Source organism: Megalops cyprinoides, chromosome 6 (genome assembly GCF_013368585.1).
Source record: "Megalops cyprinoides isolate fMegCyp1 chromosome 6, fMegCyp1.pri, whole genome shotgun sequence".
Taxonomy (NCBI): Eukaryota; Metazoa; Chordata; class Actinopteri; order Elopiformes; family Megalopidae; genus Megalops; species Megalops cyprinoides.
Window position 1 is genome coordinate 18,406,157 of NC_050588.1, and position 144,179 is coordinate 18,550,335.

Sequence of the window (144,179 nt, forward strand, 5' to 3'; positions counted from 1 at the left end):
TAGTACTGAGACCCTGTACAGCCTGAACCTTCTGTTTATGATGTCTTTTTTATCTAAAATCTATTTTTGGAAAATCTTCACAAAGTTATGTTTCCTCAAAATGTTAATACACTACATTTATTTCAAACAATGAATGATTATGATTAATGTTGTTCCAGGCTGGAGGCTCTTTTATTTAAGAAAAAGGTCAGCTGACTCAAATGAGTTGTAACGTTTTGAGTTCTGTGTGAAGAAGTAGCATTTATGTTATAATGTAAAAGAAAGCTCTGAAAGGGTTAACAGACACAACAGCTCATGCCTCATTGACAGTCCACTCACCGTTTACTCAGGGAAGGTAGTCAATGCTTGACCTAATCATTTCTCTGACTTAGTTTATTATTGGGGATATTGAGGTAAAGTCACTAAATCAGAGCTACAACATTCATGTTCCATGTTTCAACCTATGACCTTCAGGCCCAGATCACACCTTGTCCAACATACAGACACACACACACACACACACACACACACACACACACTACCCTGCACACATACTCACACACACTCACTGGAGTTCAGAGAACATTCTTATCCTTTTAAATCCCCCACTGGGAGAGAACAGACAGCATCTGACAGCTACTGTGATGGAGGTCAAACAGGTCCAACCCCTTCAAACCCTGACACTGAGATCAAACTCTCTCTCTCTCTCTCTCTCTCTCTCTCTCTTTCTCTCTCTCTTCTTTCTCTCCTTTTTAGTTATAAAGATGTTCTCTCCATTCTGTATTTCTGCTTTTTCAATTATAGGTAGTACAAGTGTAGCACTTACATATAGTAAAAGAATGTATGGCATGCACAAGGCATAATTCTTATTCCAATTTAAGAATTCACTTCATATCATTTACATGCATTGTAATTGCACAATAATGCATCATCACAACGATCTAAAGGCCGTGATGAATAAAAATATATAAAAATATATATGGAATAATGTTTTAATTCATCCCCAGCACCTACTCTGTTCTGAAGGCTCTCGTTGCCTCTCTCACCCTGATCTACATCTCAGACCACACCATATACTGTATTAACATCATTATTACCTGATCCATAGCCCAGAACCAGACCTTATCCTGTACTGATATGGTAATCAGGACTCAGGAGTTTTAGCTGATTTTGTTATGGTAAGGATGAGAAATTTAGAATCGGCTGTGGCAGTTATGTGTCACCTCACACAAGGACTCTGTCCCGCTGGACAGCCATGTTTTCCCTCTCAACAGGCAGGCCATCAGACCAACAGATGTCTCTTTGAAACCAGAGACAGGCCGTCACTGGACTGTGCAGTGGTGCCATCCCTGAGATGAACGTGATTATGGAGAACCCTGCGTCACAGCACCTTGCTGATCCTGGAGTTTAATGATGCCAACAGTGTAGCCACCCCCTCCCCAATAACAGAAGTCCATCTTTGTTTATGGTGCAAAGAAAATTCAAACATATGACAACTCTACCCTGTGTCTTCCGCAGTAACCCCACAACCGCACCGCCTAACACCCCACACCATCCAGATACCTCCCTCTTTCTTCCCCTGTGCTAAACCTGTGCATGCCCCCACTACCATCTCCAATTAGCAGAAGTAGACCTTTTTGTTAGGAGGGGGGCATAGTTTTATTGCATCAGTATCAGTGTGTGCAGCTACAAGAAGTCATTTACTGCCTTGTGTATTCTGCTGTATACTGTAAACCAAAACTCGTATGTCAGCTGCACTATTTCTGCAATATTAATTTCAATGCAATGTTTATATTATAATTTTTTTCAGAGACAACACTGGAGATTGATGCAAGATTTAACTTAAGAAGGAGACAAGGATGAAATACCCTTGGTCACTGTGCCACTGGGTTCAACGTCCCGGGTGAGTTTGGGTGAAATATATAACAACGTCGGCTGTTGTTACCTGAAGTGGGGCTGTAGGTTATAACACTACAACATGCAGCGACTGCTGCCGCTTCCTAATGGAATGAATGATACTCTTACCCCCCCCCAACACCATCACCACCACTAGCAGCACCAACCTCCCTCTGCCCCAGAAGCGACAGCACTGCTCCAGGGAAAAGGAAGGGCTTGTGGAGACATCACTATAAATGCTCATCAAGCGCACTGCGTTGTTTTTTGTTTTTTTTTCCGAGGTGCACAGCCGGAGAGAATGTTCTCTCTGATGTAGATGAAAACATGTGGTCTGGCAGAAATCAAAGGCTGGGTGTACTCTGCTGTAACATGGGACATTACCCAGTTCCCAACAGAGTACAAAAAGTATGAACAAAAAAGGTAGGAATGAGTTTTAGAATGAAAATCATTCTGGGGGCGTGACATATTTTTCTGTTGACATCTGACATTCGTTAAACCTTTAAGAAGTGGTTGACGATGTGGTCTGTTCATGTGATGACAAAAGCATTAAAGCAGTACTGCATTGTGTATGTCATCTTTGCAGTTTAGCTAAAGTCTTTCAATGTCTAAGTTAACTGTTTTGAGAACAAAGAAAATTAGATGCCATGAAGAATGACACCATCCAAAAGTCCCCTGGAGAACGGCACTGACTCCAACACCTCTTGCAAAGGGAAACTTATTGGTTCTGTTGTTTAAAAGCAACCAAATTCCTTGGTTTAAATGAACTTTGGTGTTTCCTTTGCTTTGTTTTTGGGGACTCTTTTGCCATTTGGGACTTCACTCCTTTTGGAGTCTTTTTTCTATTTATGACCATCAGTATTCAGGAGCACCTTTTAGAGTTTTCACTCATCCTTTTCTGTGCACCCACTGCACTTTTTGGTTTGATTTGGTCAAAGGATATTGTATCCTCCTTCAAGGGAAATGTTTCAAGAAAAATTGTAAAGAAGGGTTATGATCTGCAACATTGTAGTACAAAATCCTTCACTTACAAAAAGTCAATTAAGGAATTCATAAGTAATAAATGTCAAGCATGTAAATCTCAAATTTACATTCTGATATTTAAGATATGTACTATAAACCACATATGGATTTTTTTTCAATAGAGTGCTTATGTACATAGCCTAAAAATAGTAGATGTGACAGGCAGTCCCTGTGTATACACATGCCATGTTTCATGACAAAAATTTCTGATTAACAATTAGAGTTTGGGGAGTGAGAACCAGAGAGGATGGAAGATGAGACAGCTAGAACAAAACAAAGTAAAAAGAATGTCTGAAAAGGCAATTACCCATTGGGGTTTTTTGTTTTGAGTTTGATGTGTCTCTGTTTTTAGTTCCTTTTCATTCCCTCCATTCAGAGAAGCCACGAGGGATAGCTGAAGAAGATTTATCTATTTTAAACTTTTAGTGTGTGCACTGTCGCCCTTGCGCCGTAAACAAACGCCTGTCAAACGAGCCTGATTTGCATCTTGCTGTGGTGAACATCAAAATATTTAAGATACTGTAATTCACAGGTAAGTATATGTATATGCACACGCATTTATACAGTATTATACAGTAAATATCTTGCAAATATTTTGCTTAATCCCAATTTATCTAGCCTTTTTGTGAAAATGTTTATTTTAAAATTAGCGTTAACGTTGACAGCCCTAATTCACATATTGTATTGTAGCTACATTTTTTGCATCCACATACGAATATATTTTTCATTTGAATTTCTATAAATATATGACTTGGATTTTGACACAGTACCCACCTTTTCCATGGCAACGCATGTATGGCTTTGAAACCAAGAGCCAACATGCAATCAGTGATTCTACATGATCTCTCCAGGAGGCAGAAAACGACTTTAATTGCATGTGCTTGATATGCAGAGCTTTACATTCTGCCGACACATGGCAGCAGTGTGAAGCAGGGGAAGGACCTACACTCATAGATTTGATTCCCAGGTGGGAACACAAGCTAGTCAGCTCAAGCCACTTCAGTATATATTCAGTTGTTTTAATGGATACTGGATAAAAATTGTGTTGAGTTCAGGTTGATGGACAAATGCACAAACAGTAGCCCGATAAAGTGGCTTAATGGCACAATATTATTGATAGTCTAGAAACAAAGATAGGCTTCTTTTTAGTTGTTGCTCGTTCTTTTTGATTGTGTTGTAAAATTTAAAAAGGTGAGAAGTGAGAAGGAAACCACAGAGGAACCTTCAGCAGTGTGACGCGGTTATTACTGGCAATGATCTGTAGGAAACTTGGGTGCTTGGCCTTTATGATGGAAAAACTATTGTGCTTTAAAGCTTGTCTGTGTGTGTGGCAGAGAAACTGCTTGTTTGTATAACTGTATGCGAGTGTGTGTGTATGCATGTGTGTATGAGTGTTTGCAAGATTGTGGTTGCTTGTATATGTATATGTGTGCATGTGAGTGTGTGTGTTTGTGTGTGTGTGTATGTGTGTGTGTGTGTGTGTGTGTGTGTGTGTGCGTGTGTGTGTGTGTGTGTGTGTGTGTGTCAGTGTGTGCAAGTCTGCACGTGTGTGTATGTGTGTGTGTGGTGTGTGAGCGGTTGTTTGTGTCTGTGTGCACATGTGCTTGTGTTTGTGTGTGTAGCTCCTACCAGGAAATGAACCTGATCAGACCTTGGGGAAGGTTATTGCATAAATTTGCATAATAAATAGTTTAATAAAAACTTCAGCAAGCTTGAATTCCCCAGATGAATGTAAATGAATCCAAATTTGAAAGCAGAAGCTGTTAAGTTTCAGAGTGTTCCCCCTGAAGCCCCCAGTCTCATCTGTAGCTATCAGATTTAAAGCAAAGCCCTCGTTTGACATTTTCAAAAATCTATCATGAAAGAAAATCACACTTCCAGGGGAGAATGGCAGACCTTAGACAACACCGAAAATATACTCACCGGAAAAAAAATAATCTGCATTTTGACAACTCAATTGTCTCCTCATTATACTTGGTTGCACAAGTTCATTTGTTGTATTTCAATCACAAATTAAGATGAAGCCCTGACAGAATCTCAGAATCAGAATTAGTGTTCATTCACTGGTGGTCAATCAGAAATTTGCAGTCACTGGTTTAGCATAAAACAAGCTTTCCTCAACTCCCTCACTTCAGATCGACAGCCTTGCTTTGTGTACACCTGATGAGAAGAAATCAACAAGGGTGGCACTGAAAGTTTGGAGGGGTTGTAGCTATCTTCATGGAAAATACTACCTGACAAATCAATGACAGCTCCCCTTGCCGTGTTACAGGTGCTGTATTTATATGCTCACATTTGTTACAATACATTGTGGTTGGATGGAATGTATGCAGCAGAGGCACTATAGTGGTGTAGAAAATGTGTTTCTTGGATGAGAGCAGGGCTAGAGCCATTCCCATCAGATTGGTGGTGATGAGTCTCCGTGCACTCCATCTGGTAAGGAAAAAGCAATGGTGTCCCTGCAATTATCAGCTAGTCAAAGGAAGCACTGACATCTTTGTGGGTTCCTAAGTAGGCAAGTTTCAATGGGGTGCAATTACTGGCTTTTTCTTGTGTCACTTAGACTTGCACTCACATAAAGTGAATTACCTGCCTTGAAAGCACTGCGGCAAACTGCTTTACCCGCATCACCACCTACATTCACTCTTAAAGCATTTTATATTCAGATGTTTGCATTTCGAGGGAACAAAGAGCTGATTGGAAAAAAATACCTTCCTACCCTCATTTAACATCTGATGAACCTTGAATGAACTGGTCTGTTGAAATATCTGTTGTGAAATAAATAATAGGGCACAAAATGTTTATTGAAAAAAGCAACAGACTTGAATACTACTAAAGACACATGGAAAAGTAGTAAAGATGTATGACTTAAGTTTGAGACTTAAGTTCGGTGTGATGTATCACACCATTTAGTTTTTTTTTTCCTAAGAGCCAGGCTGGAACCCATAAAGAAAAGTTTGTGTTTTACACTTGCTGAAGATATCCTATAGATGGTTCTGCCCTTCCTGGCTAACTGGTCAATTGATGTTTATCCATGTGTATATTTATAGTATATAAAGGCTACAAATGATTCCCAGTGTAGCATGAGGAATCAAAACAATATGAAACATCCTGAAATGAGCTGTTGAGCCACAGAATAGGGAAGACTTTATGGTTTCCTTGCTAGCTACCTTTAATTTGTGCGGTCAATCAAAGGACCAGCTGCCCTGGCAGAGAACAGCACATTTTGTCCCTTGCAGATTAAATACAAATCAATATTCCTGCGGGGCTATAATTGGCAATTACAAAGCTGACTGTCTCTGCGCTCAAACTCTGGCTTTTAGCGTTTTTCTCTTTGGAGGATGTGGAGCACCGATAAGTACATTCAATAGGAATGCCCGTTGGGGAATACATTCACTGCCTACAATGTGAACTGCAAATGGAGGTCTTTTCAATGCCTTCTTCATGGGAGACTGTGGCCTGGTGTGACAGCAACTCACATACTTGTGGCAGAAGCAGACAGTTAAATCTGGAGAGTGTTTATCTGTGAATCCAGAAGGGAAATGAGGAGGGCTTGATATAATTAAGGTAAACTCTCCACGGCTCGTGGTTCAATTTAAGCTTGCCTGCCCAGATTGCTCCACCGTCGTTTCTCAAATGTTTCTGAGATGTAGGTCATGGCAGGGAATTCTGCTTTGTAAAGCTGATACTGCACTTTTAAATGAAATACAATAAAGATATTTGCAGGTGTGATATTATGCAGAGCTGGGTAGATTTTCATCTAGAAATAATTATGCTCTTGCCTGTCCTTCTTCGGCACAGAAAATACTGTGTAAATTAGAGCTGATGAGTGGCAGTGTCTGAGCAGACTCCTGTGTGAAAGCCTTTGAAAGGAGACTTGCCTGAAGAGGTCTAAGCCTTTTCTCAGTCCTTTATACCTGGTTTCCCTCGTTTTATTCCTCCTTCCATACTGTAGTGATTACACTTGGCAGGCTAGGTGAAGAAGCTAGTAAAAGACAGTGGAGCGTTTCAGCTTCGCTAATGGACCTGGATTTCTTCCATTTGGAGATGTCACTGTGGTGCGGAGGGGGAGAGCAGGGCTCGGTTCCATTCTCCCCAAAGTAAGCTCTTACCCTGCTTACATGCCATCGTATGTTCAAACTTGGATAACACTTCAGAAGAATTGCATATTCATAATTCCAATTTGATGCATGATCACCTAACATTTTACATTGTCCAAATCAGTTGTAGTTCAGCCATCCTTATTTAGGCCCTGGCATATCCTGTATAGTGACCAGGTTTCGTAGAAGGGGGCAGAACAGTAAGACAGTGCAGTCATTAAAAGGATAGATGACTGTATCTGTTCTCACCTGTATGGTTCTCAGCTTTTGGGGCCTGTGTTGAGAAGGCATTGGAGAAGCATTACACATGTGCTGTCACAGTGCATGTTACATTAATTACATTATATTACATTATATCCATTTAGCACACACCATTATCCAGAGTGACTTCCAGCAGAGGAGAACAGAAGTGTATCCATCCAAGTGAAATGAGCAACATTATCAGACCAGGCTAACACCACCAGCAAGTGTGTGCACAGCACCATTAAGGCATAACCACAGTTTAACTTGCTCTAATCTGAAACTAGACAGCCTAAAAAACGATGGGAAATAATAAAGTATTTATGTGCGAGTGAAATCATTTGTATTCTGTTATTATTTGAGATTATTACATTTCTGTCACTGCATTATTACATTGCTTATTTGCTTGGCTGGCACAGTTTTTATGTATTCTGTCTTATTTTGGATATTTACTGAAGCCATTCAGAGTCAGTTTTTTGCTTGAGGGTGCAGAGCACTGCCAAACCTATAGTCTACCCCAGCATCCCTTAAAACCTTACAGTGGCATTACACAGCTACATTTTTGTCTTTATTTGTACAGAGGAGCATGTGGGTTTGTCTCTGTTTGTTCCAGATAGGAAATATGTATTTCTGCTCTTCTTTTACATGAAATGGAGCCCAGTAATGAGGTATTACTGTTTTCAACATAACTGAACTTCTGCTGGTTGTGAACATGTCACTGGTTGACATCACTGTTTCCTGTGGCTTTAAACTGGTTGTGGATTGTCAGATCAAATTTCACCAAATGCAGGTTCACCATCCTTAATTACCAGTCTCCCTTTTTAGGCCAAAGACGTGCAGCAAGACTTTGAAAGCCATTTTCGACGTACGCTTTCAATTGAGTCATTCATTTAGGCTCCTGACATTCCTCTTGTTACATTGACAGTACTGTTTTGTTGTTTTCCCTTTAGGGCTATAAAGTGATTATCTGTATCCTTGCCTTGGTGAATTATTAAGCCTGATCCTTAGATGATGGGGTTTTTATCCTCTGGCTTAGAGTGTTATAATGAAAGGTTATGTCAACGCTACCATTTCATGGAGCCATTTTACAATCACACACAGCTTAGAGGCTAAATTAGACAATGTCAGGTACTTTTGGGGATTAGTAAAAAAAAATACCTTGAATCTGCTTAATGTGCATTTAAATTCTGTAGTTCAGTACTTCCCATTTTTCATATAATCATTGCACATATAGTTTTTACTTATGCTTATGCAGTACTTATGCTTTTAGAGGTCTGATATATAATTGAAAATGTGCAGCACAGTCAGGCAACTGGCAACAGTTATTTTATAACTGATTACTCAAAACTGCAGTCAAGGAACTGTAATCTGAACTGTGTGATATGTGGAGATTTAGCTTGAGAAGTCTGCTTTGATATTGTAAGTTCTGAAAATACAGCTAGGCAATCTAAGAGCATTACACTTTTATAAACCATTGTTAGCCTATATGTTCTCTTTCAGTATGATGCATTTTTCTCTTAAATTTGAACAATTTTAGGCACTGTGTATTTCTGCTTTTTTACCATTGATTTTCCTCTTGATGCCATTCACTGTGATTCTAGCTGTTCTTGTACCCCATGGTTCTTGTTTGCTGTGATATGTATTTAATGCATCATTCCATATTTGCCTTGAAAACAGCTATGGATAAGACCATCCTATAAATTATTAAATAATAATTTTAACAATTCTGTATTTTTGGGTTAGAGCCACTCTTTTCCCCTTTAGAGCTGTACACCTTGCTGTGTGAATACACAGACCCCCCCCCCCCCCATTCTCCTCCATTTTGGATCCTGTTCCATTCCTCCCTCTTGGTTCCCCCCGCATTGTAATTCTCTGGCCTTTCTCCTCCTCCCCCAAAGCAATCATGGCAGCACAATGGCTAAGCCTCGGATAAAGGGAATGGATATCTGTGTAGGTGTAATGACAAAATGTTCCCACACTTTTTTCCCTTTTTGCAATCTCCCTGGTTTTTATCTGATTGACATTATTGACAAAAAAGTGCTTTACCAATTTTAAACTGAAATTTTCTTAGCTTTTTCTCGGTCTTTCTTGGCATTCAAGTGAGAGACAGCCCCTGTTTGTGGTGACTGATATGAAAGAGGGGAACCATTAGGGTTGCAATGAGTATGTCTACTTGTCAGTAATCTAATCCATTTTGACCCCCTACAGATTGGTCTTATTTTAGCGCCATTTAGCTAGGATACTCTGAGTTTAAATGAGCCCTGTCCATGCCACACCCACACCCCACCCCTCAGGACAGAACCCCTGTCCATTTCGGAGCCGTTACCCACAGTCCTGTTATGGCACTCTGTAAGGCCGAGGGGTAAGAAAAGATGCTTCTTACTGAAGCTGATTACTCAACACCAGTCCATGACATTTAGATGGAGTGTGAGAGTTTTATTCATTCACTTGCATCACATGGATGTGCTGTAAAGAGGCAAAGACATGCACAGATGCATGTAAGCACATACACAGGGGTATACACACAAACACCCACACACAGATGCACACATACACAGGGGCGCACACACACATGCACACACACACACACACACGCGCACACAAACACATACATATACATCTGCACACACTCACACATTTCAGCTAATGCCATTCAGTCTAATTGGTTTAAAACAATAGTTTCTGTTTCTTTCCTCAGTATTGGGAGAGCGAGAACAGATGGCGAAGAGGAAAACAAAAGATCGCAGAGGTCCCATGGGACAGGAGGAGACTGCACTGCGTCCGTGGGTGACAGAGTCAAGGGTTTGAATTGTGGGCAGAGCACAGCTGTTGCAGAAAAATCCAGGTAAACGGTTTGACTCAATGTGTGAAACATACCCTTAAACTGTAAAAAGAGGCTGGGCTCTGTGTATATGACGCTCCTATGTATGTACATACAGTATATTCCTGTTTCTTCAGCCTCCCACACTCAAACCATCTCCCTGTGATTGCATCTGAGAGGGCTCTACCCTTTTCCACACAGAGGTGCTAAAAGCTAAAGAGCTAAAGAGCTCAGTCAACTAATGCACAGAGTAACAAGCAGGCCTCCCCTTTTCTCAATCAGCATTAATGGCCCAGCAGTGAGCAGTGTTACTGGTTATGCGGGTGATACAGTTCTTATTACTGTACCTGAACAAGGTGAAACACTGTGACTAGGGTCCCAAAATAATAATTTAGGAAATTATGTTGTTTAATTAAAAAACACATCATGTCTTCTCAATGTTTTTTTCTTCTTCTATCACCAGACTCATTAACTGATTTGGGAGCGGGATACTCTCGCCATTCCAACCCCTAACTGCTGGGTAAAGCTGGTCTGCATTTTCAGTATGTTACCTGTGTATTTGCTCTAATAATTCCATACAGCACAGACTAGAGCTCTACCCTCAGTATACCATCTGTAGCACTGGCAGGCACTATAAAACTACTCCATTATCAGTGTAGGATCATTTGGTCAAGGCTTCTTCAGACAGCTGACTGGCCCTCACATTTCTGTCTGTCCCTCAGGCACAACGATACCAAATTACACTAATTATTTACCACCGCTGAGCACGACCTTGCTCTCATTTTAACCATCATTAAGGGCTATTTAGAGATTATTCGACAGTGAATGTTTTTTAAGACAGCTTGCTTTAATATTCCAAAATTGCTGCATAAAAAGCCTTTGTCGGTTGTTTGAAGTTGTCTATCATCTTGCAATACATCAGAGAGAGGTTTAGTAGGAGAGTGATTGTTTGTCATTTAAAAGGTATTTATTTTACAGCTCTCAGAGTTTATCTAAACTGAAAATAATAAAATTCTGAAAATAAAAGAAACCCAAAAAAACAAACAAAATAATATCACATTAAACTAAAGAAGGCCCTTACACACTCCATCTCTCCTCCATTAGTTAGCCTAAGAAGCCCACCTTCAAAATCATCACACTTCACCAGCATGTTTAACATATTGACATATTATTGAGGCCTGTTCACGTTTTGGTACGGAGAGAGGGGCAGAGAGTTACCTCTCTTGGGCCAGTATCAGAATGCTGGAGATATTAAAGGCAAATCAACTGGAAAGAGACATGGATGTGTAGCAGCTCAATCCTCCACACGAAACACCGCCATAGGCAGGAAGTTGGGCGTAAAATGTTTGTTCTTGTGAATACAGTCCCTTTGAAAAATGTTTTAAAATATAGAAGCTGGTCTGTGCCTCAGAGGAGATTGGGGGAGGGGGGGGTGGGCCTTGGCTGCAGCTTTTTATTTTTGTCAGATTTGTCAGAACCATTTGCATTCCGCCTCCATTGGCTTTTCCAGGAGAGATCATGTGCGCACCCCTCATATTTCTTGCTGCTGCAAAGGCCCAGTCCATTTTCAGAACAGTGTGTTTTTTCATGAAGAGCAGCAGCAGGTCTTGTCTCTGTCCTCGGTAATGGGTTCAGAAGCATCTGTGGTTAATATAGTCAAACAAGAGATGGCTTGTCTCCCCCCAAAAAAAGTCCATTACACATTATCAGTCATTTATGCTCTTCACCTCTCCAGAGAACACAAACATGAATTAATAAGTAAATACATATTTTAATACAAGCCTGCCTAAATCTCAGGTCTGCTCATCTGGAGACTGCTGAGCACAGAATGCTGTTCTCTGCCCCTCTGAGAGCTCCAGGGTCTCTTGTGCTCTTCATTCTGTTTGCTTCTGGTGTGGGTGCGATGAAGATCCGTGCGTCAAGAGTGTTTTGACTTTATTTACCTCTGGTGATTTATAAGCCACATTCTGCACATCTCTGACTTTGTGTGTCTCCTTTGCCTTATTGCTAGAGTCGCACTTTCAGTCACGGTTGATAATGTGTAAGGAAAAAGGCATGACTCCAATCTTGTTGAAAGGCTCTCTCTCTCTGAGGGCTGCCTCTCTCTGGACAAGTGTATGCTTTGGCAACACAGACATATGTTCGTCACACCAATAAAGCGAGCTGAATGTTAAATGAACAGGAATGGACAGCAGCTGGTCTCTCCCCCAGCCACAGGGCCTGGTCTCTTCCCCTGCCACATGCCCAGCCAGTCTCAGAGGAATCCCTTCAAAACACTTCATCACCGGAGGTGGAATGAAGGCAACCTCACATCTCGCTCGATCTTTCTGTTCCACTCTCCATCTCCCTCTACTTCTCTTCCACTCCTTCTTCTCTCGCTACCCCTCCCTCTCTTTCTCTCCCATTCTCCTTCTCTCTCCCTCTTTCCCTCGCTTGCTCCATCGCTCTCTTTTTCTCTGAGGCCATTGCCATATTTTTACTCTTCCTCTTGGCTCCCTTTTTTTGATGACTGTCTGCTCCCATACAGCTGGTTTTTCAAAAGAGCCATCATTAACATCAGGCTTTCAAGGCCTTCCCTGAACGAGAGGAGCTCATTTGTGGCCATCCAAATATCCAGTCTATTAAAGTTGAGAGCATCATATTTTGAATGGATGACGGCGCAACTGTATAAATCCTCTTGCTTTGGTAAATTGGCGATTTAATGATTTGGTGCTGTTTTGCTCTAAAAAGGGGCTCTTTTCTTCTCTCAGGGAGTTGATGACTCCTCCCCGCACCAGTCTTCAGTGAAACAATGAAAGCCTGAGTCACGCAGCACAGATGTCACTCCTTATCTTCCACTTGCAGCTGAAGTGACTCACTTCATCAAAGCCTTCCTCTCCCCCATCTCCGTCATGTAGGGGGGGGCCTGACTGGACACTAGCCCCCCCCCCCCAGTATATGCTCTGTTTAGATCTGTTAAGTCCTTGCACCAGCTTCTCTTTTTGTTTACAACAAAAGCAGCATGAGAACCAATAACCTACTGGCAGTTGAAAAATTATTTGATCCAGAATCATTGGTGCATCAAACCAGGCTGTTCAGTGTTTCAAAGCTCAATCAACTGTGCTGCGACCATCTGTGACCACCAGGGGGCAAATATTACCACACCAAGGGTGTAATTGAAAGGGTCTCAAGAGTTCTTCTAAGAAAACACACTTTTCCAGCAGGAATATTTTTAAGATAAACATCCTTGGGGCCGTGGATGACTCATATTTCAGCTAAGGCTAAAAAAATAAACAAAGGTGGAGCCAGCAGCATGGGGCGCCAAGTGTTTAAGTGGCTTCTGAAGCTTTCCCAGGAAAATGCCAACTAGCACCTGCTTCAATCTTTGTTTCCTCCTTGAGCATGGTATCCTTGAATCCTTCACACAGATGGATTCAGCTACTTCACATATTAAGAAGCTCTCAATGAAGAGGGGGGGGGGGGAATCTAGTTCCAGTTATCAAAGTCAAGGGAGTGATTTCGCTTTCATGTTGTTCAAGAAAGGGAGGACAGCAAAAATTTCTCAGGTTCTAAGTTCAACTGGGGTTGTCTCTACCAAGAAATGAAGCCTGCCCTGTCTCACAGCACCACTCCTTCATGAAGGATGACCTTGCTTGTCTTTGTGGGAGTGGTTGGCATTCAGGTGGATTTTGCTATAGTTATCAGACCCAATATCAGTCAAACTCTGGCAGCCTACGCAGGCTTCACTTCACTTCGTCAAATGCCTTTTAAGCGGTTCTTGTTTTGTACTGTTCATTTTCCTCCGAGTGCTATGCTGAGTCTCTCTCACAGGCGGGCAGACCTCTTTGTGCTCAGTCACTGCAGCAGGGTCCATGAGATGTGCGGGCAGTTCATTCTGTCACAGGGGAGCTAGAGAGAGATTTAGAGATGGAAGAGGGAGGATAAGGATGAGATGGTCAGGCAGAGGGTAGGCAGAGACTGAGAAGCATGTGGAAAGGAACAATGCCAGGGTGCTGTGCAGCAGTGTTCAGCTGACTTAGAAGACTGCAGATGCAAACTACTTCAAGGTCAAGGCACTAAATTTATATTATATTGCTTCAGGAAAATGTCAACAAAGCCAAAAGATGAATAGATCAGATTTAAAAATGTAGTGTGTGTGTTTTGCTTAATGGACATATACTATTAGAATTTTCCCACGTGAAAAGTCCCATGCTCTTCGGTATCCTCGTAGACATACTTGAATGTTTTTCCAGCCCAAAATAACCCGACCATGCCAGTCTCCAGCTATTTCTTTTGCACATGGCTGATTCAGCTGCCTTTTAGTTTGTCTGCCAGTACAGACCCTGAGAGAATAAATTTTCAGTCAGGTCACAACACTGACTCCTCCACAGTGCCCAGTACCTCTCTGCTGGGTGCTGTCATATGTCATAGAGACGGACTGGGAGGACCTTACTGACTGGTTTCTTATCCACAGCATAAACTTTTGTGCCAAGTTGTTTTGCATGCCATAGCAACCAGGATAATCTCCATCATTGAAGGCGGTCTCTCGCTTGTGCAATGCAATGCAATCTCGGGGACCTCTGCCAAGAACTGAATTTTCTCATAGACACGATGTAAGGAGCATGGGGTTATATTCCAGATTACGATCACGAAAGAGATTTTTCTCACAAAAGAAGCCAGATAACTACGGGATTCATTCAAATATTCATCAGATAGTCACATTGAGTAAATATTTGTACATTTAAACTGTGGAGGAAAAAAAATCGCACGCTATTCTGTTTAGGAGGTCAATACAACAAAGTGATTTATTACAAGTGCGCTTGGAGACTAACGCACTAAAGCACATGCGAAAGGTACAGTACGCAGACGTCTGCCATTGAGGAGAACCCCCGCTCAGATATAGTCTAAAGGCACATGTAACGATGTCTGTGAGCCACTCAAAACAGAAGCCTTAAACATCATCCAATAGCAATATGTGTGATCATTGATACAGTTACAAGTCCAGTCATCAGAGAGACTTGTCTACAGTACAGAATTTCAAAAGAAGGATAAAAAACCCAGGCACTCTGCCAGCTCATCACCACCTGCTATATGGGCAGTGCTGAACAGTAATAGCAAGTTTCTAAAGAAAATATGGTCTCACGGGATAATTTAAGGTCATCAGTGTTCCACTTTGTAATGGAGTGCATGTCCATTCCGTGGACCTTTTTAAAATGAACAAGAATATCCTGGACAAACATACACAGACACCCAGGTTGGAGGAAAAGACATTGTATTAAGACTTCTTTTGCCAACTCCTCTGTTTGTCTTCTCCCAAACGCACCTTCACCAATGGCACCAGCAGGACAGACTCCATCATCCAAAGGACCCGAGGGCAGGGGGCTGATGGGATTTGTAGTGTTGGGAGGCCACCGGCAAATGGGGCTGAACAACATGGGCTGTGACTGTGGGGGAGGTTCTTGTGTTTGCTTTTTAATCTTTCATAATTGATTTGTATTGTGTTTGGAAGAGGCAAAATACATAAACATTTTAACAAAAATCTAGAAAAATACACAAGGTTTAGATGTAACTATGCTCTTAGTTGCCCTTAAAGACTTTTTTGCATATTTTGTTACTATTACTCGCTCTTTCTCTCACTCTCGCTCTTACCCACAGCCTCTCTCATTGTAAATTAAAATTTTGGACATTAAAACAATGAATGCCAGTATTTTATAAATGAAATTTCATGAATATAAATTGAAGACAGTCTGTTGTCTTTTATTTATATGCTCTGGCTCATTATAGCCCTTTTTCACTGTAGAGCTGGAACCAGGCTGGCTTGAGCTGGCAGACTTGCATGTCATAACAAATATTACATTTATTGTCAGGTCTGAATATCTCATCAGTGTGGAGTGACAGCGAAACTGTCTTCATACCAGACAGTTTCTTTCTTGAGCATGGGAAATAATGATTTTAATCAATGATCATTCCAAAAATATTTCACCACCTAGGAGGGATGGTGACTCCACTTCCAGGTATTGTGCTGTCATGGCACTGATTTTGCCTGAAAGGTAGGTCTCATGTTGAGGATCCTCTACACATTCTGACTGGCTGAAACAAAACTTCCATCTCCAGACTGTAGGCAAAACCTGTGCCTTTCTGTTCTTTTTTGACTTGGTTTAACAGGTACTCATTTAAATCTATAATTTTACAGTAAAAACAGCAATCAATCTTCCATAGGGATATTTTATTTTTGTACAAAACACCTCATTCATTTAGGATGAGCATTTGGATTTGGGGCTGATTTTCATCTCTAAAACACCTTTATCTGTGATAATAAGCACTACTAATTAATCACTACTAATTCTTTACAGTATAATAGTAACGGAAAGACATAAGCATCTATTTAGCTATTTACTCAAATCTTTCAGGCTTGTGAGTTGTTGACTAGCTAGATAGCTCCATACAACGCTCAAAGGATATGTCTAATGCATTATTATTATTATTATTATTATTATTATTATTATTGTTGTTGTTGTTGTTGTTATGTGTCTGGCAGGGATGTAGTGGTCTGTCACTGTGCCTCATAGTACTGTATGTGAGGCCCTGGTCCTGATGGCTCTTGGCGTGTGCTGTTCCTCATTCACTGCCTTTAATCGATGTTTGATTGAGCTGCTTATTGGATTTTGCATCTATTAACATGCATGTTTTGTAAATTTTTGTGAAATATTGATATGTGGACTGAGTAAATGACTTGTTTGATATGCTACCCTTTGGATTTGGAGCTGATGTCAGTATGAGGCATTATGTATTGGTCAATTGTTTTCTGTCTTGCAATAAACTGAAAAGTTGACCGTTCTTTACTATAACTGATCACCTAAGGAGTTACAATTTAAGGTGAAATGCGTCATTCTTTAACGCAACCATTTCTTTCAAAAAGAGTTTAGAAGTCTAGAAGTCAAGTTGAAAAGTGAATATGTCAAATACAGATGAGTGTTCAATTATCAGCTCTGTCAATGAGAGCCACCTGACAGTCTGGTTCTCCAGGACCATGGCTGAGAGACACTGTCTGATACCACAGACATGGAGAATATTGCTGAACCTGTGAGCTGTGCATCCACTGCACAGAAAATATAAGAATCTCACTTCACACCACGTGTCTGTTTATAAAACATTAATACATGTGTACTTCTTACATGATATACCACTTTTTATAAACTGTTAGTAATCTGGTAACAAATACTTCATATTAGTGTCAGCCAGTTTTTTTTTCAGTGGTACGTTAATGATGACAGTCAGTGAGAGAAGAACAGAAAAAAGGTGATGGAACACTTTCTGTCAATGGATGGGAAGATATGCTGTTAATGGCAATCTCTTAAGGAGTGGACATCTGTTAACTGGGAGAGGGGAGGCAAACCCTCTGATGTCCTGTAGTGCCCTGGAGGACACCCTGGTGTGAACAGAGAGAACAAGAAAAAGAAAGAAGTTGACACATGTGCTTGCTCTTCTGTTTAATTTTGTTTTATATGCAAAAAAAGTACCACACCCCCCTACAGCAAAAATATCTGCTTGGGTATATCAGAAACTAGGTACTTGTGCACTACTCCCTTCCTATCCAAAGACCTTCATTTTAACCTAGGTCCTGCAATCACCCAGAAAGGAAGGCAATCAAATCAAGGACAAAGTCAGGGTGAACTGACTTTGGTGAGTCAACACAACTGAGAAGAATACATAGAACTGAAAATCAAATCAAGACCTTTGTGGGAGTACTGGTCATTCATTCAGACATTTTGCTAGGGCCTGCTGCAGTAATCTGATAGAAAATGTATGTGACACACATTTGTCCCCAGAAACATCACGCAGTCATCTAAATCAAGTGACATTATTAATCACATATCAAAATCCCAGCAAACAAACAACAAAAAAACATCCACTTTTCTACCAAACTGTAGGGTTGAAACTGGAACCTAAAGGCATGTGCAGGGACCATCTGAACACTGGATTTCTTGAATTGAAGTGTGAACAGCAGGAAACCTACACAACCGGCTCCAATTTGGACTCATTTGCCCATCAGAGACCTGTCTTAGTGAAAGGCCTCATACTAGGTCTTTTTCTATGATGGGGTATTCAGTGCACAGGCAAGATGGAGCACAGCATAGAGGAGAGGGGATATCTGTATGTCTGTAAAGGATGACATTGATGGGAAATTTGAATTCAAAGGTTGAAAATGCATCAGGACACGCTGAGATTAATACAACAGAATCCCTTCAAATGCATTTTCAAACAATGCATTTCATGCTGGTTGTGACTCTTAAGCAATGTGAACACAGAAAGAGCTTTATTCCCACTGGGGCTTTATTCCAAACAGGACTGATAAATAAAAGGAAATCTGAAGCAAATAGATATTTTAAATTAACTCAGCTTGCCAAGGGAGCCAAAGCAATGGCAAAATCTGTTAAAACTCAAATTGATTTGTACACAAATAATGCATGCAAATTACAAAAAGGCTGACTTTAAGGTTATCCTATCATACTTTAAAACTGTTTGTGACAAAATGCAATAAAGGCAATTACATTATGTGTTGAGTGAGTGTCATCAGTTTGTTTATATAAATATATACTGATACTGAGAAAATCTGTTTTTTTTAATACCTTGAGAAAACAAACTGGAACAAACTGCCTTGTGAGGATCTACAAACAGTCATCTGATGAAGACAACTAGGAAATATTCCCTCAAAGATCTTCAATAAATTGGATAAAAAGCTGACTTTGTCCCGGTTAAACATCTCAACCCGAAAAGTGAAAACTGTGTCGAAGTCAAGTCTTGCCCACAATCAAACAGTTTGAAGGCACTTAGAGATAAAGTACGTTGCCAACTATGACAAGTAAAGTTCATCTTTTGATAATAAACCAGGCAATAATTTAATGTAACAGAATATTCTAGAAATAGCATTCAAGGTAATGAGAAACCTAACAGGGGTTAGTAGCACTGTTACCACTGCAACTTTGTTGTTGAATCTGTGCAAGAGCTGTCTAATAGCTCCAACCAAATCAAATATTACAGCAAGTAACAATTAACTACCCAGATGGCAAAAATAGACAAACGTAAAAAAAAAAACCCTAAACGTGATTTATGGAGACCCAGTCTGTGTTGTTCCGCCCCCTCACAGGGTTCCATATTAGACCTCTATTCAAGTTCAAGTCCTCTATTCCTTTTGTTTATTATGCCGCAGTAGCCATTTACAGGCACAGAACAGCACTCATCCTTAGGAATGCCTCAAAGCCGAAGTCTGGAATCACAGATGCAATTATATGTCAAAGAGGCTGTGATAGATTCAGTAAGCTATATTAAGCTAAACATTGCACAGCGGGGAGCATTTGGTTAAGGTGACTTCTGTCAGATGCACAACAGCACAAATGATGCCATTTCATTGACTTTCCAAATTAGCGGGTTCTTTTTAATGTCCCATTAGTATTCAAGTAGGCGATTCATGTTCAAAATGAGGTTCATACGTTAAAGACCTAATATAAATGAATTCACTGATTGTTGCTGAATTATTGTGTTACACATTTCAAACCTGTACTGTGGAGTGTGCTATCAATTGTGGAGCTCATTGCCTAACTGAAATATTGATTGTAGAGCACATCAGTGTAGTGGAATTGCCAAGGGTTTGTAAAATATATAAAATATATATAGTAAAATATGTAAAATATATATGCATATATATCATCAAAATATATATGGATATATATCATGTTGTCTTTCCGGTGATACTTCTGATATTACTGAATCTATGAATTGCTTGAAAATGATAGTCAAAATTTCATAATGACGGAATAATCTCAACTCTGTCCCATTGTGGCAAATGAAAATATATCCAAATGGAAACTGACTCCTCTGGAAAAAGTGGATCATCTCAAATTACATGCATTTGAACAGGCATGAAATATATCTTAGGGAAATTCCATTAACCAATCAACTTTGATATTGATTTCTTTTGTGGACAGCAAATAACTGATCAGAACATCTGACAGTAGCCTATATCTATAGTCATGGATGAATGAATGAATGAATTGATAAATCAATCAACTTTTGATTAATCTCAACTCTTAATATTCAACTTAAAAAGTATCATCTGACTGCATCAACCTCTTGGTGCTGGAGGACTGAGAAAACAAGTTAAGAAAGTCAAGAAAAACCAACAGCTCTACATATACTATGATCAATGTATCCATTAGACATGGTATTCTCTGTAGCCCTTTGATTGTGATTTTTTTTATCCTTATGTTCAACAACACTGTTATTAGCAATTATAGACCAATCCTTTTTTTCACAAGTAATATCCGAAGCTGCTAGAAAAGTAACTGTTGAGTAATTGGCTCAGTGTCCAATTACAAGTAATGCAGTTTGGACACAGAAAAAAAAACACTGGACAGAAAAACAAATGGTTATTTCTTAGTAAACATCAAAATGTCAAATAATTGGACAAATGTGGAGAGGCAGCTAAGGCTGTTTTCCCACATGTAGTTAAAGATGGACACCAGTGAAAGTATAAATTTTAATCTGGTATGCTATTTTGTTAGTTCTTGTGTATATGATAAAAGACTCCACAGGGGTATATTTCCTTTGTTTTGAGGAAATGTGTTAAGGCAGCATAAAAGGCATAGATGACAGGGAGCAGATAAAACTGCAAATTTGATATCACAGAAACAGCACAGCGCTGATATGCTTTTGAAGGTGAGAAATGACCATCCCTTGCGGTAAGGGTAGAGCATCCATTTGAGTTGTATACAGATAAGGCAGTTTGATCAGCCCTGATGCCACAGGGATTTGGGGGAATTCTTGGGAATGTCCTAATGCCTTGGGTGTGTCATTATGTGTTTGATAAAATGTATGTTGGATCTGGTAAAATATTGTGTGTGTATTACTGTATTCTGCTTAGGGAAAGGACATGCATACCAACTTCTGGCTAATTTCAGAGCAATACATTAAATATTCTAATATTAATTTTTAAGAATGTACTCTGTCCCTGATAAATAAAGTACATTTTGAAAGCTTTGCAGGCATGGATATTACCTTTGTTAGAAAGTGTCTAAGATTCAGTTTTAATTTAACTGTAAATATCAATGTTAAACCCTCTATACTTTTTTCTCCCGTTGCCAGCCAGGCCATTACTGACATCAAGTGGTTGGATGTTGTACTACACTCATCCATCACATAACAGTGGTCATTGGTCGACTCCTCACCTTTCTTGTGTCAGGTTAATGGGAGGGAAAATGTTTCCCTGTCAACATTTTCATGGTGAAGGAGGATAATGATGTTGGGTAAACTGTAGAGAGGGGTATCTGTTTATGTCAGTTATTTGAGAATGCTGGATGTCACTCAGTGAGCACCGTCTTGCTTTCTGAAATTGACCCGGACCACATCTGAACTGATTTTCTCAACAGATGTCAATAGAATAGCGCTTTTAGTACAGTGGGGCAGGTCCTTACAGGGGTGAAGCTGTGTCACAAGATACAGTTGGCCAATAAACGTTTGCATTTACGTCAGCTGCATCAATGCCTTAATAGTTTGAATTGTATAAAAATAGTTGATAAAAAGTAATAGCTTCTAACTATAAAAAATCATAGACAATGAATTGTAATAAATGCAAGAACACAGGGCCACATATTTGATTGGTGTCTTTAGGAGAGTTTTATTCCGTTATGGTTACCAGCAAAGATATGAGTATATTATTCCATTGCTTACTTGCCAAGCAGATGCCCTTATTTAAAGTGACTTACATAGCTTACGTTTTGTCCATTTTTCTAGATGGATTTTTACAAAGGAAGTTCAAGTTGAGCTATCAAGGTCAAGGGCACAAGCCGCACAACATTTGTACAATCTGTTGATGGCATGTACAACTCATCTCTACCCAGTTAGCACATATTAAATAATCTGAATGAAAAGTGATTTAAAGTCTAAATCTAATCAATGTGCCCAGATGACAACAGAAACAATCTATGTGGATTCTTCTCTGGCAATATCTACTCTTCTCAGAATGCGCCAAGTCACAGGGGGGGGAGAGAGTCCTAGCATTTTCTTCTTCAATTGACATTGAATCAAGGCATTTAAGTATTATTCCAGTATTTATTACCTTGTGTGTCATTGACAAAGTACCATAATTAATCTGTTCAATTCACATAACCCCACCCACCCCTTCCACCTAACATTAAGCCCTGCCTCTTCCCTACAAGTATGCCAGTTGTGTTACAACCAATTTTCTGTTTGAGCTGTACATTGTGCTCCAGCCTGAATGAGTCATTGAAGATAATTTGCCCTCTGACCACATTTACAGAAAAAAAGGAAATTGTGTGCCCTGAATGATATGAGATTATTATTATTAGCTGAAAAATCGGCGTCAGTTCTCATAAAACTATTCCTTTTAATGCATACATTCTAACAATTATAGATAGATAGATAGATAGATAGATAGATAGATAGATAGATAGATTGATACTTAGATAGATAGATAGATAGATAGATAGATAGATAGATAGATAGATAGATAGATAGATAGATAGATAGTTTTATTGATTGATTGATTGATTGATTGGTTGATCCACATTGAAGAAGTGGAACCGATGTCGTAAGCCAGTAGTGCAGCCATCAGGAAGTGATTCGGTGCTGTCTCGCTATTACTTTTATCAGCGTTTGGCGCCTCCTGCTGGACACTCAATGCGTAACATTCTACTCCAACCAGAAGCGGGAACATGGGGCAAAACTACAGGGCTTTGTGGTCACTTAACACAATGACAATGATTAAAGAAAAACACTTCCGAGAAAAACTACCAATAATTTAATAATGATGTATAATAATGTATGTTTTCACAATGAAAATGCTGGACGAGGCTTCTCAGCAACATAGCATTTTGACATCGGTTACAGTAAAGCTCAATTTTAAATATCCTTCTGGAACTTCAGACATGACGACGCTGTTTTTTACCCTGCCCAATATCATACAGGTAACTAGCTTCATTCTGTGTACAATTCACGTGTGTAATACATGATCCAACACAATAATGAATACATCGAGAAATTCATCCATTCATCCATAAAATTACTCATATTAATTTTAATTCTGTTATTATGATATGCTGGTTTAAAAAGAGTCACAACTCTTTAGTGGGTTCTTACTTGTCTTTTCAGTGATAGTAGCGGTTAGATAAAGTACCGGTAATTACTTATTTCTAGTAGTGTTAGTGATGATGTTATTGCATTATATTATCAGTGGAAATAGTGCTTAATTACTCCGCCCTTGGCTTTGGGTGCAAATGCGGTCCGGTTGAAATTACGATTGTAATTCTTGAAGAAGTTCTCCGCGAGCCGGAGTGGAACATCTGCCCAAGCGCATGCGCATCACACCTTCTGTCTGCCTGTAAGGGTGTCGATTCTGAAGCAGGAACATTTGGGTGAAAAAAAAGATATTCAAAATCCCAAAAAACTGTAAAAGGAACGGATGTGCTTCAGAAAACGAAACGGCTATCGCCCTCCAGATCATTTTAATGCAAAAATTGTAAGTATCATAGGAACGTTAACTATCGTATTTATTCAATCAAGAAGGTTAGCGAGGTTTGCTAGCTTGCAAGCTAGCGTTAGGTACAGTTAGCTTAGCTATCGCTCTGGCTAGCTTGTGGATGGTGGGCTTTTCCCGTTTTGAAAGATGTTTAGTGATTCCAGTGGGTAAAGCTGGGTTTTTTCCAGATCCCCAGTTCTCTAAGATCTTATGGCTACCGACAAACTCCGCGTTTAGTTAAGTTTCTGGACATTAATATATTATGCATATCTTGAGCGAGGTTTTCCTGGAATTGTCATCGTAACGCATTGACTTCGCGGTGTTCGTTTGCAAGGGGAGGATGTAGCTAGTTAGCTAAACTAGTCTTTAACTGTAGCGGTAAGAAATATGCTTGCGAATTATTTGTGTTTTATGTCCTTTATGACTGTGTCTGCGTATCGTTAGAAACTACCCATCAATGTAGCTATACACTCTTTAAAAATGCTGGGACCGTGTCAACACCGTGGCTAAGATTTTGATGTTTGAATGTACCAAGTTAACAATACTATTCAGTTAAAGTGTCAGTAATACAGACTGTTAGTTAGCTAACAGGTTATTTACACTTTGAAATTGATATAATTATTTTCTGAATATACAGTCAGCGAGTATTTGGGGAGAGACGAGCACATGTAGACTATATGTGGCGAGTAGCTGGCTAGCAGTAACGGCTGTGTGAATGGACAGTTTTGCCTAAAAGAGTTGGTTGTTTCGGCTTTTTTCACGCTTTCCACATACCCAGTCGGGATGTCATTGTGGAGGCGCTGCAGTTATCGCTGGCTTGCATGTCGAGTGATTGCTGTTAGGTAGACAGGTAGAACACAGTACGATGCGTACAGGTACATCGGGTTTTACATCAAATTAGATATTTGCTTAGACTGTACGATTTTGGAGGGGAACTGAATATCAGGCATGTTTGAACCACACTGCTTCAGCCGTGCGAGTGAATTCCTTCGCACCAGTACCAATCGCTCCCTCAGGTAATTGATGTTGCCTACGGTGTAAAACATGTAGGCTAACAACCTTAATGGAAATCGTCTGTGGCAATGTCAGGTTTCTGTCGACATGCATCCATAAAGAAACGGAATAAGTGCATTTTTAAAATAGTGCAGTAGTTTGTTTGCCAGCTACAGCTAATATTTTTCGTCTTCGGCAGAATCGCTTGTCTTCCTTCCGAAAAGACGTGTGCTTCGGCAAACCGTCCTTTGCGCTGATGATTTGTAGTAAGCGCGTTCACGACGCTTGCCCGAAACCTCGGTGTGAATGAATTTTCGGTGCGCGCGGTGGTTACGCGCGCACTCCCCCACCAGGCTGGGGGGGCTCCCACTGTCGCGTGGCGGAGCTGCGCTGTGGGCGAGCTCCCCCGCGCCTGTCTGCGGAACCGCGCTCCTTAAAAGGAAAGAGGAAGGGCATCGCTCGGGAGATAATGGAAAGTTGAAATGACGAATGTTCGATTTGCCACGAAGTAAGGGAGCCAATTAGTTCACACTGCATTTGCTCAGCCGATGCTGTTATCCAGAGCGACTTCCATAATTGTGTAGTTATCAACCATATAGCTACAGTTTGGTATTTACCAAAGCAGTTTGGCTCAAGGATCTTGCTCAAGGCTACAGCAGCAATGTTCAGCTTGAGCGTTGAGTATGTTTTCAGAGAGGAAGCTGCTTTATGAATTTGTTGACAATAGGGGCGTGATATAGTAAGTTTATAGAATGAATTTTACTTTGTGTGTTGTTGACAGAGGTACGTGCATGAAGGGTGTATTTCCCATATTTCTTCTTTCCTGGTTTGGAAATCTGGTCACCCCACCCATGGAGAGCTTTTGGTGTGCAGAATAAACGTAGCTTAGTGTAATCACAAAAATCCATTGGTTTTGTAACCCCAGTGTCCTGACAGTAATCCAGTTGTCATTCTTTGTGCACTGGTGGTTATCTCCCTAGTCTATCTAGTCTCAGCTGATCTGCATTGTTAGCGTTCTAGCTCATAATGACTGCTGGGCATTACACAGGCATATGATCAGTCTCTCCTCGAGAACAGATTCCGGTTTCCATGTAAAGTGCTTTCATTTGGGAGCTCCTGGAAACATCAAAAGCACTATCATGATTTAGCCTGCTGTGTCAGTACACAAAATGTGCAGTATCTGGCAAGCTTGTGCAAGTTGGTTTGATTTGACGGCACATATAAAATTTTTAATCAAACCAGACATATCTGCCTGCACCCAGCACCTACCCATGTAGAGCCAAAGAGTGGCCAAGTGACCCTTAGGGTTTGATTGTGAAGAGACCCGTCTCCCAGGAGATACACTGACTTGTCTGTCCTCATTTCTTTCTGTTAGCAGCTTCCCCTGCACAAATAATGATTCAGACAATATGTTGTTTTGTGTTAACACAGGAAGCATTTCTTTATTGAATCAGAAGCTCTTGGCTCTGGCTTTCGCCTTGCCATCTTTGTTTCACAGACTGGCACAACATGTCTGCTCCTCCGTTGTGTGTATAAGCAGTATACAGCCCCCCGGCTGCATATAACAACAAACTATGTTCTGCTTGTTAGTGTCAGTGCTTCGCAATTAAGCTGTTAAGTTTAAGAACGTAGTATTCTGATCAATGAATGGGCTTACACCTGCACACCACTGTTGTGTGAAAACTGTGCACTGGACTAAAATAATGTATGCACAGATACTGGGCAGTAATAAGCAGCAAGCTGGAACCAACCATGCTCATTAAACCCCTTTTGTACTGTCGAGCTGGAACCAGCCTGGCTCGTCATGCCCCTTTTCCACTGTAGAGCTGGAACAGTCTACCCATTTACCATATGCTCTATAAATGCAATTCCAGTTTGTACAAGAAATTTACCATATAACTCCCTAGTACAGCCAATGGAAATGGTTTTGGGTGTTGTTTTTTGTGGGTCTGCTGCTATGATAAAAAGTTTTGCATGCCAGCGCACCCTGCATCTTCAGGTTATCTCTGAAGATGCTTCCTTTTAGGATGAGAGTAACGTGTTTCTTACAAATGTTGTTGATCCTGCAATTAAGGAAACTGGATGGCTTCCCAAAGTGAGGTCATGTAGTGTGCATCTTTTTTTTCACCCAAAGACACCCCACCTACAGTTCCTTCCCCAGGAAATCTGATTTTAACACAAAAAGTAGCACTTTCATAAAGATATGATAGTAAATTATTGAATCTGTGGTATGGCTGAGTGGGTGGAGCAGCCAAGTTATTGCTGTGCATGGTGCAGGCATAATTGTAGATATTATCGGTAATGTGTGTCTTTCCGGTATAACACGCATACTTAGCCCATATCATTGTGCATTTACGGTCTTTGAACCAGTTTCCAGTGAAGAATTTATGAACTAATTTTTCATCTCTCGGCCAGATGTTAGTGGAATAAACCTGACCACATAAAGACCCCTCTTCCCAGATAGGATTTGTGGTTGCGATAGAAATGAATTCTTCATTTACAGATTTCTCAGCCTTCCCCCCTCTCCTCCCCTTTATGGATGTTTCTCTCTCTTTCTGCCTCTCCCTTCATCCTGTATGCGAGGTCCAGACTGTGTATGTGTACAGATCTGTGCTGCAGATGTATGTACGTATGTGATGTTAGCATTACACGTGTGCATATAACGACATTACCTACCATGTATTTAGAAGTGGTGCATAGTCCATATGCTGTACGCCCAGTCTCTCCCGAGAAGCTGTGAGTGAGTGCTGCTCTTCCTTCAGCGTGGGCTGAGTGTTTTAACACCTCCTGGTGTGAGGGCACACCCTTTTGCGGGGAAGACAGGCCTCTCTCCGCACCAAACGCAGAGGGCCTCATTCGCACATCCCCTGGCACCTCGGTGTTTTCCCGGCCACACAGGGATATCGCCCATGGCAACATTCTGCTCAAGTGCCGCGTCAGTGTGGAAGGAAGCCCGGTGGGGTCACGGCAAAAAGGAGACGCAAAAACGACCTGCTTGGGTCACGCAAATGACAAATGAAAAGTAGCGTTTAAAGGCAATCCTTAGGGTTATAACAAAAATGTTTTCCTTTTTGCACAGGTCTTTTAAGGCTTCCTATCTCAAAAGCCATGATTGAGGAACTGGCCAAAAGCACTGTGTGAATAGATTAAGGCTGTAGGTCTTCATATTGGGTGAGTGAATCTCTCTCCTGCTCATGGAAGGGTAAAGGCAAACTTGTCGAAATTGACCTCATGTGTCCATTGTGGGATCCTAAGGATAATGCTCAGTCCCCGGCTGTGTGCGCTCACGTCTCTGTTGGCGGCTCAAGGATTTGTCGAGGAGAATGTCCAGAGCTTAAACAAGATTTGAACTTCGCAGGTTAAACACTCCCCCCACCTGTCCAGTTAATCAGCCCACCATTACAACAGAGCTGATTAGTGTTTGATACCTGTTTTGTATTGGCTTGGCCTGACAACGCTTTGAGCGCAGGGAAGAGTCCGCTTAAAATCATTTCCCTTAATAGGATTGCGCAGGTGGACGGTAACGAGATTAAAGATGGCTGGCTCTGTGATTGCCTCCAGTTTTACACACTTGCAGGTGACAGTCAGGATTGACCTTAGACTTAAACAACCGCACAGGGTGGCATATTGATAAAGGGCCTTACTTGTTTGTTTCAAACAGCCCATTTCCTCATTTTCATATAGGCCTATCAGTGAACTCCAGTTCCTGTTAAGCACTGTGGAAGATACTCATCTAAGGCAGGGTGATAACAGACCTTTGTTTTAAATGTCAAATGTACAGTTTTGAATTGTTTAGGTATTTACATATTTCAGAGATGTTGCGCGCTGTGCCACAACGGTTCTGCATTTTGGGTCTCCACGCACTTGTTTCACGAGCTTGTTTTGACACTTTTGCCGCACGCTTAATTACACTGGGTCTGAAAGCCTGGCTGCACTCCTGTTCCCACTCTTGCCATGCTAATGACAATGCGGGACCCACAGCCACATTGGTGGAAGGTACATCCCCTCAGAGCGAGGCCGTACATGAGCTAGGTGGTACATTCAGCTCACTGTACGGTACATTTCCAATGGAGTTTATCAGACAAAATTATTTCCCCAAGAAATAATGCTGATAAGAAAAACGAAATAGTGATTCAGCAGTGATTCTTTTCTTTTCTTTCCTTTTCTCAGATATAAAACCCTGATAATGCAAGTTAAAATTTCATGTATTTCAAATTCCAAAAATATTTCAAAATATTTTTGGGGAAAAAAAAACTGAATTGCATTTTAGCCAGGTTTAATCAAGTGGTAATTTTATTTCAAGGTATATTCTCAGAGCCACAAAAAATGTAGCCATTTTCTGATTTTGTGAAATTCGAAATATTTAATCTGGTGCTGATTCAGAGCGCAGACCACGCTGCTGATAGCTTCGTTCTCACTGGATCCCGCTACAGGGAGCAGCAGTCAGGGCTGGAAAGCTGGGGGGGGGCTGGGTTAATACCTTTTCCCAGGCATACTGCTGCTGGACGCATGCTTAGTTACAGATGGAAAAACATATGAAATGTGCAGCATGCCAGGCTCCTTCAAACCCTGTGCTATGAATTGACTAAAGCCTGCAGAGTTGGGATGCTAAAGAGTTTGTGCACATGGCAGAAATTTTGCTGTCAGTCTTGTAGTACCTGTTGCATTGATTATCTGAAGTGGGATGACTGCTGTATACTCACTGCATGAGCTTTGGGCCATACGTAATGTTGACCACCAGTCAGCTGTAGGTGGCTGAGTAGATGGCCAAATGCAGAGATCCAGGGTTAACACTGCTACTCTTGTTAAGTGTCATGGGATCTTTTGTGACCACAGTGAATCAGGGCCTTAGTTAAAATCTTATCTGAAGCACAACACCCTTGGGTTTTACATGGCCCAGAGAGAAGAGAGCACCCTGCTGGCCCATTATCACCTCCAGCATCAGTCTGGTGTGAAGGTCCTCAGGTGCAGCCCAACTTAGCCTCAGCTGTTCAGCATGAGAGGCTGGCAGGATGGTGTGGGCGCTGGCTGTAGATATTAGTGCATATGTCCCCCAGCTAGATCAGTGTTAAAGACTGTTTTGGCTGTATCTCGGAAAAAAGCCATACTGTACAGTGTTTCCCACACATGGACTTTACTTGGGCGGGCCGCCCAGGTATATTTGGCGACTTGTTGTAGCATTTTTATTTATCCGTCCGAGAGAGCGGCACCATCCGCGATCGATTAACCAGTGGACAATCTCTCCCCGCTCTACCCCTCCTCTACCTGTTCATCCTGCTGTCGCGAGAAGGGTCTGCTGACAATCACACATGCTCTGCAGAGAAACACAGAGAGAGAGACGTTCTCTGGTATTACGTTAGAAGACGCAGACACGGTGGATATTTTACAAGCACGGACCAGATAAAGCAACCCCTTTTCTCCTTATTGTGTAATTGTTCTCTGACTTTGGTAGTAGCTTCGAATTCTACGAAAGAAAGCGGCAACTATGCTGTGCTGGTAGCTCTACAAGACTCAAGAGTGTATTCAGCACATGTAACTTGACCATTGTGCAACACGCAGCAAAGTTGTCCTGGCTAAATATAAGATTATCATTTGTTTTCTCTTCGGGCTACGGCAGTTAGAAAGACACAGACTAACTTCAGCTAAGGCTAGACTACTAATTTTTCATGCATTTACTCAGCAGATATGAGTATTCAAAAATATTTTAAGAGAATATGGAGTGAGGAAGAGAGACGCACAGCACCACAGGTAACTTAGCCAACGTTAGCATTTAGCGTGAAATGGCAATAAATAAATGCATAAGCCTCAATAATTGCATGTGAAATTAATAGAAATATTCAATAAATCAAAATGTGTTAAAGGTCAAATGTATTTGTTGTTTGTCACATGTAGTAGACCATTTTTGTGCTGGCAGGTAATGTCGGCCCTTTTCGCCTAGCTAACGCCACAAGTATATTTCAGACCTGAGGGAAACACTGCTGTATTTTTGGGACAAACTGTATGAAATATAGGGTTAACTGTTACAACACAACAAAAAAAGAAAAGATGTTGGTGTTTAGAAGTATGAAGGGCCAAGAAATTTGAAACAGCTTTACTGTGGCAAGTATGAAAAACAAACTGCATGCTGTTTCGCTTTTCTGTGTCCTTGAGCGGTGTTTGTTTTCACAGAAACTGTTAACATCAGGCGAGTGCAAATGGGATCGCCAGGGCAGTCCAGAGCCATCTGAGTTTATCTGTACACAGCCGTCTCCGCGAATTCCAACAGCTAATGTTTGGAGCGACCCCAAGTTGCAGAGAAAAATGTCTGAAGGTAAAAAGGGACATTGTCAAAGCAGAGATCCTAAACAAAGCTGTATCACTGCACAAAGGTGGCTCCTTTTGGAGCCGCTCTCTTCACGCTTATTCAGAGAGGGAAAATAAACAGGATCTACTCTGAAACCTGTTGAGATTAAAAAGGCACCACGTTTTAAGTCTCATATCTGATGGATGGAGGATGAGAGGAGAGAAAAGCAGCTCTAAGTCTAGAGGAGTTGTGCTTTCATCGAGGGAAGCATACTGATGGAGGGAGAGACATGCTGTTGGGGTCTGTGATCCTGTTGTAGGGGGACAGCTGTTACCATTGGTGGGAAAGAGACATGCTGTTGGTGGGAAAGAGCTGTTACTGTTGGAGGGAGAGGGGAAGATGTGCAGCTTCACTAACTTCACATTTATGAAGTTGCATTTTAACCAGGGTTAATACAGAATATATCAACTGGCATTTTTTAATATTAGCTAGCGGGCTAATACATCATTTACAAAATAGAAACATATGCACTTTTGTTCTCCGTGCAGTTATCATGTGGCAGACCTGGATTCTGCAGCGGGAAACCAGGCAGGCCGGGTCAGCCGGTACGAGCGAGGCTCTGTGTGTGTAAAGAGGTACTGGAGGCTGCGATCAGTGCTGCGTGATAGGCGGTGCCGCGGTTTAGAGGAGGCAGATGTAATGCTCTGAGCCGGGTTTCCTGTGTGACGTGTAGCAATAGGAAATGGTGAGAGGGCATGTGTCTTATCGCTGTTGTTCATCTCCGACGCTCCATTTGCAGGCATGCTCTCACGTGGGCACACCCACACACCCACACGCACACGCTCTCTCTCACACACACACTCTCTCTCACACACGCACACGCTCTCTCTCACACACGCACACGCTCTCTCTCACACACGCACACGCTCTCTCACACACACACACCCACACGCTCTCTCACACACACGCTCTCTCTCACACACACACCCACACACACGCACATGCTCTCTCTCACACACACACTCTCTCTCACACACACACACACACACACTCTCTCACACACACACTCTCTCTCACACACACACCCACACACACGCTCTCTCTCACATACACGCTCTCTCTCACACACACACTCTCTCTCACACACACACCCACACACACACACGCACACGCTCTCTCTCACACACACACACGCACACGCTCTCTCTCACACATACTCTGTCTCACACACACACACTCTCTCTCACACCCACACACACACGCACACGCTCTCTCTCACACACACACACGCTCTCTCTCACACCCACACACGCTCTCTCACACACTCTCTCTCACACACATGCTCTCTCTCACACACACGCTCTCTCTCACACCCACTCTCTCTCACACCCACACACACGCTCTCTCTCACACACGCTCTCTCTCACACACACGCTCTCTCACACACACACACGCTCTCTCACACACGCGCTCTCTCTCACACACACACACGCTCTCTCTCACACACGCTCTCTCTCACACCCACACACGCTCTCTCACACACATGCTCTCTCTCACACACATGCTCTCTCTCACACACACGCTCTCTCTCACACCCACTCTCTCTCACACCCACACACACGCTCTCTCTCACACACGCTCTCTCTCACACACACGCTCTCTCACACACACACGCGCTCTCTCTCACACACACACGCGCTCTCTCTCACACACACACGCGCTCTCTCTCACACACACACACGCTCTCTCTCACACACGCTCTCTCTCACACACACGCACACGCTCTCTCTCTCGCACACGCTCTCTCTCGCACACGCTCTCTCTCACACACGCTCTCTCTCACACACACGCACACGCTCTCTCTCACACACACGCACACGCTCTCTCTCACACACACGCACACGCTCTCTCTCACACACACGCACACGCTCTCTCTCACACACACGCACACGCTCTCTCTCACACACACGCACACGCTCTCTCTCTCACACACACACGCTCTCTCTCTCACACACACACACGCTCTCTCACACATGCACACGCTCTCTCTCACACACACGCTCTCTCTCTCACACACACACACGCTCTCTCACACACATGCACACGCTCTCTCTCACACACACGCACACGCTCTCTCTCTCACACACACGCTCTCTCTCACACACACGCTCTCTCACGCACACGCTCTCTCTCACACACACACACATGCTCTCTCACACACACACACATGCTCTCTCACACACACGCACACGCTCTGTCTCACACACACGCTCTCTCTCACACACACGCTCTCTCTCACACACACGCTCTCTCTCACGCACATGCTCTCTCTCACACACACACGCGCTCTCTCACGCACACGCTCTCTCTCACACACACGAGAACACCCCTGCCTGAGCAAAGGCGTGTCGATACACAGTTGTAGCCTTTACACTGTTATACACTTGACCCCGTTAACACGCAGGTGTGTTGATTCGACACACTGCACGCTGCATGACACACGATGTGTCAGAAGCAGCAGCTGAGTGAGGCCTTGAGGAAGTGTGTTTGGGTGTTTTTTTTCTCACAGTCACGTCCAGAGGGCAGGGCTCTCAGTCAGGGTCACCTCAGGCCCAGGGAAGCCTGTTCTCCCAATGCAGGACATTGACCTAGTCAGTGCAGTGTCCTACAGCTAAAAATTAACACTGTGCCAGAGTCTGAAATGAACACCTGCCAGCCTGCCAATGCAGGTGGATTTTCTCCCTGGCGGGTTAAATTTGCAGTGTCAGTAGCCATTCTGGCAGGTGCTTCCTTGCATAAATAAATATGATAAATGATAAAAGTGTGTTTGTATATAATAGGAATAAACAGGCTTGTGTATGTATGTAACATTGCAGAGTGAGTGTGTGTGTGTGTGTGTGTGTGTGTGTGTGTGTGTGTGTGTGTGTGTGTGTGTGTGTGTGTGTGTAAAACAGTATTATGCAGCCTTGTGTATGTATGTGACAGTAAAAAGCACGTGTGTTTGTATATAATAGGAATAAACAGGCTTGTGTGTGTATGTAACATTGCAGAGTGTGTGTGTGTGTGTGTGTGTGTGTGTGTAAAACAGTATTACACAGCCTTGTGTATGTCTGTGACAGTAAAAAGCACATGTGTCTTTGTATATAATAGGAATAAACAGGCTTGTGTATGTATGTAACACTATAGAGAATATGCACGCGTGTGTGTGTGTGTGTGTGTGTGTGTGTAAAACAGTATTACGCGGCCTTGTGTGTGTCTGTGACAGTAAAAAGCACATGTGTGTCTGTGTGTCTCTCAGTACACAGGCCCTGTCCCAGCAGAGCAGGACGCTGTGATGGTGCAGAATGAAGGCCCGTCCACACAGCGGCCCAATGCCTGCTGCCTGTGCTGGTGCTGCTGCTGTAGCTGCTCATGGTACGTCCTGCACTCTCTTACCCTGCCAATGCGCCGCTCGTGTGGCAGCAGGTAAATACACTCACACGGGCACGGCTCGCTCACTCACTGTGTGTGTGTGTGTGTGTGTGTGTGTGTGTGTGTGTGTGTGTGTCTGTGTGTGTGTGTCTGTGTGTGTGTGTTTCTGTATTTCTGTTGGTCTTATCTGTAAGAATACTCTTTCTCTGAGTGGCGATTTTTGTGGTGGCTAAGCAAAGCAAAACCACATTTGTTTGGCCTGTACATAGGAGCTGTGAGTGCATGTGGATTTTCATGTACTCTGTGTGCATGTGTGTAGGAGATGTTTGTAAGTGCCAGGCCACTTTGTAATAGTGATAATCTGCAAACTTTTCACGAAGAAGCATTTCCCTCAACATCCTGCCAAAGGTCGCCATGACAAAGTAATAAACATGTTCTTTCTGATCATCACAAAAACAGGAAACGGGTGAAATTTTGGCAAGCTGCGGGGTTTAGCTAATTATTTCACCCATCAGTCTTTGTTAATGGTTCACTGAATGAGACCTGACTGGCACTTTGAAATAAAGATTGAGTTTGTTGTGACTTCTCTTGTGACTGCTCATGACACCTGTATACCTGTCTTTGATAACAGTACATTGCCTTTACATTCTGACATTACATTACCTTTACCTGACCTTAACAGGCTTACCTTACATCACCTTTACTTGACCTGTATGTTCTTACCTAACATTTTCTTTACATCCTTCCCTTATGTACACTATATGGACAAAAGTATTTGGCCACACCTATTTTTCAGGGTTTGGGCTAGGCCCCTTATCTCCAGTGAAGGGCAATCTTAATGCTTCAGCATACCAAGACAATTTGGACAATGCTATGCTTCCAACTTTGTGGCAACAGTTTGGGGAAGGCCCTTTTCTATTCCAACATGACTGTGCCCCAGTGCACAAAGCAAGGACTATAAAGACATGGTTTGATGAGTTTGGTGTGGAAGAACTTGACTGGCCCGCACAGAGCCCTGACCTCAACCCCATCGAGCACCTTTGGGATGAACTGGAATGGAGATTGCAAGCCAGGCCTTCTCATCCAACATCAGTACCTGACCTCATAAATGCTCTACAGAATGAATGGGGACAAATTCCCACAGAAACACTCCAAAATCTTGTGGAAAGCCTTCCAAGAAGAGTGGAAGCTGTTATAGCTGCAAAAGGGGGCTCCATATTAAAGTATATGTATTTGAATATAATGTCATTAAAGTCCCTGTTGGTGTAAAGGTCAGGCGTCCGAATACTTTTGTCCATATAGTGTATGTGAGATGGCTAGTTTGTATATATTCTTATTTGTGAGGTGGCATATTAGTTTGAGTCATGACTTGTATGAGATAGTTAGTTAGTCCTCCTTTATGCATTAGATTTGAAATGTTTTAAATGTGTGTGAAATGACGGTACAGTTTTTAACACCAGATTCAAACCACATAGAAAGATTATGGAAAGTATTGATAAATATCTTATCTTACTCAGCCGGTTTATCTTGAATGCAGTTTGTGTGTGTCCGTCTGAGTGAGTGTGTGCATTTGTGTATGTGTGTGGGTGTGTGTCCATGTGAGTGGGTATGCATGTGTCCACGTAAGTGTTTGTGTGTGTATGTGTGTGTGAAAGTATGTTTGTGTTTGTACATATGAGTGTATGAATTTGTGCATGTTTGTGAATGTGTTTATATGTGAGTGTGTGTTTATATGTGTCTCTATGACAGTATGTGTGTATGTCTGTGTGTATTGTGGTGCTGTTTTACCACTCTGCAGTGTCTCTGTAGGAGTGAAGAGGAGCGACGAGCCAGGAGGAAGAGTCAGGAGACCAAGCTGGAGACCATTAGTAACTGTGAAGCGTGGTGAGAACACACACACGCTGTGAACACACATTTACACACTTGCATACTCACTCACACACTGTACTGTGAACATGCACACATGCGCGCACACTCACATACTTGCATATATCCCCACATACACACAAAACTGTAAACCCTAAACACAAATGACTGAGTGTACATCTGTGTGTATTGGTGTGTGTGTGTGTGGTCTGTGGTATAGGTGTGTGTGTGTGTATGGTCAGTGTCATGTTTGTATGTATAGGTGTGTATGTGCTCTCAGTGGTATAGGTGTGCATATGTGGTCAGTGTCGTGTTTGTATGTATAGGTGTGTATGCGCTCTCAGTGGTATAGGTGTATGCGTATGTTTTCAGTGTGATGTTTGTATGTATAGGTGTGTATGCGCTCTCAGTGGTATAGGTGTGCATATGTGGTCAGTGTCGTGTTTGTATGTATAGGTGTGTATGTGCTCTCAGTGGTATAGGTGTGTGTGTGTATGGTCAGTGTCGTGTTTGTATGTATAGGTGTGTATGTGCTCTCAGTGGTATAGGTGTATGCGTATGTTTTCAGTGTGATGTTTGTATGTATAGGTGTGTATGTGCTCTCAGTGGTATAGGTGTATGCGTATGTTTTCAGTGTGATGTTTGTATGTATAGGTGTGTATGCGCTCTCAGTGGTATAGGTGAGCGTATGTGGTCAGTGTCGTGTTTGTATGTATAGGTGTGTATGCGCTCTCAGTGGTATAGGTGTATGCGTATGTTTTCAGTGTGATGTTTGTATGTATAGGTGTGTATGCGCTCTCAGTGGTATAGGTGTGCTCAGTGCTGTGTGTACCTCCGTAGCACGAAGCCGTCTGCAGAGGAAGTACGCCAGTGGGCGCAGTCCTTCGAGCGTCTGATGAGGAGCGCTGCAGGGAGAAACCTCTTCCGGCAGTTCCTGCGCACAGAGTACAGCGAGGACAACCTGCTGTTCTGGCTCGCCTGCGAGGACCTGAAGCAGGAGTACAACAAGACGTCCATCCAGGAGAAGGCCCGCCTCATCTACGAGGACTACGTCTCCATACTGTCTCCCAAGGAGGTAGCCTGCTCTCCCCCAAACAGCGCGCTTCCAGTTTGGTTGTAACACGTCTTACATGTTCACTGGAGCTGCTGCCACGTTACCTTAAAGGCACAGCGATAGACCCCACCCCTCATCCAAGCCTGTGTTCTCTCTATTATCTATGTGCTTCTTAGAGAGGAGGAGGCTGTTACTGCTCAAGGTGTTTAGCAAAAAGCACAAGGGAAGTACCCCCACCCCCCACAGATATGCCCCTCACGTGTACGTAGTTCAGTCATATTTTATCTCACGCTCGTGCACTCACATGTATACACACAAGAACACACACGTTTTCTCCTGTATGTGCATGCAGTGGGGTAGCAGTGTGGAGCAGTGGTAAGGAACAGGACTCCTAGCTTAGTGGCTGTCAGTTTTATTCCCAGGTGGGCCAGTGCTGTTGGCCAAGGTACTTAACCTGAGTTGCAGGAATTTCCAGGTCCAATGTCCAAGTATCTGAATATCCAGCAGCATAAATAAGTAAGCTATATAAGGTTCTCGGGATAAGAGCCTGTGTTGAGCTAATGTAGTGTAATGCATGCACGCGCACACACACACACACACGCATTGTAGATGGGGTGAGGGAGAAATCACCTTGGAGTTTTGTGTGTCCCAGCAGCTTTAGTGAGTTGCGGGAGAGGAATTCCTCACACAACATTGACTCTGCATTCCTGGAACATGACAGCAATGTCTCCGTCGTAAGCATCAGCAGAGGATAACGGCATTTTCTGGGAGAATAATTGTGACGGCTTAAGAGAGGCAGCACAAAACATTTCATTTTTCATGTGGCGTACAAACATTGAGGTTCCGCTGGGCATTGTGCTTCCCTGACCTACCAACAGGGGGCACCAAACCAAGCCCGCTGTAGTTCAACTGCACAGTCGGGCTTGTACAGCCATACTTCAGTCCTTGTGTATTTAGCCTTCATCTCCCAGGAGACTCAGCTGCCCCACTGGAGGTAGTTTGGGTGCAGGGCTTCTAAAAGGGGAGGGTTTCCCATGTTCATGCAGCGACCCCTCTCTGTAATGCTTTGTCTGCATGCTGTTTCATCTTTACATGGGGCCCAACATTGGGGGATTGTACAGAGCATGAAAATCAAGATTTTCATTTAGAGTGAAAAGAGTGTAATGCGTATCTCTGTCTCCTTGTCTTTCTCTCGTCTTCCCTCTGCGTCCCTCTCTTTGTTCCTCTCTTCCCCTCCCCAGGTGAGCCTGGACTCTCGGGTGCGGGAGATGATAAACAGGAAGATGCAGGATCCCACGACCCACACCTTTGAGGACGCCCAGCTTCAGATCTACACACTCATGCACAGAGACTCCTACCCCAGGTTCCTCAACTCCTCCATATACAAATCCCTCCTGCTGAATGGCTCCTGCTCCTCCTCTGAGTCATAGGACACGCAAACCCCAGCAACCCCTCAACCACAAGCCACGCCTACCCGCAGCCCCTCCACCACAAGCCACGCCCACTCCAGTCTCCTCTAAACCGCACGTCATGCCCACTCCAGTCTCCTCTCAACCATAGGTCATGCTCACTTGCGTATCCACCGAACCACAGTTCATACCCACTCAAGCACCCACTGAACCGTAGGCCGCTCCTGCTCCAGCCTCCAGTGAACCATAGGCCCATACCCACTCCACCCCATGCTGAGCACTGTTCTTTTTTTTTCTCTCCCTCTCTCCATCGCTCTTTCTCTCCTCCACTCTGCCTCTGTGTTGTATTCTGTCTGCACAACCACTAAAGGACAGAACAAGTGTCCATTTTGAGATTTTTATGAGAGTGTATGTTTTTTTCTGTTGTGATCACTGATATCTGCCGTTAAACATAGACTTCTGGCTGGGAGACACAGGACTGTTCATGGAAACTGTGTTTTTAACTGCTGTCCCCGTGGCAACAGCTAGTGCACCGCCAACTACTGAATTACAAGCTCACATTCTGTGATTTTATTTTTTTCTTCTGGTTCCCTGCACATACGCGCGCACACACACACCCATGCACATGAGTGCAGACACAGGCAGGTGGCCAGGGTACCGCTGCAGTAAGGCTCCTCCTCCTGTCCTTTGGAATCTCAGCTCCTCTGAAGTTTCTTCTGTTTCCCTGTTGTATCTGCGCTGTATCTGAGGCTGCCAAACATCCAGAATGTTACTGTTTCGATTTAGAGAGCTATGTGAGGTGATAGGGTCAGAATCCTTTGTTTTTAAGCCTTTAGCTACATTCTTACTCAACGCGTGAGTAAATGATGGGACATTCTAACGCTGATGTCATTTAATGGGTCAGCATTTAGATGGACTCATATAGAAATGCTGTGTGATTGGTTTGGCAGGACATCAGAGGGTTCAGCTTTCTGGTGCCTGTAGGAGATACACAACATTATTACAATGTTACAGTGTTCGTGTATAGGTCCGTGAGCAGCATTATTGATCCCAGCATCCGCACATTGTTATTACAATGTTATAGTGTTGATGTGTAGTTCAGTGTCTGTGTGTGGGGAGCCCCAGGGAACAAACCTGATCCGTCTCTCACAGAGATAGGCAATGGAAATGCCTCAGTTTTACTGTGGATTCAGGGGGTTTGTGGGATACCGGGGAACCATGCATCAGAGCATCAGAGCACAAAGCATCAGACACATTTGCAAAGAGGGCCTGAAAACAGCGCCTTAGTTACAGAGTGTGTATATGTGTGTGTGTGTATGTGTGTATATGTGTGTGTGTGTGTATGTGTGTATGTGTGTATGCGTGTGTATGCGTGTGTGTGTGTGTGTGTGTGTGTGTGTGTGTGTGTGTGTGTGTGTGTGTGTGTGTGTGTGTATGTGTGTGTGTGTGTATGTGTGTATGTGTGTGTGTGTCTGTGTGTGTGCGCGTGTGCGCACATGTCTGCCTGCCTGCCTGCCTGCTTGCTTACTTGGCATTTGTACAGCCAATCTAATTGTGCGTTTTGTGTAACACCTGTCGTTTTTGATTGTCATAAAGCACACCCAACATTGTGCTTTATGTTATTTGCTGCTGTACCTGGTTAGTAATAAGACAATTTGTTTTTCACATTATTATTTTCACATTTCACATTTTTTCCTTGCTTGTCAAACGTTGCGCCGGTCGAACCTGTGGTGTCCATCCTGGAATAGTCAAATCAAATAAAGTCTGTGATTCATTTCCAGTACAAACTGGCCCCCCTCGGTATGCCTGGTCCACTGCTGTTCCCTATGGGAGGTCCTGGTCAAATCACCAAGACGACTCTTGCCTGTAATCTAAAATGAGTTACAGTTAAGCTGGACACAACCAGGTTGCACTGCACACTGTAACAATAGCTGATATTTCAAATGTTTCAATTCCCTGCCCTCATTGGATTAACCCATTGTATCTTTTTTGCTCAGCCACCTGAGCTTTTGAGACAGTCAATTTGATCTGTTTTTGTGCCATGTTTAAGATGGACACTTTTCCCTTCTTTGGAATGGTAAAAAATAAAAGTACATGCCAATTTCATAGACATATCTATGTATGTATATTTCTGAAATAAATCCATAAACATGAACATCAGCAGGGTCTAGCAGTGTGTTAACTGCAACTGTTGTTTGCAGAATAGTGATTTTATCAAAAGCACTGTTAGAATGTCCTCCCTGTTCCCATAGTTTCTTATCTAACCACACATAGCTTATTCAGAGAAGGCTTTAAAAACCTGGACCTCGCTCTTTTCTCATTGTGTTCTCAGCTCTCTAACCACTATGTTACACCGCTGCTCAGAAGCCACAAAAAGCAGTTAATGTAAGTTGTAACAAGTAATGGGGGAAATACAGCCAGTCTCAGAGTGTTTGCCTTATCCAGCTTGAACAGGAGACAGTGCTGGATTAATGAAAATACCTTGTCCAGCATGGAGTCCTGGTGAGCTGCTCCTTGTCCAGCACAGAGTCCTGGTGAGGTTTAGACACTGTGTCCTGCTTAGTGTCCTTGATAGGTTTGATGCCGTAGGAGATCCATGTTTAAGGACCCCCCCCCCTCCCTTCATGTAAGGTGCTTCCTTTGACAGCAGCTGCCTTAGTGAGAGAGACTGTGAGTGTGGGGTGATCATGCTGCATTGTAAAATAAGAAATGTAAGTAGTGGTGACTTATAAGGAAGATAAGGATTGATTTAGAACCAATCAAGATGTGTCATCAAGGGCTACTGGAGCTGCTCTGTGATACAGTAAAGCCCAGGGAAGTTATTTGTTTAGACACACCAACTTTACAGTATACTGTATTGGTCACCCTCAGATGGGACACCTGCACGATATGCTCTTTGCATGTCCTACGAGCACTTTCCCTCAGTTTAGAAAAATTGTTTCTCAGTGATATGAAGTTAATTTCAGGCCTTTATCACCGATGTATTGGCTGATAAGAGTAAAGAATGTTGTTTTTCTCCAGAGGGTGATTATTGATGCCCTTGTGGAAGAAGCTTGTTTTGCAATAGACAAATTCTGTGAGAACCAGGACAGAGTCCACTGCAGAGAAATGAGTTTCTAAATTGAATCGCACAAAAACAGCGTCCCATTGCACTAGAGATGTACTGCCATTTCAGCTAGGATGGAGGTGGTATCTCTTGACGTCCAAATTAACCTGTCATCTGCAACGGAAGCTGCTGTTCTAGAATGTCCTCTGGCAGAGTCCATATTTGAGACCATGTAGGACAGAATAGTGTTTTGCAAATCTGATAAAGTTTTGGCCAATGTAGTATTTCTATGTCTACTTCATGGATTCATTCTTGTCCAATCAAATGAGCTTGGTGTTTACATTGAATTGGGTTAGAGAAGTACTGAAAGTGGCATTATACTCTTATAAGCTATTTGAAAACATGAAAAATAAGTTTTAATATCTACTTATGTAAGTGTATATCATTAAAGGGGTTTCTAAAGAGGCAACTGGTGCTATTTTCAATGCTATCCCATTCTTGGAGACAGAAAGGTTGTACAAAGGTATGTGATCACAGTGTAGTTCCTGTATAATATCCAGGCGTGTCTAACATGCATGCTGTCACACCTGTGTGATTACACAAACAGTAAGTGCCAAGTAGCAATGTGTTCTTGTGTAAGTTTAAATTAGTGCTTACTGTGTAAGTTCAGCAGAATTGACAGTCATCAGGGGCATTTAGGAGAAAAAACCTCTGATGGCTCTGTGCTGGTGAGGTCCAGTACACCTGGTCCAGGCCTCATACTCCAGAGACAGGGTCCATGTGAAACTGTGTGTGGGCACACTGCCTGCCGAAATGAACATGCCCCCCTATAACTCTTTCACACTGCACATGGAAACAGACTCGGACAGGTGTGTGCGCACGTGTATGCATACCTGTAGCCTGTAGTATTTCAGTGCTCTCTCTATGTTCCCACATAAACTGTCAGCTTGTTTTGATGTAATGGCTTTACAAACAGCCCTGGCTGCTTAGTGTCTGTCTGTCCATCTTCCCTTAGCCACATCTGCCTGTCTTGCAGCATCTGCTTGTTAAATGAGTATACAGACAGTAGTTAAATGCCCAGAAGTGCTGTCTGTGGATTGCTGTGGTGATCAGCTGCAGGTACAGGACCTTTCCTCTGCAACTTACAGCCTTGCGCTTGCCTTGATTTTTGTTGTTACACCTTTTATCCACAAGATGGCAGTCTTGCAGCCATTAGCAGAGTCAAAGTTGCTGTGACCATGCTTAGTGTGTGCGTGTGGTGTTGCTTATCCACACACTCATATTATGTATATACTATATACAGAATCAGATTTTGAATACTTAGAAATTGACATTAGAGTTATACAATTTGTTGCCAAAAGTTTATATTTGTCCTCAGTTTAGCACATGTTCAGTGAATTCATATCTGTAAGCAGGCCAGGTAGTTTTTTGGGTTTAACTTGAAAGGAAGCGATTAAAGAGATTTTAAATTCACATCAAACCGTCCATATTCTCTTTTTGTGTACATGGAAAGCAATGGCCTCTTCGCTTGCTGGCCAAAAAGTCAGTTTTCTGACTTTATCCAAACAGTCTTGTTACATTTGCCAAAATACCAGAGTAGTGCCATTAACAGCAATGTTTCAAAAGTTAAAGGTGAAAGGAACAGTTATTTATTGATATTTGTGATGTTTAAAAGAATCAGTTATGTTTGGAAAATATGAATGGATAAACATCAGGACCAAATTTGATTTCTTTTTGATTCAGTCTCAGCCCAGGGGTGCCACTTATCAGGTTATCAGGCACTGGTGCTCTTCTGCCTTGTCACCTCAGGGGGGCGCTCTGCAGCATCGGAACAATGGCACACCCCGTACACCTGTTACAACTCTCTTAATGTACTGTCAATGTGGACTCCAATGGTGAAACTTTTTTATGAGAATAAAAAACAAAAGTTTGTGTTATGATTCATGTGTCACTGTAAAGTTTATTTTTGGCTTGCAACCTGATGTTTTCTGGAACTATACTGTATTTATTGGTGTCTATGAGGTGTCATGGGAGGGGGTCTAGCCCCAGCATCAGTGTTATGCCTCATTTACAAACTGCTATTTAATATATACTGCAAGTTAACCTGACACTCAGAATAAGGTGAGCAGCTTTTATCCACCTTTTCTCTCTCAGCAATTGGATTCCATCTGCTCAGGGGCAGTGTAGCACCCTCTAGTGGATGCTTCTGTGCAGGACAGGCTAGTGTAAAGAGCAGTTTGGTCCTGCTCTTTTAGCCACTCCTGTATATGACTTAAGTTTTATCTAAATCATGGCAGCATGGATTCATCTGCAGGCAACTTCTCTGTTAACCAGCCACTGCAGAAACTGGTTAAAACAATATAAAACAGTAATATGACAGGTGACTAACAGTTTGCTCATGTGGGTCATTACAAAAATTGAGTTTAAAAGTTAACAATGCTCAGGAGTTTATTCAGATATGTACACTTTAGTAGATATCAAAGCATTATTACTGATGGGGAAAAAACAGAAAACAGAACTGGCTGTCTTAACTTCATTCTGACATTTATGTCTGGTATTCAGTTGCAGGAGACACAGATTACCAACAGCTGACATGCAGTGGCAGAAGAGTGAGGCTTCACAAACGCCATCATGGGCAGAACCATCATGTGCTGTCGGCGATTGAACGATTTCAACCAATATTGTGTTTCTGTAAGGACAGCAAAGGCTTGAGATTCAGACAAGTCTATGACTGATAGCACAGTTACAGAGTTGAAACCTCGCCCTTCCTTCATTGGGTGTCGGCCTGTTTATCACAAAACCACAGCACAGACTCACACAGCGTGTTATTTTACAGCCAAACCACATTACTGTGACTTGTTGCTACACCTGCATCAAAGGGACAAAAACCTCAAAAATCTTCTGACCAAACGTAACAAAATCCAACAATTTTATCAATCAAAACCGATAAAGATGCACTGCAGTGCGCCATGAAAGAAAATGAAATGAATCAATCTCCCTTTAGATAGAGCACTTTGTAGTCTACACAGTTTTTATGCAAATACATTTCATATTTACATTGCAAATTAGTGCAGATCAAAATGTAACACTCTTTTAAGAATAAAAAAGTGCCATTAACAAAATATAAGGAAATAAGTTGAAAGGTCCGGCCCATGATTCTCAAGGTGACGGCAGACTCCCCATGCCTTAGCAAAACTGAGAAGAAACAAGTCCAGTTAAGACATTGCCCCTGTTCACAATAACATCATCACTGACAGGTTGACGTCTTCAGGGAGGAAATATTTATTTTTGTATTTGACAGATGGTCATACCAAGAGCTGTTCCCAATCCCATTTCACAAATTCGGTGGGCCAGTTACAGAAGAGCCAATAAAAGTAAATTAGTTTCAAGCTGAAAAGCACTATAACTGTGTACTGAAGATTTTTAAAGTCAGTTACAAAACATAATTACTGCTGGCATCAGTAACTTGTGCATGACCACAGCTGCTGTCATGCAGTACATATAAATAGGGCCTGAATAATATATTGTTTCACCAATTAAGTAATAATCATTTACAAGCCAATGACAAAACCTAATGGAACAATGAATAAACACAACCACTGGTATTTTAGTATTTTAACTATTAAATCAGCATCTGAGCTTCAGCAAGTTCTTATTAGAAATGAGATGTATTTTGTCATCTACGGGGTACTGTTGCTTTGGGGGAGTCCCTCATTCCCTCAGTGAGTGAGTGAGAGATGCTGCTGTTTCTAATCACATTCAGTTATAGCTAGAAATATGGATTTAAAGAGGTATAAATGAACAGGAGCAGGACTCCCTTCTGCATAATAATGTCCTTAGTAATGGTGAGCAGAGCACCAGAGAGAAAGGGGGAGAGGGTGACAGACCCACAGAGAGGTGCATGCAGAGCAAGGCGAAGGACAGAACTGAATGAGGGGATTGTGTGTGTGTGTGTGTGTGTGTGTGTGTGTGTGTGTGTGTGTGTGTGTGTGTGTGTGTGTGTGTGTGTGTGTGTGTAGGACAGCCTACCTTCCACCTGTTCCCACAGCCATTGCACAACACAAAGGTGGTCATGGGCTCATCAGCACTGCGCGTCTGCACCTGTAATACAGACACACACAGTATAATGGGGTCTCCAGCACTTAAACCACTACAAAGATTCTACAGGTGCCTCAGCTTCAGCAGTGGCACCAGGTAAAGGAAGGACAAGCACAACAGAGGAGATTTCCCTGTGCAGATATGAAGGTGTGGGGTGTCAGGGACAGTTGCTTTATGTAGGTGTAGTGTGTCTTAGGAAAGTACCCCTGTTCACCATAGTTGAACAATATCCTTGGTCTGTGCAGTAAGGGAACAGTGGCTGTGTGTATGTGTAGTAAGGGAACAGTGGCTGTGTGTATGTGTAGTATGGGGACAGTGGCTGTGTGTATGTGCAGTAAGGGGACAGTGGCTGTGTGTATGTGTAGTATGGGAACAGTGGCTGTGTGTATGTGCAGTAAGGGGACAGTGGCTGTGTGTAGTGTATGTGTAGTATGGGAACAGTGGCTGTGTGTATGTGTAGTAAGGGAACAGTGGCTGTGTGTATGTGCAGTAAGGGAACAGTGGCTGTGTGTATGTGTAGTAAGGGGACAGTGGCTGTGTGTATGTGTAGTAAGGGAACAGTGGCTGTGTGTATGTGTAGTAAGGGAACAGTGGCTGTGTGTATGTGCAGTAAGGGAACAGTGGCTGTGTGTATGTGTAGTATGGGGACAGTGGCTGCGTGTATGTGTAATATGGGGACAGTGGCTGCGTGTATGTGTAATATGGGGACAGGAAATGACTGTTTGCAGTGTGGAAACGTTACCTGAGTGTAGGTGCAGTTCTTCCCCTTGCATTTCCCGCAGATAAACATGTCTGTCTCAGTTCCACCCACTTTGGAGAGCTGGTGTTCCCGGATAGATTCCTTAGTCAAAGCCTGCCTCATCTCCTTCAGCTCTGCGCTTGCCATTTCCTGCTCACACACACACACACACACACACACACACACACAAGCATGTCCAGCAACACATACATGCAGCATTTGACACAAACCGTACACCACTACTTCACACAAATGATTCAAGCAAACTCTATTGATGGTGATGACAAAGACATAGGATACTGCACAATGATACACAGATACAGAGTCTGTACAACATGGTGGCCCACCTCAGCTGTCATGGTCGCAATACGGTCAGGGGTGATGTTTCCACACAGAACATTCCGGCGCAGGTCTGGGTTCTTCTTGTCCTTCAGGTTTGAGATTCGACTCCGCAGGCGGCTCTTGTATTTAGCGTCCGTGGAACGGAACTCCCGGAAGATGCGTGGATCCAGGCAGCGGTCAAGGAAGAGCCCACACATTGAACAGAGACATACATGCACACAGACATCACCTTGCACCATATTACATGGCATAAAACGTCCTGGTCAGCAGGTAGCAACACCCACTGGAGCTCTCATGCCAGAGGCCCATGTCTTGTCGTTACAGAATTTGTTCAGTGTGCTATGAAGTTACAGACTTTAGTTTGAGTTCTGTATGAGATGTGAAATGTTATTTTGCTGCTCTGATGTGTTCACAGTGTGTCAAGACTGAGTAAGAGACATTGTTATTATTTAGTCACATAGTTGCCCAATTATACAAGGTAATATACATTTATCATGTTTCTATTGGTACAACTACATTCTTAGTTCAGTAAGCTAACTATTTCAGTTCCCTAACTCGACCTGAAAGGGTTGCCTATGGTGGGGTAGGATCACAGACATCAGGATATAGTCTTCAATCTGTGCAGCCACATTCTCGCAGTCAGCCCCAGCTGTGACATAATCATCTGGAAAACAAAATGGATCTTTTAATTCCATCACGTGTGCTGAGGACAATGTTATTGGAATGGTAAGTTGCCCATAGCCCACTGCTGCACTGTTGCATTTTAATGAAGCTGTCCAGTGGAACATTGGCAGCACAACGGCAGAGCTTAAACTCAAAACCCAGATATAAGAGCAGTTCTGTGTACCACATCACTGTTCAAAAATAAAAAACAGGCTGAGCATGAATAAAGAGCAACAGTGTGGTAGCATAACAGCACGGATCCTTACCTGCTCATTCAGCTGGCTGGGTCTGATGCACACACATACACATAGGTTCTGATATATGGACACACACATACACAGTCAGGCTGGACCTGACACACAGTGTCAGTATTCAGGTAGGATCTGGCAGACACAGTGACACACTCACGAGGCTGCAGACCGTGACTCACCGTCAGTCTGCAGGGCCGACACCAGCAGCTCCCTGCATTTGGTGCGGACGCTGTCAGTGGTGATGGGGGCGGGGGGGAACGAAGTGAACTTGGCGGTCGTGGGGGTGGTGGGGCTGCTGGGTGTCTTTTGAGCCTCCTGTTTTACGCTGGAAATGTAAGCACCATTACTGAACTGATGGTAAACACAAATTTCTCCAACCGCCAGGAGAGGCTGAAGTAGACATTTCCGAAAGACAATTCAGGCAGATAGCAGTTTGCGCAATGTACTCAAATTTCAGTTGTGTTATACAAACAAAATCACTGGATAAATCATACAGATTCATGCCTTAAATCTGACTGCACATGCACGCACACAAGACGGATTACTGAAGCCTACATGCAGTAAAGTGTAGATCTCAAACACCTTTCCCCCCAGGGCTGGTATGTATGCTGATCTTGTCTCCAACCAATTACCCTGGATTACTTGGTCTAATTAGTACACTAATTGCTGCAAAGCACATGAGCAACCTTCAGCTGTAATGCATCATTTAATGAAAGCATGTGAAATGGAGTGAGATCCTGAGCTAAATGAGAGATTAGGAGCAGAGATCAGTTCAAATGGTGGCATACACACCAGACCTCATGGAATACATTTACATTTATTCAACTAGCAGACTTTTAGTCAATAGGGTTAGTTAGTGAACTGCACAGACACTGAATCATTAGTATTGTCTATGAAACACAGTGCCATTGTGGGAAACATTGTCACAAGGGCAGTAAGTGCTCTCATAGGGTGCACAACTTATTACTGCAAATAGCTTTTTGGGAGGAATACAATCTGACACACTGGAGATAGAGGATGAAAGGCTAGGGGCATACTGCACTAGAACATACTTTTACACACTGAACAGCGGCTCTCATTTACACAAACACACAGTGACACACCACAGCTCTTGCCTCTGCTGGCTGGACTCTGGGCTTCCCCTGGAAGAGTTGCACATGGAGGCAAGAATGGAGTCCTCCTTCTTCTCCTCCTGTTTGCTTTCTGAGCCATCTAAGAAAAGGATTAGTTTTCAGCAGTTCCTCATTCACATTGGGTGCCAAAAACTAGTCTTCCACATCCTCACGTGGCAGTAACTTCTCAAGCGACAAAGCAAGTTTTACCACTCGTACGCTCTTGCATATTGAGGTTCAAACCCTCAAAACTTTGTGAATTTGCTCTTGTTCTGTGTTTGTACACACACACCTTTGAATACTAGTTGGAAGACACCAAATATTCTTGCTCCTTATATGAGAAACCCCTGTCATATGGAGGAAGACACAAAAGTAAGATCCGGACACCCCGCAGTGCAATTCTACGACCAGGCTGGCATCCTACCAAGCAGTTTCTTCCAGGACTTGATGAGGGTTTTGGCCACAGTCTGCACCTCCTCATCTGTACTCTGCTTTCTCACTGCATTCACAGACATGCCAATCCTGGTGGACTGGGGGGGAAAAACATTACCGTCATACACACCTCCTCATTTTCCACTACAACAACAACACACACGCACACATACACCCCTTCTCTTTCCACCACAGCAGGAACACACACACATACACTCTCACACATACCATTCCCAAAGTGTCGGCAGATCCAAGAAGATTGAAAACTCAGCATGCTCGGAGAGGGCCCACCACCACAGCCTTCATATGTCAATAGCAGACTGTGGCAGGGGCCTGAATAAGGGCCTGATTATCTGTCTGAGGCAGTCTGATGTGCTACATGTCTCAATCACAGGCCACACACCCAACCTGTCTCTGCACTACTGACTGCCAGGCAGAGGCCATGGACACCACCTTACACATCTTTGGTATGACTTGACAGGAGGTCGATTTCATAACCTGAAATGAAGGTGAACGGCAGTGACATTACAGCTGGTCCACTGAACCCGCTGAACCTGGAGCCGGTATTCATACTTCTGACTCACCTGCAGAGTCTCCAGCGACATCTTCATGCTTCTGAGCTCCTTCAGCATTTCTATAGCCCCATCCTAAAATAAATTGTGATTCATTACATCAAGGTTAAGGCAGTGTGTTCCAAAGTGCTCTGTGGTGTACAAACTTTTTTTCAGATTATAAACGTTTATTATTTAAAATGCCATGATCTCTTTGTATGATTTTTATCAAAGCAATCGTTGATAAGACTTCAGTAATCAGTTAAGAGTAAAAAGCCGTAAATGCAGGTCCACGCTATGCACAAGACTTAAGCCCCTTTCAGACATGCACTGAAAGCCGGAACTTATCTAGCCTTTAGCCGGAGGAGCTGTATGTGAGAACGCAAACGTCCGAATCAGTCGGACTGGACGTGAGACGGACTTCGTTCTGCCAGCTCCCTAGCACAAAGTCCGTCTCATGATGTGTCCAGGTGTGAATAGAACATGTGCGTCAACATAACCGCTCTACGCTTCTGGTGACATATCGCTTTGAAGTAAAACACTGGCGTGGGGGCGGCATGTGGTGCGAGACCAGCAGCCAGTCCATCAGCTCCCAAACACCTGTTATTCCTCGCGAAGATCAAAAGGCACACAGATACAGCAGTATGTGCCTGAACCACTGACCGTGTGCGTTGAACGTGGTTTATTTACCTTATAAATCAGTGTTGGGGTAACCTAAACTCTGCTTATTCGTGTTGTCTTACCAGTTTCCAGTGACGTCGACAGTTTTGTGTTTTTGCGAACTAACTGTTCATCTTTCAAGAAGTGCACGGGTATTGTAATCTACTTTGCTGGTTATATTTTGCCCATGCTCCAACAGGCGCGGTTACATTTAGGTAATACTATGCTGCGGGCATGGGCGTGGCTGTGTAACGGGTTTTTGGTCCCTTTTTTTAAACAGAGAACCAAATCGCCGCTGGGCCAAACTCTGTAATTTTATTATCTGGTAAATATAGCCTACAGCGGTTATTGTGGCTTAAGCATAAGTATGGGCAAAACAAACGGTGCGTTCGAGTTCGCTAGCTTCAGGCGCAACATATCGATATTGTACACTGAATCCTACTGTAACGTGAGCCGGCTTCTTCTGCTCAGGTGTTCCGTGAAGGCTACAAGCGAAATTAAGTGCTGTACTTGCGCTCCAAAATCAAAACACTGAACTGAGAATAGTATCTGTCACCCACTCGCTCTGCTTTGCAACATTTCGCTAGCAAGATCAACTTTATGGGTGAAAAATCAAGATGTTTCAACCATAGGCGTCACTGATGTTGGGGACATGTCCCCACCACTTTTTGTCGTGGCCCATTTCGTCCCCACCACTTTAAAAAGGTGTGAACACGTCGAACCCGTCGTAGTCCCCAGCACTTTTCAAAACAAACTGACGCCCATGGCTTTAAGAAGCAGATTCGCCGCATGTCCCGCGAATTATGAGGTACTTGCTTATAGTTTGCAAGCGAGCTGTATGAACAACCCCGCAACTACTTCAACAATGGAGCGCTTTCGAGAAATTCCCTTCATAACAAACGTTGAGCAAGATGCGTCTATTTAAACACGTCCATCTAGTTAGCTAGTCCAGAGCTCCATTTTAATGTTTGAAGTTTTTTACAAGCAAAGCTTACCGTGTTTTTCTTTCTCACCATCTTGTCCAGTTTTTTAGCTATGCGTTCGACTTCCTGGTCCTTAACCATTTTAACGTTTTCGATATGGTTAGTGGCTCCAGAACGGTGAAAAGAGAACCTCCATTTATCTCTCACGGGCAAATGGGTTCTTTTTCAAATAGCACAGAGGCGAGGTAACTACACTGCCGCAGCTCTGGTTGGAACAGGAGCGAGGTGTCCCGAATCTGGGATTTGTAGTTTCTGGTCCGTAGGGCAGTACCCAAATTAAGTTTTTATTTATACGCGAGGCATAAACCACAAGGCGTACGGATCAGTCACAGACACGGGAAACGCACATAAGTCTATTTTGCATATAACTGTAGTGAGCTACACAATTTACTACTTGCCAGTTCCTCGATTTATCTGGTGAACAGCGACGTAAAATAATTACAAAGGAGTACCTTTGCTCTACTTTTCTCTTTGAGTGTCGCGACGGGGGCTGTTGCATCGCAGCACACCGTGCAGACACTCCTAACTGTGGTGTCATCTAACGCACTGTTTTTGACAGTTTGCTCCAAGAGTCTGAGCAGGTTTGAATAAACGAATGTGCGCACATATCCATGCAATGGAAACATCAGTCGGCTGTGTGTGTTGCACATTGTACATTTGGCCTGAACACCTGACAGCTGCATCTGCGAATGGCAGGAATTGCCTGTCACACCTCAGTGCAGCTTTGGCTGCATTAACTATGCACTTGATTCTGCCATAGGTATACAGTTTCTAGACCAGCCACACCAATCTATCTGATGTACACTGGCCAGTACGGCATCTGGTGCATACCAGACACGCTCGATACACCCCTTTTAGCTGTCTAACAGGAGCCAAAGCTGGTTGACTCATTGCGGTATGATTGCATTTCCATTCATTTCCTCACAAGCAAAGCTGCAGATCGTGACATCATATTGAATCATTAGATCATCTGGTAAGATTGGGCCATTGCCTGAACTTCATTTGCAGTCTAACTTGCTGCATTCACCCCCCAAAAAAAGACTCCACCCACCTGTTGTAATATTAGGCCAGCACCAATGACTTTAGGGCATTGACATCTATGCCCTTTGACCTGAGTATGTGATGGAAGTATAAATATCTAAAAAAAAAAAAAAGCACAGGTTGTTCTTTGATGAACTCACAGTGGGGAGGTGGGGAGCCACCCTTCTGGGTCTGTGTGAAGGTCAGAGACAGCATTGCAGCCATGGCCTCATTCTCACTATCTTCCACACATGAAATGCAGCCCGGGGGGGGTATATTGCTGCTAGTATGGACCTCTGAGAGCTACCACATTAGATAAGTTTTCCATCACTGAAAAATGACAGAGGAGACACATTATTTACAACAACTTTTTTGCATTCTCTTGCATTTTTTTGGGGGGGGGGGGGGGGGTAAGCAGCTGGTGACAATGTCAGATTTGCAGTAGAGTCAGATCAGGCTGTTTGCTGTGAGCTGCACCATTCCCTTAAAGAGAGGAAAGGCCTACAGAGGTCTATGTAAAGTCTAACCAACCAGAGGACAGAGAGGGCTCTATCTGAATGACCTATCTGGGTCACGCATCACATGATTCAAAATGGAGTGCTGTTTAGTCTTCCAGGGCAGTCCATTGTATTCAGTGCATTAGGTAATCAGCGTCTGAACAAACAAATGAAAACAGACACACTGAACACTGAGACAGTGCTGATGTCTCTTAACCAGTGAAGGACACTCCACTCTGAAAGTAAAACTGCCTTTCAAGCATTAGAGTAAATGATTCACTTTGTATGTGACAGTGCTGAGGAGCTAGAGAGGTAACGTCAAATGATCCGTGAAGCAGAAATGGGTGAAGGGTTCATGAATATATTAGATAAATAATACCGCAGATAACAAAGGAAAGCCAACAAGGACACTGCTGCTGACAAAACCCTTTGTACCAGTGATAAACATTGTAACCTTTTCCCTCAGAAATACTGCACGTTCTGCATGATTAAATTGAAGTTAGACAAAGAGAGATAGCATACTCCTTTCCAAAGCAGAAAATCATATTCACTGAAAGCACCCTTGTAAAAGAACCTGCACAATACTTATAAATATCAGCGTGCGGTTCTCTCCCTGAACAGGCCCCAACAACCACTGTCAAAGAAAGCGATGAGCCATTATTTTGCTCGCAGACTTGATTGAGTTATAAACTGTCCAGCTTTGTGATTATTTAGCGCTCACCAATTGAGAATTGTTAAAACTCAGGTCTAGTGTATGGTTTGGTATGGACATGAGGCCAGAACAAACATATTTTAAAAACCACTGGTTAGTTTTTTTTTAATTTTTAGAAGTTGAAGTTGTAATCACTGAAACTGAAATTGCTGTCACAAAAGTCACATTTTGTCACAGTGTTGTACAGTTATTTTCTTGTTTTTCCAAAGTGCAACAGCAGACATGCACTTTTCATGGACACACTTATTAATTGGTTTCTGTGGGTGCGTTTGTGTGTATGTACATGTGCTTGTATATGTGTATGCTTAAATGTAAGTTTAGGGTGTACATCCTTGTGAGTCATGGAAAACAAACAGCTGATTAGAGCATTGGTCCTATAAAGAATAATTCCATGATCAGAGAGAAGCCATTGCAGAAGCATGCCTGTGCTGTTTAAGGACATTATAGGAGTCAAGCTGTAGGTGCTTTTTGTTGTCAGAAACTGATCCTGGATAATAATCAGAATTAGCTGGGGTTAAAAATGACCTCCCTCCCACCTCCAAACAGAAGAAAATCTATTTCTCCAGCAGGTGTCTCTGGTGCTTCTGCTAAGTACTTTACCTCCATCGCTGTGTCTGTCCATCTGTCCTCTAGGGGCCCTTCATTGTGGCTTGTCAGTTGTGGTGGCAGCAGTGGGCCAATCTTCCCTCCGTTAACACTGGGCAGCATGCCCAGAGAGCTGCTGCTGAGCAGATAAGACCAATCATCTGAGACTGAGCTCGGCCAAGCGGTCCCCCATTACTGTCACAGGCTAATGTTGGAACCTCCTCTTCACACCATTATGCAGCAAGGAAAAGACAGAGAGACGGGGGAAAGAAAAGGAGTGAGAGTGAAAGAGAGGGGAAAGACCAAAACAGAGAGAGACAGGAGAGGTAGACAAAGGGAGGGAACCAGCGAGAAAAAAGAAACAGGAAAAGGGATGGAGAGAGAGAGAAGGGAGAGACAGAGAGGAGAGAGAGGAGAAAAGTGAAAGACAAAAGGACAGGGAGACCAAGTAATGCCAGAACTAACGTATTAAGCATTTTGCTCACTGCCTTGTTATTGAATGTTTCATCATCCTTCCAGCCTTATGAGGGGAGTGCATGGACGCGTCAGTCTTAAATCCTGCACAAAGACACTGTCCATTCCTAGCAGGGCATGGACTTAAATAATGTACTTATTCATGAATACCATTTGCTTGTCCAGGACAAGAGTTGATCCATGTACATGCTGTTACATATATTTATTACAGTAATTCAAGCCAGCAACTTTCTGGACAAAAGTACACTTTCTAAACCACGGCTCCACTGTACTTTAAGTGCAACTCAGACTTCATACCATCAATCTGCCTGTGGAAAGTGCAACCCACCCAAAAGTATTTAATACACTACATTTCAGAAGGTGGAAGGTACCTTGCTGAAGGATTAACTTGTGCATCTTTCTAAGGTGAAAAGGTCAAAGCATGACGGCTACAGGCATTTTATTGAAAAAATCCTTCAACACTTACTCACTGGGTGCAATGACAGCAATGCTATCCCACTCAGAAGGACAGATGTGGAAAAAGGAAATTCATATTCCCCTCATGGTGGATAGGTGGAGTTACAGCACTTGGTGTGGATTTTGTCCCACACATTTTAGATTCTCACCTGTAGGTGGCAGCACCAGTACAGGCAAGGTATAATTTGGATTCTGAGAGCGCCTTCACTTGAATTAGTATTCGGTAGCTACCTGTGCTACTTTAGCGACGGCTTGACAAGGCCACCCTGGGGAGCAGTCCCTCGCCTTGCAAGCGAGCCTGGATTATATGTGTACTCTTCAGACAGAGGGAGACAACCTGCTTCTCCGCCAGTTTTAAAAGGACCACTTGGGGCTGGGACACATCCTGGGGGAGCCTTCAGGTTAGCTGGCAAACACAAGGACTCCTATTTATTTCAAGCGAGAGAGGATCTACTGAGCTTGATCTTTGATCTGTCTTTTAACCCATCCTTCAGTGAGTTTCACCAACAGAGGTTCCTGAGCGGCAGATTATTCCAGGACCTGGTTATTAAAGAGGCAGCACATGAGACGGCGCATGTTTCCGTGTGTCGCACAGTAACGTAGCCATCTATTCAATATGTCAGATGTGCACTGGATTGCCCCCACCCACCCTCCCACGGTCTCGTGTTCTGCGGAAATGCATTCTACCTCAGCGGACCCTCCTCAGTCACCTTTGCTCTTGCACTTGAAACAGCTGTAAAGGAATAAAGAGCCGTGATAGCTGCTGCCTCCACATCCCCTGGCAGTGTCCTATTCCCTTTGGAACAGCATACACAGGCTTTGATCTACTGCAGATCCCTGCTGCACATATCACCATATCCCCAGTTTAATTTAATCTGCTTTGGCTTTGCCCTCTGCAGTATGGCTTCACTGCCCTAATGCTATAGTAGAGGCTTGGGTGAACAAAAGTGCAGCAGGCTGAAAATGTACCTTTAAACTTTTTTATTTTTTTATTGTTTGCTATCTCATATTGGGTTCTTCTATACCACTATGTGATCCCAAAGATTTCTGCAATGATTGTGGTGTAATGCTTTGGGATCCTAGACTAATCTGCTATGTACCTGTGGCTATTTTACAGGGAATCCTTCTCTGAATCTATTGAATGTGTCCTTTTTTTCCCTCTTGAGATGGTGCCCCACAGAGGTGAGAGGGTGGTGTGCAGAATGAAGGCAGGAGAAGTGTGTGTGTGTCTGTGTGTTTTTTTTTTTTACATCCATGTATAATTAAAAAAAAATACTGTGAGATCATGCCCCAAAGCGGGTGACACTTCTGTGTGTGAATAAAATATGTGAAATAAATCAGCGGATCCAGATCAGCTCCAGGAAATGAGTGGGATGGATCCCACAGCTGCTGGTTTGGCAGTCGAATCCCAGAGAGGGTCTTCATGAGGATGGTTCTCAACAAAATGGCTGCTGCTCCTGTGACTTCTGAATATTCATGCAAAGAACCTCAGGAAAAAATCTGGTATACAACCAGTTCTTTGGTCTAAAACACCTGTAAAATAAAAGCAAATAAATTAAAAGGTGACTATTCTGAAATGAAGGTTCATCCTTTAGGGCGATGTTAAAAACAGAAGAGGACTTCTCCTTTGGTCTTCCTCTCCAAATATTCCCCATGCCAGTCACATTCAGTTTGTCTCAGCTGAGAGTCCCTTAATTAATCACTTACTGTTCTCCTCCCTCTCCTACTTTTTCTGCCTCTCATCAATTTTATGCTTTCTCAATCTCTCACCATACCTCCTCCTCCTACTTGTCCTCCTCCACTCTGTCCTTCTCTCTCACCCTTTTGTTTCACAATGAAGAAATTACTTACAGTATATTTTCAAAAAAGAAACTAGGAAGTTAGTTATTGGTATTGGTAACCTTTTAACTCAGAATTTCAGGGACCCTCAGTCTACTCTACCTCTAGCTTTTCTCAAACTGCAGGTCTCTTGCAATATATCTGTATGCTCCGTATAGAGTCACCTATATTTATAAGAAATACATCTGTCCAACTTAATTTAAACTTCATTATTATGAAGTATTTGGTTGATGTATGACACAGATGTGTAGTGTAATCACACTTTATAGAAACTCTTGACAGCATTGTTGTCTTTTCTCTTCTGACACCACTAACAAAAGCAAAAAAACTTCTGATAAACTCCACTCACAACTCCAGCTCCACCTTACATAGACTCCCCCGCGGTCCAAGCTCTAACAAAACATACGTTCAGGTCTAGCTGTATCTCAAATACAACCTACCTTTTCCCAAACTTAAATTAAACTGATCAATCAGTTGGTATTCTCCCAGTAAGCAATATGGTGTGCTGCCAGAATTTTACAAAACCACACCACATATAGTGTAAAAATACACTATAAAACACATACTATAAATATATAAATATAAATGATATATTCCATAAAACAGACACAATACATACCGTAAAAATATACTATAAAACAAATGTTTGAGATCAGTACTTCAGGGACAGTATTGAAAGCCAGAGGGTAGGATTCAGATTTCACTGGATAAAACAGATGCTATTCCTGTTTGTTAGATGAAAATCTTCACAGTGCAATTCAGGCTGTTTCTTTAGCTTTTAATTTGCCATACTAGTGGTTAATTGAAGGAGGTAATACAAACTCATTAAAATATCTGTAAAAGAGAATAATTTCCACTTATAGCCTGGGCACCATCCTCAGCTACACAACAGAAGAAAATTGCTTTCATGTGGCATTTTCACCTGAGCACTCCTGATGCTGAGTCATACATCACCCCAAGGGAAAACAGTAAGGTTGTAGTGCTAAATTCTGCCCGAGAGACAATCAATCTTCAATTGACAGTGAGAATACCACAGTCCCCCTCTTTCTTTCTCACACATGCTCACAGACAAACACACACACATACACAGGCGCACTCATGCACACACATGTGCACACACACTGATAATGACCCCTTTGGAATTTTTGTAATTATGTTAAAATATTCAAACTGTAATTACTTATTCATGTTGATTATTCCTCCAGATGTAATGAGAAGGACGACCCTACATCATACATGCAGCCTGATACATACATACATACACTGAAAAGAAACATTATAACAGGGGTGTTCAACTAGAGGTCTGGGGTCAAAATGTGGCCCAGTATGGACTTGCTGTTTGACCCTTTGATGACTGAAAGAAAAAAAACTTCAAATTCTTGCTGTTCACGCAGACGCGCTCTGTCTTGTTTCACTTAGGACAGGAATGAACCAGACCAAAGTGGATTAAAACCATTTCGAACATGACAAAGACACGTTTATCATAGCTGCGATCACTTCCTAACATGGAAGAGCTTCAGCATCAATCAATCTCTCCATTCCAATTTATTTCAGCAGGTCTGTGATATTATTTTCTTAGGCTTATCATAGTATTACTACTGCTACTAACGTAAGTTACATATTTAAAGTACGCAGGTGTATGTACTACATTACAGTTTATCATAGTGTTATTGTGGTATAAATATGATTTGTTTGTATGTGTGTGTGTGTATGTGTGAAAGAGTGAACTGCAACCCTGTGATGCTGAGATCGATGTAAGATTCAGCAGAAAGGGCATTCGCTTTTCTCTCACTGTTAAAATTATTTTCGTTTCACTGTATAGTCTCGCGCTACATGTAAACTGGTTGAACTTTTTGCAAACGCGTGACCTTTTTATTGTATCCTTAAAAATTCCAGCGAGGAGATCACATCCCGCTCGCGTTGTGACATGATCACAATAAATAACCGCTCCTTTATAGCGGGGGTGACAAGTGGATAACTCCTCGGCAGTGCATGCGAGGAGGAGTTTCGGAGAGAGATTACGAAGCGTAAAGGACATCCTCATCCAGTCACCGATCAATACGCTACAACAGGGGGGTTGGCAAGACAGCCCTATATGCAGTATATTATGAAACCATTAGCCATTGCCCACGGGGGAACGACTCCTCCCAGGCTATAGCACAAAGAGCGATTATGGAAGGAACGCTGCCGCTAAAGTATGGGCTAAAAAATGAGCTCCAACTCTTACAAATGCCAATGAATAATCAGACCTGCAACTTTACATTATGCAGAGACAGAGAAGAAAAAAATGACGTTGTATAAGACATTCCCCGGGGCTGCGATTTATTTATACTCAGTGTTGATATATCATCGAAGCGCCTAATTCGTTCCATAGACAAAACGGTACACTGGTAAGCAGAAGCAGGCTTAAGTACAGGTGTAAAAAAAGTATGCAAAATAGCAGGAAGGAAATTAAAATATGGGATACAGTATTGGACATCTTATCGTTAAACATTTCAGGTTTTTGATAAAGCACGTTTTCATGCTTTGTCATGATAAAATCTTCTCCTCGCCTATTACACATATGAACGGGGAGAGATTCGTTGCTCCATCAGCCAGTGGGTCCAAAGCTCATCACCTTATTTAATATCTCCCCAAACCCAATCAAGTCGGTGCTTCATCATATATTCGCACATAATTTATGTTTTGGGTCACGCGTATATATACACAAAATGTTGAAATTATTGTTAAGGAGCAAGAAATCATGTGCGCTCTCTCTCTCTCTCTCGCTCCCCCTCTCTCTCTCTCTCTCTCTCTCTCGCTCTCTCTCTTTCACCACCGCCCCCCGTTCTGTCTCGCTCTCCCTGTCCACTCTCTTCATACAACAAACATGGCCGCTAAATCGGATGGAGCAGCCGTGTCTTTGCAGAATGAGACCCCATCGCGGAGTCTGCCAAGTCCGGAACAGCGCCCGCTTCAGTATCGCCATGCCGGAAAACGCTACTCACTCCTGGATTGCTGCTGGGTGCTGTGCGCCCTCCTGGTCTTTTTCTCGGACGGAGCCACCGACCTGTGGCTGGCCGCGGACTACTACCTGAGGCGGGACTACCGGTGGTTCGCCTTGACGCTGGTCTTCGTGGTGGTCCCCTCCGTGGTGGTGCAGGTTTTAAGTTTCAGGTGGTTTGTCTACGATTACTCGGATATGAACAGCAGCGGGAGCGGAGCTGCTGCCGTAAGTGCTGCCGCGGCAGCCTCCGCCGGAGAGAGTAATTTCAGCACCAAGGGCAGCGGTCAGCGGGACGCAGGCAGCTCTGCCGGGGCTGGGGCACTGCCTGTCACGGGCACTAGGAGCGGCGCCCAGAAGTGCTGCAGAGCTTGTGTATGGCTGTTTCAGGGCGTCATTCACATCCTGCAGCTGGGACAGGCCTGGAGGTAAGACTGCGTTCTGTGCAATTATCATGCATTAACACCGAATCCTTCGCTCAAAGACAAGCGAAGAGACAACACCTTGAATGCAGTATGTACATTTGTGACACACTGAATGATGTGCGTGAGGGGCGAGGGTCAGCTGTCGAGTGTCGTGGGGCTGAAATGAATGTGGCAGTTGAACATTACAGCTGTCGTAACAACGACTGAGGCGTTTCTCGTGTTAGAGTGTTTTATTTTGTGCTCTGCGTTTTCTGTGGAGTGGCATGGTGTTGCCGATTTTTTTTCGGACCCAGAGATTTACAACAGAAGCAGAGACCAGACGTTCGCTTCGGTCGCCCCGGCTGCTTCTTAATGCGGTTGCGCGTCAGCAAACAGATGTTGTACTTTGGTGGTTATCGACAAAGCTCCACTCCACGAGCTTGGGAAAGGACCACATAGCCGCTGAGTTGTATGTCTCACAAAACACGTGAGTTTTGTTATCTTATGACGCTGATTTTAGTCTTAACCAAGTTGTAGACGGTGAGTACAGTCAATGGATACATAGCTATATGAAATACATCCACCCCTCGGAAAAAGAAAAAAACAACGTAAATTGATATAATGTTTTGATAAAACACATCTGACATTTAATCGAAAGAATCGTACACGACGAATGCGGAATAGAGCACGCTAATACTTCCTGTTGTCCGGTTAGTTGATCGTTATGAAGTAAAGGAAATCTGGACTTCTTGCGCTTCTGGGTCAATGATTAATCCCCCACCCCCTCGAGCACGCCCGCCCGCCCTGAGAGAAACATCAATTTATCCTTCTGCAATCTGCACAGCGTCCAGTCGCTTTATGCCTCTTTTAAGAATCCTTTGTCCTGAGTTTGGGGGCAAGGGGGGGGGGCTTAGTTGTTTTTGCTTCGAGTAGCAGATGGGAATCATACCAGAACTAACGAGAGAATAGATATGAAGGGATAACGACAGTGGAATAAATCGTCTGGTTTTACATATAAGCATATCGCTTTTTTATTAGAGTATAGCTGGTATCTTATCCAGAGCAAACCAATGATCCAGTTTGTTAAGCGTTTTCAGCTGTCTGTGCTTCTTCTCAGATCCGCCGCATCTGTCTGCGTTTGTAGCAGGTCTCAGTTGGTGTACGACAGAATCCTGTTACAGATGACGCCATAAAGGGACCTATTACAGATGACGTCAACCCCCAGTCAATTAGTTACAGCTAACAGAGTCCCTTAAGTGGGAGACCGGGGTCTTGAGGCACAGATGGCTATTCATCCAGAACCTTGGGGAAAATTTCAAACTGCAGAGAAGTGTCTCCTACATGCTTCAGAAAACCCTCTGCAGTGTAATTAGATTTTTTTTAAGCTTCTGCAAGTTTGTTGATCTGTTTGCAAAACTGTCTTGTTTAAGTGCAATTTAAAACAAATGCATGACTTGACTTAAGGGAGGCGAGGGAGTGGGATCCTATTTTGAGTTGATGGGAGTGTCTGCAAGAGGGTTATTACCGCTGTGTGACCAAGGGAAAGGGGTCCTATCGGCTTTGGTGTCTCTGGTGCAGTTTGGGTGAAATGTATCTAAATATGGCAACAGGGTTTCCATTTAGACACCATGCAGGAAGGAAACAAAACCATCTGGATCGCCGTGTGTAAATGCTGGATGAAATCGATGATGGGAGGTATCGCATAACTACCTCCTCTTATTTGTGCTGTCCAACAGGCTCAAAGGCTTGGACACTGCTTCACAAGGCAGGAATCCCACGGGATTTATATGTAGGTTTGATTTTTTGAGTATTGTACAGATGAAACAACTGGCATGCATTTCTGTCCTGCTCTGTAAAAAAGGTTCCCTGCTCCCTCATCACAAATCCACTGAGTACTGAAAGTACTGAAAGAATGACTGAGTGAGTAGATGTGAGTGAGTCAGTGAGTAGGAGAGTGAGTGAATGTGAATGAGTAAGTTAACAACTGGATGCAGATGAACAAGTAAGTCAATGACTGAGTGATGAATTAACCAACAAATGAAAAGGACTTTATTGATCCTGAAGGGACAAATTAGGCTAATTTGCCATCAACAGCACTGTGAATATGCAGAAGCAAGCACAACAAACAAGAAACCAGACGTACAGACTTCCAGACTTCCAGACATGAATGCAAACCTTTCAAGCACCAGGCAAACTCAGCAAAATGTTAACAATGTGTAGAATCCTAAAACCACCAGCCACAACAAACACAAATGTTGTACACTTGCATATTTACACACTGACACCAATTCAGAAGGAGTCATTAAAATATCCTACAGCTACATGGAGGTCTGAGACTTAAAGACTCATGCAGAGAGTCACTGATCAGATCATACCCTCCACATGTTTGCCACCTTGATGGGCTTCCACTCCCTTCTTCTGCTCTGCCAGAGCTGCACCAATGTCACGTAAGTTTGTCATATGGCCACATAATGGGAACTACATAATGGTGACCTTTGATCACCCTGTAATCCCACTACTGTTCAACTTAGAGGTCATGTGACGCCTGTGCCGTTGCTCTCTGACAAGTGAGATCTTTTGTAGGCTGGAGTAACATTCATAAACTGGAGTCTGTTCTCCCCAATGAAACACAAAATTTAAAATGCAGCAAGGGAATGTTGTGAGAACATTATGTGCTCGCTAAGATCCTACTTCTGCAGGGTGTGGTGTCAGGATGATGTGTGGGGCCAGGGCTTGTTGAACTTAAGCAATGTGAAGAAGAAGAAGGAGAAGAGGAAGAATGTGTAGGCATGTGTGTCAGGCATGTGTACTGTGTTCATAGGCACCATCCATACCACAGCCGACTGCTTCCATCAACACTGATTGGCTCTGACAGCTCTTTACCAGCACACAGCATTACACAGCTGGAGATACACCTGTGGAGGAACGGGGTTAATTATGTGTGCTTCCAGCTGCCACACTTACTATGCCAAAAAGCAGGGTGCTTTGATGAGGTAAAGGGGCAGGGCAGCAGCACAGTGTAGCAGCCACAGGACTGGATTTTTACAAGTAGATGGATGGATGCTTGTGTCCCGGGTGGGGTACTGTGGCAGTACTTAACCTGAACCACTCCAGTACATATTCAGCAATGTGAATGCCAATGTGAATGAATACTCTGTGAAATGTAGACAAGATTCCCTTGTTTTGCAAATATGTAAATTGATCATAATAAATAAATATCTGATCACGAGAATGAAGATGATGATGATGAGGAGGAGGAGGAGGAGGAGGAGGATGATGATGATAATCATTCCCATAAATGAATCTGTGCTGTATACATGAGATCTAGAGCTGGCGTTGTGATACCTGCTGTATGGTGCTGGCTGCTAAAGAGGAGTCCATCTCAGGACAATGTGGGCTCAGCAGAGCGACTCCCCCTGGATGAAAGCCTGCCTGGACTGTGAAACTGATCCTCCCTGATCCCTGTGTCCAGCTGAACGCTCCCTCCCCGCTTGTCTACCATGGGAGAACAGAGCAGCTGTGGCCGGGACAGCAAAGCGCTCAGGGGTCAGAGTGCTCGGGGCATGGAGCCACTGACACATACACTTACACTTTCAGACACAAGAAGTCAGTCTTTCAAATACACACACCCACTCTCTCATACACAGACACACATATATACATTCAATCACACACACACACATACACACACACACACTCTCAAACACAAACACACATTCAAACACACATACTCACTCTCTCATACACATACATAACCTCTTAAATAGACAGTCCTGCCGTCAAACACAAATACCTGCTCTCTCCTACACACACACATATTCTCTAACACCCAATGTCAGCTTTCAAAACCAAACATTCTGAAACACAAACACCTACACTGAAACACTTACACTGTCAGACATAAATACTCACATTCACAAACACTAAACACTCACACTGTCAGACACAAATATTCACATACTCAGATACAAATACATAGACCTCTGGCAAAAATGCACTCTTAGACACAAATACTCAGGGTTTATGTACAAATACACAGACCTACCCCCTTCCCCACCACACACAGATACACATACATACACATGCACCCCCCCCCCCCACCCAACACACACAGGCAACACACACACATATACACCTCATTGAACACCCTTTTCCTTACTATGATTTCTATCTCTCTCCATGTCTCCCTCGTTCTCTTGCTCTCTCCTCTCTAATGTGTTGTTTTTACATGGTTAGAATGAAGAGGTGAATGGGAAACAACACTGAAGTTGTATTCTCTCAGCCTGTCTTGAGACTAGTAATAATGCTATGTTCATTCTCCTCTTCATTCATCAGGTGCATGTGAATCTGAGCATGTAAAATTTGTGAATTTGATATGTAAATAAGCTTACATTTTTCCTCATAACATGGGTGTGAAATTTCCTGTAATCAGAGCATCGCAATTATGATAGCACTTCAATTAATTTGATGACACATCATTTAAACTAGTGGAAGGAATTCTTCCTTTCCAAGTGCCTGTGTGTGTATGGTTGCTCCACTCACCCTAGCTCTGTGTGATGTGTGTGTGTGTGTGTGTGTATGTGTATGATCATGTCAGTGTGTGTGTGCGTGTGCATGTGAGGCATTGTGTGAGTGTGTGAGTGAGTGTATGTTTGTATAGGTAATACGTTAGACAGAGGCGTAGGACTTGGTAAAAGATTACAAACATACATTCTTGGCAGCCTCCCAGATAAAGAGTGAGAAAGACTCAAATTCCTCACGATTGACTCCCCGCTGCCATGTAGCTTGGATGACAGCATGTCCTAAACACAGCTTTGGGGACAAAGCCTTTGAGGAATCAGCCAGCACTGACTAAGGTCTGGTTTTGATTGGGATCAGGGTAATGCTCTGAGGCCCGTGTGAGACTTAGAGCTCTGGTTAAAGGATTACCCCCCTGTGTGTGTCTGGGGAGATTTACTCACGTGCGAGGTGCCTCACATCAACTGCTGATTGAGGGCTTTCCAGGATAGAAAGTGTTCAGTGTTGCTTAGTCACATGCGAGACAGTTCAGTGCAGCTGGCTAAGGTGTTTCTGGGATCAGTGTGTTGCTTAGTCACATGTGAGACAGTTCAGAACTGCAGCTGATTGAGGTGTTCCAGGATCAGTGAGTTGCTTAGTCACATTTGAAGCAGTTAAGGAATGCTGCGGATCGAGGTGTCCTGGGATCAGTGCGTTGCTTAGCCACATGTGAAACAGCTCAGGAATGCTGCTGATGGAGGTGTTCTGGGATCAGTGTGTTGTCAGGTGCAGGTGATAAGCAGGCTGCTGGGAGGGCGAGAGCGAGATGAGACGGATAATCACACCGCTAAACCGTCGGAGCGAGGATGTGGAAAGAGCCATGATTATATCGCTGAGGACCGCTCTGAGGTCAACGATTAATCCCTGGGCCCTCTGTGTGATTATTAGCAATGCCAAGTGCAAAATAGTATTGCAGATGGCGTTATTAATTTTATAAAGCTATAATTTTTCTATGAAGTGCTTGCAAATTGAATGTAATATGAAAGAGACAATAATTTCTATATTTGTAATTAATGACAGCTATCTAGTGGGTATTAGTTACATTGCACTTCACTGGCTCAGCAGATGTCATCAGAAGGTCATTTACATTACATATATTGTCCGTCTACAGAGCTGTATAGTTACAGAAGCAATCTAGGTTAAGTACATTGTTCAAGGTATACAACAGCAGTGCCCCACCCGTGAATCAAAACTGCAACCCCATTATTAAAGGTGGCACTATGGGTCCCTACTGTAGGCCGCTGGATTCCTTTCATACTGCTCACACTGCTCACTGATCTTAGATCAGCCATGAGAATAAACAAATAATTCGCCCCCTAAAAAATAAATTCTCACTGGAATCCCAGAGAGGACCAGTCTCCTGATAAAGAGAAACAATGAAAGCTGAATGATTATGATTTGTCATTCGTTACCAATTTACTAATGCTTTGTTACTGCCAAGTACTGCCAGGAAATGCTAGGTTTGTCATAACTGTTTGGTTTGGCGGGCTTACACTTTTCATTTCCCAGTCCCAAGAATCCTGGACCCAGGCACTGATCCTAGATCAGTTTCAGTTATTTTCTTCATTCTGTGGTTTAGAGTTAGAGTTTAGATATGGGTCAGCTGATCCTGGATCAGTTAGTGAAGTTTGAAAGTGCTCAGGACAGATTGTCCCCCAATGGCTGCAGTGTGCTTGATGGAGTAGACTGCTTGGTTAAATAGCATGGATCTGTACTATCACAGGGTTTCCTAAGCAAGTGAGTTTGTGGGATTTCTTGAAAGAGCTTGGCTGCTATGTTTGTGTCTCAGGGGAGTGAAAGTTGTAAGGCCTCTTTTGAAACCCTTTCAGGATAATTACCCCAATAAGAGGCATAATTTCAGTGTTTACAGTCCCATGTCCTATGGCCCATTGCTCAGTAGCAGAAAGCAATCAGATCAACTGTTCATTCTTGTAGAAGAAAACAATTTTATTGAAGCCTAGTAAATCTGTCGCTGGAGGCGTTCACCCAATTTCACATTCCAGCAGTCTTTCTGAACATCAGCAGCACATGAGGGGTTAATTAAACTCTGCTGGCCCTCTGGAGGTATTGTTCCCTGCCAGGCTGGTGCCACGAGTCATTGCGCTTTCAGTGTGTGTTTGAAGGGCTGGCTGAAATCCTGATGTCTCTCCAGCATTACAGTTAGACTTAAATGAGGTAATTACAGGCCTAAAATTACACACACTCTCTGCTACAGGGGTTGTTTGTTTGGAAAGCTAAAGCGGTAATACGCCCTCTGGCAACTGTGCAGAATGAACCCAATTACAATCACAGTCCAGGTGAAGATTAAAGAGATGCCGTGTGAGACACAGTGTCCTCACAGCACTGACGTACATTCAGAGCAAGGCTGCATTAGCCTTATATGGGCTGTGAATGAGATCCATGGGAAATGAATAGGTTGACATTTGGCTAGTTAGAGTAGCACATCGATGACATGGTGTGACATAAAGGAGAGGGAATGTAAATGAATGAACACAGTTTGACAAAGTAAACATTTATGGACAGGCAGCCAGTGTGTGAGGGGGTTGTAACGGGTCAGTTTGGGTACGGCCCCAAAGATGCATGCACTGGGATTAAGGAATGAGCCAGTCAGCAGATGGGCAGAAGGCTGTACAGAGATATTCATAATTAATCAGTAAGTGTTCTGGGAGGGGCAGGGTGGGGTGCAGGGGGCTGAAGATGTTACAAATGGTGGCTGAGATCAATAATGAACCCCCTTCAGTAGGGCATAACGAGGCGCAAAGCTGCCCTTACCTTTTACACAGCTTCAAATCTGAGGGCTTGCCCTCACTGTCTGATGCTCTCTGTCTCTCCCCCATGATCTCTCTCTCTCTTCCTCTGTCTCTCTCTCTATCTCTTTCTCTCTGCATTGGGAGGCCTACACTGGGCTGTGTTGGCCTGCCATGTTTGTCTGGGTTAGCCTGTATTAGATGGTGTTAGATGGTGTCTGTCTTAAGCTGTGTTGGTCTGTATTAGGTTACATTGGTCTGTGTTAGGCTGTGTTAGGCTGTGCTAGGCTGCGTTAGTTTATCTTAGGCTATGCTGATCTGCATGAGATCATGTTAAGATGTGTTAATCTATGTTAGGCTATGTTGGTCTGTGTTAGTCTATTTTAGGCAATGTTGATCTGCGTTAGGCTGTGTTAGGCTGCATGGAACCGCTCCTTTCATGCTAGCACTCAATCTGTCCCTGCTGCTCATGCTGTGTCTGCCTCAGTTCGTTGAAAATAAGTGCTTATATTTCAACTGCTGGGGCTGTTTTAGAAGGGAAATATCAAAGCATGCATGGACTGCACCCAGGTCACATCACTCATGGCATTTTGAGCCTTTGATAGCATGGTGCCCAGCAGTGAGAGAAGGCATGCACAAACCAGCGCTTACTGCAGATAATCAAAGCAGCATTTCCGCTTTGTGTCAAACTCATGTTAATTTCATCACCTGTCCGCAACCAAAAACAAGCATTTGGTGGTGCTTTTGCTATCGTGGCCCTCTGTAAAATTTTGAGAGAAAGAGTCAAAAGGAAAGAATCTCAATAATCCCCGAATCCCTCATAGCGGGAGCAGAGGGATTTTCTGTGAGCCAGGCACACACATATGACCAGAGCTTATCACCATCTCTGTGGCATGAAGCAGACTGCCTTACAAGGGTTCCCCTTGGACAGGACGTCAGTTCATTGTAAGGCCATTACCCACAATCCATCACTGCACTGCTTGGAGCCAATAAGAGGTGATGAGTCCCACAGCCCTCCAGTGTCCACAGCAGATGCTTTCAGGACAAGGTCACTGAACAGGAGTGTGGTAAACAAACTTTTTTTATGTCACCGCATTTTTTATACATTTTAGGATACATGAATCCTCAGAGACAGGTCTGCCTTCTGAGACAGTGTTGCATTCAACTCATAATCAACTACCAAATGTTAATAAGGTAAAAAACAGAGGTGAAAAATGGTAACTTAAGTTCATACAGTCCATTTAGCCTTTCGGAAAGCATGGGCCTAGATTCAGCCTAAATGTAATGCACATTGTTTGTAAATTTACAAATATTACTATATTATGATATACGCCAGTCCTTAATTCTCCAGGAATCTACTTTTGTGAGGCCCAAAGCTTTTGGTGCAGGATACCCCTGAATTTGCCTTGTTTGGACATGGTGCCTCAATCTTATAAGTCTGCTGAAAAATCTTACAAGACTATACATTACATATGTCTGTCCTATAGGACACTCCTGTCAAGAGAAAATTGAGTGAAGAGGAAAATAGAAGAATTGACTTATATTGTAGAATGAAATGTCTCAATGTCTCAGTCATTATATTGGGGATTTGTCATTTTATTTGTCCTTGAATTTAACACTCAATTAAGCATAAGAGTCCATTCTATTCTTCATGAACACTGTTGACATCAGTGAAATTCATGAAATAAAATGTGTTTTATTGGAAAAAATAACATGTGTATTTGTTCGGTACTCAAAGGTAATGAAAAATGTTCTAATTGAAGAAATTGTCACCTTGCCCAAACTAGATATTAATATGCTCATGTGAAGTTTTCCAGCACGATTCTTCAAGAACGCTTCCTACACGATTCGCATGGGTGTTTAAGTGACCAGAGAGCTATCGACTGAAAAAGCAGCTTTCTTTTCAACTGCGTTATGTGTGTCTCCATTCACTCTGTTGAAAAGCTCTGCCTGGTAACAAGGCTAGCTTGCGTCAGCAGATAGAGGAGTATGGTGCAGGGCATTGAGGTGGCAGTTGGAAATACTTAGTCATATAATGGAGCTGTCTATTAAGTCAACCATTCTGTTCTTTTTTGGGATCTCCTCACTTTGTGATGTGCTACTGTGGCTACTCTCTCTGTGTCCTATGTGGTGTGTTACTGGTCCCACAAATAAGATCTCTACAGCTCACAGCCAATCACCGGTGCTCTTACGGATTACATCATAAACACAGGCCTGATCCCACCAGGGAGCCTCCTGTTAAAATTCTTAGACACAAAAGGAAAGAGTTCGTTTGGAAGGTCAGGCCATGCTTCAGTCAGAGAGACACTTGCTATATGCGCAGATCCATTGATCTTCCAGTCATCTGGATGGCTCACCCTCTTTACAGAGCCCACTATATTAACAAAGTACTGACCCCCCCAACCCATGTGCTGCTAATCACTTAATGACTTGAGGAACCAGTCAAGACTCAAAACTCATGGGTGGGTACAAATCAGAGAGTTATGGATAGCACATGATGATTTCATATGAAATTGTGTTATAGCATGAAAAAGGTGAAAGTCGAAATCAATTTTTCTCTGTTAGTATTACTATTCAAAATTATTTCAGTTGATCCAGTCTTTTTGTCATATATAGTGTGATGGTACTGTGAGGCAAAAAAAGAGAATTAACAGCTACAAAGGAATTAGTTGTGAATGGGTGATCTTCACTTAAACTGGCAAGCCTCTTAATCATGACTAAGTATCGGGGCCAGGTTGAGGAGCAGTGTCAGCGGTGAGGGAGACTGCGTGTCCTCACTGAGTTCAGGTGGGTGGGGACCTGGGGTGGTACCTTGCATGCCATACCTTTCGGATACACAGACAGCAAGTCATAACGGGTACACAGTAGGTAACGAACAGTCAGTAATGAAGCATCAGTAATCAAGTGTGAAGCTGACAGAGAGTGCTAAGACAGAACCGTAAAGCAAATTTTTCATTTGGCCACAGGTTTCAGACCAGGCTCCACACTTCCACCTAAGATACAATAAACCAAAGACAAACCTCCCCAGCTAAAGGAACACTTTGTGCTCTTGTTTTGGCCACAGGGGGTGATGTCCCCTTCTGTGGCAGATCTACAGTCACTCAGTGGCATTACTTAACGTTGCTGCATGCACATGCTGGTACACATACTGCCTAAGAAGGAGCAATATTAACATATCATATAACATGCATACAGCATCTTAAAAGGCTCAATAAAAGCCACATTCACTTCATCAAAATGTACTGATGGTTTGCAGTGATCAGGAGGAGGCAGGAGATTCTGGAAAACAAGGTGTGGTCTGTCTGGGTAGCAGGGGTCTGAGTCAGTGCTGGACCATGGTGTGGGGATTCTGCAGCTTTGAGGGCGACAGGTAGATGCACACAGTAGAAGGAAGGAAGGGTGGATGGAAGAATGGACAGAAATGAGAAGGAAGGAAGGGGTAAAAAAGAAAGAAAGCAAAGGGGAATTAATCAATTTATGAGGATGGTGTCAAGAAGAATGCAGTAGTTTAGTGAGCCAGATGGTTCATTATTGTTGTTGTTGTTGTTGTTATTGGTATTTTTATTTCTTGTTTTATTACTACTTTATCACTCTTACCCAGAATGACTTACGAGGTCAGCATTGCCAAATACATTAAATGCATATCATGGGAGCAACAGGAACAGCAAGAAGGCAGGTACAGAACAACCACTGACACTGTGACTGAATATCAAGCTGAAAAACAGTGATGAAAATAAGCAGACTACACTCATTGTTTAAACATACAGGTAGTGCCTAGCAAAGTAATCTCTAAGAGAGTGACATTGCCTTATCACCTAACATGCTTTCAGTGTTCACCTGAATATGTAGAATATTGATAGATATAAATAGGGATGCTATAATGGGGATATTGACAGCTGAGCTGAGGTTTTTGGGTTAAGCTCTGGTGTAATGTTTCATAGCTGTAGTGTAATGGTAGGAAGGAGGAAGTCATTTTCATTGATTGAGCCCCACACAGAGAGGGGGAAAACCCAGACACAATTACCTTGCAGCCTGCCCACAGAGCAGCCTAAATATCATCACTCCTTCCAAGCACCCCCGCCCAAATCTCTCTGCTGATTGAGGTGGCCTGGTGCTTTGCCTTTGTTCTCTGAGAGGGAAAACGATCAGGACAGACTGGAATTTCTGAAAATGGCTTTTCCTGCTCCATTAGTGCATAGATTTTGATTCTTACCATTATTATACTGAGAAGGTATTTTTAATGCCTCTCTCCTGCTGAGAGCTAAGGAGAGCTTTACAGAGGATGGAGGGGGAATGAGACATGACGTGAGAAAAAGAAGAATGGAGAGAGGAGGAGGAAAAAGGAGGAGATAGAGACAAGAAGTATGAGATGGAGAGGGGAGAGAGAGGGAGGAAGAAGAGAGGAGAGAGAACTGGAGGCAGGGATGAAGCTCAACATAGAATGCATTGTGTAGGAAGTGCACGTCTCTCTTAATTTTCCCCAGAGGGAACGACACACATGCTCCACAGCAGGGCACTGTGCTTCTGGGTCACACACAGGATCGCCACGCCCCCCGCCTCCACACACTCACACACACACACACACACACACACACACGCACACATACACACACACACACACACACACACACGCACACACACACACACACACACACACACACACACACACATACACACACATACACACACACACACACACAAACAACCTCTCCAAACAGAAAAGGCAGTGTTGTAGGGAAAAAGGCACCTGAAAAATCTGGACTGTATCACCTGTATCACACTGTCGGAATGAACCAAAAACCTGTTTACAGCTTCCCTCTTTTGACATATTCATTAATTGCAGCGGTTCTCATTCACTCTATTATACATTTTTGTTTCAGCCATTTATTTTGCAGTGAATATCCTTTGCCAGTGCATTAAAATTGCATCAAACCCTTGACTTTTTTTCCTGCAGAGAGTGAGAGTTTGTGCCAGATCTTTCACACCTCTAAGCCAGAGAGTTTCACTGTGTTTCTTATCGCTCTGCCCTTCAGTGAAGCTCCAAACACACTGTACAGGCACGATTCTCCATATCATAAACTGCAGTCATAATGGATCTGCAACGCAATGCTTTTATAAGATGAGGCTGAAGGATTCAAGCATTTCAGCACACTCTTCCATGGCTGGTGTTGTTCTCTTGGTAGCTTTTATGTATCTAACTCTAAAATGTCACCACGGGTATACAAGCTAATTAGCGAGGCTTTTTTCAATCAGTGTTTCTATTTTAAGAAAGGTTGTTCCAGGTTTGCAAATCCCAGAAGAAAGACTCGTTTTTAAAAGAAGTGGTCTGTGCTCTTATTTAAGCTTTATTGCGCATTGAGCTTGGTTTCACATTCACTCTGGCAGACCTGAAAGTCTCTTGTATTTCAGTCAGCATTAAAAAATTCCTGCAAGCATGGTTTTTAAACATTATGTAGTGGTAAAGCAATCAGATTCTTTTTTCGCTGTCTTGCCCCATGTGGGTTATTTTTTGTCTAAGAGAAAAAAATGCCCCCTTTAATATTATTTTCACTGAAAATTATCTGTTGCTTAATGCGGGAATAATGCTACTGTCTATTTTCACCTGCTAGAATTTCTTTGTGCTTCCTATTTCTAATTCTTCTGGTAAGTTGTGCATTTTTTTTTCGCATAAAGCATGGAGAGCGTGTACAGCTAGCTAGTTGCTGTCAGCACAAGGTTTTCTCCAGTGCCTCTACTGTAATAGGAAAATCTTTCAGGAGAAAATTAAAACATGAAAATGATGGCATGTTTAGGTAGCAATAAATAAGTAGATAAATAAATAGGGCTCTGCTAATATCTCCAAGCCATTTTCTCCTGATCATTTAATGAAGGTTATTATCCTATCAGCATGTGTCATATGGTTGGCAGCCTTTGGAAGAATGTGAATGAACTCCATTCCTTTATTCGCAACTTCACGTCCCTGACTAAGCTTATTAAAGAAACCTGCAAATTGCCCTCCTCTCATCTCCATGCTGGAAAACCTTTATGAGAGCATGAATCTAATTACACCCAGAGCCATTTAAAGCCGTCATTACGTACTTCGCTATCTGTGAAACAGCAGGTGGGCCAACACCACCATTGACATAGTCTTTTATCGTCACATTGCAATTGCCATGATGATAGGATGCAAACATGATGGGATACACATCTGTGTGTTGCAGGCAGAAGTTTCCCGCCAGTGCTGACCTGGGCCAACATTTCCTATTTAGCTAAAATGGTTAAGGCTAGAATTGTGGTTGGGGAATTTTGGTCCTAGATTAGCACTTACAGGCAATTTCTGTCTTGACCGTGCGCATTCAGAAATTGATGGCAGATCAGAGACTCGGGTGCTCAAACCAAGTTGACGCGCTGATGAGTTTGTTGGTCAGATCATTAAACCTGGTACCGCAGTTTATTCATATCAGAAAAGACTGAGGACAAAAACCTTCTAAAACCACAGTCCTGGAAGGCGTACTAAACCTTCTCTACCACTGTGGGGCACACATCATAGTGCTATGCTCATTGTGTCTACATTGAATGTAGACTGAAAATATCTGTTACTTCATGCTGTCTGCACCTGTGTATTTGTGTGAATGGGAAAGGGTGGATACTTTGCAAATATTCATTTAGCATTGTCTTAAAATTACGAAATAACATTTATATGCTATTACAGAATCACATATCTTTGCCTGTGTATGAAGTTCTGTACCAATTACACTGCAATGTTTTCTTGGCGATACCCTCCAACAAAGATCCAGAAGATCGAATGAAACAGCACCTATCAGGGTCAGCTGACAGGCAGGTGAGGAGCTGGTGTGAGCGTGTGAGAAATGTGTCAGCAACTCCATCCACAGCTGCCTGTCTTACATTTTACTTTATGTTAGTCTTGGACAGTATATGATCTTGGATCATGCACAGTCTTTGATTGCAAAGATTTTACATAGACATAGACTTCAACTCAGACTATCCCAGCCTATGAGTTCCTGAGTTATGATTACCTCTGTCCCTACACTACAATAGTGTTATTCTACAGCAAAAAAAAAAAAACATTACATGAACATTTGTCTTTTTTTGATAAGCATGACAACCTGATTGGTGAGGCTTTTGGTGACACAATGTTTTTTCATTGCTAAATAGCTGGGGATAGAAGCCACATCCCTTTGGGATGAGGACAGATATTCTGACCATGAGACTGGTGAAGCATTGCTTCTGAGGCAGGGACTTAAGTCTGGATCTGATACTGGAGCTGTGGCAGGAAAATGGGTCTCGGCATGTATTCTACTCTGTCTCGTATGATCCTGTACACTTTGCACAATCTATCATATTGCTGCTAAGAGATTGACTAACTATGTCCATGAACTACCTGTATGGGCTAAATGGAATTTTTAATCTCTTCAGACTTTATGCTGTTATAAAGGGACTTAATTAAACATAATTGAGCCATTCAAAACCACTGACTCAATTTCAAATAGTAATTGAATCTTAATTACCACATGATCACATGCAGGATTCGTGGCCATCTGGAGATTCTGAGGGTGTGTATTTTTACCACCCTTTGTCTGTGAACACACAGAAAATGGACAAAAAATGTGATTAGAGCACAGTCAGTGAGATGCACAGTGATTCACAGTCAGAGTGTTGCTGTTGCTGATTGGAGAAGGAGAGACTTCCAGCCTAGGAGGCGAAGCCTGGTCTTAAAAAAGTAAACAGCTGTTTGCAGTAAGCAAGTAGCTTTCTGTGTTTTCCCCTGCCAGGAGCCAGGGTTTGAAGTTAACATATGCCACAGAATTCAAGGATGCAAGAGTAATCATTCCTCCCTTAGGTGCCTATGTGAACACGCCCTGGATCATTTCAGATAGTTTCCCCTTTAAGCTTTTTGTTGTGTGTTCTAGGAAAATAGAACTCTGTCCTAGCTAAAACTGGGCTGAATAATTGTTTAAACTGTAGTGTTTTTGCGTCCCTCTGAGAGATAGTGACATGGCATTCAGAATTAGAAGGTGTGTGTGTGTGTGTGTGTGTGTGTGTGTGTGTGTGTGTGTGTGTGTGTGTGTGTGTGTGTGGACAACAGAGTTGTGTGCCAGTCATGATGACAAATCATCTGATATTCTTTCGATCAAAACTGTCCTCTCTACCCCTTCTCTACATCTCTTTCTGTCTCACTCTCTCCCCATCTCTCTCCTTCTCATTCTCTTCCCTTCTCTTCTCCTCTCTCCCTATCTCCTTCTGCCTCCCTCCTCTTCCCACTCTTCTGTCTCCTTTTCTTTCTCTCTCTCCCCTGCATTGTCTCAGTGTCCTCTCTGTACCTGGTAGGCTGTGTGTGGCTTACAGCTTTAGGCCGTGTCTTATGTGGGCATCGATCTGAAGGGCTGCACACAGTGAAACCACAGACTAGCTGCCAGGTACCTGTCACTCCACTCAGGTCATGTGACTGAGCATCTCGTCGCAGCTCTTGCGGCTGGGGAGATGACACCACTTCCCAGAATGGAGACAGTGACAGGGTTTCCCAGTCTATACCAGCAGGGGTATTCCTCCCTGTATCAAGCACATAGAGTGATATGAAGATTATGAATACCAAAAGGGTTGCATGTTAAATGATATGTACTGTAATAAAGCCTTCATATAGCCTACACAAAGCCTTCACATGCATGCCATTAATGCTTAATGTGCAATGTCCCTTGCCATGGGGTCACATCTCTGACAGACCACAGCAGCACACAAATGAACATCTTAACATACTAACATTATTTCATAAATTACATGTGATATTTTATGCTATATAAAATGTGATATATTATATCATCTTATCTCAGTCTTATAAGCCTGAAAACCTAGGTTTAGAAATGATTAATGTCATGACCATGATGGGTTTAGGTAAGTTTTCTGAAGGCTTAAAACAATACATGCAGAATAATGTCTGATCAGAGACTCCTCATTTTTCTATCTGTTTTTATTTTATTTTTCTATCTGTGCAGAGCAGATCCTGCCTAATTAACAGAATTATGTTGCAGTATCTCCTTGATGGTCAGATGTGCAAGGCTCACGTTGGGCGCCTTACTTACAGTTCACACATTACCAAGTGCATACAGCCAGGTTGACTAACTTACTCTGAGAGCCACAGCACCTGATACCCCATCTTTTTTTCAATGAGTTTGTGAAACCCCCCATTGAAGCTAGCAAGGGGGTCATGGCATCAATATAACAAAGCAGCCCCACAGGATTTAAAGAGAGGGCAATCATTCTATAACTAACTTTGGATTCATCTGGCTGGTTGAGCTGGTGGTTCTTTCAAACATTAGCTTAACTTTGGCCAACTTGAAGGCATCATCAACTAAAAATAAGATTTATTTACAGGTGGACCTTCACTGGCTGGAGATCTGGTGAGTTAATTGATTTTTACAGCAGAAAACCGGTCCTCTCACCGGGGGGAGGTCTTGCCATACAGGAACCAGTCACATGATCAGTGTGGGCCAATGGCAGCATGTTCAATGGCTCTGCATTTACAACAAGGTCTCCTTGGACTGTCATTTAGTTTTCTCTTAGAAAATCAGAGGTTGTCAAACTGTCAATTCCCTGAAAGCCTTTGCTGAATAGCTATTAAACCACCTTCGCACGCGCACACACACACTCACACATATTATTGTACTTGTTAGGTCTCCATGGAGACCACTGGAGACCCAATAATGACTGATTGGAGCAGCTGAAAGTATGCTTTGGAAAGATTGGCTGATTGTCTTAAATTGCCATACACTGCACAGTACTTACTGCCATTGGGACTGTTCATTTTCATTATTTCTCATTTAGTTTATTTCTTTTTTTCCTGATGTAAACAGTCAACTGTACAGATATTTGCACCACCAGATATTACATGTTTGATTTTATCTGTGATTCAAAAGCCATCATATATGTCTTTCACACATTGCTTACCTGATCAATGTCATCAATTTTATTGTTATGGTAATTATAGTAAAAATTTTAATTAGTAAACTCTGTTTGACTTACATGGCTTACATTTTGCATATTGTCCATTTATACAGATGATATAGAGGATAATCAGTGCTGCATTTCCATTATTACAGTAGATTGCATCATCAAAAGCCTTGGTTGCATCTTTTTAAACACTTATGAAAATGTTACTGTGTGTATAGAGAGACAAGCTGTTCCCATTATCAGGACTTCCTGGAGCAGATTCGCATCACCACTGCAACAGCTGAGCTGAGGTGGGCTGCAGTTTCCCAATGTGGCTGCACTACTACATGGCTGGACATCACTTCCTGTCCAACTTCCTGCCACTCACTTCAGGTCTTTCTGCATATAGACACACCATAGATCATTATGACCAACACAAGGAATTTAACCTGCAATAAAAAGGATTTAGTCTTCTGTTGTGTATACAGGTCTGTGAGTGTGAGACAGAGAGAGTGCATGTTCATGTGTTTGTGCATATGCGTAAGCATACAGTATGTGTGTGTGGGTATGTGAGTGTGTGTGTGACAGAGAGAATGTATGCGTGTTTTTGAGTATGCATGACTATGTGTTGGGCTGGAAAACTATAAAATGCTATGTCACTAAACCAAATGAACAAGTCTGTTTGTTTCACATGAGCAATGCTTATCATTGAAAAGATTTTATTTGGCTGCGAAATTAAATTAATGCAGAAAATTTTAAAGATAAAAACAGCATATGCAGGTGCATGTTAACATTTGACAAGTTTAAAACCAAACCCATTCTACCATTGTATAAAAATCACGAAGCACACTGATGCCCTTGACCATGGGACATTTTTTTACTGATACCTGGGTTACAGCAGGATGCGCAAAGCGATATTTTCTGATCAGGCGTTTAAGGGTTTACAGCTGCCTAAGTGTGCTAAGTGTAGTGTGTGCAGTTATTTATGGAGCTCACTCTCAATCCAAAGTGACGTAAGAGAGCAGATGGAAGAGTTTGCATTTTTTTTTAAACTCACCAGATTTGAGTTTTTTACAAAAGCATGTCTGCCGCCTCTGGGGGGCTTGAGAATAATTTGTGTCATTTCGTTTGCTGTCAAATCCGCTCGCTGCTTTGACTCATCCTGTCACTTCGGTTAAGGGGACAAAGTAAAATAGGAGACAAATGACAGTACAGAAGTATATAAACGCTTCGCACTGGCAAGAGCGGCCAGCACTGGTGTTTGATTGGCGCAGCAGTCTGGCACAATATTTAATCAGCAGTAGTCTGACATATCATTGCTGTTTTTGTGCTCTTTGCGTTTACTCTCTGTTACAGCCCTCCTGGTGTGTTTCTGCGTCAGAGCGCCTTCAGCCGTGAGCGCTGTTCACTGCGTCGTTCGCATGCAAAGGTGTCCGTGCTAAAGACCCCACGGGAGTCTCTGTGTCACCTCTTGGGTCCTATCATCTGAGCGCTCTTTCTCTGCCAAAGACTGGCTGTTATTATGCAGATGATAGAACGTTCTGGCATTCTGGTGGTGGGACCCCTACCCAGCTTCATTGGGCCTGTCATGTTAAAGCAGCTTGACTGTCTGTATACCACCCAGGTTTCACATGCGTGTAACAGATATGCACACATGAACTGGGTCAAACTGGCAACACATTCTCCTCTGATATTAAAGGCTCACCAAGAAGCCCATTTTTAAGCAAACTGGGGGAATTAAGGGGCAGAATCACCATGCAACTTGTGATTATGATTCAGAATTGTAATTGAATGTGTGAATATTTCTATTTTTCGTATTTTGCAAGCTGATTTCATTATAATGAATCTTAATAAAGTCAAGGCTGAGGAGGATGGAGGCTAGAAGAGAGAAAAAGAAGAGCTTCTGAGGCTGTGTCAGAAAGCCTTGATATGATTTTTTCAAATAAAGTTCAATCTTCCATTAACATTCAATCATTTTAACTTGAGTGTGTAGTTGACATGCTATCATCAACCAATCAATGCAAAATTATGGACAATCCTGTAAATCTGGCTTGCAGTCCCAATCTGGCAATCCTGGTGTAAGTCATTGGAGCCTCAGAGAGGGGAGCTGTCAGGCAGGCAGGCAGCAGTGCTAATTTATCCTAATTAGCCTCGTTAAGATGTTGGGTTGCGATAATGAGCTCCCTCACTGATGTTCCCACCGCTGTGTAGGCTTGCTCTGGCTCTGTCTGTGGCCCTGGAGAGGAGTACGTACAGGCAGCCAGGGACGGGGGCGGCCTAACAGAGAGATGCACCAGAGAGCCAGGGTCTCTCACGCCTTACACACACAGGGCACCTGTGCTTCAGCAGGTTTTGTGTTAGCTGCCTTATATGATGGGTTTCTCTGAATCTACATATATAAAAACATCAACTGAAGTGTGGAGATTCCCTGCCAGTAGAAACCACCCTGAGAAACGCTGGCTCACTGAAGGACACCTTGCACCATATCCCAGCATCAATTCTGGAAGCTTTTTTTCTGCTAAAGACTGTGCTATTAAACTAGAGGCAAATCTAGACATTGTTTAGTTTTGTTTACTTTACTTTACTTTACTTTACTTTAGTACATTACTTTCATCATGCAATAGTAGCCATAACGAAAGGAAAACATTAGTGTCTACATGATTGGGTTGTCTTGAGCTGAACTTTAAGTCTTGATTTCAAAATTGTGAAACCTGTGAATTTTCTGATGTTAGTGGGTATTGAGTTCAGTTTCTCTGCTGCCTTGACTGTGTATGCAGTTTGTCCAAAAGCTGTCTTCCAGAATTGTACCATACAATCACTTCTAACTGAAGTCCTTGTCTCCCTAGCATTGTGTCTTGCAAGAGATAACCATCTGTTTAGCGGAGGAGGTGCCAGGTTATGAATAACTTTGTACATCAGGCAAACATCTGAAAAAAAATGAAACTGTCAAACTGTCAACAGGTTATACTTCTCCACAGTGATGATGACTCCTTGGTTTTTCAGCTGGAGATTTTAAGGTTTGTTTGTAGAGGGTGCATAATGGTTTCCGTGTGGTTGCTCCTGCCTGGTACCAGCTTGTGATGCAGAATGATAAATGAGAGAAGGTTGTGGAGTGTCCAAAAAGGTGTTGCAGCAGTGCATTACTACAGCAACACTACGCTACTTTATCACTGCACTGCTTCAGCAACATTAGGCTGTTACAACAAGTCTACTTCAAAAACACTGTACTACTACAATCCTAGTAACTATATTCCAGGGCCAGAGCATTGTATTCCCTGATGTTTTGCATATTATTCTTTGTTTACCCATCATACAAATGCATTAAAGAAAAGAATTTAATATGTAAACCTGCTTCTGCTAAAAAACAATGTCTATCCTTAACTCTCCATTCCTGTCTCTCTCCTTCTTCTTTTTCCCTTGATTCTTTTATCTTTCACTTTCTTTCATTGTCTGTCTCCTTTCTCTTTCTTTGTCTCTCTCTCTCTTTCTTTGACTGTTTTAATTTCTCTTTTTGTCTCTCTGTCAACCTCTCTTTCTTTTTGTATCTTTCTGTCTCTCTCTCCATCACTCACATAAGAAGAGACAAGCTCTGGGTGTCAGTGAGAATGATTAAGATGTGTAATTAAAGCACATTTGATTGAAGGTTATGGCGCCCCAGTATATTCAAAAAATAAACCCATGCAGCAGTGGGTGGCAAGCAGTGGGGGAGGGGGGGGCAGAATTCCCTTTGATCGGCCCTGATGAGAACAGCATGTCCGCCTTTTGGGATTGCTTTTTTTCAGCTAAATTTCCCACCCACACTGCCAGGGGCTCTGTCATCACAGATTAACACATCACACACACACACATACACACATACACACACACACACACCACACACACACACACACACACACACACACAGAGACTTACACATATGTATATATATAGGCTGGGCATCAGAGTGAGACTGGAGTATTCCAATGCCAGCCTAATGATATCAATATTTCCATGATGTACTGTATGTGATCTCTACTCTGTCCTCCCCCTTTTACCTGAGCACATCCCAGTGCTCAAAACTTGCCTTGGCATATCCCACTGTTAACACCAATGTACCATGTAGTGAGCTAGTGGTAACCTGGGGAAAAGGGCTGTTTCCGGGCCAGGGCTAACAAAATGAAGTTTGCAGAGTTTATCACTGAGAGCAACACCAATATAGAATCAGCGAGAGTGAAGGGAGATCTTGGAGAGGTTTGGCCAGTAGCTTTGACTATCGCAGAGAGATAAACGGCCTACAAAAGAGCTCTATGGCTGTGGGGGAGCCAAGTTCTGTAGTGAGATCTGTGGGGCTGCCGAGGTGTGTCTGAACAATTTATTGGCAGCAATAGCCTGTCCTAAATTACTTTTACATAGGAATGAGGCACAAACACAAAAGAATCCTGCTGGGTAGATTTACAGACAGAGAGATGAACAGATGTGGTACTTATTCACTTCATAGATCATATTTTTATTCACAGGCAGGAAACACATAGTTAATGTGAATACTGGAGAAAATCACACTTTGCTCACGTCCACCTAGAGAACAAAAATGACAAGGTGCAGCACACTCACCGTTTGTCATTACCGCTTCTTTCTGGCCGCTCTGCGGGTGAGAAACACTTTGCCTGCGAGCAAAGCAGGCAGGGGGTGGTGAGGCAGGAGGAGCCTCCGGGGACGTCACGCGCTAAATGGTGGCAGGAGAAAGGGACCGAGATGTGAAGTGGAACAGCTGGTCCTCCCTGCTCCACGGGGGCAGGCAGGAAACAGGAAACGCATCACAATCAGTGCCTGGTGGCAGGGATGGAGGCGCACTGGCAACAGGAAATACAGCATAATCAGGCCCTGATGCACAGTTTTTCTCCCCACCAAATGCAAAACTGATATGTGAGTGCTGTCACAGTCCTACAAGAACTATGCTTATACTCCTAAACCTGCCACTGGATTGTTAGTTCTTGTGAGTGCGCGCGCACACACACACATGCACACACACACACACACACACACACACACACACACACACACACACAAACACAAATATCCAGTATTATGTCAGACCACAGTGTTTGAGAACAGGGAAGTGGTTTTGTGGGCGGTACTTTGTATGACCGTGGAGTGAAGCATTCTTTGTTCTTGGACTCACTGTGGAAGGTAAGCAGACATCACCTTGCACTTGCAGGCTGGATGGTTCCATCATACACCCTGAAGGACCTGTGTTTAATGTTCTGATACAATACAATCTTTGTCTCTGAAAAAAGAAGAATGATGTCACATGTCTTGTCATGACTGTGTAACTGGACCCACAAACTCTGATCCCTGACCAACCCCTTTAACCCCCCTCCTTCTTCTCTCCCCTCCCCACGCTGGGGCCTCACAGGTACCTGCACGCCCTGTACCTGGGCATTCAGAGCCGCTGGAGGGGGGAGCACGAGCGGCAGCGGTACTACTGGCGCATGATGTTCGAGAGCGCCGACATCAACATGCTGCGGCTGCTGGAGGTGTTCCTGAAGAGCGCCCCCCAGCTGGTGCTGCAGCTCAGCATCATGATCCACAGCAACCAGGTCCAGCCCCTGCAGGGTGAGAGAGCCGCCGTGACATCACCGCGTCTCGCCGATGACATCACCCTCGCTCCTCCAGAGCTCTCATACATTACCTCACTCTCAGATCTTGGGCAATTGTTGATTGCGTGATGTTTCACCATAATTCGTATTCATGACATCATCTCTTCTCTGTAGTTAATTGGAAGGAGGAAAAAAGCAAATTTGTTTTGCAGATCAGTATCATGAAGCAGAAGGGTGTACCCACAATCTAACTGCACAATCACTGTCTTTATCTGCAAGCATCATGCTTGCTTTGGCAAAGAGTTTCAAAGAGATCAGGAAAGCTTGTTTAACTGTGTCCTTCCGCTAGGAAAACAATTTGGTTTTGTTGTTCTCCAGCTTTTTAAACCACGCTTCACAGACTGAGTAAATCAGCAGTTTATATATCCAGCAATAAATTAACATCTAATTAGTGCGTGTGACACACCTTAATGATTACAGAGCTGACAGCTTCTGTCAGTGGGAGATAACACAGGAGCAGAGCAAACAAGGCTGACTTCTCTTATCGGATAAACATCAGCTTTATCAGGTAAATGTTGTTTTTCTCACTCTGCAGGGTGGCCTTTTTCTTTCACTCCATTCGGTGAACTACAGCACAGGTGCTCTTCTCATTGCCCTGCCATGTCAATCACACGTGGTTTGGTCCCCCAGCATACACACACACACACACACACACACACACATACATACACACACATGCACACACACGCATGCAAACCCAATCACACACACACACACACACATACATTTCCATGTTCGTTCAGAGTCTATCACTTCTTTTCTTCTCCCTGTTTGAATATTTTGAAGGAGGATCTGTGTGCAGAGTCTTTTATCCTTTTTCCCAGGAACATCCGTGGAATGATTTGTGTTTGGATTTGTTTTCTGCGGTTGTTTCTGCTTCAAGTGTGCTACAGTAAATAGGCGCTTGTTTCGACAGCAATGGTGGCAGTGTTGCCCAGTCGTGTGTTCAGCTGCATTTGATTGGAGAGCTCTCTCTCTCTGCCACTCATGTACTGCCCCAGGTATTCCTCCCTGACAGCTGTCCCCTGATTGAGAACAGGGGAGAGGGCACTCTCTGTGACAGCAGGGGCACAGTGGCTCGGTAACTGACTGTAATCATTGCAAGACTTGAATCCAGGGTGGCGTGCTCACCCTGTACCCTAGGGCAAGGTACTTTACGTGGATGGCTTCACTAAATACCCACTTGTATAAATGGGAAGTGTGTAAAATGTAAGCTGTAAAACTCATCCCAGATGACAGCCCCTGCTAAGCTAGGAAGGGCTATAATGTTCTGATCTTATTTTTCATCCAAATTGGCAGAGGATGGTCATAACCCCTTTGATGGCTTCCCTATGCATGATACATAAATGAGGAATAGTGTCCTGTAGATTTCATCATTAATTTTGCTTTTTCAGAGAAATCATTTTTAAATGCTTCTTTTTTACAGTATACCCAATGACTTAAATGATCCTCTCTAATTCTTTCACACACAATCTGTCTCTCTCTCACTTTTTTATTTCTTTCCCTGGTTTTCTTTCTCTCCTACTCTCTTTCTCTCTCTCACTCTCACTCCGCCATCTCACACTTACTCTCCTCCTTCTCTCGCTCTCTCTCTCCTCTCCTCTCGCTCCAGGTCTGTCGGCCTCTGCCTCTCTGGTGTCTCTGGCCTGGATGGTGGCCTCGTATCAGAAGGCCCTGCGTGACTCGCGGGATGACAAGATGCCCATGTCCTACAAGGCGGTGATCGTGCAGATGCTGTGGCACCTCTTCACCATCGGGGCGCGCACCATCGCCTTTGCGCTCTTCGCCTCCGTGTTCCAGCTCTACTTTGGCATCTTCATTGTCACGCACTGGTGCGTCATGACCTTCTGGATCATCCAGGGCGAGACGGACTTCTGCATGTCCAAGTGGGAGGAGATCATATACAACATGATGGTGGGCATTATCTATATCTTCTGCTGGTTCAACGTGAAGGAGAGCCGGGCCCGCTGCCGCCTGCTGGCATACTGCATGCTGACGCTGGCGGAGAACACCGCCCTCACCACGCTCTGGTTCCTGCACCGCGGCCCACAGACCTCCGACTTCTGCGCCCTGGTGGTGGTGTGTGTGGTGGTGTGCAGCTACGCTTTCGGCACCTTCTTCATGTTCATCTACTACTGCCTGCTTCACCCGAACGGCGCCATCTCCGGGACTCAGTGGGGCTGCATCGGGGACACAAGGGCGGAGCCCGCCACCTCCCCCGGCCCACTGCCGGACCCCGTCACCAGCCCCCCCCGGACGCTGCAGAGGACTACGGGGGTGGACCGGGAGCAGGCGCCGGGTGACAGGGACAGCTGCCCTCCCGTGTTCCAGGTCCGGCCCTGTGCGCTGCCCACCCCCACACCCCGCCCCCCACGGACAGAAAGGCCGGTCATCCGCATAGACCTGCCCAGGAAGCGCTACCCGGCCTGGGATGCCCATTTCATCGACCGCCGTCTGCGGAAGACCATCCTGGTGCTGGAGTCCACCGCCCCCATCACGCCACGTCTGCAGTACCGTTCCCTGGCTACCTCCAAGGAGGTGCTGGAGTACGAGACCACCGTGTGACCCATGGCCAGCTGGCATGCTCGCTTAACCGGTCCTGCCAGAGGTAGCCAGTGGCAGTGTCCTGGGAGCTTCCTCTACCACCAACCGCACTCACTGAGGGGTTGGGGAGAATGTTAAGGGCCTGATCAGGACCCCTCCTGCAGCACTGTAGTGACCTTGGTATGCGGTGCGTGTGCCACTGGCTTGCTTCGCCCTTGTTCTGGAATGACACTAACCTCCAGAAAGGTCAAGGGTGAAGGGTCAGGAGTCAGAAGGTCAGAGTTTGGCTGGAAAGTAACTCAGCCCACAGAAGCAGCAAGAGTCATTCTGGCAATGAGCTGACCGTGCGTAACTAGACTGAGGAACTTATCTGTGTTTATTAATAACATGAGGACAGACAACTAAGTGTCTAGGACTTGGGACGTGATTCACTGACACTGACAGGAAATGGTGCCGTGACCTTACAGCAGTGTTGTTTTAACATTGCTCTGATGTTGTGAGAATGTTATATGGTAGCAGAGTTGTTGGTTTAAGTAGAGGGAGGGCTGTGTGTTGAGTTGCTTCTGTATGGTGCACACTTTATTAACTGTTGACATTTATGTACATATTTATTTACTTTTTTATTATTTTTGTACTCAGTGGCCATGTCTTTGATATGATTCTTAATATGGTATGATAATTATATATACATATGATTGTTTTATTGTATGTATATATTGCCGATGTAACAGACTCCAGTGGGTGTTTTTTAGTTTTGTTTTTTTTTCGGTCACATGGTTCTTTCATCACTTGATGATAGAGTTGGGGTACACAGTAATGGAATATTTGAAAAACTTTAAAATACATTTCAGCACATTACTGTACTCTTCACTCAGTCACAGAAATGTGCTTTCACAACAGGCACGACCTTGTTCAAAGAAACAGACAGATGTACTGAATACAAGATGCACAGATATGAATACAGAAATATCTCCTCTTACACAATTATGGCATTGTACAAAACCCAAACATAAGCCATCAATGTTTTGACTTCCATGCATCTCTCAAGACTGACTTGTCTGCATGTTCAGAAACAGGCTTGGTAGCCAAAATGGCAACGACTTTAACCCTAGTTCCCCCTATTGTTCCCAGCTTTGTAATTTCACAATGACACAGGCAAGTATTTTTTCACTCAGAGAGTTTTCCATGCATGGAACAGTTTACCAGTAATTGTAGTTGAAGAAGAAGCACCTGGAGTGTTCTAAACTAGGCTTGGTGCAGTCCGAGATACATTCTAGATTATACACAAAATGACATACTTAATTAAAATCATTAAGCATCATATAAACTTAATATTCCATAGTAGTATAAGAGGATATATTTTGAGTCTGTGTCATGTGTATCTTTTCATATTTGGGGGAAAAAAACTGAGGAGAAAAGCTTAAAAATTTAAAATGTCATTGGAGGAGGAACAAATTAGATGTGTCTAGCACAGCAGTCCTGGATAACATATATGTTTGTTCTTTCTGCTCTCCCCCTCCCATTAGGACAGGTGGTAATGGGAACCATTTCATCTGGAGTCGAAAAACAGGAGCTGATCTGGGGCAGTTCTTTTGCCCTGATTACGGTCATCATTTGACACTGTTAAACTCAACTGAACTGAGATGTGAGGTATATTGAGTGATAGACAAGGGTTACAATCCACATCTCACAAAGTGTCCCTTTTAAGGGGTGTGGGAAGAAAGTGTATATGAATTTAAATGATACCACAGAGAGAAAAACAAAAAAATTGTGAGCTCTATGCGGTAAATGTGACCTGCAAACCCTCTCGTGGAGGGAGGTGGAGTTTTGGAGAATCTCAGAAATCTCTTTCTCTATGTAGGACAGATTCATGCAGTGTTGCTGTGCTGTGTTATGGGTCTTTTTCCCAGCACATACCTGAAACCTACAAATGCTTACAATGGAGGTGTCCAGCAAGCTGTTGACAGTTCAGCCAGTTTTTAGCGTGATGATTTTTTTTTTAGCTTGGTTGTGTGTAAAGTGATAAACTACAGTACAAAGACATAAACTACTTAATTGTCCCCAAAAATCCAAAACTCATATTCAGTTTCAAGGACATGATTGTACCTAATGTATGGCATGTGTTTTGTTTGACAAGACTTGGACTTTAAAAGGGGTCATATTGGATATTATAGAAGGGCAGGTACATACAGTTGTGCAATATGAAAAAATGGTTGTTGTTGTTCTTAAGCAAACTCTATCTCCCAATTAACATGGAACAAAACAATTTCACAGCACTAGTTTTACCAATACGCTTGTTGCTCTCTGTATCAATAGATTCCATATTGCTTCTAACAATGAGCCTGGTTTATACTTGAGTAATCTGGTTTATACTGGTTTACACCAATTTATCCTGGATTATGCTGGTGCAATCAATACTTCAGATGACACACACTGGTACATTTTACACTCTTTATGGCAGACTGTTACTGTTCGCTGAAAAAATAAATGGATTTCAGTCTTTATCGGGAGAATAAATATAATGTGTACATGGGGTGTCTGACCAACCCAAATACTGTGTTTTATTTCTTTGTGTTTCCTCATAAGTCCCCATTATAATTCACTACATATTGCTTTCGGAGTAGCTCAGCACCAATGACGTTACAGTAGGCTGTTATAGCCATCAGATGGCCTGCATGGCAGACCGGAGCTTGTTAATGTGCTTCCTTCTTCATCTCTTCTCTGCTCTTGGCTGCCCCTTGCTCCCTCTGAATGGGCCATGAAAGGTAGTCTTTCTGAGTTGGAGTGTTTGAGGGTTTATGGCTCACAGGGCTCCCACTCAGATCTCTCAATCAGAGAGAGAGAGAAACAAAGAGAGAGAACAACACGACAGGAAGAGAAGAGAGAAAGACAATCGGACGTGAATTTTATTTTCACCTTTATCGATTGCATCTGTAACAATCAATGTAACTCACGGCGTGATTAAAACTCAGTCGTGAATCAAAGTGATTCATTCAGATGTTTTCCAGCCACATCAATAATGCACGGGTCCCCTCTGGCCTCCCTACAAAACGATTTTGTGGAAAACATCCTGTCAGCCTCAGTCTCAGATGATGATAACAGAGCACAACACTTAAAGGAGAAAAACAAAACTGCTGTATTAAAAAAAATCCTCCAAGCTCTGCAGCAGGGGAAACGCCTGGATCAAGGGTGAGGTGCAGCACTTACACTTCTATACCTCTTTCACAACCCTTCCTCTACTGTGGCTCGTGGAGCTGACTACTTTTAGGAAACTAAAACAGTACCCTAATTCTTAAACCCCACAAAATTCAGATTCTTGTACAGCAGGTGGAATCATGCATTATAGCATTATAGCATTATAACACTTTTCAACATATAGTAGTTTGGCGTTTGCGAAAACTTGCAATGACCCAGCTCTGAGACTACAGTCAGAATCTTAGACTGCCCTCTTGTGGACATAAAAGGCACCATTGGATGACCTTATGAAGTGGAACAACAGCAGGTGCTACCGCTGCTGAAGACACCTGTATAGAAGAAGGCAATGTATAAACTACAAACACAAACCTGGCAGTGTATTCAGAAAGGAAATAAATTAATATGATAGATAAAACCTGTATGCCTGTGGCCTTCTATAATTATAATTGCCTATCACTGATCTATGTTTTATTAGTGTAATAATGAATCATCATTGTATTTCTCATAAAGTTCTTTCAGAGAAATTCAGAGTAGTTCTTTTTATACTGTTTGTAGTAGCAGTAAACACACTGCAAGACTGTGCGACAGCTGTCATAGACCACGATTCCTTTATTGTGCTTTATTTCTTGTTGTAATTGTTACCTGTTTACCGAAATGATGTTACCTATTTTTCCAAGGATAGTTGCAGGCCTGGAACTACCTACTACCTACATACCTATTGTCCTTTTTTAAATCAGAATATTTGCCAGTGCATATCAGGTTATATATCTTGTTCAAAGGCACAACTGTTCACCTTGAAATCAAACAGGCACCCCGCAGGATACAGGTTCTTGTGTTATGATGCAGTATTCCCCACAACCCCACCTCACCCCTGCTGCCACTGCTTACAACACTTCCACAGTGCATGTGAGCCTATAACCACAGGACCGGAGAGTCCATTACTCTAACCTCTACACCTCCCACTGACTTCCAAACACATCAAGATGCAGTTCATTTTCCAGCACCGCTGAACATGCTTGCCACTGGATTCACGTCTTCACACTGACAGGACTCAAACAGTAAATGATGTGCTGTACATGGAACACATGCTACTTTGCTTTGTTCAGCAGGATGTGGAGGGACTTACATGCATGATGAGGGCCATTAGACTTAAGAGTCACCGTCTGCTTTGTTTTGCTTGTTGCCTTGGTATAGTTTCAACTCTTTTAGAGAATTACATGTATCTCTTTCAATGAAATGAATTATTTGTGTCAGTTATTGTTTATGCAGAGGTCTTCTTCCTGGCATCTTCTATTATGGCTGGTGTCGGCATTTTTCACTGCAGATCTGATTTAATCTGAAACCAGGTGGAAGAATATAGACGTCTCAGGGAATAAACATCATGAATAATTGAAACATAACATACTGGCAGAGTTACACAAGTACACTCCTATCCACACACTCACATAATCCACATAATCACAAAATACGCACAGTTACACGCACTAAGGCACCCATGCACACACACGCATACATATACATACACACACACACACACACACACACAAACTCACACACACCCTCACTTATGGTGTATTTTTCTTTGAAACATCTCTTACTTTCACAGCAAACTGTTCAGGTGTACAAGGTTTTTTCATCCTCTAAATTTTTTGTATTTTTTGTAACTTTAGAGACATTAAGAGAACAGAGCTTTGCCTCCCTGGGAAAAGCATGAAATCTCCAGGGGTGGTTCTTCACGGGAACAGATGCCTTACTGTCACAGACTAACACATGATCAAAAGGACTCTCCCAGATGCAACCATCATTATAGTCTGCCAAAAACCCTAAAGCCTCATTATGTTACAAAGAAATAAGAGAGTCTGATAATATGTATTTTCCATATATTCTAAATTTATTCATCCAGGCTAAAATGAAGATGGTTTCCTGTGTATCTCAGATGAATCATGTTTGGCTGGAGTGTTTTCCATTCTGTCTTTGAGAACATTAGACATTGATCTAAAAAGTGAAGTTTCAACAACATTTATATCAGAGTTAACGCAGCTAGATCTCTTTGCCTCTAGCTTAAAACATGTTCCATTCCCATTTACCAATCGAAAAACATGTTCCATTTCCATTGTTCCAAATTACATTTACCAGTTTGCCCTGGGGTTAAGGAAAATGTCCCTTGTAAACAATGCACCCAGTCGCCTGCCTGCATGACCTGCATAGAATTTTTAATTTTATGGACTCAAATTACATCTTTTAAGCCACTTCTGAAATTCTGAGGGGAACATTGCAATATTGCCACAGAATCTCCTATTATGTAAAAGAAAATACAATATGTATTTATTTATATAATAAATTAATATAATATGTGAAAGAACGTCTGTAACTGTGACTGCTTGAAGTCTCAGAGTGAAAGTGTCTGGCCTGCAGGGGTTTTGAGCAGTACTACATCAGGCCGTGTGATGTGACATTTAATAATGGACAACAGCCTGACGCCTGAGGAGCTTACTTTTCTAGCTCCAACAGCAGTCCTCTATGCTGTGATTGGTCATAAGATGCTATGGTAGAGCACACTACCCTTGGCCATATGTTCTAATCAAGGACATGTGCGTGTGTCATGTGTGTTATGTTTCATTACTTCATGCAGGTCTTCCTCTACAAGCTGACTTACACAATGTGCTTTTCCTGAACAATGGCTTAAGTTAAACTCCTAAAACCCAAGGAAGAACAAACCCCAACAGACTCTTCCTGTCTGTTGGAACGGAGCTGTCTGTTCCTGACATAAAGGGAAAAAAAAATCAAATTCATTGTTTCATGATACAGTATGTATCAAGTATTTATATATATTCCAGCCTGGTTGCTGTAAATCTATATCTCCTTCATTATATGACACAAGCAAGCTTTACCATCAGTCAGAGCATTTCATAACAGCAGCCAGACAAGTATAAAATTTGTTAAATGCTAAACAGGTCTATAGTGAATACAGTTTGTAACCAAAAGTCCTTTAGCCATTATGTGCATTGGAATGCGTTAAACCATGTGTCTTTACTTGCAGATGAATAAATAGAAAAATATGAAAATGAAATGTCTAAAACTACTACAAACAACTAAAATGCCATTTATTACAATATTATGAAATGCAATTGACAAATTGACAGTGTGAAAGCATGCGTGCCTGCTGACTGACTTCATGGTAAGAAACCATGAAGTTCCTGTAACCAAACATACCTGACTCCTTGAAATGTAGGACTTAAAACACAAACCTACATACAACATAGACATACAATTTGACAGCTGACATACAACCTACTTGCCACTTGGTAGAGTGACATCCCAAAACAAACACATACACACAACACATATGAATGACTCCTACAAGGTCTGTCATTATTTAGAGGTCATATTCTTTGTGTCCATGTGTCAGTGTGCATTTTGGGCATGGTGACGGTTTAGTCATATAGAAATTTAGCGAAAAGTCTGCTGACAGAAATGAAACATATATAAACCTGAGGCCAGAGAGGGCCGAGCTGCAGCTCGTAATGACCGGTCCTGTTTAAGTGCCCTCACTTTCGCTGGCAGATTTTTTGCACTTGCATGTTAGGTTCCAGTGCGGTTGTGGCCTGTGGAGTGCCTGTATTTTGCCTATGAACATTCTGCTTAAGGAGGATGATTACTAAAAATTCAAGTTTTGCTTTTCATTCCCTTTTTTAACCATGCACATCCACCATCCTCCCAGGAAATTCTATACAGTTCTTGGTGTCTTTTACTGTTCATAGATATCTGTGGAAGCAGGATCTTTTTTCAGTATGGTTTACATTGCTTTGTTTACTCTGGTGAACAGTAAGGTCTGAAGGCTTCAAGGCTTACAGAGGCCCTATTTTTCAGCTGTGCACATCAGAACTTGACATTTATCATAATGTACAGCAATTTTTACATTTTCCCCATAAGTATCAGGGATAGGCTTATTGTTGCACATGAGGGGACATAGAACATGATAAGAAATCAGCAAACACCCCACATTAACTATGAAAAATGATTGTCTTTGATTTAAGGTATCTGTGGCCAATAATGCTATCAATCATCTTAGATCTAAGGAAAAGTAAATATTTTGTAGGAAATCCCAAACAACAGCTTTTGGTGCTATATAAGTATGGCGTATGACCCCAACAATCCCTTCCACACCTGAAAATCCAATAAAATACTCCAATTTTTAGCCATACTTCATAGGGTCAGCATAATGGCTGATTTCCTAGTTTCCTTCAGCTGACATTCAATTCTGGCATGTGTGGTTTCACTTGCATTGTTGTCACCTGATTTACCATTTGCACGTAAGTTTGCATGGTCATAGAGCAGCCTTCTTCTGTATCCCTACCAAACATAACTAATCTCTCATAGAGAGAGAGAGAGAGAGAGCATAAGAGAGGGAGAGATCAACAGACAGAGACAGAAATGGATAAGGAGAGTGCTAGAGAAAACAAAACATATAGTAGCAACATGATTAATGATAGGAGTTGCCCAGTGTGCAAAAAATATATCTTCTCTTGTATGAAATGCTCTGTGCCTCACTGTGCCTCCAGAAACACAAAGAAAAAAATACTCTCACGAGTGTGGCTCTGATCTGCAGCTCTCCCTGGTGGACAGCAGGCTGGCTGCACTTTCTGAGGGCTTTAAAGCACACACTAATCGGATTCTGCCAGCCATTATGTAACTGCACGTTTTCCACACAAATCTAAACAATATTGTAAATATTCAACTAATATTAATAAATAAATAGGAAATTAATATTAAGTTTAAAATAAATGATATAAATAAATCAGTTACTTTTTATTGTAGAATGCTAAAAATCATACAGAAGGGAAACTTTTGAACCTGTGAAGGTGTATTTAGATTACATTACATTATTGTCATTTATCTGAGTGACTTAGATAGGTTACAATTTTACATATTGTCCATTTATACAGCCGGATATTTACTGAATCAACTTTGTTTTTATTACCTTGGCCAAGGGTCCACCACCAGTGCTCCAGCAGGGAATTGAGCTGGCAGTCTTTCAGATGAGCCTGACTCATTACCACTTCACCATGCTCCTTCCCATTTTTATGAGAAAAAGGAGACTTAGAAGGGATGGAGCCATCCAACCAACCTTCTGAAAACCCAAAGGTTATTGAATATATACACGGTTTTAGAATAAATCAGTCAAGCACAACTTTACAGAGAAGATTTTTTACCCTGAAACTGTCAGGAAAGGTTACAGGAGCTGGGAGATGAACAACCACAGCCTCCCTGCGAACACATTTATGCACATAACAATGCTGTGATGCTGCAGCTCTCACACAATGTTGCCACAGTGTCGCAATAATTTTGTGAGAATGTTTGCATGAAATCTGGGCTGGTGCCTGGGTTGAGGTCTATCACACAACAGATGAGGTAATGAGAGGGCAACCACACTGTGGCGAATGACGGACATTCTTCCTTCTGTTTATATCGAATACAGTGGGACTTACTCATAAAACTTCTCACATGACATGCCTATGGTTATTCAAGAAATTACAACTAATGGGTGCTGAGAAAGGAAATTTTCAACTTAATAAAATCAATTAATATAAATATCCTTAAATGGAAAGAATCTCTCAGTTTTGTTGAGCTTTGTCCAGGTTATTCCTTTGAGGGAGGGAGGGGGGCCCGGGCAGTGCATTCAAGGTAACATCAGTGCCTCAGAAGTGAGGCCTCGTCATGGCTGTGAACACTGAACTTCAGGAGGAGGATCATAATATGCTGAAGTGGCAACTATGCAATAAATTTGATCACAACACAGAACAAAAACACATGGGAGTATGCTCTGTGTAAAAAAAATGATGATTCCTGAAATACGAAGAGTATAATGCTTCTAGAATATTCATCTACAGCAGCTTATTAATATCTCTACCCACCACAGACAGGAAGCGGTACTTTGAGGGCACTGAGGTCTGGAATGACAAGTCAGGGGTCATTCACATCACTGGATTTTGCATTTTTGTCCAGTCCTAGACCAGGATAGCTTACTACTCCTCACACAACAGAATTTTGATACCCTGGTATGTGTTCTTGGCATTGTTCCCTTCTGATCTCCTTACTGCCTCATGGCAGTAAAGTGTGCACAGACACAGAGACTAGGAATTGGTTGCAGGAGACCATTATGGGGTGGAATGAGGTTATTAGTCTTTATCCCTTAATGAGCATGATAGCCTTGTTATGTGAATACTGACTATTGCAGCTGTTGAGTACAGTTTTGTGCAGCTATTCAGGGGTTGTTTTATGCTTGTACATCATTATGCTTGTTTGTGATGTTTTTCCTTCATGAGCACCTCAAACACTGTGCAGGGGCAAAGGATCTCATTTTGTGGTATGATTCACTGAATTTATACCTTCTCATGGCTTTGTTAGGGCTTAACCTCTACTATCACACAGTATGGTGACTCTCTGTCTGTATTTCTCATGTACTGAAGAGCTTCCTCACCCCTGCTCATGTAAAAGACTGGTAAACTATACATATTCTTATTTTGCTTCATGATGCAGATTGACCACATCTGAATCAAAACAAAATATAATTTGAATAAATACCAAATAGGTCATGTTTACAGGATGTTGTTTTGCTATTGTAAAGATTGTTGAAATTATCGCTCATGGAATATTGACTCCCTTTCAGCAACTATTTTAAGTATATATATATATATACTATATTCAATTATTCCCCACGTGGAGAACGGTAGAAGACTGCTTATACATAAGAACACATTATCTCTATTATTAAACTACATCTGTTCGCCCATTCTTGTTGTTATTGTTACGTGTAATTGTTTGAAACACCGCGTTGGCAATTTTACATATTGTTGTAAATGTCTTTGCTTTATTCTACCATAGAAATCATATTAAATGGAATAATACGGATTGTCAGAAATTCTTTAACAAAACACCCGGTAGCCAATACGCTCTGTCAGATTGCATCTATTTTACATAATCCTTCCGTCTGAGCCAATTATCATAAAGTGGGCGGGGAGAGGGCTTCACGCCGGGTAAAGCGCTTTCGTTGTGTGCCTTTTCTTCCACTTGAGAATGGCGGCCGCTGCGTGCGGTAGTCACCGTGCGGCAGGCAACAACACAGGCAGTAAATCGCAAAAAGAGCACCTGCGGAAAAGTAAAGACTCGCGTCGGAGACAAGCAGCACTCTTGTTCCTCAACAATATCTCATTAGACGGACGGCCCACTTACAACCTAAGCAATGGGAACCCTAGCCAAAGAGATATCGAGTTTAAGGGTCTGGAAGCCGGGGCGCCTGTGGTCCGACTCCCACTGTCGACTACGAGCAGTCAAGGAACCTTCGCCCATCTGTCAGCCTCAGTCAGCGGAGGCGCCGCTACTCCTGTGCCAAGGACTGGGGCTGTCAACGCACCTCCGATACTAGTGCTCCCCACGGGCACAGGGTTCAGCGCTGTGGCGGGCAGCGAGGTGTTTCTGGAGGGTGTAAAGACTGACCCGCTGTCGTCCCAAGCAAGTCTTCTCTCCCCGATCGCAACACCTCAGCAGATCCCCCCCTTGTTAGCTGCTAGTAAATCGCCAACCCTGCTCTCCGTTCAGAGCTGTAATTCTGTGAGTCTGGAGACCCGACAGAGGTAAGTCCCGTTTCACCAGGCGGGAGCTGCGACAGGAGTTAATTGCCTCTTCGCTTCGCTCGCCCTGCTAGCCGGCTAACACTGGGATTTCCAACTGTAAACATCGCGTCGGCATGATACGGCGTTCTTTTGTGCCGTTTGTCAACGTCAACGAGTGTTGCAGTGTGTCTCAACTGTGTGTCAGAATGCGAGGTCAAGGCAGTTGACCAGAGACTGTTTTGTTACGTTGAAGCCTGTGGTGTACTGCTATCCTGGTACAGTAGCCAGAGAAATTAACCACTGTGTTTAGCCTCAGTTTTGTAGCTTGTCTACCCAGTTTGCAAAATACGTTGCTAATCCGTTATCCTTAGCTGCATTGTCTTTTCCACTACGCGTTCAATGAAAAGGCACTATTCACAGCCAAAGCTGGCTAACGCCTCTCTCCCTCTGTTTAAACAAAACGGGCGATAGAAATATTCACTTCCGCATCTGAGTGACTAATTAGCTAGCTACCTTGCTACTTTGTTTCATTTTTTACTTTGTAAGCTTTTTCCTCCGACACATTGTCAGAATCGAAACGTTCTGGGAAGAGGAATTTGAACAGACAGTGTCGGTTTTTAAATGGAAATCTAGCTTTAATGAAAAGCCAGAACCTAAATCAATTTAAAATCCGCACCTCCTAAGTTAATGTGTGCGACTAGATGGAGGTGGTTTGCAGTGGCGTGTAGCCTACTGCCATGTAGACCTGTAGACGGTTGGTAGTTTGTTGTGTCCTGGAGGGATGTTTTTGACACATCAAAATAGATTAGAATAACAAGACAATAATTTGACTCGAGCTTTCCTCCAAGCGTGAATTATTTCCTGAACAGTTACGCAGTTCGCTGGGGACGCATCTCTCTGCAGGATGAGAAAAAGGGTATGATTTCAACAAGGTATTCACAAGTGCCCTTCTAAATTCAGACTTGCTACTATGCAAACGCAATAACAGCAATTCTTTACGTAGCTCTCTACATAGTAACGTTTTTTAAAATAAATTAGTTCTCTGTGCTTGGCAGGCGACCTTCCACAGATTTACAAAGCTTAAGTTTTTACGCATTTTCCCCTCGTACAACTGGCTATTCACTGAAACAATGAAACAATTCAGGTTAAGTAGCTTGTATGATGGCGTAACAGTAGTGCCCCCACCCAGGATGTGAGTCCAGGAATTGCTGGTTGCCAGGCTAGTTCCTTTGCCTCCGTCCTTGTGTAAAAGATTTCACACAGCAATATTTATGCGTAAACACTGCAGAGTTTGACCTGAAGTGAAAGTGGTTCACTCTCAGCAGTGACTCCATCCACTCTTTACAGGGATGTTGTGTTTACAGGGCTGGTGATACTGTTTTTACAGAGGTGCAGAACAGGCACTGCCCTGGACAATTTACAGGACTAACAGTCCTATTGCAGCCTCCTCATTCTCTAACCAATTTATTTTTAGAATATGTGTATACATTTTTGCTGCTCAGGCTAACTGCCTGGATCAGTTCTGGTACAGTATGCGGTTGCTGGCATTCAGACATGCCCTAACACTACTCCGCCACTAAGCAGCCCTGTGTAGGTGAAACTTGGTATGATGTGAGGCTGTAGCTGACAGCACCATGCTTGCAGTGTGTGCAGCTGGCCTCTCAGTTCTTTCAGTTTCTCAGTTGCTGCCACTGGTGGCAGACCCCTGAAAGGATCGGTTTGTGGATGTACACCTCTTCTAATGTAATGTTAAATGGATGTGAGAGTACGCTATGCTTATGTGAGGCAGAATGCAGAGTTTTATCTTAAACGCACGGGCTGTTACTGCAGTGAAGTCGCCCTACAGAGCCGTCTTCTGCTCACTTTCTCCACCACAGCTTCATGGTAGAGTCTACGGCTCAAGCCTGTGACCGTAGCACAGAGGCCTACAGCCTTCTGGCCAAGTGCAGCTGCCAAACCCGGTGCAGGTATAATGAGCTGAAAGTATAAGAAGCAGCCTTATCTCTGAAGGAGCTGCCAGTGTGTCCCCGCACTGCAGCGGTCAGCTTTACTGCCACTGGCCTCACCGTGGTGCCGGTGCCAGGCTGCGGGTGTGCATGGTCCCCACACTGACCCGGGTGCTGTTGGACACCACGCTGAGTTGCGTGCTGTTGGTCCCCACGCTGAGCTGTTTGCTGTTGGACACCACGCTGATCTCTTTTCTGTTGGTCCCCAGAGTGTACAGTGAACCGCTGGCCCTCCTGCTGAGCTCCGCTGTATGGAGAAGCAAATGAGAGCACTGCCATGTCCTCTGCATTCCCCCAGATCCCAGTCTGTTTACCAGGCTTATTGTCATGCATTCACACCACTGCTGCATAGACATCCTGTGCTTTAAGCACAGGACTTGCCACCTAAAGGATATTTGTTGGACCACTGTGGTTGTGGCATTGACAAAAGCTCTCAGGCAGAATGTGATGTAAAGGCATGCTAAATGGACTGTTCAGGATGAAACTGGGATTGTTTCGGATGCGAAGCCCTGCTAAATGGGTGTTAGTGGACATTATGTAACCAGAATAGTTTCAGCGCAGAGCCCATCTAAGTGCATTGCATGATGTAACTAGAACGGTTTCAATGCAGGACTCAGCTAAATAGACTGCCGGATGTAACTGAAATGGTTTAGTCCTGGTAATTGTACTGTGCAGGATGTAACCAGCACATTTTCAGTGCCAAGCCCTGCTAAATGGTCTGCAGGGTGTGGGTGGTGAGAGTCACTCTGCAGGAGGGTGTCCGCTGTGTGCATAAACAGCACCCTGAGAAAATAATAGGGTGTCATGGGCTGCGTAACCATGGCAATGGGCCATATGACGTGAGGCCAGCCCGGTGATCTAAGGAGCTTGCACTGATAGGCTATTGCTAGATGACAGCCACTGTTTACCATTTGGTCAATCAGTGAAATCAGAGTTGAAGTACTCATGATTACAAATGTTTAAAATTTCCCTGGGGCCAGTGCTGTGTCACTCTGACTATATATTCTTCTCCCTCTCGCTCTCTTTCTCTTCCTCTCGCTTTCTCATGTACTTTCTTGTCTCTTATGTGATGTCCCCATCTGCCCTGAAAGATGAATACACATTCAATGAGAGATAAAGATACAGATTATTTCTATTATGTAAGTTGTTTTTGGAGTTATAATGGTTTGGTTTACTTTGGTTTTAACTGGAATTTACAGTTCCAAGGAAGCAAGGCTTTCAGCTGACGCTGTCACACAAGAGCAAATGCATGTTGGTACAAGGCGCTAGAGCTGCTTCGTCTCTGCACAGCGGTCTGCTGCAGTCTTTTTTATGTTTCAGCATTCTTAGTGTTCACAGCCACCTTCCTTAATGGCTTTGGAAGACTTGAGAGCACAAAGCAGTGTTGATAGAGCATGGGTGCAGGCAGAGCCGTAAGGAGGGCCAGGTTGTACTGCTCACATCCTGTGAAGAACAGATGCGAACATAAGTCTTCACACATGCAGCGCAGGGACTCCACAGTTCTGCCGTGGAAACCGAACGCCCTACTGGACATTTGTGCACAGTAGGACCGAAATTCCACAAAACAGAAGGCAAAAATCCCTTCCCTCCTCTGACTGCTTGTGTTTCCCGAGGAGAAAAGAGGAACAAGTCAGACTGAAAGAACGAACAGGTAGCTTTGTTTGCTTTGCGCTGTGTGAATTTGGGAGTTAATGATCTGAGAGTGTTTAAGGTCTGACGCAAAATGTGGATAGTAGGATCATTCATTCATGTACCGCGCTTGGTTCATTGTTCAGGTGGACTAAAATACGACTACTAAAGCACCTAATCTTGAAATTGAATCTGTAGCAGACTGTTTTAGTGTTAATGCTGTTGCCAGGTAATAGCAGTTATGGTACCAATCACTGCTCCCAGCTACTGTCAGTGTTCATGGTACTCAAAGTCTCAAGGTATGCAAGAACATTTAGCTGAATACAGCAAATGACATGTGATATCGTTTCTTTCATGCCTTAAAAAATATGTCTGACAGTGAAGTTCAGATGGTTCAGTTAAGCTGTAAGCTTCAAATATCTGGAGTCCCCTTCCTTATCCAGAGATGGAAGATTCCACCGGGAGAGCAGCAAATACCCTGCCGAGTTCTGCATCTGTGCAAAGTCTGCGCTTTAAATTGACCTCCCCACCACTGGAGTCTGGGGTCACATGACTTCATATACCTAACTTGTTTTACTTGCGATAAGAAGATAGCCAGTCAGCATCTGTCTTCACTGTAGAGGAGCTGTGGTGTTTACATAACCACATCATGCAGAATAGCACTGCAACGCTGGCTAAGTTCCAGGCGCAAAGGGAAAACACGTCAGACTTTAAAGGTCACGTCGGTTGTAATGCACAGCGAAAGCCTCGCAGTTGTATGTTTGTCCTCCGACACCATCTTGTTTATTTGGAGTGTGCATGTAGGATGTTGCATGGGTGAAGTGCATCAAAGGGGGCCTTCAGATACATTTCTGGACCACACTGGCCAGCGGGATAGCTGCTCTGCCCATCCACTCTGTCCCAGGCCTACCAGCATGCTTGGAGGGTTGCAGGGGCCGTAGAGGCCAGGGCTTGCTGAACACTACCTTTATTAGCAGGTCATCCAACAGCCCCACAAATGCAGAGGAAAGGTGGGGTTAGAGGGGATGGGGGGGGGGGGGGGGTTGGAGAGAGGGCAGGATTAGGATGGAGAGGAGAGAGGTTGTGTAACAGCCCTTGCTCACACACAGTGAGGGTAGTTGGCCCTGTTGTGTCTCCTAGGGCCTGGGGCTGCAGTGGCTTGTATGGAGTCCCCTCACATGCCCCCCATAGCACATGACACCACTCCCCCTCCAGATTCACTCTGAACCAATGCGCCCTGACAGACAGGGGCCTGGAAATGACTCCTGTCAGGTCATCAGCATACTCTTAAAAAGCAGTTAAAATGACCCTAATTTTGACTGTTTTGTTAATTCTGTTATTTCTGTATGTTGGATGAATGATTTTTCACTTCTGATGTTGCAATAGTGATGTTGCATTTCTGATATTCGCAATTGTTTATTTTATGCAGTCTTGTCAGTGAGACATGGTAATGTTTCTGGGAATCAGTCCCATGCAAGACATTATAGTGGAACCCTTAGGCAAAGATAATTGATCTGGTATATTTTCATTACTACTTCTTTTGGCTGTGTTTATGTAAGTTCCCTACATAAAGGCATGTCCTAAACCAATATGCTGAGCTAAAACCAAAATTTAGTTAAATCACTATAAAGTGTGTCATCAAGGGAGATCACCGAGCTCCCAGGTGTTACTGCTGTAATATGGCACTCCCCATCTTCACCTCCATCTGTTAAATACACACACACAGTCAGGTTAAGGTGACAGGAGTGTTTTAGGATGTCATTAGCACCTTTTTTCCTGTAATATTAAGTGACAGGAATATTCTGACCCAGAGTGACAGGCGGAGCAGGGGATTCTGGGATGCTCACAGCACAGCGTAGCTGCTGCTCCAGGGGAATGTGAGAAGAGTTTGTTTATGTGCGAAATGAATGGATGAGGTGTTGGCAGTGTGATGTAGTGAGTAAGGAGCCAGGCTGGTAACCCAAAGTGCCAAGTGCCATGTGCAGCACTGCTCACGTGCTCATGGATGAACCTGAGGAACTCAATAGATGAGAATGAAAGCGTTAGATAGTAAGGACTGAATAAGGACATTCGCCAAGTAAATACATCATGCAAAAAATGTAATGAAAGAATGAATGATTTACATTTTTCTTTTTTTCATATTTTACATTTTTCCAGCTGTGACATGCCTACAGAGGGCCTGAAAGATGGGGGAAAATGTACTTGGATTTTCTCATTTTTAACGAGGTAGAATGGCATTTGGCCATTGCCTTGTATACTGTATGATGAGCACTGGCCTATTACACTCTGACTGAGGGATCAGCACAGGGTGGCAGGGGTTGTGAATGTAAGGGAGTAAACTGTCTTTCATTACAGTACATTATAGGCATTTAGCAGACACTCTTATCCAGAGCGACTTAAATCAATTACAGGTTTTTACAATGTTATCCATACAGCTGGGTATTTACTGAGGCAATTGTGGGTTAAGTACCTTGCCCAAGGGTACAGCAGCAGTGCCCCGGTGTGGAATCGAACCGTGGCACTGCTGCTGTACCCTTTTGGTTACAAGTCCTGCTCCTTAACTTCTGTGCTACACTGCTGCTCTTTCACATTTGATCTGGATGACAGGGTTGAGTGCAGTGCGCTCCACCTCAGTGGTTCACACTGCAGTTGAGCACGAAGGACTAAAGCGATTCTTTACTCACAGGTGAGGAGGATGTGCATACGTAAAAAAAGATCAGGTGACCAGGACACAACAGTTTGAGAAGGAAGAGAACATGGTCAGCTTAGTTTTCAACACGGTCAGCAACAGGCTGCGCTGATCTAGGACCAGATTCCGCAACCACAAGCACTTGAGTTGGGTGTCACCGGTTTGAGTCGTTACCAGTGTTTAGATGAAATGCAGTGTGATGTCACCTCTTTGTCTCCAGTGATGATAGTAAACAAGCTGACAATACTCCCTTGTCCAGCAGCCTGGAAACAAGTGTGTTTACACTTATGCACTTGTTTGCTGGATCCTAACGTATTATGTGTAATGAAATTTACAGGTTTGAATGTGGTATCAGTGATACTGTGCTGTGCTGTGCTGTGCTGAAGCGTGTTGTGCTGTTCTGTAATGTACTGTAATGTGCTGTACTGTTCTGTAATGTACTGTAATGTGCTGTGCTGTTCTGTAAAGTACTGCCTGCCAGGACTGCTGTCACTGACACACTTAAATATTTCAACCGAAAGAAGTGTCCCCTACTCAGTCTGAAGGGCATTTCACCAGTTAATTTTATGTGGGAATTTTATTATTATATTTTCTTATTCCCTCCAGGATGTCCTTATTGGGTGTCATAACATGTAAAATTTGAATGATGGATTGATCAGTTAGTTAGTTGATACATTGATGTTGATCAATCTGTTGCTGATTGATGACTAGTTTGACTGGCGGATATGTCGGTTGGCTGATTGATTGACGAATTGATTTGAGGTTTTAAGAATCTGTTGATTGTTGGCTTTGTTGACTGATTGATCCACTTCTGGGTTGACTAACAGGCGTATGTTTTTCGCTCAGGTTGCGGAACTTGTCGGGCTCCCCAGGGCCGAGGGGAGTGAATAAGGTTCACTTCATCAAGAACATGAGGCAGTACGACACGCGGGGCAGCAGGTGAGAAAGTGACGCGCACACACAGACACACACACAGACACACACACAGACACAGACACACACACACACACACACACACACACACACACACACTTTCTAATGGTTGCTCAGAGGGAGAACATTGGACAGAAGCAAGGGCACGAACAGGAAGACAAGAACAGTAAAGCTCCCTTGCCTCAGTTTTCCCTGTCTGTTCTCACCCATCTCCCATGTAGCTTAGGGAACACCTAGGGAACTTTGCTGTAATAGCATAAACCCAGGGAAGACTGTCGACTGGACGCACAACCCAACAAGCTTGGTATGTGCAGCGGAGAGAGAAAGTAGGAGGAAGTGATTCCAACAGCTGATTAGGTACATGATTAGATACAAAGAGCAATATATCTAATATATTAACATTAATAGTAAGCTAATGCATGGTAAATTAATCTTGGTGTCAAAGGAAGCATTGTGATGATGAAGTAAAATAAATATTGGATGCTATGGTAGTTCCTGTAGAAGGCAGAAAGGAAATGGGCTTTCTTCATATATTCTGAAGTGTTGTTTTTTTTCCTGTTGATACTGCAGGCCTGTGGCTTTTTCTCAGGCTCATGCAGGGTTTCACTGACCGGCTTAGCCTCAGTGTAATCTCCAGCGCTTGCCAGAGGTCCCCTGATGCAATGCTGAAGGCGTAATTAAGTGAGCTGGCATCGCTAATGTGCTTAGAGGAACAGTGAAGCCATCGTGTGAGCTGTGCCACAGCGTGTAGTGGTAACGGCATGTGGAATTGCACTGCTCCCAAAAATGGATCAAATGTCAGAGACACTCCCTAAAACACTATCAGAGGAGAGAATCACACCGCAACCTGCCAAGCATTAAAATACCGCATGGAAGGGAATTAGTCTTTTCAAGGAGGCTATAGAGGAAAGTCACACACACTTCCTCTTGGCTGTCTGTCATGTGACGTCATAATATCATGTGACAGGCATCCCCATTGGTCATGTGCTTCCATGTGAATGTCAGGTATTGCTGACATTCATATTGCTGATAGACATTTGGTTTAAAGCTTCATCTCAATGTTGGGGATTAGCTCTGATGACGACATATGAATTCTTGGGTTTTCTATGGGAACTTAATCCTGTTATTTTCAATTTTATAGCTGTGGCAAATGTTCTAAACAGTCCAAGGGTCATAATTTTTTTTCACAGTTTTGGTATTGCATGAACTGTATCATCCTTTTCAAAATAACATCCACACACTAATAATTATAGAACTTTACATTTAACAATATGTGTTAAGTGTAAAATGGGAAAGGTTTCCAGCCTGGCTCATGCGGATGGAGCTCGTGTCTAATAGGCTGGCCTCCGGAGCTGCCCGTAGGTTTGGGAGCGGAGAGGACGTGTGCCGCTGCCTCTGCCTCGTGCCGCAGCCTGGACTGACTCTGCGTCTGACTGTTGTGCCGTTTATGCCGCAGGATTGTGCTGATCTGTGCCAAGCGGTCTCTGTGCGCCGCGTTCTCCGTCCTGCCGTACGGCGAGAGCTTTTACCTCAGGTACAGTATGGCCTCTGCAGTGACCTCACCACCAGTGACATCATCCGCCCTTCCCATAACCACCAGTGACATCATCCGCCCTTCCCATAACCACCAGTGACATCATCTTCCATTCTCATAACCACCAGTGACATCACCTGCTCCAACTCTGTCGCAACGAATGTGGAGCCAGGGTTTGCTGTTCCGCTAATTCAATTAATTCTTTGGTGTTAACAGACATTTTTTAACAGGTTACACATATTGCTTTAGCAGCATTGTTAGTGGTTTAGTTAACATACACACACAGGGTCAGGCATATGTCGCCTAGCCTCACCCTTGACCCTAATCCTGCACACATGTCCAAAACTAACCCTGACAGTATGGGAGTACTTTAGATTTTAAGGGGGATTAATAAAGAGGAGAGCGGCATCTGTTTTAATCTACATTCTGTGAAAAGAACCAGAGGGGACAGATGGAGATTAGTTAAAAGCAAATTTCACGCTGACATTAGAAAGTAGTTTTTCCCCACACAAAGTTATTGATGTATGGAACAACTTGCTGTTTTTTTGGTGGAGTTGTAGATTGTGGGGTCCTTCAAGCCCAACCTTGACACAGTGACAGATTCATTCCATATTACAGGTGATAGAGGAGCTGAGATGGGCTGAATGTCCCCTTCTCCTCACTACACTGTGTTGGGTTCTTGTGGGTAATCCTTTACGTAATTCCATAAGTGTGCCCTCAAGCAGAAGGGACACATGTACACACAGTCATCGTGTCTGCAGTACGCTTGCTCCTGGCTTCATTTACTTCCCCTCCTTTTCTTTAAAAATGATTGAAATGCACCTTTTCCGTGTGCCATGATACTTGAGTTGTAGCCCTAAAACACACTGTTATGGTGGAAGGAATGTCACCTTCTCATCTCTGACCGTGGGTCGGCTGTACTCCATTTGGGGGTTTGAAGCTGATATCTTAGGGTCTGTTTTTGACAGCCTGCCTAGAAGGTGAAGGATCATATGAAGGCCTGTGTAGGGTCAAGGGTTAACAGCCAGGCCTGACATGTGGTTAAATAAATCAGATCATGTGGAGCAACAGTAAGCATGCACCTTTCATTCATTGCCTTGTGGGGGTATGACCTTTACCTCAGTGCCTTGCGCTGAGGCAGGCTGGAGCCCATGTTGCCCCAGTTTTTGGCCATAATTCTCAGGTTCAGTTAATTCCAGATGTACTGAAACTCCTGTCCCCCAGCCTGCCCTTCACCCTCCTCATGTTGTCTGCCTCACTGAAATCAATTTGTGCTTAACAATATCCATCATATCAGAATTTTCTACAGCTTATAAAATTCTAAAAATGTATCGCATCCAAACCAAGGAAAACAACCAGTGTTCCTGGGATTCTATTGTTTTGTTTAGTTTTCTCTTTTTTGGTACATAAAGAGGAAATTGTGGTGGGCATGTTATATAAGACTTCCGTGATGAGATAAGAGGGAGATTTCCCGCCTCTCATTGGGTCGCACAGAAAGCGGGCCAGCTGTAATGAGGTAAGCAGGAATCGTGGGTAATTTAAACGCACATCTGTTACTTCTAAACGCCTTGGCTTGCTGCCATGCTGTCGTCACAGGTGAAATGTCATTCTGATGACGGGGTAGACTTCATCCAGAAGGAAAAATAAGAGTTTAAAACCGCACAGTGTTTGAAGGGTATGGCATTTTATGTGAAAGCGCTGCAAGCTCCGCTGCAAGCCTATGTCAGATGGCTTTCTCTGTTATCCAGTGGTAAGTCAGTATGGTATTGGTTTTGGCTGCTTTGCTTTTTTCACCGTGGAGCTGTGAAATACTTAAAATGATAATGTAAAATATGGTGTATGCTTGTGTTGTGTGCATTTGATTTGTGTCGATACACATGTGTGTGTATGTATGTATGCATGTTAATTTACAGCATATGGATTGGAATTGCCATTATGACGTATACAGCACTAGATGTGATCCTGTCAGTTATTTAAAACAGTTGTACCTTTGGCGCAGCTCTAATAAGAATGGTGACATCTTCCTCTCCCTTTCTGTCTTTCCCTTTCACTCTCCTTCTGTCTGTCTCCATCTCACTCCCTGTCAGTGATCCAAAGCTGGAGGCTCAGAAGCAGAGGCACTCGTCTGGGGGTGGCCCCACCACCCTGGACATGAGCCCCGGTCTGGAGGGGGTGGAGCTGGGGGCTTATGGCAAGGTGAGGGGGTGGGGGCTTGTAGCAAAATGTGTGTAATATTTTGTTAAAAATGTATTAGCCATAAATGGGATGTGTTTTCAGTTTTGTTCTAACAGAGCTTAGTTGGTCTCATTTAAACTTCTTCACTTTTTTAATTTAGCTGGTGGTTACTCTTTGAATTGATCTTGAGTTACTGAGAGGTGTGTGTGCGCGTTTGTGTGTGTTTACGCATGTGTGCCTGCTCCACAGACGGTGTCGTACGCCAGGTTCCTCTTTCCCACAAACGCTCTGGTTAAGCAGAAGAACCTTCCCGTGGAAGCGAGTGTTGGGACAACCCCGCTGCCCCGGAACAACGTCCCGAGGAACTTCACCACCCCCCGGCTCAGCAACGCCGTTTGCCCAGATCCTGGTACGAGCCTCAGCCTTCAGCGCTGTCCCCTGCCATCGCTCCCTGTCATGGCCGCAGTCCGTCAGCCATGCCCTGAGAGGCACCGAATTTTACATGGCGTTCCACATGTGCCGCCTTCATTATATATGAGACCCTCTCATTCCCTGCCTCCAGTTTACCCAGAATGCTCTGCTGCTACATGGTAATGTCACACTGCCCAGACATACTCCCATTGTGCCATTACAGGGGCTCTTTTACATTTATGTTTTTTGTACGTTATTCATACATTTTGAATAGTAGACATTAGAAGACACAGGGATTTAATACCTGCGGCCTGCATGGGGTTTGAGCCTGCAGCCTTCTGGTTACAACTCCCTATCCACTGAGCGCCAGTACCGCCCCCTAGGTGATCTAAAGTGAACTGCAGATGCTCACCTTCCCTGTGCTGCCTCCCTTTCTCCAGGTGGCGATGACCTGTCGGAGTACGACCCCAACTTTCTGAGTGACCCCCAGTGGCCCTGCGGGAAGCACAAGAGGGTGCTGATCTTCGCCTCCTACATGGTGAGCGCCCCAACATGCTGCGTGAAAAAACATCACTCCACCAATCGTACACCTGGATTGTCCCAATTGGTGGAACAGCCTCTGCTCTGCTTCAGGTTCCAGAGGTGGAGATGACAGTGTCACATACCAGTTCTTTACAGAATCCACAGCAGATTTCCCTGTCTGGTCTGCTGGTCTTTATACGCTGTTCATTAAAGAGCAACGATTTTCATCATGTTTTCCTCTGCCTCAAACTCCTCTCTGTGAAAGAGCATAAATGGGATGGAGTGAGAGGGAAATTAAATAGTTTTTTCTGCAAAATGGATCTCGCTCTGGCCCAAGGCACAATTATTTCTGAGTGAGCGGTCTTGTATGGAAGGGTCTTCATGTCTAAATGAATAGTTTTGTAGAGTGAGAGCTTACAGACACCCTCACCTTTGTTTTTTTTTCTCTCAGACCACTGTGATTGAGTACGTGAAGCCGTCTGATCTGAAGAAGGACATGAATGAGACATTTAGAGAGAAGTTTCCACACATCAAACTGACTCTGAGCAAGATCAGAAGGTACAGAACTGTCCCACATTCAAAAACACCAGTGCTCCATCAGCATTTGTAAACTTTGTTTTGTATCTGTCCGTGTCTGTCTGTCACTGTGTAAATGCTATATTTCTGTGTGTAAACTGCATGTAATGTGTATGTAAATGCTCTGTTTCTGTGTGTAACCTGCATGTAATATGTAAGATGCATCTGAAGTCCATGTTGCTCCTGTGCTGCAGCCTGAAGAGGGAGATGCGCGCCGTGAGCGAGGAGTGCGGCCTGCAGCCTGTCACCGTGGCGATGGCCTGCGTCTACTTTGAGAAGCTGGTGCTGCAGGGTCGGCTCAACAAGCAGAACCGGAAGCTGGTTTCCGCAGCCTGCGTGCTGCTGGCCGCCAAGATCAGCAGCGACCTCCGCAGGCAGGAGGTCAAACAGCTCATCGATGTAAGTACTTCCAGCGTTTTGCGCTTGTGGCCTAAGCATGACGTCTCTGGTTGGGAAGGAGGATTATGACGACGATAGTGATGATGATGTTATTTCCTTAAACGCTGAGGCATGAAGTTACAGTTCAGTGTATGTTTCTCCCTTTCTCCATTTGAAATGGCTTCAGAATAAACAGAGTAGTAAAATAAAATGACATGCACTCAAAAGCTGTAAATATCAAAAAAGAGAGAGGCAACTCCTGAGTTTGCTGCAAGGCTGACGATTGTGTATGAAACCTGAATATGCAGAGCATGGTGACCTCATTTGCACTGACATTCAGGTGTGTGGAACACATTTCCACCCCAGTCCTCTAAAGGCAACACTTTTGGAATGGGTATGGTCTGTTTTAATGTGTTACTGTATGGGGGAGCAGACGCTTCTTAGTGAATGGCCACAGGCTTGGATTTCTATCCCTGTGAGACAATAGTAATTCGTCCTCTGCGATTCTTGCTCTGAAACTTGTCTGTGCCCGAATTCCCTGAGGGCAGAAATGTGCAATATCTTCATTTTAGCTGCACTCTGACAGAGTTCTCTCTCTTTGTTTTTCTCCCCCCCCCCCCCAAGAAACTGGAGGAGCGTTTCCGCATTAACCGGCGTGAGCTGATCCCTATGGAGTTCACTGTGCTGGTTGCCCTGGAGATGGCGCTGTACCTCCCCGAGAGCAAGGTCATGCCACACTACCGCAGGCTGGTGCAGCAGCCCTGAGCATGCTGGGCCCGAGAACCAGCTCCACCGCAACCACAGCTCCACCAGTGCCCATGCAGCAAGGAGAGACCTACACTGTTTCAGCATTGCACCTGGAGACCCCCGTGTGTTTAAAAGAGAGTCATTCTCATGCTCCAGATAAATGGGAATGGTTGTCAACATCATTGTCATAATCATCATGGCAATGATAGTGTTTTGTCTTTCTGCACAGACATTTAGCAATGGGTAAGTACGGCTTTGTGAACTCCAAAAAGGGTCGATCTCTTTTGTGTTGCACGGAACTCATGGATTCGAAAACAATCTGAGCCTTTCATTAGAGTCAGTGATTGACAGAATGTGAGAGTTCTACCCTTGATGGTGTTCATAAAGCCTTAATCTCCCATCGGTAATGTTCGTAGCAGCCTGTATCTGTCAAAGAGCACTTCCTCCACCACACAGAGCTGCTTTATGGGGGCATCTGTGCTGGTGTGAGCCTGCTGCTCCAGGGGCCATGTTGTACTCGAAACAATGAGACACCCCTCACATGTCATAAAGGAGAAGCAAATTACAGCGCCATTCAGTAAAGAGCTGCATGAACCCAGCTTGTCCAGTAGGACATTTTTGGAGGGGATGTCCTTGGTTCTTCCACATTTTTTTTTCTCAGCCTGATGTGCAGGTGCTAGTTTTGTTTCCCTAGAAAAGCAGGCAGACTCTTTACCACATATACTCTACAGAGTAAAACAAAAAAAAAGGTATTTTCACTTTGTGTTTCTGTGATAAACTTGGCTTTGTCTCCAGTGGGTTGAAAAATGAGAGAAATCTTTCTTGAAGTACTCAATTTTTTTTTTTTTTTAAAGGTGTTCCGATAAGGGAATTCTTTTCCCAGATTTTGGAATGCGCAAATGCTGTTTGACTCTTTTAAACCAAAAAGAGCCTCTTTTTTTCTCTATTTATTTCTGGACATAAAAGGGAAAAAAATCAAAAAATGTAATTTATCCACACATTAGCTCCATGCACTTCATGTATGGTCTATTTTTTACTGTAGCATTTTATTTATGATTGATTTGTCTGACTGGTTTTTATACATTACCAATTATAGCAAGATTATTTTATGCAATATACATTTGGATCAGATGAGTGGAAGCATTGGCTAAAGATATGTGACTGTGAGAAGAGCCTTGTAATCCTGCCTTTCCTTTTATTTGTGTAGGTTGTTCTTCCATCACTTCATCTGGTGTAGTTATTATTGCTGTTGTTATTAATGGATTTGGATGCCTGTTCGGTGAAACTCTCTATGTTAGAGATGAAATTCTGAGCACGTTTATGGTGCTGTCATGTTAAGGTATTTATGTGTCTTCCTGTAGTCCTGTGTGCCCCTGACGGTGTGACCCTCTAGCTGCAGACAGTTTTACGATTTCCTTTAGATTCGAAGTTTGAGGAGGTACAATATAGTGTGAGTATAGTCATTTTGACATTGAAATTGAAATTGTGTTTTTGTTGTTTTCGGGGATGCAAGCGAAGAAACGGGGATTTCATTCAGCGAATACATAGTGCGTTATCGTCCATCAGTCACACACCTGATAAGGTTTTGTTTTGCATTTGATCAGAGCGTCGATGCTGATTGGTCAGTTTGGAGTGGTGTGTTGCTACGTGACTTTGGAGTACGGTAATAACACAGGAAAGGGGAAGCGGTGTCCTGTGATTTGTCTTCTCTCTGTGCTGTGAGTGTCCGGCCACACTGGCACTATGTAGTTTGGTTAGTTTATTGGTGCGTGGCGTGTGGTTTAAAGGAGCTCCAGCACTCTTCCTCTTATTGTCATGTGTAATCCTACTGCAAACTACTCCTGTTTTTTTTTTTTGCTTGCAAATCCTGAAACTTTTGTTCAGTTATTTTCTTGTTGATGCATTTTGAGTGTTAATATCTAGAATAGCAGATGCTGTCTTTTGCACTTCATGAGCAGTGCTGTCCTGGACAGCTTTACAGTGTTTATGTACAGCATAGAAAAAAGATCAGTGTTGTTCTTTTCCTTCCTTTTTATACTCAATGGAAATGATCCTTTCAGTGTCATCTGCTGCTTGTGCTAAAAGACATTGAAGACAGCATGGCATTTCATGTACGATGATAAACAGACATTGCAAACGCCACCTTGTGGTGATGCCAGCAATAACCATTTGTTTTATACGGAGAAAACTGTGTTCAATGTGATTATTTTTATGCTAGCCATCATATTTTATGTTCTCAGGAAATACTTCTGAAACAGTTGAAAACTGTTTTACAAAAGGCTTCATTTTTAACCTTATGTTTCTCATAATGGTTTGAATGCCTCCTCGGATTACCTATATTTCTGATTCTGCAGCTGCTGTTTGAGTATGAAGGTGTCTGTGGCATGGCCGCTTCATCATATCAAAGGTGCAGTAGTGTTCAGCAAGTTCTGCTTAAGTGGAACCTAATGCAGGCTACTAACACTGCCCCAGCCCAACACCAGCATATCATTTCCTCTGAGTCTTGGTGCTGGGGCGTTGGAATGCAGTCGTTCTTGTGATTACTGGCTCTTAGAACACCCCTCCGTCTGTGTGCCAAGATGTCACCAAGACAACAATAGCCACATGCAGCTCTACAGCCATGACAAAAACCTCTGCTAGCACAAGAGCCAAGTGAGATAACAACATCGTGTCTCGGAAAGTGCAGGAGAGTCAGCTGACCTGGGTTAGTGCTGTTGTGAAACTCATTGAAAATGCAGCCTGCACCCAGCTGAGTGTGAGAAATGTTAGCATAATGCATCGACTTGGACAACAATGCTGCGAAAAGCTTGACTTATGAGAAAGAAAATAACACACAGCGTGTTTTCACTCATGGCTGGAGAAGTGTTGTTCTCCCAAACAACATTATTTATTTAGACTTTTTTAACAACTTCCTCTTGTTTTATTTACCAGGCAGCACTAATCCTATAACGGGAGCCGTACCGCACAAAGTGCCTGAAATGTATTCAGACAGAATGTAGCATTCTGTAGTGAATTACTGGTTCTGTTGTGGTCCGACGCCCATTCTCTCCTCCGGCTCCTTCATCATGGGTCTTGGCTGAGATGCCGTACTGGCGCTGCTCTGGCTGCCTGCAGTGTTCTGCTTTTGTGTCCACTGTGACTTTGTTTTGACCAAAGCATTTGACACTTCATCACCTTCACCACCCCCTGCAGGACACGCTGTGTGGGAAACACAGAAAGGGGTTGCACAGGAGGCTCTGTCCTGCTCGGTAGCGTTAGCCATGCCGCCCTCAGTGGGCTGCCTCAAACCGACCCCCATGACTTACTCCCAAAAGGTCAGCACAAATGGCAGTAGGGTCCTCTTTGAAGCACAGTGGCAGGTTTCAGATGTGAAGTAGAATAGCAATAATTCTGCTCTACCACTCCAAGCACTTGACGGACAGGACGGACGTACGAGGTAAAATTTGATTGAATGTGACTTGGAGTAATAAACGGTACTGATACTGTTTGCCTGGAAGCAAATTGAGTTTCTCCTATTTATTTTGAACTATGTCATTGCTTGTGTTATACATGCACTGTTCATTACCTGGTGTACTCCAGGGCCCATTACTGATGCAATATGTGATGTTGTACAGTGCGGTTTCTGCCAGTTGTCACAGTTGTTAATCTACTGGTGTGGATGTATGTAATAATTTTTTATGTAATATTTTTTTCTTAAATAACTCAGAGAACAAATTATCTTTTCAAATATATTTTCTGACTGTCAATTCCGTAAGACTCCATTGTTTTATTTCAGTCAGAAGGACACCATTTCACACGATCATTAGTGTAAGCGCTTAAATAATTTGGCAACAATAGGACAGTATAGTGGCCTTACTTAACCTTGGACTACATATACTCTTTATTGGTGCATGCATATTTTAAGACAGCAAAGTGTATACGGATAATATTATAACATGTTTTTACAATCACTGTAATTAAGTATTAATTTGACTGACCATGGTGTTACTCAAGTGACTCTGACAGTTGCATAGACATTACATTACATTTCATTACATGCATTTAGCAGATGCTGTTATCCAGAGGGACTTCCAGCACAATAGAACAAGTGTATGCATTCAAGTTAAATGAGCAACAGTGTCAGACCAGGCCAACAACACTCCCAGACCAGTGAGCATAACACCATTCAAGCCCTACCACAAGTTAGGCCTTACATCTTATAAGTCAAAAGAGGTCGCTGGGTACAGATGGTGAGGCAGTTTAACCTATCAAATGTTAAACCTGGTGAAAATCAAGAAATTAAAATACAGAAGGTTACCAATATGCCCTGCTCATAAAAAGAACAACATTGCTGTGCCATCAGTATGTCAGAGGCTGGAATAAGTCACTGCAAATGACGATGGCCATCTGGGGGTGTTCACTGCCAGCCATTTCTAACCTGGCAAAACATTCCAAATCACAGCCTGTTAGTGATGGGCTATGATCTGGCAGACCAAGTTACAACACCTCGCCAAGTCTCACACTTAGTCGTACTCCATCTTCATGATCATTTTGGCACTGCTCTTTCCGCTGTCAAAAACTGCAGGCAAGGCGTACCAGGCTGCACACCAGCAGTTCAGCATGGTGAGGAAGCAGGAACTCAGCCATCATCTGTTACAAATTGAGCACATCTTTTAAACATTATGAAACTACACAGTAGCCCCGGGCTCACCATCACCCATTGACATGCACTGGCGCAAACAGAATTAGATGGTGCCAATAATGCCTCAGGTGGACTCATTAGGTTCTGTTCAGGCCCTGGTCCTCTCACGCCTGGAAAACTGTAACTCCCTCTTTGCTTGTCTTGCTGTTTGTGCCATCAAACCTCTGCAGCTAATCCAGAATGCAGCTGCATGACTTGTCTACAATCTCCCTAAGCATCGTCAAGTTATTCCCCTTCTCACCTCACTTCATTGGCTTCCTATCGCTCACATCAACTTCAAAACCTTTGTGCTGGCATACAGGACAGTGAATGGGACAGCCCCGTCATACCTATGATCACTCTTCAAACCCTATGTTCCACTAAGATCACTATGCTCTACAACCATGGGACTGTGCCATCCCGATGGGGTCATTCCTCTCAAACATCATCCCTGTCTCTACTGGTGAAATGAATTCCACACAGGGGTCAGGGCAGCATAACTGCTACTTGTAGTAGGGGTTGAATAATGTTATGCTCACACTCACTGGCCTGGGAGTGTTGTTGGCCTGGTCTGACACTGTTGCTCATTCAATTTGAATGGACACACTTATGTTCTATTGTGCTGGAAGTCACTCTGGATAAGAGTGTCTGCTAAATGAATGTAATGTAATGAGCAACACAGCCAAGTCATCTCTGGAAATAAATCAAGACTTTGTGTTAAACACCTTGATGAAGATGCACAGAATAACAGGAAAACTGTTCTGTATAACAGACCCTTCAGTGGGGATGTCAGTGTGAAGATCTGGTCAGAAATGTCCAGTCACCACAGGTCCCCATTCCCTACTACAGGCATATGTTCCTTCCCGACCACTATGTTCTGCTACCGAACGGCATCTGGTGGTCCTGTCACATTGCAGCACAAAATCACTATCCATAACTCTCTCTGCTGTTGTCCCCCAATGGTGGAATGGCCCTCCACACATCATCCATTCTGCTGAACCCCTCACTATTTCTAAGAATCATCTGAAGACACAGCTCTTCTGCACTCACCTGATCACTACCACCTAAAGCAATTTACGTCCTAAACTCTGTGTTCCATAAAACAATGGTAATGGTTTGATGCACTTGTGTTTCTACCAGCTAGGTTGTACCTTGTCTGGCCAACTATTGACACTTGGTCATGCAGCACTTCTAATATTGTGACTCCGTGTATGGCTGTCGCTTGTGGATAATAAGTCGCTTTGGATAAAAGCATCTGCCAAATGAATCAATGTAAATGTCATGTAGACCTGACTGCATGCACTCCAGTGTCCCGAGATACCTTGCTACCCTTCCTGCAGGTTCCCCCTTATTCAACATCATTCAAGCAGAATGGCTTCATGCTATTCGTGTGATGATGCCTTCATTGTGGGATGACGATTTGACGGTTATGCCATGCATGCTCTCCTCGCCAATGTGGAGCCCTATTGACTATTTGGTAAATGAGCTGGGATGCAGTGTGCTATGTAAGATTCAGAGACTGACGGACAGGCACATAGTGGCCCAAACCCTACAACAGGAATTAGGCAGAATCACACGTGTCATTATCTGCAGACAGTGTTAATGATGCATTGTTGATGTACACCTTATATAATTCTAAACTGTGAACGTCCCTGTTTGAAGACAAACGTTATGTGTTCCATAATTCCTTTATTCAAATTTTGTAATCTTGACAATATGTGGTATTTCTTCCATAATAATAAAACGAAGTTTGCAATTTTCTAAAATATAATTAAAAGTAGTTGTCACCATGAATTCATCTATCACGATTCACCATTCACCACGGTACCAATGTTTGACACCGGAAGCAGTCCTCTAGTGAACAGTGGTGATTAAATAACTTCCTGGACCACTCTTCTCCCTTTCCGTGTCAGCCATTTCTGAGAGCAGGTAACTAAGCTTGTAGCTCTCGAAATAAAAATGGAAATACGGCATGATCCAGGGATAATAAGCCAAAAACATAGTTTATGTCGACACTGAGCACTCACAGCTAACGATCCGATACGTTAAATGTCTAATTCCAAGAGCAGTTTCCATAATATTAACCAAGTGAACCCAGAATCGAGTGGAGTGAGGCGGCTAAAGCCACATGTGCGAGGCGCCCCTCTTTGCTCGCGTGTAGTATGGTTTTTTTGTCACATTAATGGAGAATGTTCGTTGGGTGTCTATATGTCTCTTTGAATTGTGGCGAAAGATCAACTTTAGGAAAGACGAGGTGTTCACAGTGAGCAAGCTAACACACGATAGGCACAAAAGACATACAGTTCTACTGTATGCCTGTATGAGTTGTGGCTAGTTAGCCGGTCCGCTGCTTGACGTTATAGCCAGTAATCTCTAACTGGTGGTGGCTTCTCTCCCTTTTCCTGTAGGATTGTCGCTAACGTTCATAACAAATCAAAATGCAGAACGATGCTGGTGAATTCGTGGACTTGTACGTCCCTCGCAAATGGTAAGTAAAGTTGCCAACATTTGATGAGTGATTTAGCTTAGCTAGCTACTTGGTCTATATTTGGGGATATTGAGTGTGTATGTCGAATGTTATGACCTGAATGTCTTGGCAGTTTCGACATAAAATTTACAGTTCATCCCCGCAGTTATGTTTTATCAGTCGGAACTGTTAATTTGTGGTGTTTAACTAGGTAGGTGTAGGTTTTAACTGTTGGTGTCAAGCTGAATAGCACCTACTTGGAAGTGTTGTTACGAGGTAGTTGCGCTTTTCATAGGCAGATGTTAGCGAGCAGTCCGTATGGGGACGTGAGACTCCTTCAGTAAATGGATTCAAATATATCTGGCCTAAAATTGTGACTTTGTGACTTTTAGCTCTGCGAGCAACAGAATCATCGGCGCTAAGGACCATGCTTCCATCCAGATCAACATCGCAGAGGTGGGTTCATCGCTACTGTCGTGGAAGTAGTCCAGGAATGGCTTTTGGCTTGAACTCAGCAAGGCCTTGTATGGTGATTGACTGTCAGTAATCTGTCATAATTGTGTACAGTGGAAAATTAATTATTTCGGCTACAAAGCTTTACGATGGTTTCAGAGGGTTTACTGCTTCAAACAATTTTAAAACTACTAAAGGGCCAGACTAAATAAAAAGTGAGAACAGGGCAGTCATCCCTTAGCTGGGCTTAGTTCCTCACTCCCATCAGCAAATCCTGGCAGGTTTTTGAATCCTTAAGTGGCAGCACTTATTTTTTTTTTGGTAAGTGCCATGAAAGTGTAGAGCACTGGCTATGTGTACTTCACGTTCATGGCTTTGATTGGCAGTCTCCAGTCTCAAAGTCTCCAGAAATTAAATTACTGTAGTGGGCTGGACTGCGCAATAAAGATCACCCCCCCCCCCCCGAGCTTCCGTAGTACCTGCCTTTGGATTAGAAAATGCTGACAAAATGCTGGAGTGGACATACCTTTAAGCTGAGCACCTCATTAAGTAAAAGAATTTGTCTCATTGGGGCTACTGGGGTTAAATTAGCTCTCACTGTGTTTGTAAATGCTTTCTCCTCAGGTTGACAAGGTAACAGGCCGGTTCAATGGCCAGTTCAAGACCTATGCCATCTGCGGGGCTATCCGGAGAATGGTACGGTTCTTTGCTTGTTTTTCTTCTGGAGTTAGGACAGCCTTTGTGGCTTGTGGATGCAGTTAAGATGTGAATGATTTAGCTCTCCTGTACAGTTTTGCATTATTTCGTTTTAAATAACTTGTGTGTGTAGCTTACTAAACAAACTCTGCAGATGAGCTCATCCAGAGTGATCTGCATAGCTTTCAATGTTTACATCTTACCCATTCTTAGAGTTGGGTGTTTACTGGCATAATTGTGGTTAAGCACCATTGACCATGGGTACAATAGCAATGCACCGCTTGGGAATCAAATTGGACACCTTTAGGTTACTAGCCGTGTTTCTTACACTGAAGTTGGGCAGTAGTGTGATGTAGCAGTTAAGAAGCAGGTCCCTCCCTCTCACACCCAGATGTCTTAAAACCGCTCACCTTTCCTTTTGAGAGCCTCAGGGACCTCTCTCTTATCCCCATTTGCTGTGCCGTCAGTTTCAGTGTTTTTGTTTGTGCTGTAAGAATATAAAAGTGCAAAGGCCGGGAAAGTAGTGGAACATACCTGTTGTAAATGTAGCTGCATTACGGTACTACACTAAAGAGGTTATGGGTTTGAGTTTTGGATGGTACTCCAGCTAAAGTACCTAACATGGATGTAGATGTGTGTGTTCTGTAAATGAGATGTTGTTCTGCTATGTTGGTCTACAGGGAGAGGCAGACGACTCCCTTCTGAGGCTGGCGAAGAATGACAGCATTGTGTCAAAGTAAGAGCGCACTGAATTTGGGAGACCATTAACTAAACGCTTCACAGTCAGACAAGAAAATCTTCACTGCATGTGACAGTTTATAGAGCCCCAGACAAACCTGTCTATTTCTCGTAATAAGCAACAGGAAGCTCCCAGCTGTCGGCAGATAAGCAGGCTAATACCTTTGAGTGCTTTTAGAGCTGAGAGACTTCAAATATGGCTTCATTCCGTATGGTTTGATCATCTCACCACTCTCAAGCATCCTGCAATTCGTCAGGTGCCTGCGAGTTGCTTAGATGATGTCAACAGAGTACCACCTATCCACTAATCAGCACCCACTCTGTGGTAGTGCTGTGTAAAAAAACAGCCATCAGCTGTGTGCAGGTGTACCAGAGGATTGAATTGGGCAATTCCAAAAATAGAGTAACATAAAGGGGAAAGAGCATAAAAGAGACTGCATAGGAGTGCACCCATAACTCCATAAACTGTAGAGAAAAGTGTGTGAGATTAGGTCAGGTTTGGCCTGTCAGTCGTCCCTTGAGTGTAGAGCACTGGTTGGGGCTTTGGGTGGCTAAGTGTTGCTGAGGGAAAGGAGGATACAGAGACCTGCTTGTATATCAGTTTTTAATCTACGTAAGCCCTCCTCTCATCCTCTCTTTCAGGAACTTCTGAATCACAGGACATCCTGCTGCTGTTTCTTTGTAAAATAAAAAAGTTAAAGCGAACTGGTGGTTGTCATTCAGTTTTTAGCAAAGGTTGTTGTTTTAGCTTTGTTGTGTATGCAGTTGTTTTTATGGCTGTCTGATACCAAGAGCTCACTGAGAAGGCTAAGGATCACAAACAAATCAGACCAGATCAATCAGTTAGACCAGAATGCCATCTGTGCCCCCTGAATAACACCAGTAACAATGCAGGCAAGAGAGTGTTAAATCTTCCAAGATGTTTCTTTGAAGTGTAACTAAAATGCCAGTGTTTTCATGTTTAAGATTTATTAGTTGTGGCAAGTGCTGAACATTTGTAAAGGCAGATCCATAATTTGTTTAGAGGTACATGAGTGTGAAAACCCTGGGACAGAGCAACAGATGGGGGGGGGGGGGTCGGGGGGGCAAAGCAAATGCAGCCAAATCCTAATCCAAGCTCATGTCTTCCTCGTCATCCTTCTTGTCTTTGGGGTCTTCATCCTTGTCCGTTTTTCCCTCACCTTCCATGGCTTTGGCAAATGCTTCTACGTCTAAGCGGAGAGAAGAGAATCTTTGCCCATCATGTAAGCTTTGAGAAACGCTACTCAACAGTGAATGTTTGTTGGGCTCAGTTTTGTTAGTACAGGGGGTTGTTGCGTGCAAAGTTTCAGGTATTTATACCAGCCCACTATCTTCCAGCCTCACTCTGTTTCCCCAGCCATACAGCACTGTCACCCCACATACTTTACTGTAGATGTCACATGCCTATACCATTATTACAAAATTAATTACATTTAATCACTTTATTGTTGCATATTAATCTTTCACACTGAAAAGCCAATGTAAGTCAGGTGTGCAAGTGTGTGTATCCAGTGAGCAGGGAAGGGGCAGGCCGCTGACCTCCTTTGTTGGCTGCATCCACTGCTTCTGTAGGCAGGCCGAACTGGTTCATAAGTGGCCCCAGCTGCCCAGACGCCAGCGCACTGCTGAACATGCTCATAGCCTGCAGGGAGACAGAAAGCACAGAGTAACCCGCAATACAGCACCAGGGACTGACCCCTGATCAGTCTCAGTTCCTCTCATCCGATGTTCAAAGGGAGGATGATCTAGAAATCTTTTTCAGAGGGAAGTGTTCGATTCCCCTGTGGGAAGTAGAATGTGTTTACCTGCTACAACTGTGGGAATGTGAGTGTGTTGGGTTTAGCTGAGGGGAGGTGTGTGTGTGTGTGTGAGTGAGAGAGAGAGTCGGGGGGGGGGGGGGGGATGGTTACCTGCTGGAACTGTGGGGATGTGAGTGTGTTCTGGATCTCATCGGCGCTCTGTGGCAAAGACTCCCCTGACGGCAGGTAAGGAAGGAGCCGCTGCTGGACCTCCGCATTGGCCAGGATGGGGGCCATGACCTCTGGGGTCAGCACGCTGGCCAGGTCCACTGGGGGTAGAGTGAATCGACAGGCTCATGTGACAGTGCATTACATCATGAGTAAAGGCACAGGTCACAGCCTGCGCATCCTCACATCTGAACCAACAGAAGGGTTTGCTCGCAAATAACCTCAACACACAGACAATGTTTCAGTTCAACTTGCCAAGGACACCAAAGACACAGACACATATGACTGACTTCCCCATGTTTCACTGTACATGTCCCTCAGACATTTGTCTTTGACAGGCGGCAATAGAGGAAACTGCTGCTGTACTTCATTTAATCTTGTCCCACAGAAACAAAATCTGCAAAAGAACAGATGACCTGCTCCCATCCATCTGTTTACTTGCACCATATGACACATCCAAAAAAAAAACAAAAAAACAACAGTGGATTTCAGCTCTCACTTTAAATTTGCTGGGTGGATGAGAGCCGACAACCACTGCGGTGAAGTGTGAGCGTAAGGGGCGGGACCTCACCTCCCTGCGTCCCGCCCGCGTTCATGGTGGCCAGGATGCTCTGCAGGTCGCTCAGCTGGATTGGCTGCGTAGGGCTGGGCGTGGCGGGGGCCGCAGGCGTGGTGGGGGTGACAGCTGGGGAGGAGCCTGTGGCCGTGGCTGGGGTGACAGGGGTTGGGGTCTGGGCGGAGCCAATGCGGGTGGCGGAGGAGGCGGAGGAAGGGGTGACCGCTGTGGACTGACTACGAGAACTGAGGACAAAGATACAAAAAAACCACATGAAGGACTGACATACTGAGCTGGACACAGAGATTTAATACATTTCCTTTCACAATATAATTTAAAAAATGTGTTTATTCTGACAACTCATGAGCTCCGCTCATGGTAGCTGAGTGTTTAGAAGTGTGCCAGAAGCAGATATGTATCATAAAGTGGTGTACAATTATAATCTGCTGATTAAGCACAATTGTGTTTAAGCTGCCTTACTGCTTGAGGTAATTAAGTACTTGGGAGCAAATCTACCAGAATTCCCACCTTGACTCTAAGAAATGATTGTCAGAATAGTGGCATCCACTGAGAGAGGAACACAAAGTCAGACCCCCCCCCTGACATGAGTGTCCCCCCTGAGAACACACTTAGAGTTCAGCATGAGGGTGGGTGGGGCAGGGTGTTACCTGGAGGAACTGCTGGTGGGTGGGGCTCCACTGCCCAGCAGGCTGGCCAGCCCGGGTCCCGCTAGTGCACCAAGACCCCCTTTACCAAGACACAGAGACACATCAGCAACAACATCATCACAGCGAGACACACAGAGGGACTCCTCACACCTGACATCATCAGGAAGGGACACACAAGGAGACTCATCACGCATGACAACATCAAGGAGCAATCCATTCAGGGATTCCCCATCGCATATGATACATAGTCTCCTTTTCTTCTCTTCTGTCCAACGTTGATCTTAGTCCAGGATCAGCTATGCTTGGAAAAGGGTCACACGACTCAAAACAGAGCCACTCACCGAGGCCGCCCAGTCCAGTTGGTCCAATCAGCTGCATCAGCTGGTTATGGCTCATATTACCCAGAAGGCTCTGCAGCCCACCTTCTCCTGTTAAAAGTGTGAGAAATTTCAGACTCCATCACTCAAGAGTTCAGAAAGGTCTTGCAGCACAACAGCACATTTACACATATTTTTCTGTGTTTCATGTGACCTTTGACCTTAGTGGGACTGGCACAGATGAGTACTATAAATAGTTCCTGTTGCTGATTTTCATTGCAAACTCCCTCATACAAATGACAACTGTGCAAGTATACTCATCTAATCCATTTGTATGTTATATGGTTGTATTTCTACTCTAGAAACTGAGGTAAAAGTACTTTGCTGTGACTCAAACAAGATCCAGCTTGAGATTTGAATCCACAAAATCCAATTTTCCAAATACTACAGCATACTGTTGCGCCCATAAATGTTTTATGTTTCAACTTATGAAGGACATCTGTCTGACTGTGTGTATGGACATGCTTGTGAGAAGGAGCAAAAATATTCAGGATAGCAGCAGAACCCCTCATCAGTATCAGATGCTCTTGTTAATGCATATTGTGTCAGTCACTTCACCAGCTCAGTGGTGGGCTGGAGAGCAAAGGAACGTCTGTGTATGTTCAGCTACATGCTACATTGAGATAACATGCACAAAGGCCAAGCAATCAAATGCAGAGGGTGTTTTTTCTGCTCAATCAGCAGACGGTAGGTGCGCAACGCTCCCTCCTGTAGGCCATGTATCTTACCTCAGTTAAGTGCACAGATGTCACCGAATAGTATTGGCTGAATACGGCAGTCCTGATACATGGCTGCTAAGTTATGTATACTGAATTCCTGGTCTCTCCTTACCTCCAAGAGCCGACAGCTCATGGCCTCCACTGCCCCCACTCCCCAAAGCACCTGGCATGGGGGGATTGTTGAGGTACTCGTTCACCTTACGACAATACTCCTCATCTTTGTCTGTTTTGGGCTCCTACAAGAGGGAGAGAGAGGAAGAGAGAGAGGGAGAGAAAGGGGGGTCAGTAAAATGGAGGCCACATGCACAGTGGATGGCTCCTTGGGTGAGAACTCACATCAGTCTGAGTCTTGAACTAAACTGACACTTGTCTACATACTCAATACAGAGTCCCTATTCATCACAGATCCACCACTTACAATCCATCTTTTTTTATGCTGAGTGATAAACCCAGAGCCAAGACAGCCATCTTTACAGTGACACAGCTCCTGTCCAGCATCTACTGTAAGTGACAGTGTGCTTTGTTCTGGTACAGTTCCCTCATAGTAATGACTTTGTTTGGGATGAAGCACAATGAAATGTATAGGCTCATGTGAATCCACAAACAGGTTAGCAATTATCCACCTGCTTCCAGGAGGTTCTGGGTTACTAACCCAATCATGTCATACCAAAGCTTAAGAAACTACTGCTGTAGTAAAACAGATGTGAGCTAACGCTCTGACATACGGTCCCACGCATCATGAGGCTCAGACTGGTTAGGGGAGCTCGGCGCTCTCCTCACCTGCATCCAGAAGAAAAGCCTTTTGGATCCAGCCTTGAACTTGAGCACATAGACTCGCCCTGTAGTGCACTGGTTGACCCTCTTGAACTCACAGTCATCAGGGAAAATGATCAGATCCTGCCAAGACAAGCAACAATATGAACACCTCAATCAGTGTGGACTAACATTGGCTGATTTTATCCTGAGCAACTTTCAATTTTAAAAAGTTCTGTTCCATACCACAACACCAGTGTCAGTTACAAGCTATACCAAGCCAACAGTGAGCTGAGTATTGATAACCGTGGACTGGAAACTAGGGACTATGCAAGCAAATATGACGGTTAATAATAGTCATAATAACAGCAACCATAATAGCCTCCTTTCTGAAGATTTAACATATTTTATTTGGGGGATGGCACGGGTTGCAGCAGGGGTTTTGGTGAAAAGGACTATAATTTCCGTTACTTACATCATCCACGTTTCCTGACGTGCGGTCCTTCCAGCAGAAATGGATAAGGGAGTCGTCAGTCTGCTGGATGTACACGAGGCCCTTGCGCTTGTCCGGTGTCACCGTGCTGCCCTTCAGCGTCATCTTCCCGGCTCTGAACTCCACAAGGTTTTTGCTGGAGGAGCCGCGGGACCCCGATACCAAACTCGGAAAAAGAGCTCCGGACGACATCTCTAATCAACCACGGTCAGCTAGCAGAGGATCGAGCCTGTAAATTTCCTAATAAAAATAAATCACAGCTGTTCAATTAATGTAAGCTGTTTGCTGTTTCGGTCAGCAGTAACTACGCTGCCCTGCTAACAACAATAACTAGCTCACAGACAGATGAATTAGAGTAGAAATATTCAACAATTGACAATCCACATGCATTCGAGTTATCGAGCTAGACACTTATCCAACCCTTGTCATTGCTTCGCCAAAATTGACATTTTTACATTTTTTTCCTATGAGCAAAGACAAGTTGCTACTACACAGCTGCTACCCTAACACAGTAGCTACTACCAGGCGTAAGTGATATTAAATGACAGGGAGTATTTTGCCGTTCGTTACATTAGCATACATTTTCATTGACATTATCCAAGGAGGCCCTGGGGATGTGTTAGTGGAATCGGAATGGTACACCCCTGTAGGCTATACTGTGTTGCAATTGCGTGCTGGGCCAGAGGCGTATATGTGGATTTAGCCTTTTGTGTTTGACGCTGGTTCTTGTTTGTATGCGGATGAAGGTCTGCTGGTTTCTGTAACGTTTTGTGTCATTTTGCTGGATGCTCTTTGTGCTTATAAGCTTCTAAGATGTTACTTCTGGAGACCTTATGGATAAGAGCCTCTGTTGCTATCAGCAATGTAAACGTACAGTTATATGTACTCATCTTGACCGTCGCTCTGGATAAGAGCATCGACGTAATGTCATCAACGTACATGTATTGGAATTATTTCTCACCTTGGACATCGCTGTGGTAAGAGCATCAGCTAAGCAAAACATTTAAATATAAATATATCTGCTGCGTTTCACCACACATAACATTCCAGAAATACAGAGCGAAACGAGGCAGCCTGTTCCATGAACATGTTTCTCGATTCAGGTTAACAGTTGTCTATTATTGCCAGATAATTGATAAAGGAAAGCAGATTACAGGCCACCTTAGTTAACGTTAGCTAACGTAGCTAGATAGATAGAGTTTAAATGAAAACGGAGCGTTTCTAAAGGTCTTGCCCAGACGATTCCTCTGAATTTAAAATGTTACTCAGTGTCTGAACCTCCACCCTGACCCGACAACATACAGTAGTCTAGTTAGCGAACAACTAACGTTATCTGAGAATATTAGCAGATTGATAACTAGCAAACCAGTCTAGCTATTTAGCAGCATAAAGCTAACCTGTCAGATTAGTGTCATCCTAACAGTAAATGTCATACATATATTAACTACCCATAAAACGGTACAGAGTTTCTTAAAGGTACTATTCTATAAATGCATTACCTTTTATATGTCGAGGTGGACATACACAATGACAAGTAGCTTTCGTGCATAGACGCTTTCAGCATGAAGCAGTACCTTAATATTGTGTTCATGTTTCCTAATACATTAACATTGTGCTGATTGGCTAGCATTTCGTGCGTCGTATTCTGGTTGGTTACAAATAGCGTCAATCTACCTTCGTAAACAGCCAAAGTCACGTTTGGTAGAGAGGATTTGCTGCGTCATGAACGCACTGCGCAGTCTCCGTTTACGAATTTGACACCGCACAACTTTATTAGCAACACCAGACTTTGACAGAGCTTCTTTGACCACTGTTGCAAGTCACGTCAAGGATGTGCGGCTGTCCATAGTCAAGCATGAGAAAATTTGTACAGGAGCACGGTGTCCACCTATGTTCCTTATTTCATTTCAAAATACTCCCACTTTTTAAATCGTCACAAATAAAAAACCCCTACAAACTCAGTAGCTAGCATTGAAATTTTGAATCACCTCCACCCCAACGACTTAAACCCGTGGCAAAGCGCTTGGCTGTTTTATGTGCGCTACCAAGAGACAATGTGCAATCCCAGCAAAGGGCATAGCTACAGTCAGGAGACCTGGAAATGAAAACTTTCTACACAAATAAACGCACAGAGAAAAATAAAATCTATTATTTAATGGTGGTCATACAATTATTTTATTGCTAGTTTACAAATATCTAAATGTACATTTCTTCAGACAGCAATGAGGTGTGTTACACCACCAGTAGTAGTGTACTAAACAATTTGGACATTTTCTGTACAAACATGGTAAAAACAGGCAGGTCTACCTGTACAATTACTGACTTTTTCTTTTGTAACATTGACTGGACAAAGTTGAAGAGGCAACAGTATAGAACAAAGGGTTAGCAAAGCATACACATTTTAATATACCTTAATTTCTCACATAAACCTTTAGAACATTTGACAAGTACAAGCCATGAAATGTTTTTGTACTGCTCAATAGTCCCATGACCAAAAATTCACTTTATTCTATTTATTATTTTGTGAATGCCTGACACTGTGCATGACAAAGAATCTAAATTTACTGTATGACCCCCCCACCCCCACCTCCCACATTTTATGTCACAGTCTAATAAATCGCCAAAACCAGTGGCCTAAATCTTATTGACAATCCACATGCTCAACAGACAGATACAGTAATTACTTCTTTGTACAGCAGTCTATTTACACTGTATACATCTCCATAATGTACAGATACACATTGTGGTGGTTATTTGCATAGATTTCGACAATATTATAAATGCACAGTGTATTTCAGAGGAGGTTTGCAATACAAAGGCTATGAGTTCTTGTTACGCACATAAAACATGGTGAAAAAAAAATTAGAGGGGAGTGAGAAGGTCATCTGACCTACCTTACGTTCATTGTACTGTAGTTACATCATCTACTGTGAAGCACACACCTTTATCAAAGGTGATATAAAGATCGTACACCGTACACCTTCTGAGTCCCATTTGCACGAATGAATGGTTACTGGAGTGTGATCAAGATAAAGGACCTTGCTGAAAAATATGTCTGCAATAAACCTGGGATTCAAATCTACGACCCCAAGTCCTCTAACCACTACACTACAGTGTGTACCATTTCAGTTCTCTAAGACACTGGCAAACAGGGTAGACAAATCCACTGTATCAAATGACACATCGAACAATCATTCTAGTGTCTGCTTCAAAAATACAATCAAATGTTATCACCATCAAAACACCCTCTGGAACAATCGTGTGTAAAGCGAGTTCTCTTGCGCCCTGAGCGGGGCCACATTCACATGACTGCTGAACAGAAAACCTGAGGGCCACAGCTTTTTCTCAACACAAGCACATCACACATGGAGATATGATGACCGTAAGATCAACCGTCTCAGTCTTAATCATCAACAAGGCCTTGCAGACTCAGTAACTCAGTGTCAAGAGGTGGGGCGGTTACAGGATGTTCATCTGGCTTGTTGCATTTCTAAAATGTTTTGTTGTCCTTACTCTTCAGCACTAGGGAAAACGCTCTCTACATGTCCTGTTAAATCATACCCATGTCAGTACATCCAACTGTAAGTACCACAATCTGAATAACATTCCTGCAGCTGCAGCAGAGCATATGGCTTTAGTTTAACTACATGGGAAGAGTCAACCTGCTAATCTCACGCACAGACATACACACATATGCAGCAGATGCATGCATCTGCGCGCACGCACACACACACACACACACAAACGCACGCACGCACGCACGCACGCACACACGCACGCACACACGCACACACGCACGCACACACAGTCTTGAACATACACACAGTTATTACCACTGATCAGTCCTATTCATTCATTTTATGCCAAAAAAATCCTTTTAGTTTGCTAACTAGGTAAACACTGTCACAAGCAGCTTTAATTTTGTCTTGTCAACAAACCGAAACTTAAATCCCTACCATTATCAAGCATGCATTACTATAATGTACATACATACTAAGTGCGGGCCAAAAATAAAACAAGCACACACTGGAACCTTGAAAATATGTGTCTGCCATCGGGTAAGGTTATGTAAAGTACAGTGATATATAAATATTGGTACTGGGATAATTCATTCTAACTGTGGAGATATGAGGGGGGTGTGTGTGTGTGTGTGTGTGTGGTTCTGGGAGAAGAGAGAGAACTCCAAGGAGTCCCATGAAAAACTCATCCATGAGGCACATGCTTGTCTTTCACTCCACAACCCCACGTTTTTCTTAATGGTCAACGCATGTCAAATAAACTGATTTGTTTGTGACTAAAACGGATTTGAGCCTTTAACTGTACCAAAATATATTCCGCAACTTTTACTTGTACTTTACGTGAACGCTGTGGAGGAGGGGGAGGAGATTCTGCAAAAGCTTGATTTTTGAGTCTTATGGTTTTTATAAAAGTGGCGGGGGTGGGACGGGGACGGGGACAGGGACAGGGACACGGATGTGGGGGGTGGGGGCTGGGATGAGGGATGTATCTACCATGGTTTTCATGAAGTTTGCAGTTCCCTCTCATCGCAGTTACACACATTCTCAGCTCCAAAGCAAACTCAACCTGGCTGACAGCATGTCCCAGGCTGGCCACAGCATGGTCAGCCCCAGATGTGACAATATAGTTGGCTGGTCTGGAGAATGGCTAAGAATCGGGAAAAGGTGAGTTAACATACCACAGCCAGATGGTCTTGCATACCTCTTGCCAGTCAGCACAGTTCTGTTATCATATCATTAATAGTTTGCACTAGAAAGTAAACAAACCTCTTAACTGTGTGCAAGATCCATATATAATTACATCATTCGGTACTAATTTTTGATCCATTCTGTCCAGAACATGACTAAAAAAACAAGCATCGGGATTTATTCCTCAATCAGGAGACCAACTGCATAACGGCGAGTGACCTTGCTCTTTTATTACAGACAACAGACACAGGCAGGTGTAGGGCCTAGCAGAAAATTTCAACTCAAAAGTTGTTCAGCAGCACTTCAGTCATTGACACCCCATCAGCTGTACTGCCACCTGGGCTGGAACCCCAGCCCCACCAGTGTGGCATACCACAAGCACATCAAAATGCAGGCCTTCACAAAGTGGCTTCATAAATGCCTGGTAAGTCCAACCAAACACTTTCCCTCGGGGTTGATCTGTTCAAAGAACATCCCCAGGTACCCTTAAATGAACATATTAAAAAATTTAACTGAGATAAAAATCACTACATCCAACATTTCTCAGCCCCCTCCTCCTCACCAAGTCAAGTAAGATGAGTTCTTTTTTTTGTTGTTTGGAAAATGTAACCATTGGTGTAGGTCAGTTACTATGGTAACAGCCATTCAAGAGAAAATAAAAAAGCAAAAACGAAAGAGCAAAACCACTACCACTCAGAGTTTCAATGGGAGATGATATGAACGTTGTTGGGAGGATGGGGGGTGGTTAGAAAGTCCCACCCATCAGTAGATATCAGGACAGTCAGTGTAGTTCCTGTCAAAGTAACCCCCTGTGTAGATCCAGTCCTGGGAGCCTGTGTATGGGTTTGTACCTGACTGGAACCACCTGAAAAACAGGAATGTTGAAGGAACATTACAGACTAATAATAACATCAAATCAAATCATAAAATAATAATAAATCTCTCACTACATCACACTCATTGTTCTCCACCTCCATAAGGCTCATGTGAACAAAAGTAGCTACAGCTACTTTCATTCTACTTCCCACATTGTGGGTGACTTATCAGATAAATCAGAGACAGACAAACAGATAGAAAGACATAAAAATATGCAGACAGACAGACAGATATGCAGACACATTAACAGACAGGCAGACCCACCTGGTAGACCAGTCTTCCTCGTCTTTTGCACGTTCTTTCCGCGCTGCTCGTTGTTTCTCCTCCAATCTTTCCTTCTCTCTACTGGCTGTGTCTGCAGAGACACAAAGAACCCAGCTCACACTGTGCTTGTTATACTGAGACACACCACTCTGTCTACAGAGACAGAAAAACCATGTCAAGCTATGCTCCTGTTACACTGTGACACACCATTTAATCTAAAAACTCTTTGTTGCCTTTTAAGGCTTTTTTTAATTTAGTTGCTTCAATTGACTCTTTTCCTCACTCTCCCCTCCCAGCTTCTCTCTCTCTCCCCCCTCCCCTCCCAGCCCCCCCTCCCTTCCTCCCTCCCTCCGCCTCTTCCTTTCTCCCCTCCCAGCTTCTCTCTCTCTCTCCCCCCCTCCCAGCCCTCCCTCCCTCCGCCTCTCTCTCTCTCTCTCTCTCTCTCTCTCTCTCTCTCTCTCTCTCTCTCTCTCTCTCTCTCTCTCTCTCTCTCTCTCTCTCTCTCTCTCTCTCTCTCTCTCTCTCTCTCTCTCTCTCTCTCTCTCTCAGACAGGGACTGTCTGCTCTCGGAGTCACTCCACAGTGGATGCGTGTGCGCGTGTGTGTATGTGTGTGTGTGTGGTGTGTGTGTAAGAAAGTGTCTGGGGGACAGTACCTATGTCACCGTTCTCCATAGCACGGATATCAGGGCGCAGGCGGCAATCTGTGGGGGCCAGAACCGCCTCCATCCCTGGCTCCAACTCATTCAGAGCCATGGCAAAGCTGGTGAAATTGTACATCTTCAGCGGGAGAGAGGGAGAGAGAGGGAACATGATATGAAGACCATTATGTGAAGATCACTGTAACTCCTATTTAGTGTAGGGCGTATGCTTGTTTTGTGTGTGTATTTGCATGTGTGCACATGAGCAAGTGTGGGTGTATGTGCTCTTGTATGGGTTTGTGTGTGTGTGTGCGTGTGCGTGTGTGTGCGTGTGTGTGTGTGTGTGTGTGCGCGTGTGTGTGTGCGTGTGCGTGTGTGTGTGTGTGTGTGCGTGTGCGTGTGTTCTAACCTGCGGGGAGTGTGCAGGTCGTGCTGCTATCCTCCACAGTAAGGTGCTGTTGGGGATCACTGCCACAGTCTCCTGCACCTCGGGCATGTCATCAGCATCGTCGTTCTCCAGCACCCCGCTCTCCTCCTGCACCAACAGCAGCACCCCTGTCACTGCACCCATCCCACAACCCACACCAATCTGACCCATTTACTCATTTATCCACACCGAACGTAAAATGAGAAAGACTGACTCCAATGATGAATGTAGGTTACTGAGTTTCCAGTCACAGCTCCAATAGCAGGTAAATGATGCAATGACATGTCCTACCACACCCAAAGCAACAGAGTTACAAAAAAGTGCACAGAAAATCTAAACATCCAAGCTTTAAAACACAGTATGCATTTAGATGCATAAATATTTAGGGCTAAAAATACAAAACTAAGTTCTTTCAACAGAACAAGCAGAAATGAAAACATTTACCCTAATTAACAAGGATACTATAGGGACTCGTGCGCAGCAGTGTCTGGTAATGTGGGGAGGTTCTGGTGGTCTGGATTTTGAGGGCAACCCCCTATAACAGAGCCTGCCAAACACAGCCCCAGCGAGTGTCAGTGTGTGCTGCTTCTCAATCCAACTACAACTATACTGAGCGGTTAACTGATCCCTAATACAATTTAGCCATTCACAATGACGACTCAAATGATCTGTATTTCATGCAAAAATGTTACCTGTTTGTTCAAGGACATGCTAATCAATGGAGTCAGTTCTTGACTGACAGTCAAGACAGACAGACAGACAGAGGGAGTCACACCTGTGGACAGCTGGTTACTGAAACTGAACACCTATCTGTGGAGAACCAACAAAAGACTCAAGGTAATGAGACAAACCGGCATGCTTGTTCAGATCAGTTTACAGACGGAAATGCATGTGATCAGCTTCAGAACAGACGTGCTGACTGAGAAGTGGCACACACAGGGGCCCACAGGACTGGGTTTGGACAGCCTTTCATTGCAGGCTCCTCTACACAACAGGACACTACATTGGAATTACACTTTACTCTAATGCCTCTACCATAACACTACCTACAGAGGCCAGCTTGGTTATGTTACCTTTACAGAGTGACATCACATGATCACTGTACCATTGCAAAGCAAAGAAAAGATCATTCATCAGTGGTTCAAAAAAATATATGTGAATAAATTAATACATTTCTGTGAGCCAATTTTCTCCCATTGAGAGTACGGTACCAGCTAGAACACAGAGCACTTGGGCAATGTGATGACTGAAACGTGTCTGTAGGGGGCGCACACCTGCTTGTGTTTCTTGGGGTCGGCGCCCCCTTTCTTCTCAACCTTCTTGTGGGCCTCGTATGCCTGGGGGTCCACACTCCACACGCACTCAGTCCACTTCCCGTAGATCACACAGTGCTTCCTCTTACTGAACAGAAAATAGGGAGGCGAGACATCAGCATCAGCACACAGCAACTACCTGTCTTTTACACACGCATCAGATCTCCCCGTCTTTCACACACACACACCAGATGTCCCCATGCCTTGACCTTTGAATTAGGGTCTGGGTTTCGTACGGTAAGGTTCACCTTTTGTCCTGGATGTAGCCCTCCACTCTGTGCAGCTCCTTCCCAAACATCCCACAGGGCTTGAAGTTCAGCACACATTTATCTCCCGTGCTGCCCAGATGCAGGAAAATGAGGAGGAGGGATTCAATTCACAATTCATGGTTGTGTGTTCGAACCGCAGAGAATCTCACCCCAGCGAGTTTTAAGATTTCAGACTGCATTGTGGGTTATAGCACTGTGATGGATTGCAGGTGACAGCACTTTGATGAATTTAGGCAAGCAGTACTGTAATGGATTGTGGGTAACTGTCCTTTGAAGGATCATGGGTAACACTACTGTGATAAATTGTAAGTCACGGAAATGTGATGAATTGTAGGTAACACAACTATGATGAACTGCAGGTAATGACTCTGTGATAAATTCTGAGAAATGACACTGTGATAGACCAGCATCTTGTCTAGGGGTGTTCAAGTATGTCAAACTGTATCACACCACAGGCAACAGGATAAGTTCTGACCCAGTGACCTATCCAGATTCACCAATGCCTACCCAAGTATATAACCAATGAGCGGAAAGACAAAACAGTTTAGACTTCATCAGATTGTAAGCGAGCGCAAAGTTTTGAAATCTGGTAGAGCTTGGCTTCTTCTGGATAAAAAAGTACATATTCCAGATACACAACACACAAAACACCACACATACATTTCTTTTCATAAGAGCAGATGTCTTTTAAAGCAGCTGCTTCAGAGAATACCCCTATATTGATCCCAAAACAGAACCACAAAATCTGTCAGAGCAGCTGTTTCACAGAAAGCCCATGTACTGATCCCAGCAGAGAACCAGACTGTAGGAATGTGCGAGGAGCAGAGCTGAACCGATTGGTCCGTGTGCCTTCGCCAAACAGCATGCAATGCTACAGAGTACACAGTAGGCCAATGGAGAACTATTGACTTACCTGTGATTGATGATCTCTACTGTTCCATATTGCTCAATCCATAGTTTACCTAAAATAATATTATGTACACAGCAGAAGGGGTTTGTCCAGGTGTAGGCTTCTTTGTGCCTGTGAGACAGAAATCAGACAGGACTATACCAATAGAGATATGCTGAGGATACACTGTTATATAATTACATATTAGGGTTAGTGATCATGTTTGAGATCAGACTATTTCAGTTCATCCAAATAGTAGTTCAAAGATGATGGATCCTCACTGTTGGGAAGCCAAACACAAAGAAACGTTACACAGACTCTTCACATACAAACAAACCCACACAAACTCACTTTCGCAGTTCTAGCGTGATGGTTCCTTTGGGCTCCGCCTCCACACTCTTGCCCCAGAACTTGAGTTTGGGGTAGATGGAGCCGTGGAACACAAAGTCCTGGTTCGGACCCTCGGCATGGAAGGCGCTGATGGGGGGGTGGTGGCTGACCTGCTCCGATATCAAACGGTATCCTTCAGCCTCCCTAGAGTGACAGTGTCAGAGTGACAGAATAAACTGAATGTTGGATACCCTTCTGAAAAGAAAAATGGTACCATAATCACAACCAGAAATACACTGCTACAGTGGTTCACCCATGCACACACACGTATGTACACATACACGCTCACATGTGCGCGCACGCACACACACACACTCACCTGATAAGCTCATAGGTTTCACCCAGCAGGGGATTGAAGGGTTTGCCAGTTCTGTCCCACTGAGACGCCACTGCAGACACAGCAAAAGCAGCTACAGCCTGAGAGAGAAAGTAAAGATCACTGCCAGCATCTACAACACACACTCGCACTCAACACACACACTTACTTACTTACACACACTCAATACACACATACTTACACACACTCACATGCACTACACATATTCACACATAATACAAAAATACTTACATATACAAATACAAAAAACACTCAAGCACATTCATGGAAACTAAAGTATACACTCACACTCAGAACACTTACACACACTAATACGTATAATAAATAAAAATGTACACACACACACAGATAACACCATACTAAAGACACGCACACTACCACCGTGTGTAACTGTGCGAGAGTGTGTGACAAAGCGAGAGTGTGTGTGCATTTTGGTGAGTGCGTGCACCTGTTCAGTTCAATGTGTGCAGGTTTCTGGAGCAGCCTCCAGGTGGCACCCTCACCTGCATCCTTTCCATGGAGTCAGACAGAGAGCAGGCCTTGTGAATGAGGTAAGTGTGCTCCATATACTCAGAGATCCTCTGCAGGAAGCTCAGTGGCTCATTAAACTCGATTGGCATTGTGATCTTTGACAGTTCCTGTGCCATAGAAACAAGCACAACTTCAGAGGCATCAACAAGACACCATGGCAACTAGAAGAACCACAGCAGCATCACCAGAACGCCATGGCAACAAGCACAGCTGCATCATCAACAAGACAGTACTACAGCAACTGTAGTATCCTCAACAGGACACCATGGCAACAAGTACTACAGCAGCGGGATCAAGGTAAAAATGTGTTCTGAGTCTCCAGGATTGCACTGAGAGGTCAGGAGAGAGTTGGGAGTTTTAATTAGACTGCACACACTTCCCTTATCAGTCATCCTATTGCTGCTACTGTACTGCTATATTGCTGCAGTATTGTCTGTAACATCTTGGACTTTCACAATTTAACCATGACCAAAGGTTGCTATGCGTGCAAGAGTATAAAACTTAGTGGGCAGTTAAAGCACACTGCTGACAACGTTGTGCATACGAAGGCAAAACAACATTTGACGTTTAATATTCATTTCATCATCAACATATAATGGGAAAGTTTAGCTGCTTTACAGTATTGGATGAGAGGTGTCCTGAACTGTTTTTTCATTTTTTGCTTTAATCTGACTGGGACATCACAGGTCACATGACAGTGTTTGGAAAGGATTTAATTTCCTTTCTTGGCAGCTAAACAGGAAACAGATGAGAACTCAACCTGGCTGTCACAAACACAACCAGCTGAATCAAATGAGTTGAGAGTGAGATGCTGTGTTTAGCAGGGTGCCTCTCATATCAGACCCAAGTTCTGGGTAAGACAGCCATCAACAGAGACAGCTCACCAGTCCTATGCATTTCTTCAGAATCCCCCACACACTGAAGTTACTCCGGGAAAACATGGGTGCAGGTAAGGTGGTCCTGTAAGGGAGACATACACACATATGCAAACACACTAATTAATAGCAGATCAGTTTACCTTTTCTGAGTGTGCATTTCTATTCATTCCAGTGTATACTAATAAATACTAGGGAACCTGGAACAAAAAACAGTTTGAATGCCAAAAATTGAGGAAGTTTGATTAAAGCTGTGCACTTTATGGGATTATTGGTATAAAAAAGATCTGCAATTGGGTGATTTGATTAAGAAAGCCAAGTAATTGGGTGGGGTTGGTAACGAGTTTCCCTCCCGTCCTTGGCACAGCAGCACAGGGGACAGACCTAGACTCTCCAGCACAGCGTGTCCCCGGGAATGTGCCCTCACCTGCGTTTCTTCATTCCGTTCTCCTGCAGCGGCGAGCCGCTGTCCTCCGCGCCGTCATACACCAGGGCATCTTTAAAGCTGGCCTCGGATGTGCCTTCACACGACTCATCCGACTCTAAGCCTGAGAGAACGCAGTGACGCGGGTTACCTCACGGAGATGATGGAGAGGGTAAGACACTGCGTTTGAAAGCACACGCAGACCCAAACTGAGTTATCTCAGTGATGGTAATTTGAGCTGTTCCACAAAAATGTGAAAGTTACATAATGAAACAGCACCTCTTCTTGCCCTGCCCATCTCATTCCATACGCCCTCTCTCACATTACAGCCGTAGCAAACCCCACTGCACAGCGGAAGAACACTGGGCTTGTAAGTAGCTTCATGTTGAAATACCAGCTGAGGCACTGCCATTGTACCCTGTGAAGGTGTTTAATTTGAACTGCTTCTGCAAATATCCAGCTGGATAAATGAGTAATGTTTGGGTAAAGATAAGGGACTCTATAAGTCTCCATGGCTAAGAGCATTTCCCAGGTATAAGTGACGCTGTACCATTAATGGGAATGTTACTAGCTTCAGCTGCAATATTTTGACTGCCTGAAAAGTGGAGAACTCTGTGCTGTGAGGACGATCCATAGGACTGCACTGGCGTTTCCTGCAGTCACCTCTGCACGGTGCAGATCCAGGGTGAGCCAGTGAAGAAGCCAGGGAACAACAAAAAGCTGCCGTGTGGCTGTAGCGTGAAACACGTGTAGCCTGAAGCTTCTGAAGAGCGGTCAGCCTAGCACTGTACAGCAATGGCTGACTTTCAGGGTGACTGCTGGGACCCAGCAGGCTTGGTTTGCCTTTGCACTGTGACGTCAGAGCTCTCACCTGTGACGGCGTCGTAGAACTCCTCTTCGCCGTTCATGTTGTGCTGCACCGCGGGCCCCTCTCTACTGCTGCATTGTCCCCTTCACTGCAGAGGAGCTGTCACCAGCGCTTTGAGGTCCCCCAACCGCTACCAACCGCCGCAGGAAACCAAGCAGGCCTGGGGACACAGACGCGCAGACAGGATGAGGCAGGAGGGCGGGGCTGCGGGTGCTCACATTGGCTCCCGGCCCGTGTCACTCACGTCGCACTGCCGAACGCACTGTCCACCCAGCCACAATAACCACAACCAACACTGAACTCACCACCAGTAAGTGACAGAAGAGTCACCGAGTAAAGCCTTCGGCCTACATTATGCGTATGCCATGTTTGATTGGTTTTAAAGACTGTGGATTAAATACAATTAAAATACAATGTACAGCTGACTAGGCATTGTTCTCATTAGCTGCAACACCTTGGCTGGTCATTTGTCCTATACTGCCTCTAGTAGTAAAAGTTGTAACTGCAGTAGCTGCTCATTGAATGAGAGGCACTACCATGATAGCTCCCTCTTCCTTTCACAGCCCAAAACAGGAGGCTTTTTATAGGTAATGGTTGTTGCTGCATATCTCTTCTGATCTACCAGCATAGTTAACTGCTGCCTTTCGCCAGTGACATCACAATAAATTAGTCAGGCATTAGACTGCAGTAAACCGAAATCACTACCTGAATAAGTGATCCCACAGCTATCCGTGTGCTACAGCCGAAGGCTCAAGCCCAGAGTGGCATATTGCACAAGCCCTGGCAAATTTCTCTCAGAACATTCCCCTGACAATTCTGGGAATTTATCTGGATGTTGTAGCCAGAAATGAACAAGACCACATTTAACCCCAGAACTGAGAGAAACATAGCAGACAGTGATGCCTGGAAGCCTGCCATTTAACTGAAGACATTTTAGATCAGTGAGAATTGAGCCCCTGTACTCCTACTCCCATTCACATTCGTGGCTCCAGCATGCAGCACAAGGAAGCATGGCCTGCAAGTCCTGATAGATGAAAATGCTGGAGAATTGTACACTTTCCCTTTCGTTTCCTGACCACAATAGTCACACTTAAAGTCAAAGGTCAGGGGTCAGGAGACAAGACTGAGGTGCAGTTTACAGCTCTGCTGACTGATACACCACAGGAAACACACTGCGATACCAAGAACATTATCACTGCAAAACAGTTCTTCAGAATTCATTCTCATGCATCAGCCTATTATTCAGGTGTCACTGCTGGGAAAGGTGCAGTCTAGCTTACACAGCAATACTTTCCACCTTCCATAAGGACACATGGTCCCCCAGAGATGTCCAGCACAGAGCAGGGCTACGCAAGGCTATACAAACCCTATGCACACACACACTGCTGTGTAAATGTGCTATACACATTCAGAAGTTACAGGACATTAATGTGTAGCCGCAGCCTACTAAAAAAAATTATAGAATTGCATTGCTGTGCACACTGTCTCCACTGCCTATATACTAACTTCCACCTGTAACTATAAAAGGTTATGACTATGATTGACAGATCATCTGCAATTTGTTCTTTAGCCAAACCAGCTGTATCATTTTAGTAGATAATGGCATCTAGCCATGAGAGTTACCAAATGTTTTATAAAAGGCAGATAAAAAAGTACACTGAAGCATTCCTAATATCGTTCCATGATGTGTAACTATCTAGTCCCTTAGTCAAAGGCATCACAGTGCTACTGTAGTCTGTCACCATAATCACACTTGACTGAGCCACAACAATTCATTCATGACTACCCACAACAATGTCACAGGAATACCAAATCGGACTACTCAAAATCACATTCCATTAAGCCCGCTCAACAGCACCAGCCAGAAAAGAACATGAAACACATCTAGCAGCATGGAATGTAACACAACAGAATGTTTCCATTTAAGATGCAGTAATCCCATCCCATAGCAACATCTCGCATGCCCTGAGACACGCACAAAGAAGGCTCTGTGGTGGTTTAATCCAGACTACAAATGCCAGCGAAAATAAATAGGGGGATAAGGTGGTGACGGGTGGTGACCGTGTGGTGCACGTGTTGGTCAAGCCTCACGAAACTTTGCCTCTCAGCCTCCTCTGGATCATTTGCAAAGAATCCAGTTTGACAAGCTGAGTCAGGCAAACCCAGTAACCAGGTATCAGTGCACATGCCCAGACCCAGTGAGAGACAACGCCAAGGCCTAGAAGTCCAGGCAACTAGGCGAAACATGATCACAAACAACCATCACCCAGAGGCCAGCAGTAGCCAGCATTTCATGCATCTGGTGAGGACAGTGCACTTGGCTGATATAAGTATGCACGGACTACCACTAACTACAGGGTAGGACTGAGGCTTGGTGCCCATTTGTCCCTCACATAATCAGACATAACTACAGTGCACTGAATAAACAGTCAATTCACCCACTGCCATTGACTGCTGAGCTTTTAAGCATCTCAGTTTACAGCATCGTCATCACCAGATCTGTTGTCAGGCCTAACACATGGCTGGTAAGCAAAGTTAAGCCAGCAAGCCGTCACTCACAAGAGAGCCATCAGCAGTCATACTCCGTAACACACACCAGTGTGGGTCCATTTGTGGCCATGGCAGTCCAACCCCCTTTTGACAGCTGTGGCCATGTTAAGGTTGTAGGAGTTTCATACAAAAGACAACAGCTGTTGCTCATGGGATACTTATGAATTGGGACAATAAGATGTTGACACATGTTGACTTAGCCAGCAAGCCAGAGTGCTCTGATAGAAGAAAAAGGAGCTCTTGTTCCTTTCCTGACATTGCACAAATACACATACTCACTCAGGCACACATCAACACAAACACACACACACTTTTCTGAAACTCCCTGGTGGGAACTCAAATGCACACACTGCATAGTGGTTTGTATGAGTCAGGGTGATCCTGCACTGCTCAAACCTGACCGGACAACTCCCCGGCTATGGAACAAGGCGGACAGCTCCCTCCGGCAAGTTCACAACACCCTGCGCTAACACCATGTGTGACAGTTCAACAGAGACTCATTGGCCAGACACACAAAACTTCTCAATGAGGAAACTGAATTTCACAAGATGAAACAGGACGATGCATGTCTTTCTCAAGTCAGCCTAACAGGGAATAAAAATGTTGCCACAACGTAATGAACACAACACCCACCTCCAGTGGATGTAGGAGGGCTGGACCACAGTGTTGCAGGATCAAATCCCAGATCAAATTACACTGTTATTTTAACCCTTCAAAAAGGCTAACTAACTGGCTACTTGCTTCTATTAACATCTAGCTGCATAACATGCATGTAAGCTGTACAAAACAGAGAGAGAGAATAAAGAAGTGTTGATTCCTGTTTCAGTGAGGTTGGTTCTGCTATGATATGCACCTGATGCAAGGCCAGTTTACACACACATGAAAGCAGGAACTTAGGCGTACAAAAGAAAAACATATGTGCCCTTTGACCTCATAGCAGGCACCTTTGTGGACGAAAGGGATCGTGCCTCGTAGGCCGCGTACAACTTGCGGATTAACTGTGCAAATAGTCCATTTACTGAAGCAACGCCCCAAGCCCCCCTCTGTCCAGTATGTTTGCTCTCATTCTACGCAGCCCCTTGGAGCGCTGCTTTGACATGGAAAAACACAACCTTGTCACTGTTAGAACAGAAACAAAGGAAAATTACAGCACTCGCCAGGAAGAACGCGCCTTGCCTACGTTACCAAGCACAATGTTTTCTGTGTCTTGTAAATGGGTGTTTTGTATTAACGGGAGAGTGAGGCTTCAAGAACACCAAAATGGGAGGAGGAATCGCACGTTATTGGGGAATCACATGGTGTTTTGCTTGGAAGAGCAAAGTCTTTTGATTGGTTCAAAGGGGGTCGGTTGTTGACAAAACTTGGTGGCTCCGCCCTTTATTTAGTTCTAAGCCTCACCCTCTCCGCGCTAGTGTTCTGGGATATCGTGCCAGAGAAATTGTGCAGGGTCACTCAAACTCCTAAATCACTACACTGCAAACCTCACTCTTCTGTTGTGATTTCAAATGTAAAGTTTCAACACTTGCCTGTTTGATTCTCTCACAACCTTAACTCTTCTTACAAAACGTTTTGATTGAGAAATGAATGGTTGAAATATCAACCAGATCCTGCGAACAGAATCCGCATTTCATCTACGTTTTGGATATCAGTAGGAACTGGCTAAAACACCTAACAGAACACACCATTCATAATACACACGAGTTTTGTGAACTGGATAAAAATGCCCCCTCCCCTGAACCCATCCAAACATTTCCAAAGTATTCTATCATTTCAACCAACCGCCAATGCCAAAGTCCTATTCTTACACTGAATGCATGCGATCCAGATGACTTAGGAAAAAAAAAAAAACAATTGATCTTTGCAGAACTGTGTTCTGAATGGTGACCTCAAAAGAGCTGGCCTTCACCTTCGCTCAACTCAAACGCCTTAACGCCTTATGCAACGTCTTCCCGGTGTTTCTCCACAACCAAATTAGCAGAACTGCACTACCCTAGAACACTCCAGATCAGCACATGTGTAAACACCCAATAATGAAGGCAAAGCAGGTCTTTTTGTGAGTCTACACTGCACTGCCCGTCCACATTACCCCATTATTAAGTTCTTTTCAATACTAGCTAACAAACGAGGAAGGTATAACAATATGTTCACTGGAGATGGAACTTGACAAGGATGTTAAAAGCAGTTTCATAAAGGAGTGAATGACAGAGTCATTAGTTACAAAACGCACACACAAAACATCTATCCATAGATTTAAAGAACAAACATCAACTGTGGAATGTTAATCAAGACCAAAATGCTGGTGATCAAATACGATTATCCAATCAAACGTCCAACCAGACAATATATACAAACCAGCAAAAACCAGCTACCGTCTACAACCTTACTCAAATGACTGACTGGACATTTCTTAAAGAACTGCAGCGTTACCGCACTGTACTGAAAATACACAATTAGCTGAATGCAAAAATAATAATTCAATGGCAAATAGGCTAGCCTTCTTTCAAGTGATAACGATATCCAGTTAGCAGCCATCAATCTTTAACTATTTGCCGGTAAACATACAATATAGGTAACAAGGTACTTAGGTGACTGATAAAGAAATTCATTGTTGCGCTTTACGGGTAACGTTTGTACCATGTCGATGGATTGCAAGTTACCCTCGAAAAAAAAATCAGCGGGTTAATGTTTGCTACATGACAGTGAGAACCGGTGCGGGTTTGCTTTCTTCTAGTTTATACTGCAACCCACTAGGGCTTAGGTAACGAAAAGTATACAGCTAACTAGCCGTCCGGGTAGCTAACGTTAATCCATAACGTAAAAAAACATTTAAGTTAGTTAGTTAGACTGTCACCTTGTTAGTTTTAGCAAGCCAGACAGCGTCTCCGTATGACGGCTAGCTAGTTTTGCCTAATCCGGGACACCCAAACGACCAAGGCCACTTAAACTAGCTAGTTAGCTAAGATAGCATTTCACCCTGCTAGCTATCCGTAACAAGCAGGCAAGGTAGGCGGCTATTATTTGCGGACAAGCAGTTGTCAGACACTTGCAAACGACTTAACTTCTCTCATCAATACCTAGCGACGCATGTCTAGAATAGGTGGGATAATACAGGCACCCTACTAGTTAACGTTTGTTAAATTAGCGAGCTGGAGAGGTTTGCTAAGAAGTACTAACAAGATATCGATACCCGACCTGGCTTCTCTACAGTATGTTCTCTGCAACTGATAGCCAGCTCCCTGAGGGGCGTTCGTTTTAGGTACGCAAAGCACAGCTGCAAATATTTACCGCTGTAGCAAATTATATTCATGCAACAACACATCTCACATGGATAAATGTAGATTATTTACCTGTGGGGGTCCTACACCCGCTGGCGTTTAAGATATCCGTTAGGACAACACCAAAAATTGAACAGCACAGTGAACTGACACCGAGGCGGAAGTGGCCTACAAGGGCGGTGTCATTGACAGGTTTGTTGGCCTATCCAGTCTCCGAAAATGAACCGCCCGGCTTGAATGACGGAGGGAGGGTCGAAGGTGGACTGATTGGCAACTGATCAGTCTAATAACAATAGCACGCCACTGCACGGACAAATCTCATCGCCGCAAAGGGGGGCGTCGCACAACCCGGGGGGTGGGCATAAGCATTGTTTTGGAGGAAGTGGCGCAGTACCGATGGCTATTAGGAGATGAGAGTTATTTGGTGTGCTGCATTTTTAATTTTGCTATGTGTTAGCTGACTCTTTTGGCCCTGTGTTTTCCCCCACGCCTCTTGATGTAGCCATCTATTCGACATGATAAATAGGATAGCTGGCTGATTTGCAGTGTGTAACGAGTTAGCTCTGTGGCTAATTTGAAAAATTGCCATCTCCTTGTCCTATTCTCCAGTATCTAGACAAGTAACTACTAACTCTCCGGTAATAAAAAAGTACTATTTTATTTTATTTTATTTACTATTAGTCGACTATTTTGTCAAGTTGGATTGTGAGCTAGTTAGTCCAGTACGTT

At 43.5% G+C, this 144,179-nt stretch overlaps 7 protein-coding genes across 8 annotated transcripts; 4 read left to right on the forward strand and 3 right to left on the reverse strand.

The window, feature by feature from the left end:
* The first annotated feature begins 23,435 nt into the window (after positions 1-23,435).
* On the forward strand, positions 23,436-39,909 carry LOC118779404 (regulator of G-protein signaling 19-like). 2 transcript variants are annotated; one of them, XM_036531504.1, is made up of 5 exons: positions 23,436-23,569; positions 34,144-34,259; positions 36,066-36,140; positions 36,963-37,197; positions 38,418-39,909. In XM_036531504.1, exons 1-5 carry the CDS (start codon positions 23,513-23,515, stop codon positions 38,604-38,606), a joined length of 672 nt encoding a protein of 223 aa, XP_036387397.1. In that variant the 5' UTR covers positions 23,436-23,512; the 3' UTR covers positions 38,607-39,909. The 2 variants fall into 2 exon arrangements, with proteins under 2 accessions (XP_036387397.1, XP_036387398.1); XM_036531505.1 differs by lacking the exon at positions 23,436-23,569 and adding an exon at positions 27,664-27,733.
* A 4,865-nt stretch (positions 39,910-44,774) lies between these two features.
* Positions 44,775-51,611, reverse strand: LOC118779853 (transcription elongation factor A protein 2-like). Its single transcript, XM_036532153.1, has 10 exons — positions 51,475-51,611; positions 49,853-49,915; positions 49,261-49,366; positions 48,840-48,936; positions 47,904-48,049; positions 47,418-47,474; positions 46,816-46,970; positions 46,472-46,618; positions 45,661-45,732; positions 44,775-44,826 (listed from the first exon to the last, which is right to left on the reverse strand). The coding sequence occupies exons 1-10, from the start codon at positions 51,541-51,543 to the stop codon at positions 44,818-44,820; spliced, it is 921 nt and encodes a 306-aa protein (XP_036388046.1). The 5' UTR covers positions 51,544-51,611; the 3' UTR covers positions 44,775-44,817.
* Positions 51,612-59,912: 8,301 nt separating this feature from the next.
* Positions 59,913-85,938, forward strand: LOC118779442 (XK-related protein 7-like). The gene is made up of 3 exons (XM_036531564.1): positions 59,913-60,456; positions 83,053-83,252; positions 84,909-85,938. The coding sequence occupies exons 1-3, from the start codon at positions 59,915-59,917 to the stop codon at positions 85,859-85,861; spliced, it is 1,695 nt and encodes a 564-aa protein (XP_036387457.1). The 5' UTR covers positions 59,913-59,914; the 3' UTR covers positions 85,862-85,938.
* A 10,174-nt stretch (positions 85,939-96,112) lies between these two features.
* LOC118779254 (CDK5 and ABL1 enzyme substrate 2-like) lies at positions 96,113-110,955 on the forward strand. The gene is made up of 9 exons (XM_036531256.1): positions 96,113-96,669; positions 103,819-103,911; positions 105,362-105,439; positions 107,527-107,635; positions 107,864-108,023; positions 108,466-108,563; positions 108,999-109,105; positions 109,318-109,522; positions 110,126-110,955. Exons 1-9 carry the CDS (start codon positions 96,113-96,115, stop codon positions 110,264-110,266), a joined length of 1,548 nt encoding a protein of 515 aa, XP_036387149.1. The 3' UTR covers positions 110,267-110,955.
* A 5,844-nt stretch (positions 110,956-116,799) lies between these two features.
* LOC118778801 (40S ribosomal protein S21) lies at positions 116,800-119,967 on the forward strand. Its single transcript, XM_036530526.1, has 6 exons — positions 116,800-116,837; positions 117,317-117,396; positions 117,768-117,831; positions 118,453-118,524; positions 119,205-119,260; positions 119,905-119,967. Exons 2-6 carry the CDS (start codon positions 117,347-117,349, stop codon positions 119,912-119,914), a joined length of 252 nt encoding a protein of 83 aa, XP_036386419.1. The 5' UTR covers positions 116,800-116,837; positions 117,317-117,346; the 3' UTR covers positions 119,915-119,967.
* A 365-nt stretch (positions 119,968-120,332) lies between these two features.
* Positions 120,333-126,387, reverse strand: LOC118778800 (proteasomal ubiquitin receptor ADRM1-like). The gene is made up of 10 exons (XM_036530525.1): positions 126,316-126,387; positions 124,799-125,056; positions 124,351-124,467; positions 123,683-123,806; positions 122,816-122,902; positions 122,475-122,553; positions 121,822-122,051; positions 121,194-121,351; positions 120,823-120,925; positions 120,333-120,473 (listed from the first exon to the last, which is right to left on the reverse strand). The coding sequence occupies exons 2-10, from the start codon at positions 125,006-125,008 to the stop codon at positions 120,370-120,372; spliced, it is 1,212 nt and encodes a 403-aa protein (XP_036386418.1). The 5' UTR covers positions 125,009-125,056; positions 126,316-126,387; the 3' UTR covers positions 120,333-120,369.
* Positions 126,388-128,659: 2,272 nt separating this feature from the next.
* On the reverse strand, positions 128,660-143,599 carry LOC118778799 (oxysterol-binding protein-related protein 2-like). Its single transcript, XM_036530524.1, has 14 exons — positions 143,523-143,599; positions 137,629-137,785; positions 136,761-136,881; positions 136,343-136,418; positions 135,431-135,565; positions 134,910-135,007; positions 134,552-134,734; positions 134,225-134,332; positions 133,291-133,380; positions 133,004-133,130; positions 131,712-131,837; positions 131,318-131,441; positions 130,663-130,753; positions 128,660-130,387 (listed from the first exon to the last, which is right to left on the reverse strand). Exons 2-14 carry the CDS (start codon positions 137,663-137,665, stop codon positions 130,285-130,287), a joined length of 1,419 nt encoding a protein of 472 aa, XP_036386417.1. The 5' UTR covers positions 137,666-137,785; positions 143,523-143,599; the 3' UTR covers positions 128,660-130,284.
* Positions 143,600-144,179: the final 580 nt, after the last annotated feature.

Bases quoted from the DNA above. Each gene is read 5' to 3' on its own strand.
- LOC118778801 (XM_036530526.1), top strand. From the start codon at position 117,347: ATGCAGAACGATGCTGGTGAATTCGTGGACTTGTACGTCCCTCGCAAA. The intron at 117,397-117,767 runs GTAAGTAAAGTT...TGTGACTTTTAG, and splicing joins TTGTACGTCCCTCGCAAATG to CTCTGCGAGCAACAGAATCA. The intron at 117,832-118,452 runs GTGGGTTCATCG...CTTTCTCCTCAG, and splicing joins TCCAGATCAACATCGCAGAG to GTTGACAAGGTAACAGGCCG.
- LOC118779254 (XM_036531256.1), top strand. From the start codon at position 96,113: ATGGCGGCCGCTGCGTGCGGTAGTCACCGTGCGGCAGGCAACAACACA. The intron at 107,636-107,863 runs GTGAGGGGGTGG...CCTGCTCCACAG, and splicing joins AGCTGGGGGCTTATGGCAAG to ACGGTGTCGTACGCCAGGTT. The intron at 109,106-109,317 runs GTACAGAACTGT...CCTGTGCTGCAG, and splicing joins ACTCTGAGCAAGATCAGAAG to CCTGAAGAGGGAGATGCGCG.
- LOC118779853 (XM_036532153.1), bottom strand. From the start codon at position 51,543: ATGGTTAAGGACCAGGAAGTCGAACGCATAGCTAAAAAACTGGACAAG. The intron at 48,050-48,839 runs GCAAGAGCTGTG...TTACATTTCCAG, and splicing joins CCAGAGTCCAGCCAGCAGAG to CGTAAAACAGGAGGCTCAAA. The intron at 45,733-46,471 runs GTAACGTTTCCA...TCTGTATTACAG, and splicing joins AGAACTGCACCTACACTCAG to GTGCAGACGCGCAGTGCTGA.
- LOC118778799 (XM_036530524.1), bottom strand. From the start codon at position 137,665: ATGAACGGCGAAGAGGAGTTCTACGACGCCGTCACAG. The intron at 133,131-133,290 runs GTGAACCTTACC...TTTTCTGTTCAG, and splicing joins GGCTACATCCAGGACAAAAG to TAAGAGGAAGCACTGTGTGA. The intron at 130,754-131,317 runs GTACTGTCCCCC...GTGTCTCTGCAG, and splicing joins TATGGAGAACGGTGACATAG to ACACAGCCAGTAGAGAGAAG.
- LOC118779442 (XM_036531564.1), top strand. From the start codon at position 59,915: ATGGCCGCTAAATCGGATGGAGCAGCCGTGTCTTTGCAGAATGAGACC. The intron at 60,457-83,052 runs GTAAGACTGCGT...GGGGCCTCACAG, and splicing joins CAGCTGGGACAGGCCTGGAG to GTACCTGCACGCCCTGTACC. The intron at 83,253-84,908 runs GTGAGAGAGCCG...CTCTCGCTCCAG, and splicing joins CCAGGTCCAGCCCCTGCAGG to GTCTGTCGGCCTCTGCCTCT.
- LOC118778800 (XM_036530525.1), bottom strand. From the start codon at position 125,008: ATGTCGTCCGGAGCTCTTTTTCCGAGTTTGGTATCGGGGTCCCGCGGC. The intron at 120,926-121,193 runs GTAACCATCCCC...GTCTCCCTGCAG, and splicing joins CATCCCCACAGTTCCAGCAG to GCTATGAGCATGTTCAGCAG. The intron at 120,474-120,822 runs GTCAGCGGCCTG...CTCTCCGCTTAG, and splicing joins GGATGCAGCCAACAAAGGAG to ACGTAGAAGCATTTGCCAAA.
- LOC118779404 (XM_036531504.1), top strand. From the start codon at position 23,513: ATGTGCTTCAGAAAACGAAACGGCTATCGCCCTCCAGATCATTTTAAT. The intron at 36,141-36,962 runs GTGAGAACACAC...GTACCTCCGTAG, and splicing joins ATTAGTAACTGTGAAGCGTG to CACGAAGCCGTCTGCAGAGG. The intron at 37,198-38,417 runs GTAGCCTGCTCT...TCCCCTCCCCAG, and splicing joins CCATACTGTCTCCCAAGGAG to GTGAGCCTGGACTCTCGGGT.